The 144,179-nt window shown below is 43.8% G+C and overlaps 1 protein-coding gene across 1 annotated transcript; it reads left to right on the top strand.

Annotated features, from left to right (window-relative positions):
* Window positions 1–390: 390 nt before the first annotated feature.
* npffr1l2 (neuropeptide FF receptor 1 like 2) lies at window positions 391–85,632 on the top strand. Its single transcript, XM_063055329.1, has 4 exons — window positions 391–926; window positions 51,163–51,357; window positions 84,337–84,487; window positions 85,432–85,632. The coding sequence occupies exons 1-4, from the start codon at window positions 535–537 to the stop codon at window positions 85,630–85,632; spliced, it is 939 nt and encodes a 312-aa protein (XP_062911399.1). The 5' UTR covers window positions 391–534.
* Window positions 85,633–144,179: the final 58,547 nt, after the last annotated feature.

Genomic DNA, 144,179 nt, shown 5'->3' on the forward strand with positions numbered 1-144,179 from the left:
TTTCCGGTCGTGGTTAATTGGGAAGGGGAGCGAGGATACCCTACTATGGGTAAGTGTTGTGGAGAGAATTCCTGGAGATACTGAAGTGGAGGCGGCAGGGGGAGATGGGGGAGGTCCCAGCGCCGTTATTGCCCTCCCCCGAGCACTGACGTCCTCCCATGCAAAGACATTGTCTTTTTTAATACATTCTCAGCCTCCTCCCATCTCCCAGTGTGTTTCTGTTCAGATCACAGGAGCCGATACCTGTGACGGAAACCGCCGGGGCTATACTAAGCAATTCACCACCGCCGGGGTTGTCCTAAGCAATTCCCGGCCGCCGAGAGCCGGTGCAAGGCGTGCATCCGCCAACTTTCACTGCAAACCTCCGGGGAAGAGCTGCCCCGTAAAGGGAATACCATGGACTAGTACGCGGCTCCCGAGGAATGCAGATTGAAGTCCACAAATATGTATTGAGCCTCTCAGGCTGAGGGCGCCGGACCGCGGAATCGAGTGTCGAGAGAAAAGGAAGGGGAGCGAGTTTTCATCGCCGCAGCCATGAACCTCAGCGTTGTCAATGGGACCTGGAATGATTCCGGCCCGTGGAACGCCACGGACCTCCTGGACACCAAGTTCCTCCAGCCCAAGTGGCTCATCGCCCTCTGGGCTCTTGCCTACTCCGCCATCGTGCTGGTGGCGGTCTGCGGAAACATAGTGGTCATGTGGATTATCCTGGCGCACAAGAGGATGAGGACGGTCACCAACTACTTGTTGGTCAACTTGGCGTTCGCCGAGACCTCCATGGCCGCATTCAACACGGTCATCAACTTTGTCTACAGTATCCACAACGACTGGTACTTCGGCGCCGGCTACTGCCGCTTCCAGAACTTCTTCCCCATCACTGCCATGTTCGCCAGCATCTACTCCATGACGGCGATCGCTATCGACAGGTGAACTTCCTAACGAGTTTGCGACGCGTGGTGATCCGTTTGGGGTGAGGTGGAGAGGGATCTCGCAGTGCAGTTTCATGTATACCTCTATGGAGAGCTGGGGAGATGTAGAGAGAGAGAGAGAGAGATACAGTCATAGAGTCCTAAAGAAATACAGCACAGAAACAGGCCTTTCGGCCCATCTAGTATATACCGAAACCATTTAAACTGCCTACTCCCATTGACCTGCACAGGAACCATAACCCTTCCATATCGCTACCATCCATGTACCTAATTCAAACCTCTTTAAACGTTGAAATCGAGCTCCCATGCACCACGTGCTGGCAACTCGTCCCACACTCTCACGGCCTTCTGAGTGAAGAAGTTTCCCCTCATGTTCCCCTTAAACTTCTCATCTTTCACCCTCAAGCCATGACCTCTGGTTATAGACCCACCTAACCTCATCGGAAAAAGCTTGCTTGCATTTACCCCATCTATACCCCTCAAAATTTTGCAATTTCCAAGTGTCCTCTCAATCGTCTACCTTTCAAGGAATACAGTCCTAACCTATTCAATCCTTGTTACTCAGGTCCTCCAGACCCGGCAACATCCTTGTAAACTTTCTCGGCACTCTTTCAACCTTATTTAGATAGAGAGAAAGAGAGGGGGAATAGAGAGAGATAGAGATAGAGAGATATATAGAGAGACGGGGGGTGAGGGTTAAGAGAGCAAACAGGATATTCACCTGCGTAGAATTATGAACAGTAAGGAATAGTCATAGTCATATTTTATTGATCCCGGGGGAAATTGGTTTTCGTATGAAAGGTATGAAGTGTTATACTGTTATTCCCTTCAGATAACAACGTTGCAGAAACACATTGGAGAAGGGTGTAGAGGAGTTGTTCGAGGCTACTTCAATACCGGAGGCATTGGCTAAGCCGGGTTATTTTATGTGATTTATTCCAAATTTTTATATAATCAGAAGCTTGGTACATGTTGCACGGAAAGATCTTAATTCTCCAAGCCGACAGAGGGGCGAAGAGAAGGTCGTGCGTTTAATTGGCGGATTGATTAAGGGGAAGGGCAGAATAATCATCACAATTGCAGTCTAGAATTCTCCGCCTGAAGGAGCGGCGGAGGCAGAAACCCGCAGCGTGTTTAAACAGTTCATGAATTAATCCTGGTGCGCCTCAGCTACGAATGCCAAAACTATTCTCAATGTTTTGTTTTACTGGCATGGATACGAGGGGCAGAATGGACTACTCTGCGGCTGTCAGTGTCTGCGATTCCATCCCTCCAATTCTAGCTCAGTCACAACGGTAACGCGAAACCCGATTCTACTTACGAACATCTTTCATTCAGTCTCTCTCTCTCTCTCTCGCTCTCTCAGACACCCTCGCTCAGCCTCTCTCTCTCTCTCATTCACCACGGAGTCATTCTCAAAACAATTTCATCATTGCATTTGCAATTTTCTGTTTTTTCATTCAAACAGTCCATGCGTGTCCGTGGATAAGATTGGGCTCTTTGCACAATTTCTCTGCAAAAGTCTCAAAATCGTATCCTAATCTTTCGCGCGATCTTTGGCGAATGCACCCTCTGCCGCCACTGCTATTTATCTTGGAACCTGGTCCTACTCCTCGCAGTGACAGGTAGAACTGCAGATGCCGACCGCGATACAAGAAGTCGTTCCATTCTTATCCTTCCTGTGAAAGTGGTAGTTCCTCGGGAATGAGAGGAGAGATTCCAGCCTTGAGTCGGAAGCACAGAGCTGGCAGGCATCGTGCTGAGCCGGGCGCTCATTCGCAACACAACCTGCCTCCGACTGTTAGGGATCTCTCCCAATTTTCCAAACGCACCAGAACGCAAAAGCGCGCGGCCCAACACGCCGACTGAGCGGGCAATCTCTCATTTACTCCCATTTGGCTTAATAAAAACTCAAACTCATCAAAAAGTTGGTGAATGGAGAATGTCCTACGACGTAAAACAATAAGTACGCGTGTAGTTTTTCATTGACTCTATTGTGTTTCTTCGTTCCACTGTGAATGCCGGCAAGAAAATGGATCTCGGGGTAGTACATGGTGAAAAATACGCATTGTGGTAATAAATTTAATTTGCATTATCTACAAATGCTGAGATTCTAACGCACGAACAAAATATGTAAGAGTTTGGCCGAACGATAAATATTGGGTTAAGATTTATTGAGATTCCCATAGGCAGGTAGAGAATCTGCGAGTAAAATTGCACTGTGCAATACTGAAACTTTTTTTTTGAGATAAATTGTTGGGAATTTTTATTCATCTTTAAACAAGGAATCTTACATGAAGAAGTTAATATTATTTGGGTAGTCACACGGCGACCTTACTGATTCTAGCTCCATTCTTTTAAAATGAGAGTTAATGCGGCTGCATTGGTCTGGCTCCCGTGCGGAAGGAAGAAATACCAAATGACAGCGGCGAGTCAGTGAAAGCAGAAGCTGAAGAAGAAATCGTCCGAAGGAACAAATTTTGCAGGGAATACTGACTCTTCGCATTGATGGGGAACGCTCTCTGCGTTTTATTTTAAATGCTGCCAACGAGAATTTCTTCCCGAGCCTTGTCCTTTCGATGAAAGATCAGAATGCAATAGATAATCACGTCCCCATCGACATAGTCATAGTCATAGTCATACTTTATTGATCCCGGGGGAAATTACTTTTCGTTACAGTTGCACCATAAATAATAAATAGTGATAGAAATAGTAATAGTAGTATTACTATTAGTAAATAGTAATAGTCATAGAAATAATAAATAGTAATAGAATAGTAGTAGAAAATAGTAATAAATAGTTAAATAATAATATGTAAATTATGCCAGTAAATTATGAAATAAGTTCAGGACCAGCCCATCGGCTCAGGGTGTCTGACCCTCCAAGGGAGGAGTTGTAAAGTTTGATGGCCACAGGCAGGAATGACTTCCTATGACGCTCTGTGCTGCATCTCGGAGGAATGAGTCTCTGGCTGAATGCACTCCTGTGCCCACCCAGTACATTATGTAGTGGATGGGAGACATTGACCAAGATGGCATGCAACTTAGACAGCATCCTCTTTTCAGACACCACCGTCAGAGAGTCCAGTTCCATCCCCACAACATCACTGGCCTTACGAATGAGTTTGTTGATTCTGTTGGTGTCTGCTACCCTCAACCTGCTGCCCCAGAACACAACAGCAAACATGATAGCACTGGCCACCACAGACTCGTAGAACATCCTCAGCATCGTCTGGCAGATGTTAAAGGACCTCAGTCTCCTCAGGAAATAGAGACGGCTCTGACCCTTGTTGTAGACAGCCTCTGTGTTCTTAGACCAGTCGAGTTTACTGTCAATTCGTATTCCCAGGTATTTGTAATCCTCCACCATGTCCACACTGACCCCCTGGATGGAAACAGGGGTCACCGGTACCTTAGCTCTCCTCAAGTCTACCACCAGCTCCTTAGTCTTTTTCACATTAAGCTGCAGATAATTCTGCTCACACCATGTGACAAAGTTTCCTACCGTAACCCTGTACTCAACCTCATCCCCCTTGCTGATCCATCAACAGAGCTGTAGTGGAGCGTGTATCAAGCTTCAAATTCCTTGGTGTCCACATTTCCGAGGATCTCACCTGGTCCCTGAACTCCTCCATCCTGATCAAAAAGGTGCAACAGTGCCTTTATTTCCTGCGAAGCATCAAGAAAGCTCACCTCTGTCCCAGGATACTGACGGTCTTTTACCGCTGTACCATTGAGAGCATACTCACCAACTGCATCTCAGTGTGGTATTGCAATTGTCCCATATCAGACCACAAAGCACTCCAGCATGTGGTGAAAACTGCCCAGCAGATTATCAACACCCAATTGCCCACCATCGAGAACATCTACCATAAACGCTGCCTGGGCAGGGCGAAAAGCATTATCAAGGATGCATCTCACCCTAACCATGGACTTTTTACTCTCCTCCCATCCAGTAGGTGCTACAGGAGCCTCCGCTCCCACACCAGCAGGCTCAGGAAGAGCTTCTTCCCTGAGGCTGTGACCCTGCTGAACCTCACATCACAGCGCTAAGCAGTATTGCATCCGTATTGTACTGTCTCAGTACTTTTATATTTGTGTGCTGTAGCACTTTTTATTCGCAGTTATTTTGAAAATAACACTATTCTTTTGCACTTCTGGTCAGATGCTAATTGCATTTCATTGACTTTGTATCTGTACTCGGCACAATGACAATAAAGTTGAATCTAATCTAATCTAATAAATATGAAATGAATGTAGAACATTGCAGTAAATTCTTCTCATTCGCTCTGTTTCCCGTTGGGATACCCCGCAGCAAATTGTAGGATGTCAGCAGGCTCAGACAAGGACGAGAATGTTTAACAGGTTGGACAAGGATCTGTTGGCCCTTTTGTTTCAAACCTTCGCTCCTCGCGTGGAACAAAGTCTCACCTCGACAGAGTGAATGTGGAGAGGATGTTTCCTGCGGTGGGGGAGAGGGATCACATTGGCTGATTAGAGGGGCGTCCTTTTAAAATAGAGATGAGGAGGAATTTCGTCAGCCAGCGAATGGCGGATCTGTGGAATTCGTTGCCACAGGCGGCTGTGGAGGTCAGGTCATTGGGTGTATTTAAGGCAGACGTTCATAGATTCTTGATTAGTCAGGGCATGAAAGGATACAGGGAGAAGGCAGGAGATTGGGGCTGAGAGGGAAAGTGGATTGATCGTGACGAAATGGTGGAGCAGACTCGATGGGCCAAATGGCCTAATTCTGCTCCTATATTCTATGGTATACTTTTATAATCCTGAGTGGAAGGGGCGGGGATAACAGGAAATCGTTCTGTTGCTGGTCAGTTTTAGGTAGATGTGAGACGTCATCTCCAATCTTTCGGATGTGGTTAATTTTCTATCAGACTCGCAGCAAAAACCTGACATTCACATAGGGCTGAGATCTACACTACAAACAGACGATGTTGGAAACGCTCAGCAGGTCTGCAGAGATACGTTTCCTCGACCTGAAATATTAACTCCTGTTTCTCTCTCCACTGAAGTGTGTTTCCAACATTTTCAGTTTCTGCTTTAGATTTCCGGCGTCAGAAGAGATTCTGGAGGGGAATAATCAGTCGACGTTTCGGGACGAAAGGGAAAAGGGAGAAGAATGACTTCTTCCCTTTCCATCCCGGTGGTGATGAAAGGTCTCGCCCCAAAAGGTTGACTATTTGATCCCTTCAATAGATGCTGCATGGCCTGCTGAGTTCCTCCAGCATTTTGTATATAAATGCCACTCCAATATACACAGTACGGAGTTTTCAAGCACAGCTGTCGAACCTGCGTTACCACAATGCCCTTGAATACGTGTACACAATGGAGTTAAGGAGAAATAATTTAATCTTGAGATCTCGGGAGCGAGGCGGCCAGTTTAGCGCCTAGCAGGGTCACTCACGGTGGGAAGGTCAAGGGGGCGGGTCCAGACAAAGTACGATGCAGCCAGGACCTCGGGGGGTGGGGGCAGCTGGCTGAAGATCATGACACATCACGACAGCAGTCTGCAGCAGGGAAGTCGTCTTGCACTCTATGCCACTGGACCTTGATCCCGATCTGTCTAGGACCGCGTGGTGGCTATCCGTGAACAGGCTTCCCCATGTTAAACAACGTCACGCACAGGCATTCTCCATTGAGGGAATCCACCCTTGTAGTACAGTAGAACCCCATAGGAAAGCATACTCGACTGGAGTGACTGCAGTTTTTCTAGTTCGATTGTCATTTGAGGCCACTGCAACTGATATTTGGAGAGCGCCGAATGAACGCTGCTGAACACACACCGATAAACAGGCGCTTCTCAGGGACTGGGCAATACATCTGGAGTTCTCACGGCCTGTCAGACTCAATGACGTTCCTCACTCCGTTTGCACTTCAAACTGCTGTAAGCACGCTGAGGGAAAAATAATGTACAGTACTTGAAAAACCTTATCTGCACAAAGCCACGGAGCAGATGACGCCTGTGCTTATTTTATCTTCTATTGAATGTAATTTGTTTTATATATTGAAAAGGTAAATTTGAAGGGAACACAAGGAGACATTTCGTTGTCCGAACATTTTTCTAAACGCGTGTTCTAGCTAAGCCTATTTCCTGCAAAAACACCGACACCCTGGCTGGGAATGTATATTTGACAATTGTCCTCAAGAATGACAAAGAAGGAAATAATCGGGGAAGGCAGGTTTTAGAAAGAGAATTTTAATCGCTGGGCACATTCAAGTCAAAGATGATTAAGAATATTTAATATTGCGAAATGGTTTGTATAAGAAAGTGGCACCAAATATCAGCCACTGCGCAGCAGGTACCTAATAGCCTGATAGTTCTTATGATTTTATGTTTGTATGTAGCCATTTAATGCTCGTCTTGCAATATGATATTCTTTTGAAGGTAAGGCAATTCACAACATTATGTCTTTGCATTTTGAGAGAAGGAATCTACCGGACGACCTTCTTGGGGTGTGACTGCTCTTAAACACTTGAAGGAAAAAACGTTGAACTAAAGTAAGGTCAAAATGCATCTCAAAGTGCTTCTTGAAAGTGGAATCAGAACCAAAAAATATTGAGTCCAGAAATGTGCCTTGGCCAAGGAGGAGCAGAGCTGAAGAAGTAGGAAGGATTAGGCTGAGAATTTCAACTCACTTACGGACTTGATGGTGTTGGGGAAGTCAGGGTCCACAGTTGAAGGAGTTCAAATTGCTCCAGATTTTGATGTCTGGGTGCAGGAATGAGAGCTAATACAGGACTAAGAGGAGAAAAGGCCATTGGGTGTCTTGAGCTTGAGACTGTGATGTTTTTTTTAATTGAGGGGTTGGATCAGAAGCCAGTAATGGTCAGGCAAGAGAGCAATGGTGAGTGAACAGCCCTGATAGGCGTTCAGATATGAATGCCAGCGTCTTCTATGTGTTGAAATGTAAGGAGATGGGAAGATGGGGGATAAATTGAACCATGCTATCTATGACAAACAAAAGCAATGCACGTTATTAACTCATATGTTCCAGGACCCAATTATTGGGCAAATTCACAAGCTGAAACAGAATCAGATTTATTATTTCTCACATATGTCATGAAATGCATTATTTTCTGGCAGCGGTACAATGCAATACATAAAATATACTATGTGCTACAATAAGATATATAATAAAATTACAATAAGTGCAAAAAGAGAGCAAAAATAGTGATGCAGTGTTCGTGGGTTGGTTCATTGTCCATTCAGAAATCTGATGGCGGTGGGGAAGAAGCTCTTCCTGAATCACTGAGTGTGTGTCTTCAGGATCCCGTACCTCCTCCCTGGTGGCAGTAATAAAAAGAGCACATGTACTGGGTGGTGGAGATCCTTTCTGGTCGATGTTGCCTTTTTGAGACATCACCATTTGAAGAAGTCCTCAATGCTGAGGAGTCTAGAGTCCATGATGAAGCTGCTTTTACTGATCCCATGCATTGATCCTTCCATACTGGGCAGTGATGCAACCAGTTAGAATGCTCCCAACAGTACATCTGTAGAAATTTGCAAGTGTATTTGATGATGTACCAAATCTCCTCAAATTTCTAATTGGATATATCCTCTGGTGTGAATTCTTTGTAAGTGCCTCAATATGTTGGACCCAGATAGATCTTCAGAGATGGTGACACCCAAGAACTTGAAACAGCTGATCCTTAGTAGCTATGAGATATGGTTGCTTCTGAGCACCATCTTCACAAGTTGGTTTAGATATAAGTCACCCCACGTTAAGGTTCAACATGTTGTACATTCAAAGATGTTCTACTGCACACCATTGTTATAACATGCGAGTTACTATCACTTTCCTCTTAGCTGGGACCAGTCTGGCCATTCTCCTCTGACCTCTCTCGCTAACAAGGCATTTTCACACAAAGAACTACTGCTCACTGGATGTTTTATTTTGTTTTCACACCATTTTTGGTAAACTTGAGAGACAGTTATGCATAGAGATCCCAGGAGATCAGCAGTTTCTGAGACACTCAACCCACCCTGTCTGGCACCACCAGTCAAAGTCACTTAGATTACATTTCTTCCCCATTCTGATGTTCAGCCTGAACAACAACTGAACCTCTTGTCCATGTCTGCATGCTTTTATGCATTGAGTTGCTGCCACGTGATTGGCTGATTAGATATTTGCATTAATGAGCAGATGTACAGGTGGTCCTAATTGAGTGTGTATTTCTCAGACTAATTACTCAACGGATTTTCCTATTGATCGTACGTGATAATAGAACTAACTGGCAACAGCACCCTGGGGAAGAAAACCTGGCTCTACTGTGTGTATTACACTTTAGATTAAGAAACACATGACAAAGTAACACAATGCCACCTTCATCTACTTCTTAGGCTGTGTCTTGGGACTGAGGGTGACCTGAGTTCAGGGGTAACTGATGAGACCCAAGTGGACTCCCCCACAACAGAGACAGATGCTAAGTGGTGGAGCAGGTGACTTTGTCAAACTGGTGTTTGCATGAAGTGGCAAAATACAGCAGAGTAGCGAAAAGCTACACCAATGGATAGGAGGTCATCAGTGATGCCATTCACACGCCATTGGACACCAGAAGGTGACTATAACACTGAGGCAGTTAGACTCAGAATGGGAAACACAACCAAATAACTTTATAAACCTAAGAGATTCCCCCACCTGAGCCCATCCTGCCAGGCTGCATTTGATCCATCTCCCTCTCTTCTCACTACTTCCTTCGGGCGGGAGGTGCAGGAGTCTTGGCTCTTATGCCACCAGGTTTGGGAGCAGTTGTTTCCTGCAGCCACTGGGTTCTTGGATTAGGTTCACTCACCCTGCCGCAGTCTGTGGACTCACTTTTGGAGACTCTGCAGCTCACAGTTAATTATTTGTACAATTTGTCCTGTTTTGCACACTGGGTGTTTGTCAGTCTTTGTTACGTTGTTATGTGTGGTTTTTGTGTATTCTATTGTATTTCTTGATTTTCCTGTGGGTGCCTGTAAAAGAATGAATCTCGTGTTCTACATGAGCTACGATTTTGATAATAAATTTACTTTGAACTTTGACAGTCTGCAGACACTGGAAATCCAGGACAACACACAAAAATGCTGGAGGAACTCAGCAGGTCAGGCAGCATCTACGGGGGGAATAAACAGTTAACATTTCATGCCATTAGACATTAGACATAGGAGCAGAATTAGGCCATTCAGCCCATCGAGTCTGCTCCACCATTTCATCATGACTGATCCATTTCCCTCTTAACTCCATTCTCCTGGCTTCTTCCAGTAACCATTTACACCATAACTAATGAGGAACCTAACAACTTCTGCCTTAACTGCACCCAGTCCTATGGCTAAAGAACTTCCTCCTCACCTCTGTTGTAAATGGATGTCCTTCTATTTTGAGGCTGTGCCCTCTAGTCTTAGACTCCCCCAACAAAGGAAAAATCTTCCATATCCACGCTCTCCAGACCTTTCAGCATTCAAAGACCCTTCATCAGGACTGTAGTCAAATAACTTTGGTCATAACTTCTTGGCAACTATTAGAATGGCATCTCTTCCCTTCTTTCTGCACTGAGCATAGTGTGGGATTATTGAAAGAGATATTTCAAACAAAATAATGGAAGCAATTTGAAATATTTAGGATTCATATCAAAAGCAGGGGTGTTAGAATGGGGAGCACAACATGCACAATGCACTCAGTTCTGTACGTTATCCAGAAGGTTCAAGTTGGTTATGTTGTGCGATATGCAAAGGAAACCATTCCCAAGTCACACAATGATCTTGTACTCATTATAGAACTGTAGGTTATTTGAATTAGTATTTTGAATCTATTACTTGGCCTTCATATTTGCCTACCTGTGCAGTCTGCATGCCCTCTGCTGAAGTCCAGAGTCGTAGGAACAAACGTGATGTCTGGATTGCTGAGCAAGTGTGAGGGTGCCTATGATTTGCAAACGTGTGAAGCTATTAATGCCAGTGTCATTCCTGCCATTCTCTAAGTGCCCCTTACAGAAGTCATTGGGTCTCCCTGGGACAGAGGTCAGAACTGTTCATGACAATGTCATCCATTACCTCCTTTGCCTCTTGCACACTGCTGCTAGAAACCTCATCACCTGTAGCACATTGAGCTGTGATGGTCACCAGGGTGCTTTAGTTAAATGAGCCACCATTTGCTGCAGTGTTTAATGGCACTGAAGATCTAATAAAGACTGGTGGTGACTGATGGAAACAGAGTCCTTTGTAAGATGTCACATGCAGTGACCATGCCAACCATCGAGAAACCAGCTTCACTAATCTCACCCTAATTCTCCCATCATAGACTCCTCTTGGGACACAACAGTCACCTACTAGCGTGCAGAGCAGGGGCTCCCAAACTTTTTTATTCCATGCACCAATACATTTAAGCAAAGATTCTGTGGACTCTAGGTTAGGAAACCTTGATGTGGACATAAAGTTATGCAACACAGAAAAAGGCCCTTCAGCCCAATTTATCCATACTAATCAAGATTTCTACTTAAACAAATCCCTTTTAACCACATTTGGTTCATATTCCCTCTAAACATTTCCTATCCACGTACCTGTGGATAGATACTTGGATAGTACCTATCTTACCCTCCAAGGGAAAGAAAAACCTTCTTTCTACCTTCTTCCTGTAACCTTTAATTCATTCACCAGTCAAGAACATGATTGATTGATGTGGTGGCACAATAGAGAAGTAGTTAGCACAACATTTTACACTACCAGCAACCCAGGTTCATTCCTGCCATTGCCTGTAAGGAGTTTTACGTTCTCCCCACGACTGTGTGGGTTTCCTCCGGGTGCTCCGGTTTCCTCCCAAATTCCAAAGGCATACTGGTTAGTAGGTCAATTGGTCATTGTAAATTGTCCCGTGATTAGACTAGGGTTAAGTCAGGGTTTGCTGGGCGGTGCGGCTCAAAGGACCAGAAGGGCCTACTTAATAAAGAAGTAAAAATAAATAAACCTCTCAATCTCTGCCTTAGTTATATCCAATAGCATAGACTTGTCTTTTAAATGTTGTAATTGTAGCTGCCTACACCACTTCATCTGGCACCTTGTTCCATATACCCACCACACAGTGTGCAAAATGTTGCTCCTCAAATCCATTTTAAATCTTTCCCCCTCTCCCCTAAACCCTATGCTTTAGTCATCTTTACCCTGGGAAAATACCATGATGATACTGCCTTATCCATATCCCTCATTATTTTATAATTATCTATAAGACCATAAGACATAGGAGCAGAAGTAGGCCATTCAGCCCATCGAGCCTGCTCCGTCATTGAATCATGGGCTGATCCAATTCTTCCAGTCATCCCGACTCCCCTGCCTTCTCCCCATACCCTTTGATGCCCTGGCTAATCAAGAACCTATCTATCTCTGCCTTAAATGCACCCAATGACTTGGCCTCTACAGCCATTTATGGCAACAAATCCCACAGATTTACCATCCTCTGACTAAAGTAATTTCTCCACATCTCTGTTCTAAATAGACATCCTTCAATCCTGAAGTTGTGCCCTCTTGTCCTAGACTCCCCTACCATGGGAAATAACTTTGCCATGTTTAATCTGTTCAGGCCTTTTAACATACAGAATGTTTCTATGAGATCCCCCCTCATTCTCCTGAACTCCAGGGAATACAGCCCAAGAGCTGCCAGACGTTCCTCATACGGTAACCCTTTCATTCCTGGAATCATTCTTGTGAATCTTCTCTGAACTCTCTCCAATGTCAGTATATCCTTTCTAAAATAAGGGGCCCAAAACTGCACACAATACTCCAAGTGTCTCACAAGTGCCTTATAGAGCCTCAACATCACATCCCTATTCTATACCTCTGGAAATGAATGCCAACATTGCATTCATCTTCTTCACCATAAATCCCTTTGCACCTCTGCATTTTGAATTCTCTCTCCATTTAAAGCATTTTCTGGAAATGAATGGCTTAATGTACGAGGAGCACTTGATGGCTCTGGGCCTGCACTAAATGGAGTTTAGAAAGATGCATGGGGATCCCATTGAAACCTTCTGAATACTGAAAGGCCTAGGGCCTTGGTCTTTGCCCTGCCATAGATGCTGCCTGACTTGCTGAGTTCCATTAGCATTTTGTGTTTGTTGCTGAAGGTAGAATGGAGGGGGAAAGGAAGTTTCAATTAACAGGATAGTATAGGACAAGAGAGCACAGCGTTAGATTAAAGAGAACTGTGATGAAGAGCAATTGCTTGAGCCAGGGGCTGGTGAATCTGTGGAATTGGTTGCCATGGAGGGCTGTGGAGATCAAATCATTGGCTGTATTTAATGCAGAGATTCATAGGTTCTTGATTGATGAGAGAATTAAGAGCTACAGGGAGAAGATTGGACACTTCCATCTCCAGAGACACTCGTAAATTTCTACAGATGTGCTGTGGAGAGTATTTGAAGTGGCTGCATCGCTGTCTGGTAAGTGAGGAGCCTGCTGCATAAGCTGCAGAGAGTTGTAAACTTAGTCTGCTCCATCATGGGCACTAGTCTCCGTAATATCCAGGACATTTTAAAGTAGCAATGCCTCAAGAAGGCGGTGTCCATCAATAACGACCTCTTTCACCCAGGACGTGGCCTGTTCCCATTGTTACCATCAGGAAGGAGGTACAGGAGCCTGATTCAGGAACAGCTTCTTCCCCTCTGCCATCCAATTTCTGAATGGATAATGAGCCCACAAACACTACCTCACTACTTCTATATTTTTATTTTTGCAATACTAATTTAACTATTTTATATACATCCTTACTGTACTTCACGGGTTTTTTTCTCTATTATTATGTATTGCATTATACTGCTGCTGGAAAGACAACAAACTTCATAACTTATGCCGGTGATATTAAACCTGATTCTGATTCTGAATGGGGTTGGGTACATCTTCATCAGCCATGGTTGAATAGTGGAGTAGACACATATAATTCTGCTCCTATATCTTATGACTTATTGTCTTGAAAGGTTACCTCTCAGCCTCCAACTCAGAGGAAGAAAATTCTCAGTCTATCCAGTCTCTCCTTCCAGCTCAAACCCTCCACCCCTCCGGTAATGTCCTTGTAAATCTTTTCTGCACACTTTCCAACTTAAATATCACCCTTCCTATAGCAATGTGACAGGAATTACACATGGTATTCCACATGAGGTCTCACAAGTGTCTTGGTCAGCATGTACATCATTGGTATGTGGGATGAAAATTAATTCAGTAACAGGGAACACCAGCCATCTCACAGCACACAAGGGTAAGACTGAACGCAGATTTATGAAGCTGTGGAATAGTAGTGGTACTACTCTGCACAACTGCATCATCTATAGGCCTAGAGGGGTTTCTTTTGGAAGTGTTGCTTCCTCGGAATGTTCATTTTTATGTTTATGACGGACTGATTGAAGCTGAATGCAATTATAATTCCATAAGGTACACCCAAAAATATTCGGGAAGCAAAATCTGTGTTGTCCAGTGAGATTAGTTGATCACATCATATCTGACCAAGGAATAGGATCAGTGGTAACATAATCAAGCACACTCTATTAATAGAATAAGTGCTTTAGTTTCCCTGTCATGATAGCCTCTTCTGCTTTATCTGAGATATCCACAGTGATGTTTGATGGTTAAAGTCTAGTGGTAAAGCAAGGTATTGAGATGTTGTCTTGTAACTACAGTACTAATTTGCATTTGCAAAGAACATAGTAAAATATTTCAAGCTGCTTTACAAGAGGATTATTCTACAAAATCTGATGCCAAGCCACAGAAACAAACATTAGGACAGGTGAATAACAACTTGGTTGAAGGTAAATTAGGGAACGTCTTAAAGGAGTAGAAAGAGGTGGAGAAGAAGAGAAAAGTTTAATGTTTGAGGAACAGAATGGACATCTACCAGCAGTGTAGTGATTAAAGCTATCCTCTCTGAGAATCATCCCCTTGTTGTGAAGAGGCTTGAGAATTCCCGAGATCCCGAGGACAATGCCATATAGAGCTTAGCTCCTGGTAGGGTCATCCATGACAGGAAGGTCAAGGGGGAACAAATCACAAGGAAGCCTGCAGACACTGGAAATCCAAAGCAACACACACAAGGTGCTGGAGGAAGTCAGCAAGTCAGGCAGCATCTATGGAAATGAATAACCGATAGTCAACATTTTGGGCCAAGACCTTTCTTCAGGACTGGAAGGGAAGGTGGAAGACACCAGAACAAAAAGGTGGAGGTGTGGGAGGGAACAAGAATAGCTTGAAGGTGATAGGTGAAGTCAGGTGGGTAGAAAAGATAAAGAGCTGGTGATAATGGAAGCCGAAAGGAGGGGAGAGTGGACCAAAGGAGAAGAGGAAGGAGGAGGGGAAGGAGCTCAAGGGGGTTTACAAACAAAGCTTGATCCAACCACGACCTCAATGGTGGAGCTGGTGGAAAATGATGACACACTGCAACAGCAGCGAAGGGTCCCTAATCGTCTTGCACTCCACGCCACTCGACCCTGACCTCAATCCGTCAAGAACCGTGTGGTAGCTGCCTGTGCATCAGCCTCCCCATGCTAAACAGAGTCAAGCACGGGTGCTCTCCATTAAAGGGATTATTCCTCAAGGGAACATCATTCTTGACTGGAGTGATCGCACTACAACTAGTAATTAAAGCCCTTGGGTTCAAGAGCCCAGGCTATCTCAGATGGGGTTGACAGTGATGAGCAAGGTTAGACTTTCACTCCTTTGAGTTAGCATGACCTGACAATTGGAACTATTTCAAATGGTGTTGTTTCTAATCAGAATTATATCCAATGTGGACAACTAGACATTCATTTTTGCCATGGAAACAAGTTCATTCATTCAACATCCTCTATTCAGAATAAAGTCTATTATATCTTGTCATAGCTTCAAGGTCTCCTCGCTTCCTTCAGCATCCATTCATTCTGCAGGTTTTCCTTTTATTGCATTATTCTTTAGAATGTGCATGTTGCCTCCCAAGGCCAGCATTTATTAACTATCCTTAAATGCCCCTGGCAAGTTAGAAGTGAATCATGTAATTGAAATATAGTATTGGTGAAGATCCTTCCACACTGATGTTACCTAGTGAGTTCCATAATTTGAAACCCAATGGAAGTTTGGGACTTGTAATAGATTTCTATGTCAGGATGGTGTGTGGGGGGATCAGTAAGGGAATGCCTATTCTTGCACCTGAATCACAATCAGGTTTAATATCACCGACATACGTCATGAAGTATGTTGTTCTGCACAGGCAGTGCAGTACAATACATAAGATAAACTATAAATTATATCAAGAAATATAAATAAGTAGAGCAAAAAGAGATAGAAAATAGTGAGGTGGTGTTCATGGGTTCATTGTCCATTCAGGAATTCGATGGCAGAGGAGAAGATCCTAAAACATTGAATGTGTGTCTTCAGGCTCTTGTACCTCCTCCTGATGATAGCAGTGAGAAGAGGACATGTCCTGGGTGGTGAAGGTCCTTAATGATGGATGCCACATTTTTAAGTCATCGCCTTTTGAAGATATCCTTGATGGTGGGGAGGTTAGTGTCCGTGATGGAGCCGGCAGGGTTTATAATCCTCTGGTGCTTTTCCTGAACCTGAGCAGTGGCCCTGCCGTACCAGACAGTGATGCAACCAGTTAGAAAGCTCTCCATGTTATATCTGTAGAAATTTGCTATAGTCTTTGCTGACATATCACACCTCTTCAAACTCCTAATGAAGTATAGCCACTGGTGTGTCCTCTTCGTAACTGTGTTAACTCTCTGCAGCTAACCTCAGTCCTGTGCAGTAGCCCCCTCATACCAGACAGTGATGCAGCCAGTTAGAATGCTCTCTACGTATCTGTAGAAATTTTCGAGTGTTTTTGGAGACATACCAAATCTCCTCAAACTCTTAATGAAATACTGTATAGACACTATTCTGCCTTCTTTGTAGCTTCATTGATATGTCAGGATGGTTGTAAGATCTTAGCAGCTCACTCCAAGATATCCATCCACTGACTTTGTATTCACAGTGCTTATGTGGCTTGTGCGGTGGAATGTCTGGTCAATATTGATAGTTAGGGTCAATAATGCCATCAAGTATCAAGTGCAGGTGATTTAGACTCTCTCTTGTCAGAGATAATCATTTGCCTGCCACTTCTGTGACAAGAATGCTGCTTGCCACTTATCAGTCCATGCTTGAATGTTGTCTAGGTCCTGGTCCATGCGTCATGGGCTGATTCACTTGCTGAGTTGACAATTAACATGCTCATTGTGCAGTTACCACAGTCGTCTTCACTTTGGATCTCATGTTGCAAAACATCATTGATGAGAAAACTCAATAAGCTTAGGCCCAAGACACCATCCTGAGGAATTCCTACATGTTGCGGTGTGACTAACCTCTGAGAACAACAAGCTTTTGCGTGACATACAGTACACTGGTGTTTTTCCCTTCTTGATGCCTGCTGACTTCACTTTTACTCGGCTTCTTGACGTCACACTTGGTCAGAAGCTGTCTTAATGTCACTCTCACATCACCTATGTAATTCCGTTCTTTGGACTAAGACCATAATGATGCAAATAATCCCGGTGAAAACCAAACAGGGCAGTGAGTAGGTTATTATATTTCCAGTGCTGTGTGATATTACCACTAACAACACTTTCCTGACAAATGAGAGTAGACTGATTTGGTAGTTTGACAGATTAGGTTTCTTCCTTTTAGAGGACAGAAGATACCGGGCAAATTTCTGTATCATTAGGCAGACATCAGTATTGTGGATAGAACCAAATAGAATAGAATTTTATTGTCTTTGCTCAGGACAATGAGATTCCTGTACTACTCCAGTCTGTGCAGAACAGATAATTGCAATGCATGAAATATGGCTTAATTAAAAAAACACAATTCCCATATTTACATGCAACAAATGATTTCGATATTCCATAACACTCAAAGGCCATTGGCAAGCCTGAGTGTAACATAATTCAGCTGCACAACAACCCTTGGGAAGGAGCTTTTTTTCAGTCTTACTGTCTTGTCTAAGACGTTTCTGTATCTCTTACCAGATGGTAGGAGATTGAGCAGACAGTTTTCGGGATGGGATGGGACTTCAGTGATGTTACAAGCATGCCGTAGGCATCGAGAGTTGTAGATTGTCTCCAGGTCTGGTAGCTGAGTCCCAATGTTGTGCTGAGCCGTCCTAATCACCCATTGGAGTACTTTGTGATCTGTCTTGCTGGAGCTAGAATACCACGCTGCCATTCCATATGTCAGTATGCTCTCTATCGCACATTGATAAAAGTTGGCCTACAATTTTTACGGCAGATTAGCTCTCCTTAAAGCACCTCAGGTAGTATAGTTGCTGTTGTGCCTTCCCTACCATCGAGGTTGTGTTGACAGACCAAGACAGCTCCTTGGTAATGGTCATCCCCAAAAATTTGAAACTGGGGACCCTTTCTACTACCTGTGAATAATGGGGGTTGTTTGGGACCTTTCTCCATTCTGAAGTCAAGTGTCATTTCTTTTGTCTTCTTGATGTTGATGATAGGTTGTGGTTCCTGCACCCCCCCTCCCCGGTAAGGAACTGGAGTAGCTTGGTCAGAGTAGTAACTAGTTCTGGAATGCAGATCCTCAGTGTACAGCTGGAACACGGTCTCATCCCTTCACCTTTGCTGTGGCCGCTGCTCTTAGCCATTTCTTGACAGCTCATGGAGTGACTTGAACAATCTGAAGACTGGCTTCTGTCCTAACTGGGATCTCAGAAGGAGGCTGGGGTAGACCATATATCTCGTACTTCCACCTGAATGTGGTTACAACTGTTACCACTTTGTGGCAGGCTGGATCCAGCCATCACTGAAGACGGGAATTGTGTTGAAGCCTCTTTCTCTTATTAGATGTTTAACTGTCCATCGGCTATGGCATATCCGATGAGCTTTAGTCCGATAACTGATCGTGGATTTCTTAGCTCAGTCTATTTCATGCTGGTTTCGCTGGTGGGCATGTGGACACACGTAGGATATTCGCCACATTGCCATTACTTTTGGGTCTGCCAGGTGCTGCTTCCAGATCAGCAGGGCTGATCTCTTAGCCTTGTCTGAGAAGCAGAGTGAAAGATTGTAGTGGTGTATATAACCTGCCGCTCATGATGGTCCACAGCATCCCAAGGCTGATCAACTTTGATTAATTAACTCACAGATGGGAATATCTCAAGCTTCAGTCTTTGCTGCTGTTGCTAGTAAATGAAGATAAGGTACCCATGTCTGCCCTATCACTCGATACAGCTGTGGCCATGCTGTGAATGTGCCTAGGCAGGAAAAGAGGGTCTTCCATCCAGTTGCTCATTGTCCCACACTTGCTCCATGCCATCTGTAGCCCACACCTTTCTACTTCCATCCCCCTGACTCTGCTGGCTCTCATAACCATATACAGAGCAGAGCTGAGGCCTCCCTCAATCAGGGTCAACCATGGATGTTGTGTCCTAGCTGTCTAGATACACAAGCCGGGGCAGTATGATATGGGGAGCAAGCTGTTGCCCGTGTAGCAGGCTCCCAGTCTCCATGCATCTGATCAACCCAAAGGAACGGCAGAGACCGATACAGTTTGGCACCAGCAGCATCGCAGGAGTTGCCAGTCAGTGTTGATCTCAACATCGTCATGGCTATCCCTTGAGGTCAAGGATGATGGTCTTCATTCTGAAGAAGTGGCCCACATAGTGAAGACGCCTGTGCGTGTATTTGTTTAACGTGTACTTGATGTTGCACTCCAAGAAGCACACGATACTTCACAAATCAGCCAACTGATTCCAATGGCATGGAAACCACGACGATTGGAGCTGATGGATTTGTTGCAGCCTTCATCCGCCCTCACAGCCGATGAGTTCGTCCGCCTGTTCCACCGCTGAGGTCTTGGTTGGATTGTTCTTTGTCAGGGACCTCACCCTCGACCTTACCGCCATGGGTGACCCTACCAGGAGCACAGCTCCAGACGGCATTGCTCTCGGGATCACAGGACCACACAAGCTTCTCCACCGCGACAAGGTGACAATCCACGGAGAAGAGATCTCAACATAGGGCTGCCTTATAGGGACTCCAGCTCCGGCTTTTACCCTCTGGGTTTACTCCTGAAGCCTTCCCCATGAGTAGGTATACCTACAAGGCAGATGGGGTTTGAGATCAGAGTTTTCCTTCTCCTGGGATGAGCTGCCAACCACAGCCGACCAAGCCCTCTCTCTGCCCAAAGTGACTGGTTTCAAGGCATCAGTAACCCGCCTTTGCCCTTCTCCTGTCAGTAGAAATGGCTCCATTAGGCTTAGTAGCTAAGCCACACATGAAGGCCAGGAGCTGGACTTGGTTGTCAGAGGCTATTTGAGGTGCATGTCATTGGGAGCATTTAATACATAGTGGAATCTTGTCCCCACTACCTCCCCTGCCTGTAACAAACTTAAGGAACCAGCCATATATATAGGACACAGCACTGATTCTGGAACTTTCCATAATACACTTCATATCCTCTCTTGCTAAATGCCATTCTGACATTTGTCTGCAGATGTTTTGTTTTCTTAATTGACAACTTATAACAGTCAGACTTCAGATCTCTGTATTAAAAAAGAAAAATAAACCCTTGCCTTAGTTGTTCAGTCAGGAAACCTATTCAGAAGTTCATTCATCAAGGGATGGGCCTCAACAACACTTGAACACACTTTCCCACAATTCTAGTGTCCACTGAAAATCTGTGGAGATGTTCCAAAAATTGTGCTTCTTTTCCACATCTAAGCTCTGTGAAACATGTTCTGAGTGACTAACATTCCTAAATTTTTTTTAGTATCTTCAGAGAAATATCTGCGAGATACAAGCAATATTCTTCATTTATTCTGAGGGACAATGAGTGACTCACCAGTCTTGACAAGAATGTTCATATCGGTGGAACATAACGGGCTAGCTGAGGATTATCATGGAAATCTGTTCTGTAGAGCTGAGTTACTATAGAATTTCAGATACAAAGGATGAAAGAATACGATATCCTGGATCTAGTAAGTAGGAATGAGCAGACAGACCGTGCATTCAGCAAAGAGTTACAGTTACTTGCAAACAAATATGACTATTATAGGACCGGTGGGCCTAATGTTTGGCCCTTATAAGGTCTGGAGAAGCTGTAGACGCACATTATACTCGAGACCTAGAGCTGAGTGCAGACTCTGATGAAATTCTTCCAGAACAACTTTTGAAAGAAATCGCGGTGCTATTTGCTCATGCAGCAATTGTAACAATTACTGGAAGCATTTAAAAGAGATAAATTATACACAGATGAGATCAAATTTGTCAGGTGTACCCCTATTTTGAAGAGGATACAACATGATTTACACTTGACACATCAGGAACTCTCATTTCTGTCACCACGAGGAATTCTGTACAATTGCGTGCAACCATCATGATTGACACTCCGGTAAATAGTTGCAAGGAAAGAATTGCATTCAGGCACCAACCTTCACAACATTAGCCTTTCCCTCCCCACTAAAGTGTTTATGAACAATGACATCTTCTTTAAAGTATTCATTGTTATAATGTAGGAAAAGCAACCGTCAATGTGTGACATACAATATGAGAACAATCAGCCCTTCTGGTTTTAGATGTTGGTTGGGATATAAACATTGTCAAGAGGAAACTCATTCTAGTCTTCTCGGAGTGGTCATGGCATTAAAGAGCACTTCAGCACAGTAACAGGCTCTTCGGCTCATCTGATCCATGCTGAACTAGTATTCTGCCTAAGCAACACAATGCTTGAGTAACTCGGCAGGTCAGGCAGCACCTATGGAAATGTATAAACAATCAACGTTACAACTTTCTTCAGGATTGAGAAGGAAGAAGGAAGTTGGCAAAATAAAAAGGTGGAGGGGGAGGGGAAAGAGGCTGGCTGGAAGTTGATAGGAGAAACCAGGTGGGTGGGAAAGGTCAAGGGCTGAAGAAGGAGAAATTAGATAGGAGAGGAGAGTGGATCACAGAAGAAAGGGAAGGAAGAGAATCCTACTCCATTGACCCCCACCTGGACCATAGCTCCCATACCCCTCCCATCCACATGCCTATTCAAATTTCTTGTCAATGTTGAAATCAAACCCAGATCCACCACTGGCAATTTTTTCCACACTTTCACAACCCTCTGAGTGAATAGATTCCAACTCATGTTCTTTTTAAACATTTCACCTTTCACCCTTAACTCATGACCTTTAGTCCTAGTCTCACCCAACCTCCACTCTGTCACCGCTTCGTCGAGCACCTCCACTCCTTCCGCCACAACAGACAGGATCTCCCGGTAGCCATCCACTTCAACTCTGCTTCCCATTCCCATTTAGATATGTCCATACATGGCCTCCTCTACTGCCATGCTGAGGCTAAACTCAGGTTGGAGGAGCAACATCTCATATACCGTCTGGGTAGTCTCCAGCCCCTTGGTATGAACATAGAATTCCCCAACTTCTGGTAATTCCCTCCCCCTCCCTTCCTCCATCCCTATTTCGCATCACCTCCCTCATAGTTCCACCTCCTTCTACTACTGCACATTGTTCTCCTGCCAATCACCTCCCTGCTTCCCCTCCCCCACCCCTTTGTCTTTCAAATTACTGGTTTTTTTCAACTACCAGCATTCTTCAAACCCTCCCCAAAGTTCTTCCTTCAGTCTTGACGAAGGGTTTCGGCCCGAAACGTCGACTAATCTTTTCAACTGATGCTGACTGACCTGCTGAGTTCCTCCAGCGCATTGTACGTGTTCCTCTGTGGAAAAATCCTGCTGGCATTTACCCTATCTGTACCCTTCATGATCTTGTTTATCCCTATCAAATCTCCTCTCATTGGGGAATAATGTCCTAAGCTATTCAACCTTTCCCTGTATCTCAGCTCCTCAAATCCTGGCAGCATCCTGGTAAATTCTCCTGCCCTCTCTCAATCTTATCAATATAAGGCCTCAGTAACATCTTACACAACTTCCGCATGACATCCCAACTCCTGCACTCAATACTTAGATTTATGAAGCTCTCTTTGCAATTCTGTTTACCCTTGATTCTGCTTTCCAGGAATTACGGCCCTGTAGTACTCTGGAATCTATGAGGGCAGATTACCGCCCTCATTACCGCCCCATACAAATCATGAAATGGTGCGGTGCTAGAGTGAGAGTTTACATTGCATAAAGATCTCTGAGCCTTAAACCTACACATTTCAGACCTAGAACCAAGAGTAGTTCTGACTAAACCATCCTATGATATAATAATGAAAGCAAATATACTATATACTTTATTGTCGCCAAACAATTGATACTAGAGCGTACAATCATCAAAGCGATATTTGATTCTGCTCTTCGTGCCTCATTACCTGGTCCTGAGGATCTTTGCAGCTGGAATACAGTGTCAGGAAGTGTATGGTCATGCACTTTGGTAGAAGAAGTAAAAGGATAGACTATTTTCTAAATGGAGAGAAAATTCAAAAAGCTGAGGTGCAAGGTACTTTGGGAGCCCTTGTGCAGGATTGCCTAAAGATTAATTTGCGGGTTGAGTCAGTGGTGAGGAAGACAATTACGATGTTAGCATTTATTCCAAGAGAACTAGAATATAAAAGCAAGGATGTAATGTTGAGACTTTATAAAGTACTTGTGAGGCCTCACTTGGAATATTGCGAGCAGTTTTGGGGCCCTTATCTTAGAAAGGATGTGCTGAAACTGGAGAGGGTTCAAAGGAGACCCACAAAAATAATTCCAGGTTGCAACAGTTTGTCATATAAAGAATGTTTGATAGCTCTAAGCCTGTACTCAATAGAATTCAGAAGAATGAGAGGTGACTTCATTGAAATCTATCGAATGTTGAAAGGCCTTAATACAGTGAATGTGGAGAGGATATTTCCTATAGTGGGAGATCTAAGACCAGAGGACACAGCCTCAGAATGGAGATGAGGAGGAATTTTTTTCGCCAGAGAGTGGTGAATCCATGGAATTCTTTGCCACAAGCAGCCATGGAGGCCAAGTTTTAGGTATATTTAAGGCAGAGGTTGATAGATTCTTCATTGGTCAGGGCATAAAGAGATATGGGGAGAAAGCAGGAGAGTGAGAGGGAAAATGGATCCGCCATGATGAAATAGCGGAGCAGACTCATAAAACATAGAACATAGAATAGTACAGCACATTACAGGCCCTTCGGCCCATGATGTTGTGCCGACCCTTAAACCCTGCCTCCCATATAACCCTCCCCCATCTTAAATTCCTCCATATACCTGTCTAGTAGTCTCTTAAATTTCACTAGTGTATCTGCCTCCACCACTGACTCAGGCAGTGCATTCCACGCACCAACCACTCTCTGAGTAAAAAACCTTCCTCTAATATCCCCCTTGAACTTCCCACACCTTACCTTAAAGCCATGTCCTCTTGTATTGAGCAGTGGTGCCCTAGGGAAGAGGTGCTGGCTGTCCACCCTATCTATTCCTCTTAATATCTTGTATACCTCTATCATGTCTCTTCTCATCCTTCTTCTCCCCAAAGAGTAAAGTCCTAGCTCCTTTAATCTCTAATCATAATGCATACTCTCTAAACCAGGCAGATTCAACTGGCCTCATTTTGCTCCTGTATCTTATGGTTTTATAATTATTTCCCAGGTTAATTCAGTCATGCATTCTTTTCCCATTACATATCATGATAGCCCATTTGTGATCCATCCTGGCTTCATTGGCATATGATCTGAATATTGTCAAATGATTGCTAATTTGAAAAGGAGAATAGTTGTTATGAAATGGTAATGCTGTATTGAAAATAATATGTACAATTATGTACACTTGGTGATCACTTTATTAGGTATCTCCTGTACCTTCTTTACCTAATAAAGTGGCCACTGTGTGTATGTTCATAGACTTCTGCTGCTGTAGCCCATCCATTTCAAGGTTCAACATGTTGTGCATTCAGAGATACTCTTCTGCACACCACTGCTGCAATATGTGGCTATTTGAGCCACTGTCACCTTCCTCTCAGCTTGAACCAGTCTGGCCATTCTTCTCTGACCGCTCTCATTAACAGAGCATTTTTGCCCACAGAACTGCCACTCACTGGATTTTTGTTTTGTTTTTTTTGCATCTGTAAACACTAGGGACTGTCATGGATGAACATCCCAGGAGATCAGCAGTTTCTGAAATACTAAAACCACCCTATCTGGCACCAACAATCATTCCATAATGTTACTTGGATCACATTTCTTCCCGAGCTGAACAACAGTTGGACAACCACTGAATCTCTTGACCATGTCTGCATGCTTTTATGCATTGAGTTGCTGCCACATGTTTGGTTGTTTAGATACTTGCACTAACAAGCAGGTGTACAGGTGACCTAATTAGGTGACCACTGAGTGAATACTGTACACATATATAATTTTGTTTATCTAGAAATGAATCGCTTCCAGTACACTTTACAGGTCCCTTACATTTTGTGTGAAACTGTTTGTGTCGTGCAAATGCTTCCAGCAATATGCTTGACAATAGCTCAGTGGATCATGGCTTGGTGCAATTTTCATTCAAGCATCATGTGGGAAGTAAAGAAACCCAGGAGAAGTAAACGGCAATGGCCTTTGGAGAACTAGAGTTCAATGTTCCAGTATCAGGGTTGATCATCTAGGCATTTTTGGGTTGACTCCAATGTGTTTGGCCCCTCTTTCTTGAAGTTTTAATTTTAATTTTTTAACTTATTTATAATGAATAGAAGTTATTCTGAGCAAAAAATAAGACGGAGAAGATGACGGCGCGATGGCGGCACGCGCGGCCTCTCCGGTGATGAATATCTGTTATCTGTCAAGTAGGGGACTGTGCACAATTCTGATTTGATGGAGACAGACGTGAGAGTACGGAGGAATATCTGGAAAACTTCTGGAATGCCCGCTTCGCTGCAGCTGCTACTGTGTGGTAACCAGAATCTCCGGGGCAGAAGGCCCCGAATCCTCAGCTTTGCTTGTTTCAGCAGCCGGGGAGAGGTTGAAGGTGCTCGGCTGAGGATGGCGCTTGGGAGGCTGTATCGAAGGGGCTGGTCGGAGGCTTGAAATTTTCGGACGGACGGACTCAGTGTCGGCTGTGGTCGGCTACTTCCAAGGCATCGGCAAGTTGACGGTGCCTGTAGGTTTATGGCAGGGAGTTTCTCCCTTTTGCCGCCGAGTCGATCGACTCGGGGATCTTTGAGACTTTTTTTACTGTGCCCATGGTTTGTTCTTCATCAAATTATGGTATTGCTTTGCACTGCTGTAACTATATGTTATACTCATGTGGTTCTGTTAGTGTTAGTCTTTGGTTTGTCCTGTTTTCTGTGATATCACTCCGGAGAAACATTGTATCATTTCTTAATGCATGTATGCATTTCTAAATGACAATAAAAGAGGATTGAGTGTTCTCATAACCTAAAAAAAAACAAACTATGCAGATATATTGTCATTTCTGGTCACTAATTAGAAGGTAGGCACAAATGTACCTGTTCTGCCCTTTGAGACCACTTCACCATTCAGATAGTTCATAGCAGGGGTAGGCAACCTACGGCCCGCGAAGGTATTTTGACCGGCCTATGAGTAAATCTTGGGGTACTATGCTTATCCAGCCCGCGAGCGACTTTTCTATATTCTGAGTGTTTCACGCGACCACACTGATGGACATGCCTGGCGTCTTGTTACACTGGCCCCAGGTTCTGTTTTGTTCCAAACCAAACACTGCTATATATGAATGACGGGAAGGCAGACTACCCTATTAATATGTATTAGATACTCGCTGTGCACGCACAGGTCTTCAGATGGGATCGTTCACATTTGTAAATAGAAACATCGTCACTGTGTTTTAACAAGAAATCCACGCTAAATATCCAGGTATTTACATGTGCTACGATACTTGTTGAATAACTGGCGTTTCGAAATAAAATCAAAGAAAAAAATTCCAATGGCAATGAATGCGAAACGCAGGAAGGTAGACGCTGAGTGCAAAAAAAGCAGTGAAAATGAAGGAAATACACTTGCCAGCTATGAAGTCTCAAAACGTATTGCAGAAAAGATGAAGCCTTTTACAAATGGAGAGTTTGTCAAAGAATGTTTACTGACAGTGGTGCATATTGTTTGTCCTGAAAAGAAATCTTTATTTGCATCTATCAGCCTGTCAGCAAGAACGATCACATGGCGAGTTGAAGAAATGTCAGCGGATGTTAAAAGTTGTTTAAGGGATGCCTGCGACTAATTGCATTTTTTTTCAGTTGCGCTGGATGAGAGTACAGACTTGAGAGACACTGCTCAACTTGCAGTGTTTGTGTGAGGAGTGACCTCAACTTTTCAAATTTTTGAAGAGTTTATTCAATTAATTCCCATGAAGGACACGGTTACTGGAGCAGACATTTTTGAAGCTTTGCTGAAAATGATGTCAGAAATGAAACTTAATGTGTCAAAGCTAATTGGCATCACAACTGATGGGGCACTAGAAATGGTGGGACAGAAAAAACTAAACTGAGTTCTTTGATTTTTAATTGGCATCCTTGGTTAAGCATAAATGATTTCCTAGCATGTGTTATTAATTAATTTGAGGCAAAACATAACTAGATGTATTTAAATGGATAATTCCCATATTTCAAGTTTTTTTTATGGCATTGGCCCACCGTCCGCTCACTAATATGTGATCCGGCCCACAGAGGCAAAAAAGTTGCCGACCCCTGGTTTATACAATCCATCTTTATTCCATTTACAGTATCCAGTTTACACACATCCCCACACAAACAGCCTGTCTCACAGAAGCACACACACACACAATCCTTTCCTCACATAGAAACACACATCATCCTCCACATACACATCCCACATCCCCACACACACTCCAACCTTACACGCCACATCCACACCATTCCCACGCACCCACACACACCCTCCTTTCTGAACACTATCTGCCCCTCCACCTACCTTTGCATCATCCACAAACTTGGCCACAAAAACATCAATTCCATCGTCCAAATCATTGATATATAACGTGAAAAGAAGCAGTCCCAATACTGACTCCTATGGAACACCACTTGTCACCGGCAGCTAACCAGAGAAGGACCCCTTTATTCCCACTCTTTGCCTCCTGCCAGTCAGCCAAAATTCTGTCCATGCTACTATCTTTCCTATAATACCATGGGCTCTTATGTTATTAAGCATCCTCATGTGCGACACCTTGCCAAATGCCTCCTGAAACTTCAAGTAAACAACATCCACTGACTCTCCTTTGTCTATTGTGCTTATTATTTCCACAAGGAATTCAAACAGGTTTGTCAGGCAAGATTTCCCTGGATTTCTAGCATCTACAGAATCCCTTGCGTTGACGTTTCACCCAGTTTAACATGACAGTCGAATCTTTCTCACCTTGCATTGGGCAACTTGCAAGATCTGGAAGGGTTCATATGTTGATGTCAATGCATTCATTTCTACTTTTTGGGGAAAGGCTATGGTGGTGGCCATGGGAAGGCGGTCCTTTACCAGACTGCTGGAACTCAGCATCAAGTTCAACTTCAAGTTTATTGTCATCTAACTGTACACATATGCGACCACATTAAACCATGTTCCTCCAGACAACAGTGCACCCACGATGCATATATCAGACACAGCACATAAAACAAAATATTACCACAAATGCATAAGTTACTAAAATATAATTCAAAATGCATTTAGGCACAGGACAGGTAAAGAGTAAACAGTACAGCGAACAGTAAACAGCTCACTGTCCCAGTGATGAGACAGCAGTGGTGACAGGTTACACATTAATCTCACAAACTCAGGGAACAAGCTGTTATCTAGCCTGACAGTCCTGGTCCTGTTGCTCCTGTACCACCTTCTTGACAGTAGTGGGTCAAAGAGATTCTGGGGTAGGTGGTGAGGATCATCACCATGCTTCAGGCCTTTCATATACAACTATCCCGGTAGATCTCACAAATGGGGGGAGGCAGACCCCAGTGATCCCCTCGGCAGTTTTCACTATCCTCCAAAGAGACTGGAGATATGGGTTGAAACCCTGGCTTGTTTATGATGAAGACGAATGCCATTTGATCCATCAGATGCTTGCCAGCTCCCAGCAGAATAATCCCATCAGTTTTACCTCACAATCTCCCTATTTCCATTATCCCTGCAGCCTCTAAGCTGCGTGAGTGTGCGACCAGGCAGTAACTGAAATGCTGTCATGCACATAGTCTTTGTTGCTGCAGAGCTGGAATTTTCTTTTACATAATGTTAATATAAATTTTAAATTATGTTAATATAATTTAGAAATTATGCTAATATAATTTTGAAATCTATCATAATATGGTGCCTTGTAATTATGCATTAATGAATATAATTAATAGATTTTCTAAATAATAAATGTACCACAACCTTTAGTTTGAAACATTTTAGAGCTTCAATGTACTTGCATTGTCAATGTTTCAAGTTACAACACTGTTACAAACTGTAACAATAAACACAGAATGGAAGTCGGTAGCTCATTGTTAATAAACTGCTGGCCTGCTGAATGCTGATGCTGTCTGATTTTAAAAGTTTACGATTTTCTTTGTTGTACTGTGTTTAATTATACACTTCAATTAATAAATAAATCAACAGTATGTGATTTTTTCAATTTTCATTTTAAATATACATATTACCAAAATAAAGCATTTGAAGTGTAAAAATTTCCTGCTCGGGGCAATGGTTGGTCTGCACAGTTGTAAAAAAAAAAGAGGGAATGTTGGCTGAAAGGTATTTTCTCAAAAGCTCATTTGATTATTTTACCACTTCCTACATCAAGGAGCAACTTTTATGAATTCCAGATAATCCACTAAAATGCATTTCAAACCTTAAAGTGATTTTTTTTAAAAATCAAAGTGTGCATACCATATACAACCTTGAAATTTATTTTTATTTGCAGCCATCCACAGGAAAAAAAAAACAAAGAAATAGAATAGAATCTGTGAAAAATCAAACACAAAAAGACCAACAAATATGCAATGTGCAAAAGAGAACAAAATAATGCAAATTATAAAAATGTAAACATATAATAAAACATGAGTTGCAGACTCCCCAAAAATGAGTCCACAGGCTGTGGAGTCAGTTCTGGGTGCTTCATTTTCCAGGTTGGAGCACCCAGGAGAAATAGAAATGTTATCAGAAGAAGAATGTGTAAGTTCTACACCCGAGGTCAGGACCAGCCTCAGGCATCTGGAGCTCTGAGGCAGCAACATTATCTGCACCATACGCCACAAGCGTGACTTCCCGATGGCCAAACATTTTAATTCTGATTGCCATTCCCCTTTCGACGTGTCAATCCATGGCCACCTCTTGTGCCAAGATGAGGCTACTCTTAGGGTGGAGGAGCAACACCTTATGTTCTGTCTGGGTAGCCTCCAGCCTGATGGCATGAATATCAATTTCTCCTTCTGGTAAACAAATTCACCCCTCCTCCTATTCCCCAATCTGAACTTTTACTCCTTCTCAGCTGCCTAATACTTCCGCCAGATCCACCCCCCCCTTCTCTTTCTCCTATGGTCCAATCTCTTCTCCTATCAGATTCCTTCCTCTCTAGCCCTTTACCTTTCTCGCCAACCTGGCTTCACCTATCACCTTCTAGCTAACCACCTTCCCCCTTCCTTCTCAGTTCTGAGGCCCAAAACATCAACTGTTTATTCTTTTCCATAGATGCTGCCTGACCAGCTGAGTTCCTCCAACGTCTTGTGTGCGTTGCTGAACATTATCTGCTCTCCCTCACCTTGCATTGGCATCTCCCCCTTCTTCTGCACTTGGGTGATGTCAGACATGGTGAATCAGTGTGGCTGGAGATGTCCTCTACAGAATGCACTGGCATAAAGAGCACACATTTACATCTGCCGCTTTGGCAAGCAAAAGACACTGTGTTCCCAGATGGGAAATATCCTTGGCACTGGAGACAGATAGAGTGAGCATGAAGTTCCTAATTACAGATGGGCATGATCCCATTTTGTGTTTGTAATCATCGGTGTTATGTTGCTACTGGTGATAGGTGTGTGAAATTGATGACTTTAAAAACAATAAATCATAAATAAATAAAGCCAATTCAACCTTGGTTGAGCACTGACCAAATAAAATTCAATTTCTCAATCCAAATCAACTCAGTTCAGTAATGTTATCCTACTGTGTTTACAGGCTGTCTGAGCCATTGAGGTTTAGACCCGGAGATGGAGCACTGCTCATTTAAATAAAAACATTCCACTTGATAATCATGTTGCGCTGAACACGAGCCATTTTGTACAAGAATGATTTTGCATGTTAATACATCCAGGAGAGGAGTTCTGAAGTAGATGATGAAGTCTCATTAATAAATGTCATCAGAATAAAGTCACTCCTTGAATAGTTAATTCAGTTTTAGTTCATCAAGAAAACTACAGGGTTTAATCAGAGACATAGGGTGTAACCATGCCCATGAAGAGTTTCCATTCAAAAACTGCTTAATTCGTGTGCAAAGATACACTCAGTGGCCACTTTATTGGGTACCTCCTGTAGCTAATAAAGTGGCCACTGGGTGTATGTTCATTGTCTTCTGCTGCTGTAGCCCATCCCCTTCAAAGTTCATGCATTCACAGATGCTCTTCTACACACCACTGTTGTAATGCGTGGTTACTGCCTTTCTATCAGCTTGAACTAGTCTGTCCATTCTCCTCTGACTCTCGGTAACAAGGCACTTTTGCCCACAGAATTGCAGCTCACTGGATTTTTTTTTGTCTTTCACTCCACCCTCTGCAATCTCTGGAGACTGTTGTGCATGAAGATCCCCCAGGAGATCAGAAGTTTCTGAGATACTCAAACCACCCTGCCCCTGGCACCAACAATCATTTCATGGTCAAATTCACTTAGCTCACATTTCTTCCATATTCTGATGTTTGGCATGAACAACAACTGAATCTCTTGACCATGTCTGCATGCTTTTATGCATTGAGTTGCTACCACATGCTGATTAGATATTTGCAGTAACGATCAGGTCTACAGGTGTACCTAATAAAGTGGCCACTGGATGTAGTTTGCAAAGTATATTGAAAATCTGAAATTAAAAACCAGGGCACGCAGTATAAGTAGAGTGATGAACAGAATTAGTGATGTTTCAAATTGTTGACTTTTCAACAAGTCGGAAATGGAACAAAGAGTATGTTAAGTTGCAGAAAAAGGCAGGGTGCAGAGAACAAAGAGAGTGATAGGGTGGGGAGAAAGGTAGAACAGAGGAATCTGGGAATGTAGATCCATAATTCCTTGAAAGTGGTGTCACAGGTAGATAGGTTCATAAAGAGAGCTTCTGGCAATTTGCCTTCAGTAATCAAAGTATTGTGTACTGGAGTTGGGATGCTATGTTGAAGTTGCATAAAGTGATGGTCAGGCCTAATTTAGAGTATTCTGTGCAGTACCGGTCACCTATCTACAGGCAACATGTCAATGAGATTGAGAGAGTGCAGAGAAAATTTACAAGGATGTTGCCATGATTTGAGGAACTGAGTTGTAGGGAAAAGTTGAATAGGTTAGGACTTTCTTCTTTGGAGTGTAGGAGAATATGGGACTATTTGATGGAAGTGTACAAAATTATGAGAGGTATAGATAGGGGAGATGCAAGCAAGCTTTTTTCCACTGAGATTGGCTGAGACTAGAACTAGAAGGTCATAGGTTAAGGTTGAAGGGTGAACTACGTAAGTGGAACCAGAAGGAGAATCTCATCACAGAAAATGCTGGAGAAACTCAGCAGGCGAGGCAGCATTCATGGAAAAGAGCAAACAGTCGACGTTTCGGTCTGAGACCCTCATCAGGACTGGATTGCCTTGGATTTTCAGCATCGGTAGATTTTCTCGTGTTTGTGAGGAGAACCTCTTTACTCAGAGGGACATGCGAGTGTGGAACAAGATGCTAGGAGAAGTGGCGGATGCAAGTTTGATTTTAACGTTTAAGAGAAATTTGGATAAGTACACGCGTGGGAGGGTTACAGAGGTTTATTGTCCCGGTGCAGGTCAATGCAACTAGGCAGAATTACAGTTTGGCACAGACTAGATAGGCCAAGGACCTGTTTATGTGCTGTAGTGCTCTAAGACTCTATCTAAGAGAGGTTGAGGACTGCTTGTTTGTCTGGAGGTGGTGTAGGGGGATGTGAATGAGGACAGCATAAGGAAGAGTATCTGCTGGAACCATGAGTGATTGCTGGACATCTGAAATAAAAGCAAATTCTCAACAAATCAAACAGTATCTGTGTAGAGCAGTGGTTCCCAACCGTTTTTTTGCCATGGACCAATACCTTTAAACAAGGGATCCACGGACCCCAGTTTGGGAACCCATGGTGTAGAGAGAAAAACAGAGCACGTGTTACAGGTGAGAGATGTACGTCAGTGCTGATGTACGTAAATGAGCTGAAACAGCTGAATTCAGTACCGAGTTCCCAGGGTTCAAACTTGCTAGACGGATGATGTTCATTGCCTCCAGTGGAACAGCATGGGATATCAAAGAGAGAGACAGAGAGGGAATGGGTCAGAGAATTAAAGTGACTGGCTGCTAGAAGGTCAGATTCACCCTTCAGTAGTGATAATTGGTAAATTGGTTTATTATTGTCACATGTACTAAGGTACAGTGAAAGACATTGCTTTGCATGCCATCCGTACAGGCCATTTCATTGCATGTGCATTGAGGTAGAGCAAGGGAAAGAATGAAAAGCTTTGAGATTTTCCATTTCCCAGTGGTGAACACTTTACTATCTTTCTCACTTTACTAGCTTCCATCTATCAAAGTTCAAGAGTTCAAAGTTCAAAGTAAATTTATTATCAAAGAATGTATACGTCTCCATATATTACCCTAAGATTGATTTTCTTGTGGGTGTTCACAGTAGAACAAAGAAACAATGAAAAATGACACATAAGCAAAAATGGATAAACAACCTATGTGTAAAAGAAGTCAAACTGTGCAAATACAAAAAAAATAATATTAATAATAAATAAAAAAGGAATAAATAATGTCCATGTTGGTTCAGGAGCCTGATGGATCCTGGCTGGATTAAAAATCTTTCCATTGCTGGAAAACTACAAGAAAGGTTTGGTGGGTATGACTTGTTAAAGCGCCATTGTGCATGGATCAGCATTTCAAAGTTCAAAGTAAATGTATAATCAAAGTACATATGTATCAAATTCAAGAACAGTTATTAACATTCAACCATCAGGCTCCTGAACCAGTGTGGATAACTTCATTCAGCTCAACTCTCAACTGATTCCACAACCTATGGACTCATTTTCAAGGACTCTACAACTTATGTTCTCAGTATTATTTTTTCTTTACTTTTTCTTATTTGTAAACTTTGTCTTCTTTTGCATTATTGTTTTATTGTCAGAAACACAAGAAAGTCTGCAGATGCTGTTAATGCAATATGACAGACACAAAATGCTGGAGGAACTCTACAGGTCAGGAAGTATCTATGGAAATGAATAGATAGTCAACATTTCAACATTTCAAGACCCTTCTTCAGGACTGAGAAGGAATTGGGAAGATGCCAGAATAAAAAGGTGGGGGGAGGGGAAGGAGGCTAGCTGCAGACGGAATATAAGGTGTTGCTCCTCCCCCCCCCCCGAGAGTGGACTCACCTTGTTTGTCAGTCTTTTTGTGTAGTTTTCCATTGATTATTTCTTTGTTATATTTATATTTCTTTGCTCCATTGTGAGTGTCTGGAAGAAATTGAATATTGAGGTAGACACTCTGTGACCTCTTGTACCTAATAAAGTAGCCACTGAGTGTACGCTCGTGGTCTTCTGCGGCAGTAGCCTATCCACTTCAAGGTTTGTCATGTTGTGTGCTCCGAGATGCTCTTCTGCACACCACTGTTGTAACGTGTGGTTATTTGAGTTACTGTCACCTTCCTGTCAGCTTGAAGCGGTATAGCATTCTCCTCTGACCTCACTGATTAATAAGGCATTTTTTGCCCACAGAACTTCTGCTCACTGGATTTATTTTTGGTTTTCACACCATTCTATATAAAATCTGAAGAATGTTGTGTATGAATATCCCAGAGATCAGCAGTTTCTGGGATATTTGAACCACCCGTTTCAGCACCAACAATCATTCCCTGGTCTAAGTCACTTAGATCACACTCCTTCCCAATTCTGAAGAACAATTGAACCTCTTGACCATATCCGCTTTGAATTCTGCATTAGATACTTGCATTAACAAGCATGTGTACAGGTGTACCTAATAAAGTCGCCACCCAGTGTATATGGCCCATCATTCCACCTTAATAACCAAATTGAAGGCACATCATAAACTCTCCTGTGTGACAACATGAAGGTCACCCATATATTAGCATCAGTGCTGTGACCGGTGACCCCAGTGCTGCAAGCACCTGTGGTTTTTGATCAGCAGTGTTTGGAAAAATGTAATTAAGTTCTGGGATTCTGCAGATGAAGCACACTTTTCATTTAGTGCTGATGCTGTTTTGGAAGTTGAGCATTTTGAAATATAATAATAAGATCATTATCGCAGGAACCTGACAATCAGCTATGAATATTTCGATCTGCTCAGCCATTGAAGTGCGGGTGGATATTATGAATCTTTCATGGTGGATGTTCCTTTCTTGAGACAATGCCTCCCGTAGATGCCAACTGTGGGGAGGAGTGTGATGTATTGGGTTATTAAAGGATGTATTACTGGAATGATGAAAAACAGGCTTGCCTAAAAATTAATGAACAGATACTTTGGAGGGCTCTGAGGAGTAGAGGGAGAGCTCAGAATTTAAAAACTGAGACACTGTGTATGGGAAATGGCTTGATTGGGAATCAAACTCAGGTCACTGGGTTGAAAGTTCAGCTCTCTACAGTACTGACTGGCTGCATTATAGCCTGGTATGGGAACTCCAATGCCTTTGAATGGAAAATCCTACAAAAGGTAGTGGATCCCATCCAGTACATCATGGGCAAAGCCTTCCCAACCATTGAGCAGATTTACATAAAATGTCGTAGAAAAGCAGCATCCATCATCAAAGATCTTCCCCACCATGCTAATTTCTCATTGCTGCCATCAGGTAGAAGGTACAGGTGCCCCAGGACTCACACCACCAGGTTCAAGAACAGGCTCTTGGCTCATTACGCTCTTGAGCAAAAGAGGATAACTGCACTCATTCTACTTCTGGTGTTCCCACAATCAATGATCTTACTTTAAGGACTCCTCATCTTGTTATTTCATGCTCTCCTTATTTATTGCTATCTATTCATATTTGCATGTGCACAGTTTTTTGTTCATTAATCCTGTTTACAGTTACTGTTCTATAGATTTGCTAAGTATGCCCACAGGAAAAAGAATCCCAGGGTTGTTTATGGTGACGTGTGTGTACTCTGATCATTGTGCTGCTGAGGAGTGTGAGTAAGCCCAATTGCAGAAACCACGATGCAGACAGGAGCTGATGTGCAGATTCAAAAGCAAGTTATGCTTTCTTTTAGCCAGGATGGGCAAAAACAGGCAACTGGTCAACTCAAAACTGCAGTATTCCAAACACAAGTTTAGTAATCCAAGATCTTCATGCAGAAATAAGATCCAGAAATGGCAGGCAGGCAGGCAGCAGGCATAAAAAAAACACAGAAAAAATGAAAAAATATACACCAGAGTCTCTTGCTACTTATAAGATCACACCTTAAGTAAGGTACGGGAAGCAGGGTTTAAATGCGCAGACGTTAATTGGGAACATGTGTAGTCAATCGAGAACTACGTCTGCCTCTGCTGGCCAATTCCGGAACAGAATGACTGACTTTGTGTAGGTCAGTGACAGCAGAGTATTAGATTAGATTATGAGGACACTCAGTCCTCGTTTATTGTCATTTAGAAATGCATGCATTAAGAAATGATACAATGTTCCTCCAGAGTGATATCACAAAAAAAAGGACAAACCAAAGACTAACACTGACAAAACCACATAATTATAATATATAGTTACAGCAGTGCAAAGCAATACCGTAATTTGATAAAGAACAGACCATGGGCACAGTAAAAAAAAGTTTCAAAGTTCCCATCGACTTCCGATAGTCCCAATAGCAGGCGGCAAAAGGGAGAAACTCTCCCTGCTATAAACCTCCAGGCGCCAACAACCGCCAATGCATTGGAAGCACCCGACCACAGCCGACTCTGAGTCCGTCCGAAAACTTCTAGCCTCCAACCAGCCCCTCCAATACAGCCTCCCGAGCACCATCCTCTGCCGAGCGCTTCGACCCCGCCCCGGCAACCGAGCAACAAGCAAAGCCGAGGACTCGGGGCCTTCCCCTCCGGAGATTCTGGAGTACACAGTAGCAGCGGCAGCGAAACAGGCATTTCAGAAGTTTCTCCAGTTGTTCCTCCGTGCTCTCACGTCCATCTCCATCAAATCAGGATTGTGCACGGCATCCTACTTGACAGATTACAGATATCATTCACCGGAGTGGCCGCTGCGTGCTGCGTCGCGCCGCCATCTTCTCCTCGAGTTATTAGTTAACTGGACTTAAGGTGAGTATTGATCCAGGAGACAGTGGTTTGAAGAAGCTTAGGTTTAGTGAGGATGAAGACAGGACAGAAGAGATTGAAATAGTCAAATCTCAAAACAGAAGAGAGGCTGCAGATGCTAGAAATTCAGAGGAACACACACACAAAATGCTGGAGGAACTCAGAAGCTGGAGGTAAATTGGAGGTAAACGTACAGTTGGCATTTCAGGCCAAGATCCTTCATCAGGACTCAAAGCAGCAAGGATACCAGTAGGAATTTTCAGCAACATATCTCTGATAGGGCTCAACCAGATGACATAACGTGCCAGTTAAGGGACAGCGAAGGTCAGTTACACGAGTAAGTCTGCAGATGCTGGAAATCCAAAGGAACACCAACAGAATGCTGGAGGAACTCAGCAAGTCAGGCAGCATCTATGGAAATAAATAAACAGTCGACGTTTCGGGCCGACGCTCTTCTTCTGGACTGGGAAGGAAGGGGGAAGATGCCAGAATAAAAAGTCGGGGTGGGGGTGAAGGGGGAGGAGGATAGCTAGAAGGTGATGGGGAAGCCAGGTGGGTAGGAAAGGTCAAGGGCTGGAGAGGGAGGAATCTGGTAGGGGAGGAGATTGGATCATAGGAGAGAGGGAAGGAGGAGAGAATGCAGGGGGAAGTGATAGGTGGGTGAGAAGGTTTAAAAGGCCAGAGTGGGGAATAGAACAAGGGGGGGGGAGGGACTTTTTTTTCACCTGAAGGAGAAGCCGATATTCATACCATCAGGTTGGAGGCTATCCAAACAGAAGATAAGGTGTTAATCCTCCACCCTGAGGGTGGCCCCATCTTGGCACACGAGGAGGCCATAGACCGACATGTCAGAACGGGAATGGGGTTTGGAATTAAAATGTTGGCTGCCTGGAAGTCATGCAGGTGGAGCAGAGGTGCTCAACAAAGCCGCCCCCCAATTTACAACAGGCCTTACCAATGGAGAGGAGGCCGCATTGGGAGCACCGGATAGAGTAGACGACCCTGGCAGTTTTGCAGGTCAAGTTTTGCCACACCTGAAAGATCAGTTTAAGCTTTTCTCTGTAATGTGTTACTAAGGGTAAAGCTGTGGGACATGCCCACTAAGGCAGACTATACAAGAAAAGAAATCTTGAATGATAGTAATGCTAGAGGGACTGAATGTCTTTCTCCCATTGTTATAATTTGGATGAGGGTTACAGGGTTTTGTTAGCAATGATCACCTTAACAGCTGCTGTTTGGTCTCACGTAGTATCTTCAACAAGCAATAAGCATAAGTGTCGAGATTTCGCAAATAGTCTGCAAAATGTCAAGGGCATTTAATGCATGGCTTGTAGGGTAATCAATATTTACCTCATCAAATTGCAAAGGCTGTGTGGTTTTTAAGCAATGGTCCCACAACCAGTCCAGAGGCTCACTCAGCCCGCAGAGTGAGAGAGACCCTGAGGAAAAGACTCTGTGGTCTGCTACTGTAAGATCTGAAACTTGACACAGAGTTTTCGAACAAAAATCCCATCCATCCGCCACCATAGTCCCCTTTTACAGTCTGAGAGAAGGGGAGAGAGAACGAGCTTCTTGTCCCTTGCCATTGACTCATTTATGCAAGAAAATAAAGTTCAAAGTAAATTTATTCTCAAAGTTCATATATGCCCTGAGATGCATTTTTCTTGTGGGCATTCACAGTAGATACAAAGAAACACAATAGAATCAATGAAAAATGATACACAAACAAAGACAAACAAGCTACAACTGTGCAAATGACTACAAAATTATGCAAACACTAAAAGACAAACAAAATAATAAATAAAGAAAGAAAGAAAGAAAGAAAGAAGGAAAGAAAGAAAGAATGTTGAGTTACAGAATGCTTGAAATTGAGTCCAGAAATTGTGGAATCACTTCAGGGTTGAGGTGAGCGAAGTTATCCACTTAGTGTGATGGTTGAAGGGTAATAACTGCTCCTGAGCCTCTGTGATGTGGAACTTAAGGCTCCTGTACCTCCCTCCTGATGGCAGCAGTGAGAAGAAAGCGTGGCCTGGGTGGTGGGACTCCCTAATGATGGATGCAGCTTTCCTGCAACAATATTCCCTGTAGATACGCTCAGTGTTGGCGAGGACTATACCTGTGATGCACTGGGTTGTATCTACTACTTTTCGTAGGATTTGGATTTGCAGCAGAGAGCATTCTATCAGACAATTGACTTGTCTCATGGGTATGGAAAGACTTTGGGGTGTCACGTGGTGAGACTCTCCACCTCAGATACCCAGCCTGTCACTATAGGATAGGGACTAGACATGTATGATACATATTTTCCTGCCTCCTCACCCCACAGACCATCTGCTATCCTGATTTGTCAGTATGTTGATATTGCTGTATTTTTGCTGGACCTATATCTTAGAACTCTTGAACCTGAAAGGATTGTGAGAACACCTTCTACTAAAGTTCTGAATTCCATAAGCTCCTACCCTTGAATTTCTTTGTGAAGGAAATTCTCATAGAGTTTAATTTCTGTATATTTTTATATGCATGTAATTTATTTCGTGATTATACATATACATTCTCTCTCTCTCTCTCTCCCCTTCAACTTCCCCCACCCTCCCTCCCCCTCTCTCTCTCTCTCTCTCCATATGTTATGTATTTGTGCTTTGCTCTGGGCAGTATGTAGCTGGGGACCGACGTATGTCATATCTTTTGTTGACCGCTTAGTTACGCTTACTTTATGCTTAACTTCATTTGATTACATTTGAAATAGCTTAACTCTATTTAACTTTGATTAAGTCCACTTAAGTACATTTAATATCGCTAGTCTAAGTTTCATTGCTTTAAGTTGCTGCTGATGAAGGATCGAATACAGTTCTTTGACTTTTGGAAGATCATTACTGGCGTGATTGGAGGGAGTGTCGTACAAGGATAACAACACACGCTAATTCGCTAGCAGCAGCAATTGATTTCTTAGAATTGGCTGCTACAGTGTTGAGAGGGATAATAAATCAAATAACAGAGCAGACTTGATAGGCCAAATGGCCTAATTCTGTTCCTATGTTTTATGGATTCTGTTTTTCTGGACTCCTTAGACATATGGGCAGTTCTTAATGCACATATGACAACTGTACTCTGACATTCCATTGTTTATCCTGTGAGACGATCCCTTTCCTTTCTATGATGTGATTCTTAGGCGAGGGACTTTTTTGTCCTGCTAAATCAAGAGCCTATCAATCTCTGCATTAAATATACTCAATGACTTGGCCTCTACAGCTGTCTGTGGCAACGAATTCCACAGATTCACCACGCTCTGGCTAAAGAAATTCCTCCTCATCTCTGTTCTAAATGGACGACCCTCTATTCTGAGGCTGTGTCCTCCAGTCTTAGACTCTCCCGCCATAGGAAGCATATTTCTCTTCTGGCAGTTCTGTCCTGTTGGTTTTTGCTGGAATATGACAGGACCTACAATCATATACACTAGAGACATCTTTCAAGTCCGTGCAAAACCTGAATGTCAGCAATTTTGTAAACTAACAGCAGGGTAGCCAGGCCTGACCACTGCCAAGTCTATTGTGCACTGAAACAAACACATTTATACAATAAGCATGCTTCCAAACATACTCACACACATTATATACCGTATGTGCACAGGCTAATGTAAACTATATATACAAATGCACATTTGAACAGTTACCCTAGTATACATACCTAGGCTTAATCTTAAGTATAGACACATAGATGCACATGCCCTCATACAATAATTAAAATTAGATTAGATTAGATTTAGATTAGATTCAACTTTATTGTCATTGTGCTGAGTACAGATACAAAGCCAATGAAAGGCAGTTAGCATCTGACCAGAAATGCAAAGAATAGTGTTATTTACAAAATAACTGCGAATAAAAAGTAAGTGCTACAGCACACAAATATAAAAGTACTGAGATAGTACAATATGGGTGCAATACTGCTTAGCGCTGTGATGTGAGGTTCAGCAGTGTCACAGCCTCAGGGAAGAAGCTCTTCCTGTGCCTGCTGGTGCGGGAGCGGAGGCTCCTGTAGTGCCTACAAGGTGGGAGGAGAGTAAAAAGTCCATGGTTAGGGTGAGATGCATCCCTGATAATGCTTTTCGCCCTGCCCGGGCAGCGTTTATGGTAGATGTTCTCAATGGTGGGCAACTGGGTGCCGATAATCCGCTGGACAGTTTTCACCACACGCTGGAGTGCTTTGCGGTCCTATATGGGACAATTGCCATACCACACTGAGATGCAGTTGGTGAGTATGCTCTCAATGATACAGCGGTAAAAGTCCGTCAGTATCCTGGGACAGAGGTGAGCTTTCCTGATGCTCCGCAGGAAATAAAGGCACTGTTGCGCCTTTTTGATCAGGATGGAGGAGTTCAGGGACCAGGTGAGATCCTCGGAAATGTAGACACCAAGGAATTTGAAGCTTGATGCATGCTCCACTACAGCTCCGTTGAGGTAGATGGGGACATAATTGTGGCTCCTAGCATGCCTGAAGTCCACAATGATCTCCTTGGTCTTCTGGGTGTTAAGGGTCAGGTTGTTGTTGGCACACCACGCGGCCAGGTGCTGGACCTCATCGCTGTAGACCATCTCGTCATCCTTTCTGATCAGGCCAACCACCGTGGTGTCATCTGCAAACTTGATTATGGAGCTAGAACCATATACTGGAACGCAGTCATAGGTGAAAAGGGAGTACAGAAGAGGGCTCAGCACACAGCCTTGAGGCACGCCGGTGTTCAGGGTGAGAGTGGAGGAGGAGAGGTTGTCTAACTTAACTGATTGGGGTCTGTTAGTCAGAAAGACCAAGGTCCAATTGCAGAGAGATGAGCTGATACCAAGCTGATACCAAAATAATTGAACACAGAGCAGTACAGCAGCACAGCCAAGACTACTGATGGACAATTTTGAACAGTGGTTTGAACGTAGAACCTAGAAACAGTACAGCACAGTACCTTCGACCCACAAAGTTGTGCTGACCTTTTAACCTACTCTCAGATGAATCTCACCCTTCCCTCCTGCATAGCCCTCCAATTTTCCATCATCCATGTGCCTATCTGAGAATTTCATAAATTCCCCTAATGTATCTGCCTCTGCCACTACCCCTGGCAGGGCGTGTGACACACTCAGCACTCTCTGTGTAGAAAAATTACCTCTGACATCGCCCATACTTTAAAATTATGCCCCCCTCATATAATGTTACAGAATAAGTTTTTAAATATATGAAGCTTCATTGGAAAGGGCCTATCGAGTGCCAAAGTGAAACTCCACCTCAGTACAATGTTATCTAAAAAATTGCCATCCCATGGAAATATCTGTTCCTTCTCTCGGAGAAGTTAAAGAAAGCTATAGAATCCATCGCTCCGGCAGTGACAAGGCAGATTAAATTCACTCTGCTCTTTTGGTTTTGAATCAGCTGTAAGACCACAATACATAGGACTAGAATTGGGCCATTTGGCCCATCAAGGCTACTACGCCATTCCATCATGGCTGATTTATTATCCCTCTCAACCCCACTCTCCTGTCTTTTCAACATATCCTTTGACAGCCTTCCTAATCAAGAACATATTGACCTCTGCTTTAAATATACCCAACATCTTGGCCTTCACAGCAGGCTGTGGCATTGAATTCCACAGATTCACCACTCTCTGGCTAAAGAAATTCCTTTTCATCTCTGTTCTAAAGAGATATCGTTCTATTCTGAGGTTGTGTCCTCTGGTCTTAGATGCCCCCACCGTAGGAAAAATACCTCTCCATGTTCACTCTTTCTGGGCCTTCAATGGGTTTCAATAAGATTGCCTCTCGTTCTGCTATATGCCAGCAAATACAGGCCCAGAACCATCAAATGCTCCTCATACATTAACCCATTCAAACCTAGGATCCTCCTTCTGAACCTCCTCTGGGCCCTGCCCAATGCCAGCACATTCTTTCTTAGATAAGGGGCTCAAAACTGCTCATAATTCTCTTTGACGTATGCCCTGTTCAGCACAGACAGGGCTGTCCACCCCTTTGCCCCATGTACCTCTGCAAGTAGGGCCATGAAAGATCATAGTGCAGTGCAGAGGCAGACTCTTCAACTTATCTATTCCTTGCCAAACCATTTAAACCTGCACCAGGACCATAGCACTCTATACCTTTACCATCCATGTGCCTATCCAAACTTCTCTTAAACATTGAGATTGAGCTCACATGCACCACTTGCTCTGACAGCTCATTCCACACTCTCACCACCCTCTGAGTGAAGAAGTTTCCCCTCATATTCACTTTGAACTTTTCACCTTTCACCCTTAATCCATGACCCAACCTCAGTGGGAAAAGCCTGCTTGCATTTACCCTATCTGTGCCCCTCATAATTTTGTATACCTCTATCAAATCTCACCTCAGTCTTCTATGTTCCAAGGAATAAAATCCTAATCGATTCCATCCTTCCTCATAACACAGATCCTCCAGTTCTGCCAAAATCCTTGTAAATTTTCTCCATACTCTTTCAACCTTATTTACATCTTTCCTTTAGCAGTGCATATTCCTTAATCCTGCTGAACCATTGCAGATGTCACTCTATGGCTCCTTGCCAGATATTGCTTAGTCCCACTGGGACAGGACCTCAAACCTCTGCTGCACCATGCTTTTGGGCAGTGACAAAGGCTTGGTTTTATTGAATTGACTCCTGGGTTTCAGTGGCAAAGGGCTATATGTCAGAACAAGATGAATATACTGATGCTCATGTCCTCCTGGTCCACCTTGCCATCAGAGAGAGAGAGAAGCTCATTCTACATCACATTCTGTTGCAATTAATCAGAATCAGGTTTGAAATTTGTTTTCTTTGCGGCAGCAGTACAATGCAATACATAATAATAGAGAGAAAAAATTGTGAATTACAGTAAGCAGATACATAAAATAGTTAAATTAAATAATGCAAAGAAAAGGCATAAAAAGCAGTGAGGTAGTGTCCATGGGTTCAATATTCATTCAGAAATCGGATGACAGAGGGGAAGAAGCTGTTCCTGAATCATTGAGTGTGAGCCTTCAGGCTCCAGTATCTCCACCCTGATGGTAGCAATGAGAAGAGGGCATGCCCTGGGAAACGGGGGCCTTTAATAAAGGATGCCACCTTTTTGAGGCATTAATCCTCGAAAATGTCCTGGATACTATGGGGGCTTGTGCTCACGACGGAGCTGACTAATTTACAACTCTCTGCAGCTTACTTTGATCCTGTGCAATAGCACCCACCTCCGACCCCATGTCAGACGGTGCTGCAGCCAGTACCAGCTCTAACTGATGTGTAATGTGTAAAGGTTTCACTTGTAGACACAGCCCCTGCCCGCAGACTCTGGTGTTTGTTTTATTTATTCATGCACTTACTTATTATCTGTCTTGGGTGGCAGGTGGAGATATGTCTTTACCAAAAGTGGTGTAAGATGCTCCTTTTCTCCGTTAGCCTGCAGGTCACCCTTGAGAAAGGTGTAGCACCTGTATAGCACCCACCGCCCGATCAGGGTCATGTGAAGCCATGGGAGGAGGTGGTGGATGGTCGTATGAGTAGCTGGTGCATATCACAAGCCCTGGTTATGGGGTCCAATGAATGGGAAACAAAACAGTTGTGATATGATCTCGAACATAGAAGATTGAACAATACAGCATGGGAACAGGCCCTTCACCCCACTTTGTTTTGCCAAACATGGCAGGAGGAGAGAAAGCAGTGCGCCACGCGTGCGCAGCTCTCCGGTGAAAAATGATATCGTATCCGTTAAATAGGGGCCATGGTCTTGATTTGATGGAGACAGACATGAAAGCACAGAGGAACATCTGGAAAAATTTCTGAAATGCTCGTTCGTTGCTGTTGTTACTGCACAGTCAGGAATCTTTCGGAGGGAAGGCTTCAAAATCCCCGGCTTTGCCTGCTGTTGGCGACCGAGATGGAAGTCGAATCATTCGGATAGAGTGGCGCTCAGTACACGGTGTCGGAGAGCTGATTAGAGCTCGAAGTTTTCGGATGACTCAGAGTTGGACCGTAGTCGGGTATGGCAGGGAAAGTTTTTCTTCCTTCTCTCCGTCTGCGTGAGATGTGGGACATTTGAGAGACTTTGAACTTTTGCTGTGCTCATGGACTTCATCAAGTTATGGTATTGTTGCACTGTTGTAACTATATGTTATAATTATGTGGTTTTGTTAGTTTGTTTCAGTCTTGGTCTGTCCTGTGGTTTGTGATATCACACCGGAGGAAATATTGTATCATTTCTTAATGCATGCATTACTAAATGACAATAAAAGAGGACTGCGTGTCTTCATAATTATATCATAACTGGACTAGTAATTAACTCTATGTTGACTTCAACATGAACTAGCAACTCTTGATGACACTGCTGGTGCCAAAGTGTATCAACCTCTACTGTTCCTTTGGGTTCATCAGATGCGTGGAGAAGGGGAGCTTCCTACATGGGCAACAGCTTGCTCTCCATATTGCTCTGCCCTGGCTTGTGTATCTGAACATCTAGGTCACAACATCCATGGTCGACCCTGACCAACGGAGGCCTCAGACTCAGGTTCAAGATTGCTTCTTGTCATTCTTCAATGGTTTAATGGTTCCAATTACTATCAGAGAATATGTACTTTATACTTTAGATTATGAAGACACGTAGTCCCCTTTTATTGTCATTTAGTAATGCATGCATTAAGAAATGATACATCACTTCTTCCGGTGTGATACCACAAAAACACAGGACAAACCAAGACTGAAAAAATTGACAAAACCACATAATTATACACATAGTTACAACAGTGCAACAATACCATAACTTGATGAAGAAGTCCGTGACCACAGTAAAGTTCAAAGTTTCTCAAAGGTCCCACATCTCACGCAGACGGGAGAAAGAAGAGAAACTCTCCCTACCATGCTGACCACAATCCAACTCTGAGTCATCCGAAAACTTCAAGCTCTGATCAGCTCTCCAACACCGAGTACTGAGTGCCATCTCTGTTCGAGCGATTCGACCTCTTTCTCGGTCGCCAAAAGCAGGCAAAAGCGGGGCATTTTGAGGCCTACCCTCCGAAAGATTCCTGACCACACAGTAATGGCAGCAGCGGAGGGGCGTTTCAGAAATTTCTCCAGATGTTCCTCTGTGCTTTCACGTCTATCTCCATCAAATCAGAAATTGTCCACAGCCCCTATTTAACAGATACGACATCATTTTTCATCAGAGAGCTGTGCACGCGTGGCACGCTGCCATCTTCTCCTCCCGCCTACTTTATACTTTATTGTCGCCAAACAATTGATACTAGAGTGTACAATCATCACAGCGATATTTGATTCTGCTCTTCATACTCCCTGGAGTACAAATTGATAATAAATATTAAAAATTTAAATTATAAATCATAAATAGAAAATAGAAAATGTAAAGTAAGGTAGTGCAAAGAAACGGAGAGGCAGGTCCGGATATATGGAGGCTATGGCCCAGATCCGGGTCAGGATCCGTTCAGCAGTCTTATCGCAGTTGGAAAGAAGTTGTTCCCAAATCTGGCCGTATGAGTCTTCAAGCTCCTGAGCCTTCTCCCGGAGGGAAGAGGGACGAAAAGTGTGTTGGCTGGGTGGGTCGTGTCCTTGATTATCCTGGCAGCACTGCTCCGACAGCGTGGGGTGTAAAGTGAGTCCAAGGATGGAAGTATACAGTATACAACCTGAAATTCTTACCCTTCACAGACATCCACGAAACAGAAGAAAACCCCCCAAAAAAATGACATAAAAATGTTAAAACCCCAAAGCCCCCACTTCCCCCTCCCATGCACAATCAGCAGCAAAACATCAACTCCGGCCCTCTGCCTTTCCCCACCAGCCTCAGCAAAAGCATCAACTCCAGCCCTCCACCACCAACCATGCAAGCAACAGCGCTGCCCCCAAAGGGACCGTGATCTCGAGTCCATCGTCAAAAGCCACTGTTCGTCCCAACAGTTAGACATCTCAGAGCTGGCTCTCTCACTCAGTAATGAAGGAGAGAGAAGGATCACTCCTGACACAGCCAGAGGGGAGACCAACAGCTCGCAAGTGTAAAAGAGAATGAAATAATTATTACTTCAGATACCATATAACCATATAACAATTACAGCACGGAAAAAGGCCATCTCGCCCTTCTAGTCCGTGCCGAACTCTTACTCTCACCTAGTCCCACCGACTTGCACTCAGCTCATAACCCTCCATTCCGTTCCTGTCCATATAGCTGTCCAATTTAACTTTAAATGACAACATCGAACCTGCCTCAACCACTTCTGCTGGAAGCTCGTTCCACACAGCTACCAGTTTCTGAGTAAAGAAGTTCCCCCTCATGTTACCCCTAAACTTTTGCCGTTCAGCTCTCAACTCATGTCCTCTTGTTTGTTTCTCCCCTACTCTCAATGGAAAAAGCCTATCCATGTCAACTCTATCAATTCCCCTCATAATTTTAAATACCTCTATCAAGTCCCCCCTCAACCTTCTACTTTTCAAAGAATAAAGACCCAACTTGTTCAACCTTTCTCTGTAACTTAGGTGATGAAACCCAGGTAACATTCTAGTAAATCTTCTCTGTACTCTCTCTACTATGCAGTGTAAAAAAAAACAATAAGCATAAGGAACATAATACAAAAAAAACAAAAAAAAGATAAATATTAAAGCAACCCTATAAAACACAATGTACAAGTAACTGTTATCTACATAGACTGCCTTTATGTATGCAAAGTAACACTAGGTGGTGTGTAGTGGTGGTGGGGTAGAAAGCCTACTAATCTAGACCCTTCTCCCTACAGAAGACCATATACCTCCGATATCTGCACATTCATTTGCCTTAGACCTTTTCAACTGTCTGTGTGGCATTTGCTTCCATTACCAACCCAAGAAGCACATTCCAGACATCCACTAGTCTTGGCCCAACAATCTCCTCTGAACTTATCCCCTCTCACCTTAAATGCATGCTCTCTGGTATTAGCCATTTCAACTCAAGGAATAATATATTTTGTGCCTGTTCTATCATTACCCCTCATAATTATAAACACCTGTCAAGTCTCCCTTGGTCTCAGCTGCTCCAGAGAAAAGACAACACAAGCTTGTTGAAACTCTCCTCATACCACATGCCCCCTAATACAGTCAGCATCCTGGTAAACTTCTTCGGTGCCCTTTCCAAAGCCTCCACATCCTTCCTATAATAGTGTCCAGAATTGAATACAATACTCCAGGCACAGATCTAGCCAGTTTTATAAAGCTGCAACATAACCTCTTGGCTCTTGAACTTATTGCTTTGACTAATTTAGGCAAGTATAATATTCTTTGCTTCACCATCAGTATGTGCCACCTCTTTCAGGGAGCTATGGACTTGCACCCCAAGAGCTTTCTCTATCTAAGCTACACAGAAGCAAAGTAGTTAACACAATGCTTTACGGTATCAGCGACCGGGTTCAATTCCCATTGCTGTCTGTAAGGAATTTGTACCTCCTCCCCATGACTGAATGGGTTTCCTCCAGGTGCTCCAATTTCCTCCCACGGTCCAAAGACGTAACAATTGATAGGTTAATTGGTCATTGCAAATTGTCCTGTGATTGGGGGTTGCTGGGTGGCAAGGCTCAAAGGGCCAAAGGGGCCTACTCCGTGCTGTATCTAAACAAGTTTTAAAATTAATTAATTAATTAATTAATACTGTTAAGGGTCCTGCTACAAACTGTCCCCTTAAGTTTGATCTCCCAAAGTACAGTACTTCACACATCTCCAGATTAAACACCATCTCTACAAAGATTTCTGTAAAGAAATGACGGTGGATATTAAGCAAGGGCAGGGAAGCCTGGCTGTGATGCCCTCATGGTTGAATAGCTCACCAGCAGCACTGGGGAAGAATAATCAATAATAGAGTTGGGGGTGATGTATTAGCATGGATAGAGGATTGGTTAACTAATAGAAAGCAGAGAGTTGAGATACATGGGTGTTACTCTGATTGGCAGAGTAATGTGTGCAACAGGGGTCAGTGCTGGGCTCACAACTATTCATGATCTACATTAACGATCTGAAAGGGGACCAAGGGGACTAAATTTGCTGATGACACTAAATTGAGTGGAAAAGCAAATTGTGCAGAAGATATGAAGAGTCTGCAGAGAGATATAGATCGGATAAGTGAGTGGGCAAGGGTCTGGCAGATGGAGTACAACGTTGGCAAATGTGAGGTCATCTACTTTGGAAGGAAAAATGAAAGAGCAGATTATTATTTTACTGATACAAAATTGCAGCACGCTGCTGTGCAGAGCGACTTAGGAGTGCTTGTGCATGAATCACAAAAGGTTGGTTTGCAGGTGCAGCAGGCTATCAAGGAGGCAAATTGGATGTTGGCCTTCATTGCTAGAGGGATTGAATTTAAGAGCAGCGAGGTTATGCTGCAACTGTACAGAGTACTGGTGAGGAAGCACCTGGAGTACTGTGTGCAGTTCTGGTCTAGTTATTTGAGGAAGGATATACTGGCTTTGGAGGTGGTGCAGAGGAGGTTCACCAGGTTGATACCAGGGATGAGGGGGACAGACTATGAGGAGAGATTGAGTTACCTGGGACTGTACTCGCTGGAATTCGGAAGAATGAGAGGAGATCTTATAGAAACATATAAAATTATGAAAGGGATAGATAAGACAGAGGCAGGAAAGCTGTTTCCACTGGTAGGTGAGACTAGAACTAGGAGATACTGTATAGCCTCAAGATTCAGGGGAGCAGATTTAGGACAGAGATGAGGAGGAACTGCTTCTCCCAGAGAGTGGTGAATCTGTGGAATTTTCTGCCCAATGAAGCAGTGGAGGCTACCTCAGTAAATATATTTAAGACAAGGTTAGATAAATTTTTGCATATTAGGGGAATTAAGGGTTATGGGGCAAAGTCAAGTAGGTGGAGATGAGTCCTTGGCCAGATCAGCTATGATCTTATTGAATGGTGGAGCAGGCTCGACAGGCCAAATGGCCTACTCCTGCTTCTATTAAATGTTCTTGTATATATAGCCCAAGTGTCTGTAAGATATGTCCCGCAAATCAAAGGTGCTGTTAGTTCCAGCAGTCCACAGAGAAACACATGCACGTAATCCAGCTTGTCCTTCCACCAGTTGAATACTGGAGGGCATCACTGATGGGAGAAGCCAGCCCCCAACTGAGTTTCTGGCACCTCCTCTCCTGGACTGCAGCAGCAAGCAAGCCCGCGGCTTGTGGCCTCGTCCTCACTACAACCGAGGCCACGCAGCTCCCTTGCCGTCTGTCGCACCACCACACAGGGGAAATGGGCCTGCAGCACTTACATTATCAATGTTCAACAAGTTCTTGTGATCGCAAGAAAAACGTCCAAGGCAATCACCCGTAGTTACAGTGCACACCGCCTTCTCACACCAACTCCGTTACCTTCAATGCCTTCCTGTACCAGGCAGCAACATGATCTGCACCAAGTCCAGCTCCTCCCCCAATGAGCAGCTCACTGATGGGGTGGAACTGCAATATCTGAAGTTCCTGGAGTCCAACATTGTCTTGTGATTGTAAAAAGAAAAATAAAAAAAAACACCTCTGCTGGCCCCTGAGGGGCAGATGAATCCGAGTGCACCGCCATCTTATTGGAAGAAAAGTGAAGTGAATTCCTTTCCCATGCGGATGTTCCTTGACCCTATGAATTCTTCTAGCAGATTACTTGTTGCTCCTTCATCTGTAGTCACTTGTGGTAACTCAATAATAGGTATTATATTATAGACTTAATTTGAGCATAATGGGGATTTTGGAAGAGGAGATGAAAAGAAAATGAGCAACCTCCTCTTTTTCACCCTGGCTCTTATCTATTACACAGGTACATGGCTATCATTCACCCGCTGAAACCAAGACTGTCGGCAACTGCAACCAAAGTCGTCATTGGCGTCATCTGGGTGATGGCCCTAACCCTTGCCTTTCCGCAGTGCTATTACTCCAAAACAGAGCAGTTCCCAGGCAGAGTCGTGTGTTACGTGGAGTGGCCGGAGAATGAAGAGAGCAAAGAGGAAGGCATGTCTCATGAAACCATGTGAGTTAACCTTCTATATCACCCCTCCTCAGCTGTACGTTCTCCTCGCACGCTGACCCAGTACGAAACACTTTGTGTCTCGCCTGTTGCAGTGGTTTTAGCTACGTCACACTAAGCTTCCCATTACTCATCAGGAAGTGCCATTGTTTAGACTGGAGTCACATCCATTGAAAGAAAACAATCATTTTACATCTTTAGATCATCGGTAATACTGCTGGAGTGGCATGGTAGTGTCATGGTTAGAGTACCAGTGATCGGTTCAATTCCTGCCACCGCCTGTAAGTACCCGTTAGTAGACGAATCGGTCATTTTAAATTGTCCTGTGATTAGACTAGGATTCGATCGGGGGTTGCTGGGCAGTATGGTTGAAAGGGCCAGAAGGTCCTGTTTCATGCTGGATCTCAATAATAAATAAATAAAATCTCGTCTTGCTTGGGCGAAGTTAAACATGAAAAATACCAGCAAGTATTTAAGTAGCTGCTAAGCTGAGCTTTATGTGTCACACATTTATCAAAACATGCAGTGAAATGCATCATTTTGTGTCAACGACCAACACAGTCCAGGGGTTGTGCTGGGGACAAACTGCAAGTGTTGCCACATTTCCAGCACGCCCACGACCCACTAACCCAAGCCGTTCGTCTTTCTAATGTGGGAGGAAACTGGAGCAGCCAGTGGAAATGCACACGGTCGCGGGGAGAAGGTCTGAAGTCCTTATGGACAGTTCAGGAGAATCAAGCCCTGGTCGGTGATCCCCAGCACTGTAGAGTGACTGTGATAACCGCTTTGCTACCGTGCTACCCGATGCAGTCAAGGACAAAGAAGCAAAAAGCAAAAATGTTTTCTCTGTTTTCTTAACCTTTTTTTTTACCCACTTTATGCATTCTTGTTTCTTAAAGTAATCTTACATGTTGTAGTAAGATTTTGGACATGTTTGCTCAACTTCTAAGGCCAGGCAGTTGAAAGAGAACCTTCTACCTATCCAGCCTGGATTGGTCCATCTTCCAAATTTAACCTGTCCCTTCAGCTGCCTTAAATTCTCAAACTAAGGGCTGGATGGTCACTAAAAGGCTGCTATAGTTAAAAGAAATGAGTATTGATTAAAAAAAATAGAATTGGAGAGAGTAAGGGGGCTGACAGTAAATCTCCACAACTTGTTTCCATGCATTCCAGGTCCATGGAGACAACGAATGTAATTGGTTGTCATCTTCCAAAATTCCACAGATTATAAATTGGTACCACTAGATTGGAAACTCAATATAATCCCATTCTTCAGGAAGGAAAAGAGAAACTAAGGATTTATGGGGAGTTAAGTCTATGAGTGGCAGGGTCTCTACAAAAGGAGGTAGAAGGATCTCCTTCCCTCCCCTAGCCTGCAAGTCACCCTTGGGCAAAGTGTAGCACCTGCTTGATCTGTTCCCCCCCCCCCACTTCGAATCAGGGTCAGGTGAAGCCGCGGGAGCAGGTGGTGGATGGTCGTACGAGCAGCTGGTGTATATCACAAGTCCTGATTATGCAACCACTGACACCAGACAGATAAACTCTGAAGAGCATTGATAATGGCTGGGGTCACTCATTTTGTAAAGACACTGCCCAGAAGAAGGTAATGGCCAACCCACTTCTGTAGAAAAATTTGCCAAGAACGTTCATGGTTATGGAATGACGATCATCACCCACGTCATACGACACAGCACATAATGATGATGTCATACGACACGTCACATAACAAATGAACGAAGTCCAATGTCAGCAAAAGAGAAAACCTTGGAATCTGTTACTTGGAAAGAAGTGACAGGATAGTTGAAAATACAATTAGGCAGACTAAATCTTGATTTTTGTTTGTCTACTCTTTTAGAAATTTGTGATGAGTAGAATAGATAAGGACAATGTAAGTGACGTGGTGCATTCAGTCTTCCTGAAGCCCATGTTAAGAATTCACTAATCAAAAGAAGAGTACTCAGTATTGGGGTAATGTACTGGTGTAGATCATAAATTAGTTAATGGACTGAAAATATATGCACATTACCCACCCAGCAAACTGCCTTTTCAAAAAAGTTCCCTTCTGGAAAGAGATATAGTGCCACTAAAATAAAAATTTCACAACATCTTGAAAGTTTCTTCCCCAAAAGAGTTCACCTGAGCAAACACGAGGAAATCTGCCGATGCTAGAAATCCAGAGCAACGCACGCAAAATGCTGGAGGAATTCAGCAGGTCAGGCAGCATCTATGAAAAAGAGTAAACAGTTCCTCTTCCAATCAGATTCCTTCTTCTCCAGCCCTTGACCTTTCCCACCCACCTAGCTTCACCTATCACTCTTCCCACCCCTGTCCCCCAATTTTTTTATTCAGGCTTCTTCCCCCTTCATTTCCAGTCCTGAAGGAAGTTCTCTGCCCGAAACATCAACTGTTTACTCTTTTCCTCAGGGGCTGTCCAACCTGCTTTATCCCCTCTGCCATCTGCTTTCTGAATGGACATTGAACCCATGAACACTGCCTCACTCACTACTTTTTTTATTTTTATTTTGCGCTAATTATCTAATTTAACTATTTAATATATATAGTTACTGTAATTAACTTTTTCTTTTTTTCTATTATCATGTATTGCATTGTCGTCATCGTCGTGGCTATCCCTCGAGGTCGAGGATGATGGTCTTTGTTTTGTTGATCTACTTATGGGCTCTCAAGTGGCTTATGAGTCCAATCTTGGATTTGAAAGTTCTTCCGCATTCAGGACAGGTAGTTCCAGATGGCAGATCGGGCTTTGGTTGTTGCTGCCTTTCTTTCCATTTTCTTCTAATTCTGCACATCTTTGAGAGTTGCTGTTCCGATTTGGATGATGGCTTGCAAGAGCTTCCTGTCCTTGGCATTGGTTCCCCAATTGTTGATGTCGATGTTACATTTCTTCTGGCTTTTAAGACGTCTTTGAATCTCTAACACAAAATAATCTGCAGATGCTGGGGTCAAAGCAACACTCACAACATCCGGGATACATCCCATGCCCTCCACCTCTTCAATAACTTCCAGTTCCCCAGTCCCAACCGCTTCACTTTCACTATGGATGTCCAATCCCTGTACACCTCCATTCCCCATGAAGAAGGCCTCAAAGCCCTCCGCTACTTTCTGGATAATAGACCTCACCAGTTCCCCACCACCACTACCCTCCTCCGGTTGGTGGAACTGGTTCTCACACTCAATAACTTCTCTTTTGGCTCTTCCCACTTTTTCAGACCAAGGGTGTAGCTATGGGAACTCGCGTGGGCCCTAGCAATGCCTGCCTCTTCGTTGGTTATGTGGAACAGTCTGTACCCTATTCTGGTACTGCTCCCCAACTTTTCCTTTGGTACATTGACGACTACATTGGTGCTGCTTCCTGCACCCATGCTGAGCTCGTCAATTTCATTGACTTTATTTCTAATTTCCACCCAGCCCTCAAATTCACTTGGTCTATCTCGAACACTTCTCTCCCCTTTCTCGATCTCTTGGTCTCCATCTCTGGAGACAGACTGTCCACTTACATCTTCTACAAGCCCACTGACCCTCATAACTACCTCAACTATACCTCTTCCCACCCTGCCACATGCAAAAATGCCATTCCCTATTCCCAGTTCCTCCGTCTCCTCCGCATCTGCTCCCAGGATGAGGTTTTCCATTCCAGGACATCTCAAATGTCCTCTTTCTTTAAGGATCGTGGTTTCCCTTCTGCTATCATCAATGATGCCCTCACCCGCATCTCCTCCATTTCCCGCACTTCGGTTCTCACCCCATCCTCCCACCACCACAACAGGGACAGAGTTCCCCTTGTCCTCACCTACCACCCCACTAGCCTCCGGATCCAACACATTATCCTCCACAACTTCCGCCACCTTCAACAGGACCCCACCACTAAGCACATCTTTCCCTCTCCACCCTTCTCCACCTTCCGCAGGGATCGGTCCCTCCGTGACTCCCTGGTCCACACGTCCCTCCCCATAGATCTCCCACCTGGCACTTATCCCTGTAAGCGCAAGTGCTACACCTGTCCCTAAACCTCCTCTCTTGCCACCATTCAGGGCCCCAAACAGTACTTCCAAGTGAGACAACACTTCACTTGTGAGTCTGTTGGGGTCATCTATTGCATCCGGTGCTCCCAGTGTGGCCTCCTCTACATCGGTGAAGCCCAACGCAGATTGGGGGACCGCTTTGTCGAGCACCTCTGCTCCGTCCGCCAAAACAGACAGGATCTCCCAGTAGCCACCCATTTCAACTCTGCTTCTCACTCCCATTCAGATATGTCCATACATGGCCTCCTCTACTGCCATGATGGGGCTAAACTCAGGTTGGAGGAGCAACACCTCATATACAGTCTAGGTAGTCTCCAGCCCCTTGGTATGAACATAGAATTCTCCAACTTCCGGTAATTCCCTCCCCCTCCCTTCCCCTATCTCTATGTCACTCTGCCCCCTCCCCCAGCTGCCTATCACCTCCCTCATGGTTCCGCCTCCTTCTACTACCCATTGTGTTTTCCCCTATTCCTTCTTCACCTTTCCTACCTATCACCTCCCTGCTTCCCCTCCCCCACCCCTTTATCTTTCCCCTTACTGGTTTTTCACCTGGAACCTACCAGCCTTCACCTTCCCACCCTCCCCCACCTTCTTTATAGGGCCTCTGCTCCTTCCCTCTTCAGTCCTGACGAAGGGTTCCGGCCCGAAACGTCGACTGATCGTTTCCACGGATGCTGCCCGACCTGCTGAGTTCCTCCAGCGTGTTGTGAGTGTCTTTGAATCTCTTCTGTTGACCGCGTCTTTTACGTTCGCCTTCTTTAAGCTGGGAGTAGAAGATTTGTTTCAGCAGACGTTCGTCTTTCATCCGAAAAACATGATCGCTCCATCTTAGTTGGTTCTTGTACTGCTGCATCAAAGACAACAAATCAGAATCAGGTTTTGTATCACTAGCAGATGTTGTGAAATTTGTTAACTTTACGACATACGCTGGTGATATTAAAACTGATTCTGAAATTTCCTATTGTCACTTCTATCTATCACCTCCCTCTTCTCACATCTCCCCTCCCTTGTCTGCCTATCAACCCTCACCCCCATAGCCCTGTCATCTGGATTCACGATCACTTGTCAGCTCTTTCTCCACCACTCCCCCCACCTTCGTATTCTGGCCATCTCCCCTCTTTCTTTCCGGTCCAAATGAAAGGTCTCGACCCAAAACGTTTCCTGTCCATTTCCCTCCGTAGATGCTGTCCGACCCGCTGAGTTCTTCTGGCATCTTGAGGGTTAGTTTAGAATCAGGGGTCATTCAAGACTGTCATGAAAGGGAATGACTTCACCTCACACCTCAGTTCCATCCATTCCCTGTGGGGGGGGGTCACGTCTAATAATCTGCCCTCCACCATCCTCGGGGCAGAGTAGTTCAGATAGACCACACTCTAGAAGGAAAATAATTCCACACACCTTGGTCTTAAAACAACTAGCGTATTTGTTTTGTTGCTGTACCCTTGTTCGTCCCCCTCAGAATAAAGTTGCTTTCAATTGATGAATGAGAAAGACAGGGAGAAGGCTGGAGAATGGGGTTGAGAAGGATAATAAATCAGCCACAATGGAATGGTGGAGCAGTCCCAATGGGCCAAATCACCTAATTCTGCTCCTACATCATAGGCTCTTATGGTCTCACAAGGAGAGTAATGAACCATTGGATATTCAAGGGTTGTGGACGTTTGGTTGTTGAGTGGACCTAAAGAAGCAATTTGATAGATTTTTATATATTAAGGGATTGGGGAAATTGAGGTAAGCGAAGGAAGTGGTGTTGTACACTGAAGTAAATGTCAGCCACGATTTCTTGTTGAAAAGCAGAGCAGGAACAAAGGGCTGAATGGCTTACTCATGATTCTGTTTCCTTGGTTCTCAGCAGTGCACATGCTGTGCCCGGTTAACCGTTCCCATTATGGCTCCCCATCACCTCCCTCCTTCCCTTTCTCCCACGGTCCACTCTCCTCTCCTATCAGATTCCTTCTTCTTCAGCCCTCCACCTATTCCACCTATCACATCCCAGCTTCTCACTTCATCCACCCACCTACCTCACCTCTCCCTCACCTAGCTTCACCTATCACCTTCCAGCTTGTACTTCTTCTCCTCCACCACCCCCCCCCCGCCAACATCTTCATATTTTGGCTCCTTCGCCCTTCTTTTCCAGCCCTGATGAACTGTCTTGGCCTGAAACATTGATTCTTTATTTCTCTCTATAGATCAGGGGTCCCCAACTTTTTTTATGCCATGGACCCATATCATTAATCGAGAGGTCCGTGGACCCTAAGTTGGGAACCCTGCGATAGATGCTGCCTGACCTGCTGAGCTCCTCCAGCTTTTTGTGTGTCTTCACCCAAGTAGTTTCCTTCTATACTGAGCTCGCTGGCCTCATCGAATACACTATTGCAGTGAGAAGAGAACAATGCAGCCTCAAATTCCTCTTGAAAAGGTGCGTCAAATGCAGTCAGCCTTCTCCACTTCACCAGTTAGCCCAAGCATTATCAGTTCTTCAGAATCAGAATCAGGTTTAGTATCACCGGCATAGGTCATGAAATTTGTTGCCTTTGCAGCAGCAGTATAATGAAATGCATGATGAAATAAAATGCAGAGAAAAACACTGAATTACAGTAAATATATATATATATGTATGTGTGTGTGTGTGTGTGTGTGTGTATGAAATAGTTAAATTAAATAAGTAGTGCAAAAACAAAAAATTAAAAAAGTAGTGTGGTAGTGTTCATGGTTTCAGTGTCCATTCAGAAATCAGATTGCAGAGGGGAAGAAGCTGTTCCTGAATCACTGACTGTGTGCCTTCAGGCTTCTGTACCTCCTTTATGATGGTAGTAATGAGAAGAAGACATGTTCTGAGTGTTGAGTCTTTCATGATGGATGCCATCTTTTTGTGGCACTGCTCCTTGAAGATGTCCTGGTTACTACAGAGGCTAGTGTCCATGATGGAGCTGACTAATTTGACAACTCTCTGGGCTTACTTCAGTCCCGTGCAGTAGCCCCCCCCCCACCCCTATACCTCGTACTTGAACAATAATTCATGGACCATAAAAGAAGTTTGATTCACTCTGATTTTTGGTCACATTTTCAAGGTTCAAGAATCAATTATGATTATGAAGACACGCAGTCCTCTTTAATTGTCATTTAGTAATGCATACACTAAGAAATGATACAATATTTCCTCCGGTGTGATATCACAAAACACAGAACAGACCAAGACTGAAAAAACTGACAAAACCACATAATTATACATATAGTTACAACAGTGTAACAATATCATAACTTGATGAAGAAGTCCATGAGCACAGTAAAGTTCAAAGTCTCTCAAATGTCCCACATCTCACGCAGACGGGAAAAGGAAGGAAAGCTCTCCCTGCCATGCCGACCACAATCCGACTCTGAGTCATCCGAAAACTTCGAGCTCTGATCAGCTGTCCAACACCGAGTACTGAGCGCCATCTCTGTCCAAACGATTCGACCTCCTTCTCGGTCGCCAAAAGTAGGCAAGGCCGGGGATTTTGAGGCCTACCCTCCGAAGATTCCCGACGACGCAGTAACGACAGCAGTGAACGAGCGTTTCAGAAATTTCTCCAGATGTTCCTCTATGATTTCACGTCCATTCTCCATCAAATGAGAATTGTCCACGGCCCCTATTTAACAGATACGACATCATTTTTCACCAGAGGGCTGCGCACAACCCCCACAATTTTATTCACTATATACATTGACATGTCTAAGGAATTTGCGGTAGTGTGTTGGCAATACTTGAAGCAAAAAAGGACAACATTGGACAATTATACAGAATAAAGAATTATATAAAAATAAGTTATAGTATGGATATAGAATAAAATATGCATAAATACCAGTATATATTTGAAATGAATCAGCATTATACCAAGTGATTTAACATATTTACAGAGCAGTGACTCAGGTAGTAGAGAGGGTTGTGGGGGTTCTAAGTAGAAGAGTTGATCTAATGATTTATCAAGTTGATGTTATCATGTAAGTTATCAAGTGGCCTATATTATTCTTGCAGACAGAACTGTTCATGGCTGCCATTTGGAAAGAAGTTTATGCTTTGAGATCTTCCCTCTAAAATATAGCCAGGGGCAATGAGAGGATTGGAAACAGCTTCTACCCCTCTACCATCAGGTTTCTGAATGGACAATGAACTAACCCATGAACACTACCTCACTATTTTCGCTCTCTTCTTTTCCTCCTGGTATTCTGGTCTCTTCCCACAGTCCAAGGATGGACCGGTTGGTAGGTTAATTGGTCATTGTAAATTGTCCTGTGATTAGACTAGGGTTAAAATGGGCGATTGCTGGGTGACGTGATCAAAGGGCTGGAAGAACTTATTCCACACAAAATCGCAATCAATCAATCAATAAATAAATAAATAAATAGTTAGTCCTGACGAAGGGTCTTGGCCTGAAACGTCGACTGCGCCTCTTCCTATAGATGCTGCTTGGCCTGCTGCGTTCACCAGCAACTTTGATGTGTGTTGCTTAAATAAATAAATAAATAAATAAATAATTTCATACTCTAATGCTGCTGCAAAACAAATTTTGTGACATATGTCAGTGAATGGGTGGTGGAGTGGAGATACATCTCTTCCAAAGGAAGTGTAAGGCTCTTCTTTGCTCTGCTAGCCTACAGATCACCCTTGGGCAGGGTGTAGCACCAGCTTAACCCCCGGTCAGGGTCATGTGAAGCCATGGGAGCAGGTGGTAGGTGGTCGTATGAGCAGCTGGCATCCTGGTTATGGGACTACAGACACCGGGCAGGCAATCCCTGAAGAGTATTGATAATGTCTGGGGTCACCCGTCTTGTAAAGACACTGCCCAGTATCTTTATAAGATGGCAAACCACTTCTTTAGAAAAATTTATCAAGAACAATCATAGTCATGGAAAGACCACGATCACCCACGTCATGTGACATGACACATAATGAACCGAGCAAACTACTGTATTATGGGGTCCAAGCCAAGACCCACTATTTATTTGAACTTGCAGCTGCAGATGCCATCTCTTCCCCTGTGTTTCAGGCCAGGAGGTAAGGGAGATGCTTCTCATGAGGCACCACTGGCTACTGGCAGGGGAGATCGTTGCTGTGTCATTGGCCTGTGTGACCATACGACATAGCACATCATGATGATGATGTCAGTGGTATTAAAGCTGATCCTGATTCCACTTCTATAGTGGTGTGCTACTTCCAGTCTTCACCAAGTATTATCTGCTTAAAATATCTGGGCTGATAAGTATGGAAAGTTTGATACATTGCTTTGAAAGTGACCACAATAAAATGCTAGAGGAACTTAGCAGGTCAGACAGGATCTGTGGAAATGACTAAACAGTCAATGGTTCGGGACCCTTCTTTGAGACGGAGAAGGTTCTCGGCCTCAAACATCAACTGTTTATTCATTTCCATTGATGCTGACTTCCTCCAGCACTTTGTGAGTGCTGCCTTGGATTTCCAGCATCTGCGGACTTTCTCACGTTCTCAATAAAATCTTTCCAGGTTTTTGAAGACATCTTGTTCTACAGGATAAAAGTTAGAGACTTTTATCAAGAAAATGTTAGGCTTTCAGAAAAAGTTATACCAATATGGCAAAACAAAAGGACAAAGTCAAGTTGAAATCAGAATGTAATGTCAACATATTCTCTTTCCAAAACAATGTCAGGAACCCTCTTGAAAAGTGTTGGAAGTACAAAGCAGGTCTGACAGTGAGTAGAAGGGAAAATGATTGATTAAGCACTTAGAAGAATTACCTCTTTGCAATTTAAGCAGTGGCCAATAAGGTTACACTTGATGCATGAACACTGACAGATTGGCAGTGTCTTCCATGAATCTTGGTATTTGAAGAGAGGTACAAAAGGTCACAAACTAATGTTCATCTCCCACCATCCCCCCTCGGCCAGCTCTATATCTGTAACTCCATCTACAATGTCACTTCGACAGTTTGTAATTGACAAAGTTTGCCTTAAATTTTATCTCAGTTCCAAAGCAAACCTCTGGCTTCTGCCAATTCTGTCAGTTCTATGGGGAAGCATCTGTTTCCAATCTAGGTTCAGCGTTAAATGGACCCCAGGGAATCTCCACTGAACTGTCAATCGATGTTTATACACTGGCTATGTTCTCTTTTTAATTTGTTGGTTGCAGTCAATCCATTCAGTGTAAAATACTTCAGAGATTTTTGCTGAGCTCCCAGGGTTAAAATTACCACTTGGCCCCTGTCAATCATTTGCACACAATCTCTGTTCTATTTATGAGGTGCAGTGAACTCATTGTGTTCTAAGCATCTGCTTGCTTTACAGCCATCGATACACCACTCCTTCTGAGAGAGAAGTGTTTCTGCAACTTAACTGTATGCTGAAACACATGCAGTGGCCACTTCCTTAGGTACGGGACTGGAACCTGTTGTGATCTTCTGTTGCTGTGGCCCATCCACATCAAGGTTCAACGTGTTGTGCATTCAGAGATGCTCTCCTGAACACCACTGTCGTTATTTGAGTTACTGTTGCCTTCCTGTCAGCTTGAACCAGTCTGGCCATTCTCCTCTGACCTCTCTCATTAACAAGGCATTTTCACTCAGAGAGCTGTCACTCATTGGATATTTTTTTTCGTTTCTCACACCATTCTCTGTAAACTCTAGACATTGTTATGCATGAAAATCCCAGGAGATCAGCAGTTTCTGAGATACTCAAACCACCCCATCTGGCACCAACAATCATTCCATGGTCAAAGTCACTTAGATCACATTTCTTCCCCATTCTGATGTTTGGTCTGAATAACAACTGAACTTCTTGACCATGTCTGCATGCTTTCATGTGTTGAGTTGCTGCCACATGATTGGCTGGTTAGATATTTGCATTAACAAGTAGGGGTATCTAATAAAGTGGCCACTGAGTGTAGCTTAAGTCGCACTGTCACTGGGAGACTGCCCTTCAGCCATGATAGGGAGGGACGTGTGGAACATCTATTGCTGTGATTTATTTTCTGATCATTTTAAATGTTTCTTCCGAGTATTTCATCTCTTATCCCCTATTTAAGAAAGGATGTGTTGACAATGGAGAGGGTGTAAAGGAGGTTCACGAAAATGATTCTGGGATTGGGAGGCTTATCATATGAGGAGCGCTTGATGGCTCTGGGCCTCGACTCACTGGAATTCAGAAGAATGAAGGAGGGATCTCATTGAAACCTGTCGAATGTTGAAAGGTCTCAATAGAGTGGATGTGGAAAGGATGCTTCCTATGGTGGGGGAGTCTAAGACCAGAGGACAAAGCCTCAGAATAGAGGGATATCCATTTAGAACAAAGATGTTGAGGAATTTCTTTAGCCAGAGTGTGGTAAATCTGTGGAATTCGTTGCCACAGGCAGCTGCGGAGACCAAGTCATTGAGGCAAAGGGATATGTGGAGAAGGTAGGAGATTGATGCTGAGAGAGAATGGAGAAGCCATGATGATATGGTGCAGCGGACTTAATCGGCCAAATGGCCCAAATCTGCTCATATATCTTATGGTCCTATGGTCTAATTTTATCAATTGAATTGGTTTTTTCTCTGCCCTGCTTTCATCTCAAAATGGGTAATTCTGTACATCTCAGAGAGAACCTGAGGTACATGATGTGGAAATGGGCCATTGAGTGCACTAAATCATTTTGAACATTAAGCACATTTTTCTCACAATGATCCTCTTTATTCCCTGCCCCTTCTCAACAGTTGACCTGAAAGCATACCACTCACCTGAATACCAGGGAAAATTTTACTGAGGCAGTGAGAAGAATGGACAGGGTCCAGGGAAGGAAGATGGAAACAACCTCCTCTCCATGGACTTTGTCTAAACTTCTCACTGCCTCAGCAAAGCAGTTTGTGTAATCAGAGACCCCACCTATCCTGGCCATTCTCTCTTCTCCCCCTTCCATTGGGTAGAAGATACAAGAGGCTGAAAGCACGTACCACTAACCTCAGGAAGGACAGGTTCTATTTCACCGTGGTATACTATTAAATAGTTCCCTTGTACGATAAGGTAGACTCTCGATCTCTCCTATTTGACCTTTGAACTTTATTATGATCTTGCACCTTATTGTATATCTACACTGCACCTTCTCTGTAGCTGCTACACTTTATCCTACATTCTAATTGTTTTAACTGTTCTAACTCAATGCACTGTGTAACGATCTGATCTACGATATATGAACAGTATGCAAGAAAAGCTTTTCACTGTATCTCAAAACATGCAATAATGCTGGCGATGGTCTCATGCCACTGGTAGGGAGGGGTTTCAGCGATTCAGAACCAACAGGCACGAAAGATTGGCGATATATTTCCAAATGATGGTGAGGTGAAACCCGAAAGCAGAACTGCCAGGAGGATGTGCTCTCACACACCCAGACCCTTAGTCCTTCTAACTCTGGGGTTTCCAAGCATGTTTTTCCAGCAGGGACCAAAACCATTAAGCAAAGGGTCCGTAGACCCCAGGTTGGGAATCCCGGTGTTGAAAGTTACAGGTTAGAAACTGATTCTGAAGAAGTCTGAGTAGGTTAACAGTGGTGTACAAGGATAAACATTGAACTTATATGTCACATCCATTGAACCATACAGTGAAATACGTCAGTTGTTTCGATGACCCACGCAGTCCGGGCTCAGCATGGATCAGCCCCATAAGTATCGCTATGCTTCAGGTGCCAACATAACATGCCTGAAACTTACTTTAGAACGTGTGTGGGATGAAACAGGTGCACACGGTGGAAAACCACACAAAAATGGTTGGGGGGGGGGGTAGAACTTAAAAGTTCCTTACAGACAGTGGTGGGAATTGAACCCACATTACTAGCACTGTAAGGTGTTATATTAACCATTCTGCTTCTGTTATTTATTTATTTAGTTAGTTAGTTAGTTAGTTAGTTAGTTAATTATTGAGATATAGTGCAGAATCGACCCTTCTGGTCCTTCAAACTGTGTTGCCCAGCAAGCGCCTGATTTAATCCTGGTTTAATCACAGGACAATTTACAGTGATCAATTAACCTACTGACTGGTACAGCTTTAGACTGTGGGAGGAAACTGGAGCACCCGGAGGAAACCCACACAGTCACAAGGAAAACGTACAACCTCCTTACAGACAATAGCGGGAACTGAACCCGGGTTGTCTGTCTGGTAAAGCGTTGTGCTAACCAGTACGTTACTGTGCCAACCGACTGTTCCACCCACCCCGTTATGGTATTGGGGTATTAAATGCCTCCCATTGGGGGGTTATATGGGAGGCAGGGTTTAAGAGTCGGCACAACATTGTGGGCCGAAGGGCCTGTACTGTGCTGTACTATTCTATGTTCTATGTTCTAAATATATTCACCTAAATGGAAATGTAAGTGCAATGCGTTACAGTCAAAATGGAAATAATTAAAAGAATTCGTAGTCATTGAGTCATGCAACATAGAAAGAGATCTTTCAGCCCATCTGGTGCATGCTGAACAAGTTGCTCCATCCAAACTAATCTCATTTGTCAGTATTTGGCCCATAACCTCCTGAACCTTTCTATCTGTGTACCGTCCAACTTTCCTTTACAAGCTGTTAAGGCACCTGCCTCAACCACTTCCTCTGGCAGCTCATTCCACATCAACACCTCCCTTTGTGTAAAAGAAGTTGCCCCTCAATGTCCTATTACATCTTTTGTCTCTCAGCTGAAACCTGTGCACTCTCATAGAAACACAGAAAACCTACAGCACAGTACAGGCCCTTCGGCACACAAAGCTGTGCCGAACATGTTCTTACCTTAGACAGAGGGAGAAGATGGCGGCGCGACGCAGCGTGCAGCGGCCACTCCGGTGAATGATATCTGTAATCTGTCAAGTAGGGTGCCGTGCACAATCCTGATTTGATGGAGACAGATGTGAGAGAACGGAGAAACATCTGGAGAAACTTCTGAAGTGCCTTTTTCACTGCCGCTGCTACTGTGTGATCCAGAATCTCCAGAGGGGAAGGCCCCGAGTCCTCGGCTTTGCCTATTGCCTGTTGCCGGGGCTGGGGTCGAAGCGCTCGGCAGAGATGGTGCTCGGTGCTCGGTGTTGGAGGGCTGATCAGAGGCTCAAAGTTTTCGGACGGACTCAGAGTCGGCTGTGGTCGGTGCTTCCAATGCATCGGCAGTTGTCGGCGCCTGGAGGTTTATGGCAGGGAGAGTTTCTCCCTTTTGCCGCCTGCTATCAGGACTATCGGGAGTCAATTGGAATCATTGAGACTTTTTTTTTACCATGCCCGTGGTCTGCTCTTTATCAAATTATGGTATTGCTTTGCACTGCTGTAACTATATGTTATAATTATGTGGTCTTGTCAGTGTTAGTCTTCGGTTTGTCCCTTTTTTTGTGATATCACTCTGGAGGAACATTGTATCATTTCTTAATGCATGCATTTCTAAATGACAATAAACGAGGACTGAGTGTCCTCATAATCTAACCTAATTACCTTGGCCTTCCCATTCCTGATTCATCAACTCTGGGAAAAAGATGGTGAGCATTCACACTATCTGTGCCCCTTGTGATTTTATACACCTCCACAAGATCACATCACAGTCTCCTATGCTCCAAGGAATAGAGTCCTAGCCTGTCTAACTACTCTCTATAACTCAGGCCTCAAATCCTGTCAACATCCTTGTTCTACCTCAACGCACTGTGCAATGATCTGATCTGCATGAACAGTATGTTAGACACATTTTCCCCTTCCACCCAGTAGCATAGCGGTTAGTGCGATACTTTTACAGACTGGGGCATTTCGGAGGTCAGAGTTCAATTCTGGCACCATCTGTACAGAGTCTGTATGTATCCCCCGTGGAACGCGTGGGTTTTCCCTGTGTGCTCAGTCCAGAGACCTACTGGGTAGGTTAATTGGTCAGTGTAAGTTGTCCCGTGACTGGGTCATGACAACATACCTTGGGGCAGTATAGGTACAGGCGACCCGGGTTCATTTCATTTGAGGAGTTTGTACGTTCTCCCCATGACCTCATGGGTTTCCTCCGGGTGCTCCAGTTTCCTCCCACAGTCTAAAGGCGTACCGGTTAATAGGTTAATTGGTCATTGTAAATTGTGCTGTGATTAGGCTAGGATTAAATTGGGGGATTGCAGGGTGGCATGGCTCGAAAGGCCGGAAGGGCCTATTCCACACTATATCTCAATGAATGAATGAATGAATTAATTAATTAATTCATGTGACAATAATAAACCAGTGTAAATACCAATACCATTTTCAGATACAGAACCAAACTGGAGCATCTCTAAGTCACATAGCAAGTATACAATCTCCCTGCAGACAATGCCAGTAGTCATGATCAAATTCAGGTCACCGGAGTTCTGAGGCAGCAACTTCATTAGCTTTGTGATTAAGACCATTCCGTCCATCTAGTGCCTATCAACTCCTAGAGGAGATATCCCATAAGTTCCTCACTTCCTATTTTCATGACATCTTGAATTTACAATTTTATTTTATTGAGATTCAGTACAGAATAAGCCTTTCCACCCCTTCAAGCCACACCCCCCAGCAATGCCTAATCACAGAACAATTTATAATGACCAATTAACCTACCAACCAGTACATCTTTGGACTGTGGGAGGAAATTGGAGCACCCGGAGGAAACCCAAGCTTTCACGGGAATAAACTCTTTACTGGCGGCGATGGGAATTGAACCTAGGTCGTTGGTACTGTAAAGTGTTGTGCTAATTGTCGTGTATTTAATGTTTCAATAATATTTGGGTAATCATGTATATATATGGATAGGTTGATTGAGCATTCATGTTCATTTAAATAATTAATTAGGGGTTATATGCAAAAATATGTTAAATGCATACAACATCCTGTGATACGTGTGTGCCCCTCTTAAATAAAGTCGAGGCCAAACCTGCATTCCTTCACTTATCATTTTCCTGCGAGTTTCTTTCTTCTCCCCTCACTTTTTTATTCTGCCATTTTCCCCTTTGCTTCTCAGTCCTGAAGGAGGACCTCAGCCTGAAACGTTGACTGTTTACTCTTTTCCATAGATGCTGCCTGACATGCTGAATTCCTGCAGTGTTTTGCGTGTGTTGTTTCAAATTAGATTAATGTTTTGAAGCTAAGGCAGCCAGGCGGCGTAGTGGTTAGCTCATCGCTTCACAGTACAGGCGACCCAGGTTCAATTCCCGTAAGGAGAATTGCCTGTAAGGAGTGTGTGTGATGTAGGTTTAATTGCCTGTAAGGAGTGTGTGTGATGTAGGTTTAATTGCCTGTGAGGAGTTTGTACGTTCTCCCCGCGAGAATGCTCCGGTTCCTCCCACAATTTGAAGACATACTGGTCAGTAGGCTAACTGATCAGTATAAGTTGTCCCGTGATTAGGCTAGGATTAAATCGGGGGATTGTTGAGCGGTGTGGGTCTGGGTGGAAGGACCAGAAGGACTTCCTCCGAGCTGTATCGCAATAAATAAACAAATAACGCCAACCACTACATTACTCTCCATCAATGCCCCTTTGACTTTAGCCTACCTGCTAGAGTTCAGTTTACAAAGGCCATGTCATCTCTGAAGCTGGATGTTGATGAAACCAAAAGATCAGGAGAAAACCCAAGTAGTTACAGAGAGAACATGCAGATTCCACACCAAGAACCCTGGATGTCAGGAATGAACTCCGGGCAGCTGAAGCCACAATGCTGCAGGTCTAACCACTCCTACCCTGGCATGTTATCTCACTAACTCTGTACTCTGTATTGTTCATTTTGTCCTTGTCAACTAGTCACACAGGCCATCGACACAGCAATGATCTCCCCTGCCAGCAGCCAGTGGTGCCTCATAAGAAGCATCTCCCTTACCTCCTGGAGTGAAACACAGGGGAAGAGATGGCAGCTGCAGGTGCAAGTTCAAATAATTAGTGGGACTTGATTTGGAGTCCATAATACAGTAGTTCACAGCAGTGTCAAGTTGTATGATGTGGGTGATCATGGTCTTTCCATGACCGTGATTGTTCTTGGCAAATTTTTCTGCAGAAGTGGTTTGCCATTGCCTTCTTCTGAGCAGTGTTTTTACAAAGATGGGTGACCCCAGACACTACCAATGGTCTTCAGAGATTGTCTGCCTGGTGTCCGCATAACCAGGACTTGTGATATGCACCAGCTACTCATACGACCATCCACCACCTGTTCCCATGGCTTCACGTGACCTTGATCGAGGGTTAAGCAGGTGCTACACCTCGCCAAGGGTGATCTGCAGGCTACCGGGGGGGGGGGGTGGGGAGAGGTGGCGGGGAAGGAGTGCTTACACCTCCTTTGGTAGAGATGTATCTGCAGTCCACCACCTGATAGAGTAGCAGGTCCATAAAATAAATTGATCACCCAAAAAATCACAGAAAGGTGGCTCATTTTGTTCACAGAAGTCATCAAATACCTGTTTCTACCTGTCCCTATTCCTGGCAGTTGTCCATAGTTGCCAATGTCTTGACTACATAAATGGCCACCTAGATACTTCCTGTATGTTATATGGTGAGTCTCTGCCTCCTTCACGCCACTGAAGGAGTGTGTTCCTAATTCCAACGAAGTACTGGATGAAAAAGTTCTTCAGATCCCCCCAACCTTTTACTTTTTCCTCAAAACTCTATAAAGCTCTGGTTAGACCACAGTTGGAGTATTGTGTTCAGTTCTGGTCGCCTCATTATAGGAAGGATGTAAAAGCTTTAGAGAAGGGCAGAGGAGATTTACCAAGATGCTGTTTTGGATTAGAGGGAATGTCTTATGAGGATAGGTTGTGTGAGCTAGGACTTTTCTCTTTGAAGTGAAGCAGGATGAGGGGTGACTTAATAGAGGTGTCTATGATGATAAGAGACATTGATAGAGTGGACAGGTAGTGTCTTTTTCCCAGGGCAGTAATGGTTAAAATGAGAAGGCACAATTTTACGGTGATTGGAGGGGATATGTCAGAGATGTTTTTTTTTACACAGAGAATGGTGGGTGCATGGAGCACTGGTAGGGGTGGTGGTAGAGTTAGATACATTAATAACATTTACAAGTTCCTAGATAGACACATGGATGAAAGAAAAATGGAGGGATGGGTTAGATTGATCTTGGAACAGGTTAAAAGGTTGGCACAGCATTATGGGCCAAAGGGCCTGAAGATTGCCTTGCCATTCCATGTTCTACACTCAGTGGCTACTTTATTAGATACACCTGTTCACTTGCTCATTAATGCAAGTTAGCCAATCACATGGCAGCAAATCAGACATGGTCAAGAGGTTCAGTTGTCGTCCAGACACAACATCAGAATGGGGGAGAAATGTGGTCTAAGTGACTTTGACTGTGGAATGATTGTAAGTATCTCAGTAATTGCTGATCTCCTGGGATTTTCATGCACAGCAGTCTCTAGAGTTTACAGGGAATGGTGCAAAAAACAAAAAAAAAATCCAGTGAGCGGCAGAACTGTGGCTGAAAGTGCCTTTATTAATGAGAGGGGTCAAAAGAGAACGGCCAGACAGGTTCAAGCTGACAGGAAAGTGACAGTAACTCAAATAACCATGTGTTACAACAGTGGTGTGCAGAAGAGCATCTCTGAATGGACAACGTCAAACTTTGAAGTGAATGGGCTACATCTACAGAAGACTAAACTGTGTTCTAGTCCTGTGCCTGATAGAGGTGTCACTGAGTGTATGTTCTATGTTCTAAGCCTGTGCCCTCTAATCTACACACCTCTACCATGGGAAAAGGATTACAAATACCTACTCCATCATAATGAGGTACGAATTTATCCATTTTCCCTTCAGCCTCCTCACTATCAACAACACCAATTCTTGTGTCATCTGTGTACTGAGCAATTATGCCTCTGACATTCAAATCCAAATAATTAATGCATATAAAAACAGTAAAGGTACCAGTTTTGATCAAGTGTGACAAAACTAGTCTTGGGCTTCCAATCAAAAAGCTGCCTTCCACCATCTTATTACCAAGGCAGTTTTATATACGATTTACATATTTGTCTTGGGCTCTAATCTTTTGGACTGGATTTCCATACGGGGCCTTGTCAAAGTTCTTGCTGAGATCCACGTGAGCAACATCAACCACAAATGCCTTCCTCAGTATATTTCATTAACTCTTTGGAAAACTCAGCTCAATTGGTCAGACACGATCAAAACCAAGATCACTACTTTCATTAATCATTAGGTTTCCAAAGAATAGATAATATTTTCCCAAAGGATTTTTTTCCTAATCTCCCCAACCACTTATTCTAGTCCCATAGGTCTATAACTAACTCAATTATCCCTGCTGCCCTTCTTGAATAACGGTACCACATAGGAATATGAAGAATCAGAATCAGGCTGAATATCATTGGCCCATGTCATGAAATTTGTAAACTTTACAGCCCCAGTACAGTGAAATACATGATAAATATAGAGAAAAATAAGCTGAATTACAGTGTATATATATATATATGTCTATTAAATAGTTATGTTAAAATAAGTAATGCAAAAAAAAGCAGAAATAAAAAAAGTAGTGAGATCGTGTTCATGGGCTCAATGACCATTCAGAAATCTGAGAGCAGGGGGGAAGAAACTGTTCCTGAATCACTGAGTGTGTGCCTTCTGTACTTCCTTCCTGACTGTAACAATGAGAAGAGAGTATGCCCTGGTTGAAGGGGATCCTTAATGATGGACACTACTTTCCTAAGGCATCATTCCTTGAAAATGTCTTGGATACTACGGAGGCTAGTGCCCACGATGGAGCTGATTAATCTTACAAGTTTCTGCAACTTACTTCGATCCAGTGCAGTAGCCCCAGCCCCAGCCACCACCATCCTCCCCCATACCAGAAGGTGATGCAGCCAGTCAGAATGCTCTCTACAGTCCATTTGTAGAAGTTTTTGAAGTTTTTGAGCGTTTTAGGTGACAAACCAAATCTCCTCAAACTCCTAATGAATTATAGCTGCTGCCTTGCCTTCTTCATAGCAGCATCAATATATTGCGTCCAAGTTAGGTCCTCAGAGATATTGACACCCAGGAACTTGAAACTGCTCACTCTCTCCACTTCTGATCCTTCTTTGAGGATTGGTTTGTGTTCCTTTGTCTTGCGCTTTCTGAAGTCCACAGTGCAAGGTTGTTGTTGCAACACCACCCAACTAACTGGCGTATCTGACTCCTGTACACCCTCTCATCACCATCTGAGATTCTTCCAACAATGGTTGTATCATCAGCAAATTTATAAATGTATAAACATTCTTATTTAGTCTAACCTGAGAGCTTGAGAAGCCAGTGACAACATTATACCTTTTCAGAATCATTCATGTCAGGTTATACTAACCAGCAGTACATTTATGTTTCATCTAGCAAGATGGAAAAATGAAAGAGCAGATTATTATTTAAATGCTAAAAAAAATTGCAGCATGCTGCTGTTCAGGGGGACTTGCGAGTGCTTGTGCACGAATCACAAAAGGTTGGTTTGCAGGTGCAGCAGGCTGTCAAGAAGGCAAATGGAATGTTGGCCTTCTTTGCTAGAGGGATTGAATTTAAGACAGGGAGGTTATGCTGTAACTGTACAGGGTACTGGTGAGGCTGCGCCTGGAGTACTGCGTGCAGTTCTGATCTCCTTACTTGAAGAAGGATATACTGGCTTTGGAGGTGGTGCAGAGGAGGTTCACCAGGTTGATTCCAGAGATGAGGGGCTTAGACTATGAGGAGAGATTGAGTCACCTGGGACTGTACTCAATGGAATTCAGAAGAATGAGAGGAGATCTCATAGAAACACATAAAATTATGAAAGGGATAGATGTTAGAGGCAGGAAAGTTGTTTCCACTGGTAGATGAGACTAAATCTAGGGGACATAGCCTCAAGTTTCAGGAGAGTAGATTTAGGACGGAGATGAGGAGGAACTACTTTTCCCAGAGAGTGGTGAATCTGTGGAATTCTCTGTCCAATGAAACAGCAGAGGCTGCCTCAGTAAATATACTTAAGACAAGGTTGGATAGATTTTTGCATAATAGGGGAATTAAGGGTTATAGGGAATAGGCAGGTAGGTGGAGATGAGTCCATAGCCAGATCAGCCATGATCTTATTGAATGGTAGAGCAGGCTCGAAGGGCCAGATGGCCAACTCCTGCTCCTATTTCTTATGTTCTTATGTTTTAATCTTAGGGGGTGGGAGGGAAGAAGAAAAAGTGTGAATGATGCATTTTACTGTAGAGAGACACAGCAAGGAAACAAGTTTTTCTGCCCATGAACTATCCATTTAAACTAACTATACCTTAATCCACATTCCTACACTTCTCCTCCAGATTCTAGTCCACCCTCTGGGGGGCAATTTATAATTGCCAATTAATCTATCAACCTACATGTCTTTGGAAGGTGGAAGGAAACTGGAGAAACTAAAGGCAACCCACATGGTCAGAAGAGAACATGCAAACTCCACATGGACAACATCAGGATTTAACACGGTCTCCAACACTTTGAGGCTGCAGCTCTGCTAGCTGAGCCACTGTGTTGCTTATGAACAAGTGCATGTGTGGATGTAATTTGGTTGGATTTGTAATAAAGTTTCTGATAGAGAGCAGAGCACATTTGGCAGCGCTGAAGGGGATTGAAATAGGGGAGGCTAGATGAATATGCTGTTGGTGTCACTTTGTGTGACTGAGCATCTGAGCAGATGTTCAGTTATAAATAGTTATGACCCTGCGACTGAATAACTGACTAGACACACTATACTCAAGAAGCTTTCACAGCCTGACAAGAGGTCATCTCAAAGGCAGATTCCTGCTTTGCACAGAAGATTGTAGGGAGGAAATGGAATAAAGTTCTCCCATAGCAGGGGTTCCCAAACTGGCGTCTACAGGCCCGTTACTCAATGGCATTGGTCCATGGCATAAAAAAGGTTGGGAATCCCCTGTCCCACAGGGGCAATGGCAGAATATGCAGGGAAATCTAAATCCTGTAGAGTTCCCAATGATCTGGTTGAAAATGGTAAAATGGTGTAAGACTGTGTAAAATATATTAAACATTAAAGAGGAACTTTGTCACATCTACAGTACATTGAAACATACAATGAAATGCATCATTTGAGTCAAATCAAATCAGTGAGGATTCTACTGGGCTGCCCACAAGTGTTGCCATGCCTCCAACGCCAACATAGCATGCCCTCAACTCACTAACCCGAACTTGTACGTCTCCAGAATGTGGGTGGAAACCAGAGCACCCAGTGGAAACCCACGGGGTCACAGGAAGAACGTACAAACTCCTGGCAGGTAGCGGCCAGAACCAAACTATGATTGGTGATGACTGGCACTGGACAGCGACTGCATTAACCTTTATGCTATCGTGTCACCCACTTTCCTTCCTTTCTCTATAACTCTATATTTCTGCTTTTCCATCCATTCCTGGCTGATTACAAGTTTGACTCCCCTTGCCATAAAATATTCGAGTACTTTGCTTCCACGGTGCTTTGTGGAAAAGAAAGTCCCAAAGACCCATAGGCCTTGGAGAGAAAAAAAAGCAATAGTCTCACCCATCTCTTAAATAGGTCACCCGTGACCTTCAAACAGTAACCACGTTTCTAGATTCTCCCTGAAGTGGAACTATATTCTCCACAAGAACCATGCCAATGGTCCTCTGGAGATCTAAAGGGACATTAGGTCACTTTTGGGCAAGGTGTAGCACTGGATTAGCCCCCCAAGTCAGGATCACATGAAGCCATGGGAGCAGGTGGTGGATGGCTGTATGAGCAGCTGGTGCACATCATAAGTCCTGGTTATGTGACCACTGATGCCAGGCAGACAGTCCCTGAAGAGTATTGATAATGGCTGGGGTCACCCATCTTGTAAATACACTGTCCAGAAGAAAACAAACCACTTCTGAAGAAAAATTTGCCAAGAACAATCGTGGCCATGGAAAGACCACAATTGCCCATGTCATATAACATGGCACATAATGAATGAACGAACAAGAATAGACTGGCCTTTGTCACCAAACTATTCTGAGGTTTGAACAGAGAAATGCCATTTTTATATACAAATTGACGAGTTGGATACAGATATTGATCCAATAGAAAGTTTGTGCACTTCTGAATCCTATCATTTGCATATTTATGTACCACTCATATACATATTTCATGTGTTAGTAACCAATTCAAGGCCAATAATACTTGAGAATTAGTAAAATAACTGTCCAATAGCAAAAGTTGCCCTAGAATCCTTCATTTGCATCTTTGTCTTGTTTTGGTATCAGATACTGATCTTAAGGTGTTATACTTAAATGCACACAGCATAAGGAAAAAAGGACGATCTTGTCGTACAGCTACAGATTGGCAGATATGATATTGTGGCCATCACTGAGACCTGGCTAAAGGATGCATGTCTCTGGGAGCTGAATGTCCAAGGATACATGGTGTATCGGAAGGATAGGAAGGTAGGCAGAGGGGGAGGCAAGGCTTTATTGGTAAGAAATGATATCAAATCATTAGAAAGAGGCGACATAGGATCAGAAGGTGCAGAATCTTTATGGGTTGAGCTAAGAAATCACAGGGGTAAAAGGACCCTGATGGCAGTTATATACAGGCCTCCAAACAGCTGCAGTGATGTGGACTACAAATTACAACAGGAAATAGAAAAGGCCTATCAGAAGGGCAGTGTTATGATAATTGTGGGGGATTTTAACATGCGAGTGGATTGGGAAAATCAGGTCAGCACTGGATCTCAAGAGAGAGAATTTGTAGAATATCTGCGAGATGACTTTTTAGAACAGCTTGTTGTTGAGCCCACTAGGGGATCGGCTGTACTGGATTGGGTATTGTGTAATGAACCGGAGGTGATTATTGAGATTGAGGTAAAGGAACCCTTAGGAGGCAGTGATCATAACATGATTGAGTTCACTGTGAAATTTGAAAAAGAGAAGCCGAAATCCGATGTGTCGGTATTTCAATGGAGTAAAGGAAATTATAGTGGCGTGAGAGAGGAACTGGCCAAAGTTGACTGGAAAGGGACACTGGCGGGAAGGACTGCAGAGCAGCAGTGGCTGGAGTTTATGCGAGAAGTGAGGAAGGTGCAAGACAGGTATATTCCAAAAAAGAAGAAATTCTCGAATGGAAAATGGATGCAACCGTGGCTGACAAGAGAAGTCAAAGCCAAAGTTAAAGCAAAGGAGAGGTCATACAAGGAAGCAAAAATTAGTGGGAAGACAGAGGATTGGGAAGTTTTTAAAAGCTTACAAAAGGAAACTAAGAAGGAAAAGATGAATTATGAAAGGAAGCTAGCTAATAATATCAAAGAGGATACTAAAAGCTTTTTCAAATATATGAAGATTAATAGACAGGTGAGAGTAGATATAGGACACATAGAAAATGATGCTGGAGAAATTATAATGGGAGATAAGGATATGGCGGAGGAACTGAACGAGTATTTTGCATCAGTCTTCACTGAGGAAGACATCAGCTATATACCGGACACTCAAGGGAGGCAGGGAAGAGAAGTGTGCACAGTCACAATTACGACAGAGAAAGTACTCAGGAAGCCGAGTAGTCTAAAGGTGGATAAATCCCCCAGACCAGAAGGAATGCACCCTCGTGTTCTGAAGGAAGTAGCTGTGGAGATTGCGGAGGCATTAGCGATAATCTTTCAAAAGTCCATAGATTCTGGCATGGTTCCGGAGGGCTGGAAGATTGCAAATGTCACTCTGCTATTTAAGAAGGGGGCAAGGAAGCAAAAAAGAAATTATAGACCTGTTAGCTTGACATTGGGAAGTTGTTGAAGTCGATTGTCAAGGATGAGGTTACGGAGTACCTGGAGGCATATGACAAGATAGGCAGAACTCAGCATGGTTTCCTTAAAGGAAAATCCTGCCTGACAAACCTATGACAATTTTTTGAGGAAATTACAAGTAGGCTAGACAAGGGAGATGCAGTGGATGTTGTATATTTGGATTTTCAGAAGGCCTTTGACAAGGTGCCATACATGAGGCTACTTAACAAGATAAGAGCCCTTGGAATTACGGGAAAGTTACATACTTGGATAGGGCATTTGCTGATTGGCAGGAAACAGAGAGTGGGAATAAAGGGATCCTATTCTGTTTGGCTGCCGGTTACCAGTGGTGTTCCACAGGGGTCTGTGTTGGGGCCACTTCGTTTTACGTTGTACATCAACGATTTGGATTATGGAATAGATGGCTTTGTGGCTAAGCTTGCTGATGATATGAAGGTAGGTGGAGGGGCCGGTAGTGCTGAGGAAACAGAGAGTCTGCAGAGAGACTTGGATAGATTGGAAGAATGGGCAAAGAAGTGGCAAATGAAATACAATGTTGGAAAGTGTATGGTTATGCACTTTGGCAGAAGAAATAAATGGGCAGACTATTATTTAAATGGGGATAGAATTCAAACTTCTGAGATGCAACGGGACTTGGGAGTCCTCGAGCAGGATACCCTTAAGGTTAACCTCCAGGCTGAGTCGGTGGTGAAGAAGGTGAATGCAATGTTGGCATTCATTTCTAGAGGAATAGAGTAAAGGAGCAGGGATGTGATGTTGAGGCTCTATAAGGCACTGGTAAGACCTCACTTGGAGTATTGTGGGCAGTTTTGGGCTCCTTATTTAGGAAAGGATGTGCTGACATAGGAGAGGGTACAGAGAAGGTTCACTAGAATGATTCCGGGAATGAAAAGGTTAACATATGAGGAACGTTTGCTGCTCTTGGACTGTATTCGTTGGAGTTTAGAAGAATGAAGGGGGCCTCATAGAAACATTTCGAATGTTGAAAGGCATGGACAGAGTGGATGTGGCCAAGTTGTTTCCCATGATGGGGGAGTCTAGTATGAGAGGGCATGACTTAAGGATTTAAGGGTGCCCATTCAGAATAGAGATGCGAAGAAATTTTTTTAGCCAGAGGGTGGTGAATCTATGGAATTTGTTGCCACGGGTGGCAGTGGAGGCCAACTCATTGGGTGTATTTAAGGCAGAGATTGATAGGTATCTGAGTAGCCAGGGCATCAAAGGTTATGGTGAGAAGGCGGGGGAGTGGGACTAAATGGGAGAATGGATCAGCTCATGATAAAATGGCGGAGCAGACTTGATGGGTCAAATGGCTGACTTCTGCTCCTTTGTCTTATGGTATGCTTGGTGATTTTGTTCCCAGGCTTGAATAGAATAACTATACAAAGGAGAGTTGGGCATTTAAGGGCCATGTTCAGCCTGGGTGACTGCACTAAGTCGAACTATGTCCACACTACGCCGAATAATTTTGAAAATGAAGCTTTTTCTCTTCATTTTGACCCGCCGTCCACATTGAAATGGCGTTTTCATCCCCCGAAAATGGAGCTTTTCTAGAACACTCTCCAGAGTGTGTAAATTTGAAAACGATTGTTGTGCATTGTTATGTGGACGGGGTAAACGGAGATATTTAAAAACGCTGTCATGACAACACCACAGCAACAATGCTTTCTCTGCTTCTGCTTGGTACTGCACAAGCACTGCCGGCTGGCTGTTATAACGTGCAGTCGGTGTGAATGGTGTGAGAGTTAAATTGTAAAGTGAGCTTTTTTGACTAGGTCCCCGAAATTGATTTGATTGAGTCTATCTTTAAAAATATTAATGTTAGAAATACTGCGCAGGTCTGGCGGCAGAAGATTCCACTCTCTTGTTGATCTTGGGTAGAGGATGGCTTCATGCGTGTGTTGTTTACTTTATTGTCTACGTTAATAGCTTGTCTGGAGTTAAACATCTCCACTGCTTTGCTGACTTTGTAGTCATTTGTAACTCGCAGAAACAGCTCAACTTCATTGTCTGTCTAAATGAAGAAGTCTGGTCTGCTTTTCCCAGCGGAGGTTTTCTTTGTATTCCTCGAAGACATTGTTGAAAACTTTCTTTCGCTGTTGTTGCTGGTACTCTAGTTTTTGATCAATAGAAATAGCACAACACCGCCGCGGAAACATAAATATTATACCGTTTCCTCGTCGCTTGTTTTCTGTAGATGTGTCTGCTCATGCCCAGTAGGAGTAGATTCGCCCAAATATCCGTTTTAATGCAGACAGAGATATTTTGAAAAACGCCTAGTGTGGACGCCTGTCGTTTTTACTCGAAACCGACGTTTTCAAAATTATCCGGTCTAGTGTGGACGTAGCCTAAAGGCTGATTTATACTTCTGCATCAAATCGACGCCATAGGTACGGCGTGGCCGCAAACCCTGCGCAGAGCCTACGCAGATCCCTGCGCCGCAGCCTGACGCGCACCTCTCCCAAAATGTAACTACATATAGCAGCAATGCAGACCGCAACAACTGTGATTGGTCCGCTTGGTAGCATCGCATTTCCTTCTACGCTGCAATAGCTTCCCATTGCCTGACTGAAGGACAGGGAAGGAACTCTGGCTGCAATGCTTTCCATAAAGCTTTACAGACCTCCAAAATTATTGAGGACTCATTTCGCTTTTATGAAAAAAGACGCTCGCTTTAAGCAACACACATCAAAGTTGCTGGTGAATGCAGCAGGCCAGGCAGCATCTCTAGGAAGAGGTGCAGTCGACGTTTCAGGCCGAGACCCTACCAAGACCATGAAGCCTTGCACTGGCAGGTGTGTGAGTATGTGCGATGTGTCCAAATTGCAGAGCAATGCAGACACACCAACACACTAGTATAAATGCTCACAACATGCGTAAGCCACTTGCGTAGGTTACGGCGTCCATTTGACGCGGAAGTATAAATCAGTCTGCAAGCTGTCTCTGCCGCCTTATCATCTTGCCTGTTGCCTTAGAGAACTTCCAGATGTTGAAAAGCCTGAACAAAGTGTCTGTGCTTTGTTCCGTTAGCACAGCATTTTAGCCCTTTCCACGCTGTGACCCCGCAACCACAGGCCATTAAAATGCTAAAGCGTGTAAATTTATCCTATTTCTGGAAGGTTAGAATCAAGGTATACTCCGTTCTACAAAGCCTGAGTGCACCACACTGAAGTATCGTGAGCAGGTCTGATTACCATATCTTGTGAAGCATGTTTTGGGTGTAAATTGCATGCCAGAGTAATACATGGGCTTCGAGAGTTAAGTCGAGAAGAGGTTACACATAAATTGGGGCTGTAGTCTCTGAAATAGAAAATCGCAGGACTCCTTGAGCAGAGATGTAACAGTGGCCATCAGATGGGTCAGGAGAAAATGAATGAGGGAGCCAGTGACTGCAAACACAGGGAAAAGAAACAGTGTGACATTTTATACTTACAGTAGATTTAGAGATACAGCATGGTAACAGGCCCAATGTGACCAATTAACCTTTGAATTTGGAATGTGGGCGGGAACTGCAGGGCCAAGCTGAAACTCAAATGGTTCACTAGGAGAAAGTACAAACTCCTTACAGACAGCGTTGGGAATTGAACCTGGTTGTCTCCAACTATAATTGCGTTATGCTCACTGCTGTGCTACTAGCCACAAAGGTATGATTTATTTTTTATGGTGGGGGGCAGTTCTGAAAGGTTAGAAGACGTAAGGATGAGATGTGTTTGCTGGGAGTTCTGAGTTGTGTTAGTTACACTGGACAACAATTTTTATCTAAAGTATTCTATCCTCAGAATTTTCTTCTCGCTTATGACAGACTGCTTGAAGCTGAACACAAATATAATTTCAGACTACTTGTATCACATAGGAATTTGGAGAAACAAGAAATAAACTTTTATTAAATATAATACATTTGATTGAATTATGGTGCTGATGTTTTGCAATAGTTCACCTAAGCTAAAAATGTTTTGTTGATTACTTCATTTGCACTCAGGGTCTAAGGCTTCTGGCTTAAGTGTCGAAGAATAATCAGCCAGCATTGACGGATTCCAGTTGCCCTGATACCAGTTCTGCATGTCCACAAAGTCCTGGTGCAACCTTTCACCAGCTTGTCACTGACAGCACCAAGACTTGCTGGGAAGAAGTCTAAATGAAATGTGGAAAATGAATCTTTGGTGACATGGTTTTGCATGCTTGAAGCAGGTTGTCAACCAGCTGCATTTAGTTTAATGTTCTGTAGTTGAAAATAAGAAAATTTTCAACAACATCTGTGAAAGCCTTCCATGCGATTTTCTCCAGTCCCACTAGAAGTTCTTTGAATTGTCTGTCATTGACGAGCTATCTAACTTGAGGACCAATAAAGATGCTTTCCTTAACACACATAAAAGTTGCTGGTGAATGCAGCAGGCCAGGCAGCATCTCTAGGAAGAGGTGCAGTCGACGTTTCAGGCCGAGACCCTTCGTCAGGACTTTTGTTGTTGTTTGCCTTCCTTAATCTTGGCATCAGTTATTCTGGGAAACATTTCTCTTAAATATCAAAATACTTCACGGAAATTTATAGCCTTTTGAAAAAATGTCCTGACATGGAGCATCTTGCCTGCTTAAGCATGCCTAGGCATTCCTGGACAAGATAGAAAACTTCTCAGCTTACATTGTGGGCAAGATTTTAATTGACTTGAATTATTAATTGAAATAGCAAATATAGATGATTTCAAAAACTGGTGCATTATAGTGAAATTTCATGGTGATTTTCATGATCAACAGCCCAAAGTCCATAAGATACACCCAAAAGTATTTAGGAAGCAAAAGCTTTATTCAGTATTATTGCACCCTGGGGCAAATGAACATCAACATCAGAGAGGATAGAGCCTCCAGTTGGCTAGGCATAGGAGCATTAAATAGTGTCCTTGCTTTTCATGTTGCCACTTAATTTATTCCTCACTCACCCCAGGATGCTGGGCAGCTTCTCCTCCATCCCCTTACCCACTCGTAACAAGCAGCAGAGCCATCTTAAAGCCAACACCTTCACGAAGCACCTTCGCTCCATCCACCATGCTGGCCTGGATCACCCAGCAACCAGCCATTTTAATTCCATTGCCCATCCCCACACCAATATGCCTGCCCACGGCCTCCTCCACTGTCACGCCGAGGCTATGCACAAATTAGAGAAACAGCACTGCATTTCCACCTGGGCAGGCTCTACCCTGATGGCACGAACGTCAAATTATCAAACGTCTGGTAACTGCTCCCTTTATATTCATTACTCTCTCCTCTAACTCAGCTGGTTCCAATCATCCTATCTCATTCCATGCCCCAGCACCTCCCTTTATTCCATACTCTACCATTCTCCCCTTTCAGATTCCTTTTTCAGCCATTTGTCACTCTGACCTTTCAGCCCCCATCATCTGACATCATTTCCGCTCTCCTCCCTCCCGCATCTGTTTATCATCCTCCCTGCTCACCTGAATCCACCTACTGCCTCCCAGCTCTTGCTCCACCCTTTCCCCCCACGTTCTTATACCAGCTAGCTCAACCCTATCTTTCAGTCCAGATGAAAGGTGTCGAGTTGAAACATCAACTGTCCACTTACCTCCATAGATAATGCCGGACCCACGTTATGACGTGTTGCTGGTTTCTGGTCACCCCTTCTGTTTTGTTGCTATTTTGGACAATTTTGATTGGAGCGGCCTGCAGATAACGAACGACATAACTCTGAGATTGAACTGAACTGAGCTGATCTGGACTCTTCTGATTTTGTGTCTCACACTCTTGAATTTTTAACACTTTTTTCCTGTTTGCGCAAGTTGTTTTTTTTTCATGTGGGGGGAGGGAGGTTGATGTTTTTCTTTGAGGAGGTTCCATGGTTTTCTTTGTTTCATGGCTGTCTGTGGGGAAGACAAACCTCAGAGCTGTATACTTTGACAACAAATGCACTTTGAATCTTTGAATCTTTTAACCCACTGAGTTCCTGCAGCTTCTAGAGCTGCTCCGGCTTAAAGCCAATCTGAATCTCAAGATGGCTGTCGGTGAATCCCTGTAAAGTATGCATGTGAATAGGTGCTAGGGGAAGAGCTTGCTGAAGATCTTTCAGAAAAAAGGCAATATTATTTCCATAAAATTATGGAACATTCAGGCTTTGTTGACCGTGTTGTTCATTTGCATATAAAGAGGCTATATTGTCACACTGGTGAACTGTTTAAGAGGATTTTAAAAGTGGAATGGAATGCAATACAAACAAATGAAGCCATCAAAACCCCAGTGTTCATTGTTCCTGAAAGATCAAACCCATACACCTTTTAAATATCACCTGATGTTGTCGACTTGCTGATGGCAAGATGGACTTTAGAGAAAAAGACGGGTCTCTTTGAATGGATGAATACACCAGGGCTGTCTCGGACTTTATAAAAACAATCAAAAATGTGTGTCTCCCACAAAATCGTTTATTCTTCCCAAACCAGAAGCCCTGGTTGAACTATGAGATCCGTCAGATCAATGGCAGTCAGGTCAGGTGATGACGATACAAGCAGTCATTCCAGAGAGCAATTTTCAGGAAGATGAACCCACAAAAAGCAGCTGGCCCAGATGGGGTACCTGGCCCAGTACTAAAGACCTGTGCTAATCAACTGGCTGAAGTGTTCGCTGATATCTTTAACCTCCTGCTTCAGTAATCTGAGGTACCCACCTGCTTCAAGCAGCCTTCAGTTATACCAGTGCTTAAGAAGAGCACGGTAATCTGCCTCAATGAATATCATCCAGGAGCACTTACATCCACAGTGATGAAGTGCTTTGGGAGGTTGGTGATGAAACATAATCAACTCCCGCCTAAGAAACCAATTTGATGTGCACCAATTTGCCTAGCGAAGCAACAGGTCCACAGCAGATGCCATCTCATTGACTCTTCACTCAACTCTGGAACACCTGGACAGCAAAAGTACATACATCAGGATGGTCTTTATCAACTACAGCTCAGCATTCAATACCATCGTCTCCTTAAAACTAATAAATAAGCCCCAAGACATTGGCATCAATACCTCCTTATAAAATTGGATTCTCGATTTCCTCACTTGCAGATCACAGTCAGTTCAGATTGGTAATAACATATCCTTCACAATAACCTTCAGCACTACAAGGCTCAGTGCTTATCCTCCTGCTCTACTTGCTTCATAATTATGATTGTGTGGCTAAGCACAGCTCCAATGCCATATTTAGGGTTGCTGAAGACACCGCCGTCATTGGCTGAATCAAAGATGATGAGGAATCAATATATAGAAGGGAGATTGAAAATCTGCCTAAGTAATGCCACAACAGCATCTCTCACTCAATGTCAGCAAGACTAAGGAACTGATTATTGACTTCAGGAGGGGGAAACCAGAGATCGATGAGCCAGTCCTTATCAGGGAATCAGAGGTGGAGAGGGTCAGCAACTTTAAATTCCTCGGTGTTATCATTTTAGAGGATCTGTCCTGGGTCCAGCGTGTAAGTGCAATTACGAAGAAAGCATACCAGCACATTAGAAGTTTGCAAAGATTCAGTATGACATCTAAAACTTTGACAAACTTCTATAGATGTGTGATGGAGAGTACATTGATTGTTTGCATCATGATCTGGTGTGAAAACTCCAATGCCCTTGAATGGAAAATCCTATAAAGGGTAATGGATATGGCTCAGTCAATCACGGGTAAATCCCTCGCCATCACTGAGCACATCTGCATGGAGTACTGTCACAGGAAAGCAGCATCCATTATCAGAGATTACCCCCCACCCAGGCTGTTCTCACTGCTGCCGTAAGGAAGAATCCCACAATCCTGATTGGCTAACTCACATTGCTAAATTGGACAACAAGGGTCCTTATCTCAGCCACTGACAAAACACACTTCCCAGCATGGCACACTACTTTTAAAGAAAACTGCTAGTATAAACTACCTCAGGGCATAGCAGTAGAAATCTTAACCAGGGCATTACACTTACAATATTTAATTTATGCACTTTGTTTATTTATGCATAATTCATCTATAGATCTTATCCTCACTTCCATAAGTTACTGTGTGTTATGTGTACTACTGTGTGCTTTACACTGTGCTCCAGAGAATCACGGTCTCATTTGACCATATACATGTATATGGTTAAATGGCAATAAACTTGACTTGATCTAGAACTCCCCCATAAACCCTCAGGGATCAGAATTGCTAGATGGTAATCTTCACTGACTGATGCCAAATCTTCCAAACAGGTACCACATCTGTGTGATAGCCCTTGTCTACTTCATGCCCCTGATTGTGATGGGGTTTACGTACACAGTTGTGGGCAGGACGCTGTGGGCCAGTGAGATTCCGGGGGATTCCTCAGACAGATATAGGGAGCAGCTCATTTCCAAGAGGAAGGTGAGTAAGGTCTTCTGTTGACTACTTTCCTCCAGCAAATGGCATCTGCGATTGGGAGGATTGGGAGAAAGGAAACTCCCATTGAATGCAATTGCTGTAGTTTTTCAATTGGGAGTAACAATGCATAAGTAATATCAGAACATAATCTCTTTATTGCCCATTGGATAGTGTGCATTAATCTTTCTAATTAGTTTGTGGAACTCTGAAACAGAAATATTCCACAAGCTTCTATATGTATGTGTCTGTCTATAGGTCTATCTATCTATCTCTCTACTTATCTACCTATTATCTATCTATCTTTTATCACAGGTGGCAGGGTGGAGATACATCTCTACCAAAGGAGGTGTAAGGTACTCCTTGCTTCCACTAGCCTGCAGGTCACCCTTGGGCAAGGTGTAGCACCTGCTTAGCCCCCCCCCCCCCACCTCCGATCAGGGTCACGTGAAGTCATGGGAGCAGGTGGTGGATGGTCATATGAGCAGCTGGTGCATATCACAAGTCCTGGTTATGTGACCACTGACACCAGGCAGACAATCTCTGAAGAGTATTGGTAATTGAATAGGCCACTACCCTTCTAAAGATACTGCCCAGAAAAAGGCAGACCACTTCCGTGGAAAAATTAGCCAAGAACAATCATGGTTATGGAAAGACCATGATCGCCCATGTCATACAACACAGCACATAATGAACGAACAATCTGTTTAACTGCCTCTCCAACTGCTTGTCTAGTTAGCTGTTTGTCTACCTCTCTCTCTCAGTCTTTCTATCTATCTCTGTAACTTTCTAACTGTCTATTGTCTTCCTATTCCTCAAAGCAGTTGCTGTGCTCAACATTACAGAATTCGAGACTGAACTGAGCCAGCCTGAGCTTGTGGTGTGGTTTGGAATCTGGGGCGGAACGTGAGGAATTGGCCATCTGACGGTTATCCCTTCCGCCCTTGCAGGTGGTGAAGATGATGATTGTAGTGGTGACTACCTTCGCTGTGTGCTGGCTTCCCTTTCACATCTACTTCCTGCTTGCCCTCTTCCACCCTGAGATCTACCAGGAGAAATACATCCAGCAAGTATACCTGGCCATCTTCTGGCTCGCCATGAGTTCCACAATGTACAATCCCATAATCTACTGCTGTCTCAATGAACGGTAAGTCCAAGCAGAGGGCAGGCTCCTCCTGCTAATGAAGAACCCTCCAGGGTTAGCAACTGCCAAGTTAGAACTTTCTGACACCCAATTCCTACCAACTTTGCACCTTGGTGTAAGCTTCACCAAGCAGACACAGAGCACAAACATTCACCAAGGGATTAACGTCCATGAAGGCTTGTTCATTGAATTAGTAAGACTGGTGTCAGTAGCTGTCTTCTCCTTCATCCGAGTGAGGGTTTTCCACACACACGGTGCCCCAGAGTGTGGCTACAGTCTAATCAGCTGTGGGATAATTTAAACCCTTTTCATTTTCATTTGGATGTGAAGTGCAGGCACACATACAGCACATATTCACACACATAGATACGCGTGCATGCACAGACACACACACACACACACACACATATATATATGCACACCCATGCATAGACAGGTACAGAAATGGACACACAACAGCACACACGAATACCCCCACATACACATACACCTTACAAACCGAGTCTCACGTTTAATGACCAGCAGAAGGTTTCTACGCAGTGTCCAATGTCAGAAGCACTTTGGGGAACAGGGTTGTGAGGGGTATCTCACCTGTGTTGCTGTACTTTACAGGCACTCTGCGAGTGTGGGTGGGCGGATGAGTTGGGGCAGGGTGTTGAAATGCAGATGGATATGTTACCTCTATTCTTGATCATTAATTTTAAAAGTAACTTTGCTGCTGAGAATCCCATTTGGAGGCAAGGTATTTAATTGCCGATATTTAGTTGGTCACCTCATGGGACGTGGGGGACCACTGCATTGGATACCCATGTGGCCAGCTTTCTGATCCACCTTAGATGCAGAAAAATGTTAGTCTGGAGTTCCATACACACCCGTACAGAACTAACTCCTGACCTGGAAGGGATGACACATTTCCTTTTTCGAAGAACATTGATGAGTCAGACTTTTTAAAAAAAATTAGTGATCATTTTAACTATCAGCTTCTTGTTCCATTTTTTTTAATCAACGAGACTTAAGTTCCACAGGTGGGATTTGAACTCACAAACCTGTCCAGGAAACTGGTTTATTGACCCAAAAACAAGGTCAAAATGGAACCAATGCCTCATAGGGTACCCACGCACAGATCCATCCCTAATCTTTAGTTCTTCTTCTACTTCTTCTTAGCAAATGGATACCCTCCTACTCCGACACTAGTAGGTTCCACTGGAGCTAGGATGTAGCTGGTGAGGAAAGGTGAGCCCTTTACACTTCAACAGCAGACTATAGAGATATAGAGCGTGGAAATGAACTCTTTGGACCAACTCATCCAAACTAGTATTATTTGGCCACCGCAAATGATCTCCGAGAAAAACTCAGCAGGTCAAGTCGCATCAGTGGGGCCACTGATTTCCTCCAGCAGATCGGGTATTGCTCCCGATTCCAGCATCTGCCGACTCTGGTGTCCCCATCCATCAGCAGATGGCCCATATCCCTCAGAACTTCTCACGATCCCGCTAAACCTGTCCAAGTTTCCCCTTGCTGGGACATCATTAAAATCCTGTGTCTGGTTTGCGTTGCAGGTTCCGTGTTGGCTTCCGCCGTGCTTTTCGCTGGTGTCCGTTCATCAAAGACACTGATTATGAGGGTCTGGAAATGAGGTCCACCAAGTATTTTCATACCCAGAGCAGTATGTACAAGGTCAGTCGCGTGGAGACCACCGAGGTCAACCTAAACGATGATGACACTGAGGAGAATGAGAAGGCCGTACATTTGCCTCTGGACCTCTCCACCAATGGGTCTGCACGCAACTCTTCAAAGGCTGGTTTCAACCCTGCTGGCACCTACTGAAGACCAGATCCCTACTAAGTGGTCAGCCAAGGCACACAGCCCCCAGACTGGAGTGCAAAAAGAGACCAAATGATTCCGAGCACCGTCCAATATTCAGATCTGAGGAGCTGGCCAATTTACTGCAATAGATGCAAGACTGGCTCTCCTTTGGGATCAGCAAACTCGGGGATCTAAGACAAGACAGGAACACCAATTTGGGCACCGATAGCATGCACAGTAGACCTTCAGCACATGATCATTGATGGTGTCAGCTTGAAACTAAAGCCCTTCCCCCAACCTTTTAACAACACCCAGATTCATGCTTTTAACACTTGGGACCACGCACCAGGTTACTGAAGCTGTGAGTCTGTAAATCCCCATGACTGTGCACAGGGATTGTAAACTCCTGTTGTGTTCCTTCACTGCTCAGTGCAACCAACACCAAGCTCACCATTCCCCATATCCAAACACTAGTTACCTTTAAGGTTGAAGCTCACCAGATCAGTTGACCAGTTCACATAGTGTACAACAATATACCTAGCAAAGGATTGTTCAAGTTCAGGCTACTGGGTGAACTTTAGTCCAGTTCCTTTGCTCCGTCTGCTGTGACAGCCAGGATCTCCTGGTGGTCAGCCATTTTGTTCGGATACTGTCCATGGCCTCTGCTATTGTCAAGGTGAGGCTAGACACAGATTACAGGAGCCACACCTCCACCAGGTTTGTAATTTCCAGCCTGATGTTATCAACATCAATATCTGATAATTATTTCTCTCTGTCCCTCAACCTCTTTTTGTTTTTATGTACTCCTCTGGCCCCTTCTCTTTCCTCGTCCCCCAACTCTTGACCTGTCAATCATTCACTTCCTCCCACTTGTTCCCCACCTCATCCTGTCCTGTCAATCATCCACAGCTCCCTCCCATTTGTTCCATGTCTCCTCCTACCATTCAGTCACCCATCCGCTCCTCGCACTTGTTCCCCATCTCCTCCTGATCTGTCAATCATCTACTTCCTCTCATTTATTCCCTACCTTCTTGTGATCTATCAATCATCCACATTTTCCTCCCATTGGTTCACCTTCAACTTCTGTCCTGTCAATCATCCACAGCTCCCTCCCATTTGTTCTCTGTCTCCTCCTACCATTCAGTCACCCATCTCCTCCTGATCTGTCAATCATCTACTTCCTCCCATTGGTTCACCTTCAACTCCTGTCCTGTCAATCATTCACAGCTTCCTCCCATTTGTTCCCCACCGCCTCCTTACCTGTCAATCATCCATTCCTTCCTCCCATTTGTTCCTCACCTTCTCCTCCTTCTGACCTTTCCATTACATGTACTCTCTTCCCACTTGTTGCCCACCTCCTTCCCTTTATTCCAAGATCTATTGTACTCGGCTATCAGATTCCACCTTCCCCACCCCTCTATCATCTCCCAGCCTCCCAGTTTCTCAATATCATTCCCCTTTTCTCACTTTACCCACCTTCCTACCCTCTCTTTCATCCAGATTCACTAATCACCCACCAGCTTGTGCCTCTGCTTCTCTCCACACCATTTTATTCTGGCAGCTGCCCCCTTTCATTTCAGCCCAATGAAGGGCCTCCGCCCAAAATGTCAACTGTTCAGTTACCTCCACAGATGCTGCCTGACTTGCTGTGATCCTCCAGTCAGAGTAAAACTTGTTCTCGGTTGGCTTCCACTACTGAACTGATGAGAGCACGAGACACGTCTTTGTTTGAGTATCCAATCATTTTAAACGAGTGTGTTGGAGGGAAGAGGGTATACAGGGGGAATGGTAGATGTAACATAATGACTTCAAGGAATTCAAGACAACGGGAGGAAATTATATAGGGGTGATAACGTCGGTGGAGCAGAATAAAGAATTGATATTTTGGCCCAGAGCGGGAAAGGATGGAAGAAGAACCCGGAATAAGAAGGTGGGAGCGGGGAGAAAGGAGTACAATCTGGAAGGGTTAGATGAAGCCATGTGAGAGGGAAGGTAGGTGCGTGGGGGAGGGAGGGGTGAAATGAGAAGCTGGGAAGTGATAGGTGGAAAAGATAAAGGGCTGAAGAAGAAGGAATCTGATAGGAGAGGAGAGTGGACCATGGGAGAAAGGGAAGGAGGAGCACTGCTGGGAGATGATAGGCTGTTGAAGAGAAGAGAAGGGGTGAGAGGGAAGCCAGAGTAGGGAATGGAAGAAGAGAGAAAGGGGAGTGGGGAAAATTACCAGAAGATAGAGAAATCGGTGTTAATGCGTCAGGTTGGAGGCTACCCAGATAGAATATGAGATGTTGCTCCTCCAACCTGAGACTGGCCTCATTCTGGCGGTAGAGGTGGCCATGGACCAATGTGTCAGAATAGGAATGGCTAATGGAATTTGAATAGTAGCCACCGGGAAATACCATCTTTTATGGTACAGGTTGGCTGGTGGCGTAGTGGCATCAGCGCCGGACTTCAGAGCGAAGGCTCCCGAGTTCGAATCCAGCCAGCTCCCTTGCACACTTTCCATTCGTGCTGGGTTAAACGTCGAGCTAGCAACTCAGCCTCGTAAAAATAAGAAGGCCTGCTAAAAAAAAAACGCTGTCATGAGGGTGTCCCAATGACACCACTCGGAGTTAAGGGCTTCCTTCTTCTTCCCCATGGTGGATGGAGCAAAGGTGCTCAACAAAGTGGTCCCCCAATTTATGCCGGGTCTTACCCAGTGCACTGGATACAGGAGAAGGCCCCAACAGATTCAGCCCCAAGTTTCTTTGTCCCCTGCTTGAAGCCAGATTAGGGATTCAAAAACAAAAGCACTGCCTTTTAGTGGGATCTGACCAAAGAGGGAGGAAGTAGGCAGCAACTGGGTCAGATAGTCATCCAGTGACTGCAGCCACCTTGGTGATTGTCCCTACAACAACTCATCCCACCAGCAGGTGGCAGCTGCTAGCATCTATGTGATGGTCTCTGCAAAACAAAGCCTAGAAGTACTTTGGAGAGAAGTAAAAGAGTGGACAGTGCTCCATTGGAGATCCCAGAGACACAAGTGACTGCAGATGCTGGAATCTGGAGCAACAATCTGCAGACAGAACTCAGCAGAGTAAGTAGCATCTGGAGGAGGAAAGGAATTGCTGACGCGATGGGTCGAAATCCTGCACTGAGTCTTAAACCCTAAGCACTTAAGTGCATCTGTGTCCTGACAATTCCTTCCCTCCCACGAATGCCACTCAATCCAATGAGCTCCCCCTGCAGATTGTATGTTGCAGTATTAGATCTTTAGATGGAATGGGACCATACTTACGAATTTGAAAGTGGGACGTTTAACAGTAAAAATGTGGAAAGGGTGAGGGCTTTGGAAGAGGTTTCCAAAACTTGGGAGCCTGTTGACTCGTAGTAGCATTTGTGATTCTGTCAACGTAATTAACATGACATCACGTTTTATGTACACACCCAGAATGGTACAGGCCAGAGACCATCGGATTCTGAGACAACCTTACAGACAGCCCCATGAATCTTGTAGAGTCAGACTGAATGCTGTACCTCTACCTTAATCCAGTATGAGTCAGCCTGGCCTTAGTCCGCAGTTCAGCTCCTTCTGCCTGTGTTTTCTACCTGTGGAAGACATGATTAAGTTGCAATTATTGACATACTACAGCATAAAGGCTCCTGATGCCTTCAAAGCTGTGGATGGGTGAGTGTGGGAGGTCCTGAGGAGCAGTGTGATGATTGGAGAGTTGGGGACACGGGTTGTGACTCAGATTGGAAGTCCATCCCTGGTCCCTCCAGCAGTGGTAGATTGTTGATTTCTTCCTGAGTTATCCGAGATCCGTTGCTGCATCTCTCCCTCAGCACAGAATTCTCCTCCTCGTTGTGGAACCAATGAAGGGTTCTGTTCTTCAGCATCAGCACATATCACTGGCCTCAGACAATAGTAGAATTTTATTTTTCTCTCAGTCAAGGTAACTCTCGAGGTAGCAATAATTATTTTGCTAATTCTTGACGTTCAGTGTTGCAGGCAAGACCAAGGTTTATTGACCAAATTCTGGGAACGAGAGATAGGGTTGGGAATTTTCTTTAACCCACATGGAGCAGCCTCTCTGAGGTGATGGGAAGCACTTCCTAAATTTCACCCCAACAGTGACATCTGAATGAAAACTCAACGAGCTGTACCTATTGGGCCTGAGCGGGGAAAAGGGGAAAGACCACTTTAGGCTAGTATGGGCATGATGGGCCAAATAGCCTCATTCTGAGCCATAAACTGAAGGATTATGACATATTAATGTCATAGTTAGTGTTTCAGTGGACTAAACTATGCATCATAACAAAAATTGTTCACCTTTGCACAAAGACATGATCAGGAAGATACACAGTGCACGTTGCTCCAAAACAGATTTTGAAACTGGATTTAGAAAAAGTTCAACAAAGAGATGTAAGTTTTTCACCTCACATGAATAAGCATAAGTTCTGCTAATGATATCATAAGTTATTGGTGTTTCTCTGCCCAAAACAAATTGTGTAGAATTGATTTTCAGTACATCTTTTAGTAATACCACATTGAAATCAGTCAGTTGAGATTTCCAGTTAGCCCTCGAAAGAAAGTCACATCCTCAGTCCTCAAATGAATGAATTAGGGAGTGAGATTTCCCTCGGGTGAATTAATGGGGGGGGGATGATAGAAACATAGAAAATAGGTGCAGGAGTAGGCCCTTCGGCCCTTCGAGCCTGCACCGCCATTCAGTATCATCATTGCTGATCATCCAACTCAGAACCCCGCCCCAGCCTTCCCTCCATACCCCCGATCCCTTTAGCCACCAGGGCCATATCTAACTCCATCTTAAATATAGCCAATGAACTGGCCTCAACTGTTTCCTGTGGCAGAGAATTCCACAGATTCACCACTCTCCGTGTGAAGAAGTTTTTCCTAATCTCAGTCCTAAAAGGCTTCCCCTTTATCCTCAAACTGTGACCCCTCGTTCTGGACTTCCCCAACATCGGGAACAATCTTCCTGCATCTAGCCTGTCCAATCCCTTTAGGATTTTATACGTTTCAATAAGATCCCCCCTCAATCTTCTAAATTCCTATGAGTACAAGCCCAGTTCATCCAGTCTTTCATCATATGGAAGTCCTGCCATCCCAGGAATCAATCTGGTGAACCTTCTTTGTACTTCCTCTCTGGCAAGAATGTCTTTCCTCAGATTAGGGGACCAAAACTGCACACAATACTCCAGGTGTGGTCTCACCAAGGCCTTGTACAACTGCAGTAGTACCTCCCTGTTCCTGTACTCGAGTCCTCTCGCTATAAATGCCAGCATACCGTTCGCCTTTTTCACCGCCTGCTGTACCTACATACCCACTTTCAATGACTGGTGTATAATGACACCCAGGTCTCGTTGCACCTCCCCTTTTCCTAATCGGCCACCATTCAGATAATAATCTGTCTTCCTGTTTTTGCCACCAAAGTGGATAACCTCAAATTTATCCACATTAAATTGCATCTGCCATGAATTTGCCCACTCACCTAACCTATCCAAGTCACCCTGCATCCTCTTAGCATCCTCCTCACAGCTAACACTGCGGCCCAGCTTCGTGTCATCCGCAAACTTGGAGATGCTGCATTTAATTCCCTCATCTAAGTCATTAATATATATTGTAAACAACTGGGGTCCCAGCACTGAGCCTTGCGGTACCCCACTAGTCACCGCCTGCCATTCTGAAAAAGTCCCGTTTATTCCCACTCTTTACTGGGTATTGGGGGTAAGGTATTGGTGTGGGTGGAGAATTGGTTAGCAGACAGGAAGCAAAGAGTGGGAATAAACGGGACCTTTTCAGAATGGCAGGCGGTGACTAGTGGGGTACCGCAAGGCTCAGTGCTGGGACCCCAGTTGTTTACAATATATATTAATGACTTGGATGAGGGAATTAAATGCAGCATCTCCAAGTTTGCGGATGACACAAAGCTGGGTGGCAGTGTTAGCAGTGAGGAGGATGCTAAGAGGATGCAGGGTGACTTGGATAGGTTGGGTGAGTGGGCAAACTCATGGCAGATGCAATTTAATGTGGATAAATGTGAAGTTATCCACTTTGGTGGCAAAAATAGGAAAACAGATTATTATCTGAATGGTGGCCGATTAGGAAAAGGGGAGGTGCAACGAGACCTGGGTGTCATTATACACCAGTCATTGAAAGTGGGCATGCAGGTACAGCAGGCGGTGAAAAAGGCGAACGGTATGCTGGCATTTATAGCGAGAGGATTCAAGTACAGGAGCAGGGAGGTACTACTGCAGTTGTACAAGGCCTTGGTGAGACCACACCTGGAGTATTGTGTGCAGTTTTGGTCCCCTAATCTGAGGAAAGACATCTTTGCCATAGAGGGAGTACAAAGAAGGTTCACCAGATTGATTCCTGGGATGGCAGGTCTTTCATATGAAGAAAGACTGGATGAACTGGGCTTGTACTCGTTGGAATTTAGAAGATTGAAGGGGGATCTGATTGAAACGTATAAGATCCTAAAGGGATTGGACAGGCTAGATGCGGGAAGATTGTTCCCGATGTTGGGGAGGTCTAGAACGAGGGGTCACAGTTTGAGGATAGAGGGGAAGCCTTTTAGGACCGAGGTTAGGAAAAACTTCTTCACACAGAGAGTGGTGAATCTGTGGAATTCTCTGCCACAGCAAACTGTTGAGGCCAGTTCATTAGCTATGTTTAAAAGGAAGTTAGATATGGCCCTTGTGGCTACAGGGGTCAGGGGGTATGGAGGGAAGGCTGGGTTCTGAGTTGGATGATCAGCCATGATCATAATAAATGGCGGTGCAGGCTCGAAGGGCCGAATGGTCTACTCCTGCACCTATTTTCTATGTTTCTATGTTTCTATGTTTACTTCCTGTCTGCCAACCAATTCTCTATCCACATCAATACCTTACTCCCAATACTGTGTGCTTTAAGTTTGCACACTAATCTCCTGTGTGGGACCTTGTCAAAAGCCTTTTGAAAATCCAAATATACCACATCCACTGGTTCTCCCCTATCCACTCAACGAGTGACATCCTCAAACAATTCTATGAGATTTGTCAGACATGATTTTCCTTTCACAAATCCATGCTGGCTTTGTCCGATGATTTCACTGCTTTCCAAATGTGCTGTTATCACATCTTTGACAATTGACTCTAGCATTTTCCCCACCACTGATGTTAGGCTAACCGGTCTATAATTCCCCAGTTTCTCTCTGATGATAGTGGTTAGCGCAATACTATTGCCCCCCCGGGCATCGGAGTTCAGAGTTTACTTTTGGACTTTGTACATTCTCCCTGTGACTATGTGAGTTTCTTCCGGGTGCTCTGGTTTCCTCCCACAGTTGACAGATGTTTACCAGTTACCAGGTTAATTGGTCATTGGAAAACAGTCCTGTAATTAGGCTAGGGTTAAATAGGTAGGTTGCTGGGTGGTGTGGCTCGTTGTTTCATGCTGTATCTCTAAACAAAATAAGCATGGTAGTGTAGTAGTTAGCACAATGCTTTACAGTACAGACGACTCGGGTTCAATTCCCAGGCCTGCCTGTAAGGAGTTTATAGGTTCTCCCCATGACCGCATGGGTTTGCTCCGGGTGCTCTGGTTTCCTCCCACAGCCGAAAAACATACCGGTTTACAACTGGTCATTGTAAATTGTCCCGTGATTAGGCTTGGATTAAATCGGGGGATTGCTGGAAGGGACATAAGGACCTATTCCGTGCCTAAGCTCAAAAAATAAATAAATAAAACTTCAAAACATTCGTTTAGTTGAATAACCTCCTCAGGTGAAGTATGATTCAATGATTTAAAATCAGCTGAGGTTCCTGGCAATGAGGAATACATCTTAGCTTGTAAGGGATATCTTAGTTAATACTTCTAATGGACAATTGAAATCAAATTGATACATTTGATAGCTGATTTTATTGCAAACTTACCCATCTGGGGACTCTCAAGGATTGCAGTGGGACTGATAATAATTGCTCCGGTTTGCTTCAGTTCCACTAATTGCTGTACTTATTGAGCAAAAGTGTTGCCTATCTTTTAATTATATTGACGTTGTTGACTGACCATCACTGTCAAGCACAACTGTGGTGTTGCACTGCCCCCTTGTGGTTATATTGAAAGGCCAAACGAGGCATATGTTTTACAGTAATAGGTTTGAACGTAGAACATAGAACATACAACATTAGAACACAGTTCACGCACTTCAGCCCACGATGTTGTGCCGACCTTTTAACTTCCTCTAGCACAGGTGTTCCCGACCTTTTTTATGCCACGGACTAATACCATTAAGCAAGGAATCCGTGGACCCCAGGTTGGGAATCCCTGGTCTAAAATCAAAATAACCCTTCCCTCATACATAGCTCCCAATTTTTCTATTATCTACGTGCACTAGGTTCATCAATTAATATAAAATAATCTTTTTTTACTGGATTGCTCTTCTCATATAATGTACAAGAGAAATTATATTAGTGGGAGAGCGAAGTTTATTAGGTTCCATTATGTTAACAGGTTTCACCCAGCTGACAAGAGGATCTGTTTAATGCAAAACTGATGAAATATAATTCATTCCAGCTACTCTCCGCAATTAATTTGTGTAGAACGACAGTGCTGTCCGTGTCCTGAACCTCGTCCTTTTATTATGGGTGTTTAACTTGTCAATCGAGGGCGGAATTTTCCTTTGAAAGTCGTTGTTTCAAACTTCTCCTTCCCCGTTCTATTTTTATACAAGAACGTTTGTTGCCAAACTGCCTGCATTTGGAAAGGAACCCCTTTGCCAAGCCAGGGCAAATCAGGAGAGAGGACAAGGTGACCCTGTGATCCAACTGGCATCTGCGAGCTTGTTATAGCTGCTCAAGTTCGAATTCCAAATCTTTTGATGCGAGTTTACTTTTTGTATACGGGACTGAATGTAGCATTGTTATATAGAATCCTCTTTTTTTATTGGTTTGCACTGGTCACATGGGGCACTGGAGTTTCATGGTTGCCAGGAAACGCTTCGATTCTAACTCACATTCCAAACGCAGGAAGGCTCCGTCTCCACAGGACTGGTAAAACTAAAGCACCCCATATGACTAATCCAAATCTCCCTCTGTTATAAATTGTACACAAGCTATTTAAATACAGCTATTTTAAAAATTCAAGTTCAGAAGCAAATTTCAAAGTCAAATGCTCCCGGAATAAGTTTGGCACTCGGTGTAAGATTGTTAGCCAGCGCTCTATCTTTGCCCAGTCTTTTGTCTAATACAGTAACCGGTTTTATTCCAATTAGTTTGAGTCGGAGAACTTCGGGTTCTGCTCATCCACCCTGAGACTGTGGGTATTTGTTTTTCCTGTTTCCTGGGTAATTCCTCTGCTGTTTAGATTCCACTGTGCCCCTTGAAAAGGTGTTTGTTTCTTCGGCGTAATGTTGTCACCTCGTACAGGAGCAAAACTCGAAGTTCAAATGTCAGGGAGAGTGAATAAAGATGAATGAAATCGGAGTTCAGTTTTTGTCTTAAAATGCGTATTTAAATTTTTGTTACAGTCGCTTGGGCGGAAAGGCAATTAAGTTTAGCTTTGTTTGTGTCACAGTAACATTGCTCCCGAAATAAAGGATCAAAACATGTTTTACTCTTTGAAGAATTTCAGCTGTGTTCAGGAACAACTGATGATGAGATTGGAAAATAAACACCCGGTGTTGCTTGCTATGAGTGCAAATGTTGAGTTCCCATCAGCTCTCGGTCCATTCATGCTGTTTCCTCGCAACCACGAAGCCATTTATACGCCGCAATGACAAAACCAAAGGAAGAAAATGCAGGAAGTTTAAATAAGTGCTGAAGTGTTCAATGGAATATGCTTTGATATCTAACTCTGTGCACATTACATTTTATTTCCGACTCCGTGTGAAACCCGTGCTGTGCTTTGTACAATGATGTCAGTGGTAAATGGCTTTCCTCCTGTCTTGGTTTGGAGTATATGAATCAGATGAAATAAAGATTTCTGTCTTTCAAAATCTTTCTGAAGCTCTCATCCATGACAGTTTGTACCGCTGATGAAAAGGAAAGAATGAGAATCAGGTTCAATATCACTAACATATGTCGTGAAATCTGTTAACTTTACGGCAGCAGTACAGTGATAAATAAATATAGAGGAAAAAACTGAATAAGTAAGTATATCAAAGTCTATTAAATAGCTAAGTTAAAAATAAGTAGTGCAAAAAAACGGGAGGTGGTGTTCATGGGTTCAATGTGCATTCAGAATCGGATGGCAGAGGGGAAGAAGCTATTGAGTGTGCGCCTTCAGGCTTCTGTACCTCCTTCATGATGGTAACAGTGAGAAGAGGACATGTCCTGGGTGGTGGGGGTCCTTGATGATGAGCTGCCTTCCTAAGACATCGCTCCTTGGAGATGTCTTGGGCACTACAGAGGCGAGTACCCATGATGGAGCTGACTAATTTTACAAGTTTCTTTCACTTTGATTCCCCCATCCCTTCACACCAGACCTTGATGCAGCCAGTTGTAAGGAAAGATTGAATAGGATAGGACCTTATTCCTTGGAATGTAGAAGATCGAGGGGACATTTGATAGAGGTATACAGAATTATGAGGGGTATAGATAGAGTAAATGCAAGCAGGCTTCTTCCACTGAGGTTGGGTGGGACTACAACCAGAGTTCATGGGTTAAGGGTGAAAGGTGAAAAGTTTAAGGGGAACATGAGGGGAAACTTTTTCACTCGGAGGGTTGTAAGTGCGTGGAGCAAGCTGTCAGAGCAAGTGGTGCATGTAAGCTTGATCTCAATGTTTAAGAGAAGTCTGGATAGGTATTTGGATGGTAGGGGTATGGTCCCAGTGCAGGTCAATGGGAGTAGGCAATTTAAATTGGCATGGACTAGATGGGCCGAAGGGTCTGTTTCTGAGTTGTGCTATTCTATGACTCTAAAACCAAGGGTCAAAAAGCATTTCATACCAAGAGCACAAGAGATTCTGCAGTTGCTGAACTCCAGAGTAATACAAAAAATGTAGGTCAGGCAGTATTTATGGAGAGGACTAAACAGCTGACATTTTGAGCTGAGACCCTTCATCAGGACTGGACAGGAAGGGGGAAGAAGAAGGTGGGGGAGAGGAGGAGGAGGAGTATAAGCTGGCAGGTGACAGGTGAAGTCAGGTGAGGTTGAAAGTAGATGGTTGGGGGAGGGGGAATGAAAGAAGCAGCTGGGAAGTGATGGGTGGACAGGGTAAAGGGACGAAGAAAAAGGAATCTGATAGGAGTGGAGAGTGGACCATGGGAGGAAGGGAAGGAAGAAGGGCAGCAGGGGGTGGTGATGAAGAGCTGAGGAGAAGAGAAGAGGTAAGAGTGGGCCAGAGTGGGAACAGAAGATGAGAGAAGGCAGAGGGGGAAAGTTTACTGCACGTTAGAGAAATCGATGTTCATGCCATCAGGTTGGGAGGCTACCCAGACAGAATATAAGGTGTTGCTCCTCTAACCTGAGAGTGGCCTCATGGTGGCAGCAGAGGAGGCCATGGACTGACATGCCAGAATGGGAATCGGACCAGAATTAAAATGGTTGACCACCAGGAAATCCTGCTTGTCACCGAGTGAAGGCACTCAACCAATCACTTCATATCAAGGACCAAGGATCAACTTTACTCACCACGTACACTTACATGTACAAAGGATTCTGGTTAATTGGGACAATTCTTAAAGAACAAAAACTAAATCATTACAATAGGCAGGATTCTCTTCATTCACTTCGGACACGACGCCTTTTAATTGGGACAGGAGACAGTGTCTGAACAGTTTCTAATTAGTGACAGTCACGTGCCTTTGTGCGTGGATGTTAGAGCAATCAGTTATTAAATAGCATCTGTTGTGCATGTTTGTCTTCAAAAAGTGCTGATTTTTGTCACTGGTAGATGGCCAGAAATCAGCAGTAGGTCAATTTGGATCTGCTTTGCTCACCGCAGTTTCAGGCATTCAGGCTTGGAGATGCCAGAAATGGCCAGGAGTGAAAGTGAAATGATTTCGCTGACCAGTGACTTATTGGGTGGAGATGAAGATAAATTTCTTAAGCCACAGGGTGGAGAATCTGTGGAATTCTTTGCAACAGCCAGCTGTGGAGGCCAAGTCTTTATGTTCATTTAAGGCAGAGGTTGATAGATTCTTGACTGGTCAGGGTATGAAGGGATATGGGGAGATGGCAGGGGATGGGGACTGAGAGGAAAATTGGATCAGCCATGATGAAATGGTGGAGCGGACTTGATGGGCCAAATGGCTTTAATCCTGCTCCTATATCAATGGTCTTATGAAGCCAGTGGGAGTATGCACTCAACAAACTCCCACAGCTGCACTGCTGATAACCTGATCGCCTACTTCATGAAGGATAAGTTTGGCTGAGACAGTGAAGATAATTTCCACTGTGTTTTGACATACTGCATTCGAGACTTTATATCCAAGAAAAGTGTTTAATATCTCATCCTGAAGATGGCATTTGCCACAGTGTAGCAGGCTCTCCTGCCAGAATGAACTGTCAGCCAATATTTAATATTTAACAATGTCAGAGCAGGATATGAACCCAGAGCTTCAGAGACCATCCTTAATAGCAGCGTGAGGTCAGGGCAATAATCCGGAATCAGAATCAGATTTATTATCACTGACAAACTTTGTTTTACGCAGCGGTACAGTGCAATACATACATTTACTTTATTTATTAATGGACACGATCCACGCCACCCGGCAATCCCTAGGTTGAATCCGAGTTTCTAGAGCTCACAGGACATGGTGAATAGAGAGTTCACAGAAAAAGAGCATCTCTGAACACACAGCACTTCGAACCTTGAAGTGGATGGGCTACAGCAGCAGAAGACCATGAACGTACACTCAGAAGCCACTTTATTATGTACAGGAGGTACTTCGTAAAGTGGCCACTCTGTGCAGTTGCAGACTTGAAGCTGAATTAAAGACGGAGTCCACAAGTTGGACCATTAAAAGCAAAACTGCAGATGCTAGAAATCTGAAATAAAATCAGAAGATGCTGGAAAAATATCAGACAGCCAAGTGGCATCTGTGGATGGTGAAAGCATTAATGTTTCAGGTCACAAACTCTTCATCACAACTCAGCTTTCTGCATTAGTATCACCAATATACTTCATCAATTTTTTCTTCTGTGTAGCAGTTCAGTGTAATACATAAATATACTAAATTATAGTGGGTCTAAATTATATTAAGTGTAGGAAGTGTTTGGTACAGAGGTGTACTGGTTAAATTATTAGAATAAGAACCCAGAGCCATCAGTTCAAAATCAAGATTTTGCGATTTAAATTCAGTTAATTACATAATGTTGAATTTAAAATAAAAATAGCATCATCTTCATGGCTAGAAAAATACTGAATGCTGTAGAAGGAAGCATTTGATTTATATCTAACTCCAAACATCTTCTGTCCTATTCATTCACAATAAATACCCCAGCAAGCCATTTACCCTCAACTACACATACTTGGGAATTCAGTGGTTTGCCTGCATGGGTACACAAGGTAGTTATGGAGTTTCAACATTTTCATGTTCATGGTTTGTTAATATTTCTGTTTTGTGCTACAAAATGGATAATATACTCATCCATTTTATATTCTATCTGCCATGTTCTCACCAACTCATTTGGCACCTAGATCCTCTTGAAAACTCCTCACCACCAATAATCCTGCTAAGGTTTGTTTTTTGTATATTTGAGATAGGTTGTGACTGGCCGGGGCCCAATTACCAATCCCTGAGGTATGCACCTGACACAAAGCGCCAACTTGTGAAAGATTTGTTTACGTCCAATCTTGCCCCCATAGATGCTGCTTGATTGTTGGTGCAGTTAAAACTACTTAAACGATTATTCTTGACCAGACCTACATTTCATTCAATCATATATTAATTAAACTTTACCACTTTGCATTTCTGGACCAAGATATGAAGGTTATCTTGCCTTTCAAATCCTAAAATACCCTGCGTTTTTCCATAGTTATGGCGTTCATTTCCCTCTGCTGGTGAAATGTACTAACTGCAAATAATGTGCAATGAATGATGAGGATCATTGCCTGAGGGTGGATACTGTAACTATCTAGCGGCACAGTGGTTGAACGACAACTGCTCTCTGCTACCATGAAAATCTCCAGCTAAGTAAAATGCAAAAAACAGTTCTAGGGAAAATCTAATAATTCTTTAATGGAGTCCACCTATAATCAGGTATTTCCCAGGGATAAGAATGTCACCGCAGAACTGAACATTGCATATCTACGATTAAGTGTACGTATGTATTTTAGTTCAAGACAGATAATCCATATTAACATCAATATAGCCATGAAATCAAACAGGAAAAATTGAAGAATGTATCTTAAACTGCATTGCATTTGTATTATAGGCATCCGTTAGTCTCGTGAGACCATGGATTAGCACCTTGGAAAGTGTCCAGGGCGCAGGCCTGGGCAAGGTTGTATGGAACACCGGCAGTTACCCATGCTGCAAGTCTCCCCTATCCACGCCACCGATGTTGTCCAAGGGAAGGGCATTAGGACCCATACAGCTTGGTACTGGTGTCATCGCAGAGCAATGTGTGGTTAAGTGCCTTGCTCAGGGACACAACACGCCGCCTCAGCCAAGGCTCGAACTAGCGACCTTCAGATAACTAGACAAACACCTTAAACACTTGGCCACGTGCCAACACAACATTCGTATTAGATGCAATGTGATTCAACGGGTTTCTTCACATATTCCTGATGCTGGATGGTCATTTCCAAAAAGTTTGGAAATACAGTTATACAATTTATTTACTGGTATTCAAAAGTGAAGCTGTTAAAAAAAATAAAGAACCTATATACATGTTATTAACAAACATAGAAGTCACTTTTTTTCATTTTCATGATGGTTTTGGAAAATGTACAGTTATGTTATAATATAAATCGAAAAATAAGCTAAAATAAAACCTTCAAAGTTGTTAATTAAACAAAATAAAATTATGCAAATTACAGAGAAAATCCCAAGTATTGTTTTTACTATTTTAAGAAGGTTGTATAATTTCTGCATTCTTTGATAATAAGTGTACTTTGAACTTTGAAGATATGTTAAACAAATGGGTGCCTATACTATAAGGAAACACACTCTGTGTGTTCTGGGTGCATTTCGACATCAATATGGCAACATGTGACATTGTTGAAGACTGGATACCCTTAGTTAATATGTGCCTGAAAGGTTTCTTTTCTCCTTGTTTCACTGTTGGACAATGGTAGACAAGTTGGATCTAATCTCTAATAGTCAGAAAGTTCTGAGTGAACTTTGTAAAGCTTCACGTTAATGAAAAACAAACTCCTTACGTTGCTTCTCAGAAAAAGGTGTACCACAAAATCACCAACGTTAATATGTTTTAACTCTTGCAAAGGAAAAAAAATATGATGAGATGGCAGGAGAATGGGATTGAGAGGGATAATAAATCAGCCATGATGGAATAGAAACATAGAAACATAGAAAATAGGTGCAGGAGTAGGCCATTCGGCCCTTCGAGCCTGCACCACCATTTATTATGATCATGGCTGATCATCCAACTCAGAACCCCGCCCCACCCTTCCCTCCATACCCGCTGATCCCCGTAGCCACAAGGGCCATATCTAACTCCCTCTTAAATATAGCCAATGAACTGGCCTCAACTGTTTCCTGTGGCAGAGAATTCCACAGATTCACCACTATCTGTGTGAAGAAGTTTTTCCTAATCTCGGTCCTAAAAGGCTTCCCCTTTATCCTCAAACTGTGACCCCTTGTTCTGGACTTCCCCAACATCGGGAACAATCTTCCTGCATCTAGCCTGTCCAATCCCTTTAGGATATTATATGTTTCAATCAGATCCCCCCTCAATCTTCTAAATTCCAACGAGTACAAGCCCAGTTCATCCAGTCTTTCTTCATATGAAAGTCCTGCCATCCCAGGAATCAATCTGGTGAACCTTCTTTGTACTCCCTCTATGGCAAGGATGTCTTTCCTCAGATTAGGGGACCAAAACTGCACACAATACTCCAGGTGTGGTCTCATCAAGGCCTTGTACAACTGCAGTAGTACCTCCCTGCTCCTGTACTCGAATCCTCTCACTATAAATGCCAGCATACCATTCGCCTTTTTCACCGCCTGCTGTACCTGCATGCCCACTTTCAATGACTGGTGTATAATGACACCCAGGTCTCGTTGCACCTCCCCTTTTCCTAATCGGCCACCGTTCAGATAATAATCTGTTTTCCTATTTTTGCCACCAAAGTGGATAACTTCACATTTATCCACATTAAATTGCATCTGCCATGAATTTGCCCACTCACCCATCCTATCCAAGTCACTCTGCATCCTCTTAGCATCCTCCTCACAGCTAACACTGCCACCCAGCTTCGTGTCATCCGCAAACTTGGAGATGCTGCATTTAATTCCCTCATCCAAGTCATTAATATATATTGTAAACAACTGGGGTCCCAGCACTGAGCCTTGCGGTACCCCACTAGTCACCGCCTGCCATTCTGAAAAGGTCCCGTTTATTCCCACTCTTTGCTTCCTGTCTGCTAACCAGTTCTCCACCCACACCAATACCTTACCCCCAATACCGTGTGCTTTAAGTTTGCACACTAATCTCCTGTGTGGGACCTTGTCAAAAGCCTTTTGAAAATCCAAATATACCACATCCACTGGTTCTCCCCTATCCACTCTACTAGTTACATCCTCAAAAAATTCTATGAGATTCGTCAGACATGATTTTCCTTTCACAAATCCATGCTGACTTTGTCCGATGATTTCACTGCTTTCCAAATGTGCTGTTATCACATCTTTGATAACTGACTCCAGCAGTTTCCCCACCACCGACGTTAAGCTAACCAGTCTATAATTCCCCGGTTTCTCTCTCCCTCCTTTTTTAAAAAGTGGGGTTACATTAGCCACCCTCCAATCCTCAGGAACTAGTCCAGAATCTAACGAGTTTTGAAAAATTATCACTAATGCATCCACTATTTCTTGGGCTACTTCCTTAAGCACTCTAGGATGCAGACCATCTGGCCCTGGGGATTTATCTGCCTTCAATCCCTTCAATTTACCTAATACCACTTCCCTACTAACATGTATTTCGCTCAGTTCCTCCATCTCACTGGACCCTCTGTCCCCTACTATTTCTGGAAGATTATTTATGTCCTCCTTAGTGAAGACAGAACCAAAGTAATTATTCAATTGGTCTGCCATGTCCTTGCTCCCCATAATCAATTCACCTGTTTCTGTCTATAGGGGACCTACATTTGTCTTTACCAGTCTTTTCCTTTTTACATATCTATAAAAGCTTTTACAGTCAGTTTTTATGTTCCCTGCCAGTTTTCTCTCATAATCTTTTTTCCCCTTCCTAATTAAGCCTGGTTAGAGTAGACCCGATGGACTGAATGGCCTAATTCTTCTCTTATGTCTTATGATTATATTAAACATAGCTCTTAAATTAATTCTAGAAATGGCATTTCTTCAACATCTTGATCAGATAGAATGTTTTGGACATTGAAGAAATCATTGGAGCTATAAGGCAGTTGGCAATTACTCATCTGAGTGTCTGTGTCACCATCCTCAAGCTCAGAGCAGGTTTAACCTGAGAGTTAAAATACATAATGGTCATTGAAAGCAAATGCCAATGTTAGTGAGTCAGGGGGTTTTTACAATCTCTGTGGGAGATTGTGGTGAAATGTTATATTCAATGGCTTTTGTACTTTTTGCATTTTACTAGGGGATAATCTGGTCGAGAAAACATTGACCAGATTATCCCCCAGCAAACTATACCATGTATGAGTATCGATCAAAACGCTCACATCTAAGTCATTACTCCTACACTTAATAACTAAGATCACTCCCAAATACCAGGCTGTGCAGTGGAAGCGGGGAAAGCTACAGCAGCAAATGGTCTGCAGTTGTCTTGCGCTCCATGCCTCTGGACCGTGGCCCCGATCTGTCACAGACTGGTGACTGCCTGCATATCACCTCTCCATTTAAATAAAGTCACGTTCAGGCATTCCCTATTAAGGGCGGAACCACTTAGAAGAACATCATGCTCGACTCAAGTGATCGTACTACTACTACTAGGTCACTTAATGACTCTGCGGAAAAATGTAAAAGAACCCTAAAATCTGCCTACCCTGACTTTTGCCGGACTTTCTCTGTGGATTTTCTGATTTATGACCAGAGTCACCAGAAATTTTGCTGTAATATTCGATCACATGGAGGGATTCAGTGGAATCAGAAAGTCTTAAAGATTAGTTTTATTTGTCACATGTACATCAAAATATACAGCGAAATGTGTCATTTCCATCAATAACCAACTCAGTCCGCGGATGTGCTGAGGACAGACCGCAAGTGTTGCAATGCTTCTGGCACCAACATAGCTTATACAAAATTTACCAACCCTAACCCATATATCTTTGGAATGTTCAAGTTCAAGTTTAATTGTCTTTGAATCATACATGAACACCCATGAATATAGCCAAACGAAACAGGGATACTCCAGGGCCATAGTGCAAAAAACAGTACAAACAAAAATGCACAGTACAAGGTACATATAGGATAAGATAGCCAATGTTCCCTGTAAGCTGCACGGATGTGTGGCCATGCAGTAACTGAAATGCTCCCACACATATAGTCTTTGTAGCCCTGTAGATGGAATTTTCTTTGATATAATGTTAATATAATATTGGAATTATGTTAATATGATTTTGAAATTATGCTGACATAATTGTGACTCTTTAGTTAATTATGTTAATTAATATAATCCATAAATTTCCTAAATATAAACATACCACAACCTTTACTTTGAAACCTTTTAGAGCTTCAACGTACTTACATTGTCAATGTTTCAAATTACAACACCGTTACAAATTGTAACAATAAACACAGAATGGAAGTCGGTAACTCATTGTTAATAAACCATCGACCCGTTGAATGCCAGCACCATCTGGTCAAAACATTTTATTTTTGCCATTGTGTCTGTCAGTTGTTTTGACTACCTGACATAATTTACTTGTTTTGTGAGTTGTGGTTTCTGTTTGCTTGATGTGAAAAATTCTGATTCTGAATTTTTTGGTAAGTAATCTTTAAAAAAACAAAAAAAATTGTACGTATACCACAAAAAGAAAACATTTAAAGTGCCATGCAGTTTTCAGGCCATGTAAAAAATTCCAATGGTTGGTCCTTGCAGCTGTAAAAATAAAGAAAATTAGAGGGAACAGTGATATGTGGTGACTCGAAAATATATAGTCCAAGTCCCTGAGTCAATGAATTTTGCAGCAGTCTGCAGTCGAACACAATGCAGCTTGTCTTCTGCTGAGCAAACAGTAGGGGGCAGCATTGACATCAACATGGACACCACACCACACCACCTCCAGCACTCTGGCAGAGAAACCGACTCCGACACCTCCCCCTGGGTGACTGCAAACAGGTGGCACTGCGGTTTGAGACCTAATCCTTGCTACAACTGAGGCCACTCAGCACCGCTGCCATTATTCAATAAACCAATGAATTGGACTTGCACTACTCCACACTACCAATGTTCAATAGGGTGTGGTGATCAGTAGAAAAGTAATTTGCTATTAGGCTACACATCTCCTTCGTGCACTGCTGTCTCTCTGTCACAGGCAACATCACAATCAATACCAAGTCCACCTCCTTCAGTTTCTCAGCAATGATGTGGGTAGATCTGCAGTACATTAAGTTCTTAATGTCCAGCAGGGTCAGCACCTAGAGACCCACATGGTCACAGAGACAACACACAAACTACAGACAGCAGCGGGAATTGAACCCTTGTCACTGGGCCTGTAAACCAATACACTAACCACTACGCTACCGTACTGTTCCAAAATACTGAGTTTAGATAGAACAAAATGAATCCAGTGTTGTAGCAATTGACTGAAGCATCCGAGATTGTATTCTCAGAAAAAAACCCAGCTTAAACAAGGTCAATCGTCGCAATTGTTAGTTTTCAAGGTTACTTAGTGAGGCTGTAAAGTGATAAAGGAGTCAATCGAAGGCTGGATAGGAAATGCAACCAGGTCACATCCCGCTCTTTACACACACCAAATGAAAGGTTACTGAAACCATCTCAGATTGACAAACACAGAAGAGAGACAGTCAGATCTACAAATAGAAAGCAGCATAGACTGATGTTTGTATTCAGCGGGAGCATTGACAAGAAGAGAGAGTACTTTCCCAGAAAATAATCAAAATTATAGTGACAACATACTGTGTTGAAAACTTGATTGCCTTACAATCAACAGGAATTCTGCAGATGCTGGAAATTCAAGTAACACACATAAAAGTTGCGGGTGAACGCAGCAGGAGAGGCAGCATCTCTAGGAAGAGGTGCAGTCGACGTTTCAGGCCGAGACCCTGACGAAGGATCTTGGCCTGAAATGTCGACTGCACTCTTTCTAGAGATGCTGCCTGGCCTGCTGCGTTCACCAGCAACTTTTATGTGTGTTGCTTGCCTTACAATCGTTTATTTAAAGGTTAAACAAGGGATCGGGTACAAAGCACACGAAACGAAAGGAAAGAACCTAAGGAAAAGACAAAGACAAGATTGCAAGTTTTACAGAAACTGATACTTCTATATCAAACAAGGACCAATTGGAAGACACGCAAGCATAACATGTTTAACACTTAGCCAATGAAAGATGATGTAATGTAACTGTTATATTGCTTTGCCACCAGTAGGCGGAGGCTAACATCACATATTGTAAAAAACACAAGTTAAAACACAAACTATATGTTAGTAATACTATAAATTCAGTTTTGCTAAAAACTTATTAATCCAGTTAATACCTTATTAAAAGCACAAAGAGCAACCAATTCCAAAAAATCCTTGTTTTTCATACCGAATGGAAACTTCTCTGCATTGAATACTCTCAACAACTTGATCATTTGCCTCGTAGATACCAACAGGAGATTCTCTGTCCAAGACGACATGACCTGCTGAAGGAAAGGTGAGAAAATGACAATGTTTATATTTAAAAGTAAATAGTCAAATATAGTTTTGAATGGATCCCGTTTTCATTGGCGAATAGACATAAAATTGGATCGTTAGGGATTAAATTCGAGGTGGAAGTACTGAGAAGGCAATACACAAATCATTAGGTTGCTACTGCTTCTGGGATACTTAGTGATCAAAGAGTTGAATTTATTATCAAAAAGATTGTTCCGGCACGGCATAAACATGATGTAGAGCATTGTGTACAGTCTCAGGTAATTAACAACAGGGCAGATGTAATAGCAAACTTAGTTGGAACGTGCAGGATAGCTGAAGAGACATTGAAATGTTCCCACAAACAATGGACTCATTTTCAAGCACTCTTCATCTCACATTCTCGATATTTATTGCTTATTATTATTTATTTGTTTTGTATTTGCACAGTTTGTTATCTTCTGCACTCTGGTTGAATGATCAAATTGGATAGTCTTTCATTGATTGTGTCATAGTTACTATTCTACTGAGTATGCCCACAAGAATATAAACCCCAGGTTTGTATATGGTGACATATATGTACAGTACTTTGATAATAAATTTACTTTGAACAGAATATAAATTAAACAAGAGCCAGTCAAAGTCTCATCACGACTGTCATTCACAACATTCCAATAATGCGCTCTAACTTGCGTCTTATTCATTTTCAGTATAATCTTCTTAATCCCAAATTCTATGGCTCAACCATTGTAGAAATTATACCACATTTTCTTAAACACCGTTTCTGTCAGTTATCCTACCTTTAACGATTCACAGTACCCATTGTGTGCATATTGCCTGACCTTGTTTGCTCTGGCTAAATTCATACCCTTAACTGTTTTGCGTTTGGAAATGCCTTTACCACCAGTCGCAGTTGGATAGTGAATAAGACCAGCTGTTTATTTATCTATTAAGAGCTGCAGTGCAGAACAAATTCTTGTGGCCCAACCAGACACACCACCTAGTAACCCACTATTTAACATTAGCCGAATCACAGGACAATTTACAATGACCAACTAACCTACTAAACGGTACACCTTTAGACTGTGGGGGAAAACGGAGCACCCAAAGGAATCCCACATGATCATGGAGAGAATGTACAAACTCCTTACAGACTGCACTGGAAGTGAACTCTGAACTCCAATGCCCCGGGCTGTAATAGTGTTCACTAACCACTACACTACCATGGTGTCCTAATATTTAATTTTAAATATCACATTTTACTGTTTGCAATGCAAAATAAGCAAGTCATACCACCAACAGATGAGTTACAATTATTTATAACCAGAACATGATATTCTATTAAAAGGAGTAAGGAGTTTATTTGGTTGGCAATATTGCCTGAGCTCACCGCTCCTTGATGACTTTCTCACAGATGAAAACGATTCCGGGTGTTATGCAGAAGACGGCAGGAGTCGAGACTGTTTTCTCCTTCTGTCCTTAAAGTTACAGAATAACTCAATACAGACCCCAGAAAAAAAAACTGACTTAAGAATAATTCAATGTATTTATTAAATTAGTATCCAGTACTTGTATTCGATGTGTTAATCTGAATGTCCCGCAATAACTCTGAATGCACCAGAAAACACTAGCAACTGATTGAGGTTTAGATCAATGGTCTCCCTAATTTTTTTAAAGCTGTGCAGACATTGCTCTGAGCAGGAATTTTTTTCACTGCCCAGCATCTGCGCGGCACTTTAAATGCTTTTGTAATATGCATACTATGAATATTTTGAATGAAATTTGAAAAATCACATACTTTTGATTTTATGCCATGTCAAATTCCAGCTGCACTGCAACAAAGGTTATGTGCGTGGGAGCATTTCAGTTACTGGGCAGCTGCGCACCCATGCAGTTCAGAGAGAACAGTGGTTTAGATACAGTAAAACGGCATTAAATAAGGTGAGTATTTTACATACAGGAGGATGTCGGGATAGATTAGATAAGAATTAATAAGGTTTAACAGAATTATTTGTAAGAGTGGTTCAGCCAGGTGAAATCTGTTCTACTTTCTGACATTTACAAAACTAAACATATAACCAATCGAAGATCAAGTTACACGTAACAAACACACAATGTCCCGATGAAGAGCCTCAGTCAGAAACGGAGATTGCTTATTCCTCTCCTTAGATGTTGCCTGACCTGCGGAGTTCCTCTGGCATTTTGTGGGTATTACTAATAACAACACATTTTATAATGATTATCCGTATCCTGGGAGATCAGTAGTTTCTGGCCCGACCTGATAAGTTATTGGAAAGTTTATTTTTCTATGTATTTATTATTGAGAAACAGCACTTAATAGGCCTTTCCTGCCCTACAAGCTGGGCCGCCCAGCAATCCCCTGATTTAATCCTTGCCTAATGTATAAAGAAGAATATTGAATTTACTTATGATATCGCAAAGGATGTTGTTTAACGTTTGTTTTCGGAAGGGAGTGCAAGAATCATCCGAGCAGACTCTTGTTTTTGTTTCAACAGATGAGTGTGGAAAATTAACAGTACAAGTTAAGACTTAAGAAGACATTCGATTTGTAAAATATTTTCAGAGGATTATGCATGTCATTTTTCTATCTGCGCAACAGTTTCCAAAAGCGCATAGAAATTTTTCAACCTGCAAATTTAGGATTTTAATATCCAGACCATATTCTGAGAAAACTATGGAAGGTTAGATATGGCCTTTCTTTAAGAGCATCTTCATTTTCTATTGAGAGTAATCCATACTTAGAATAGAACAAAAACCGCCAACGCTGAGAACCTGGACTGAGTTATCAACTAATAAAAGGCAGTGAAAATCAAGCGAAGGTGGATTCAGAAACAACACAATGTATCTCATAAACACGAGAAAGTCTGCAGATGCTGGAAATCCAAAGCAAGACACACAAAATGCTGTGGACACTTGGCAAGCCGGACAGCACCTATGGAAATGAATAAACAGCCAACATTTTGGGCCAAGGCCCTTCTTTAGGACTGGAAAGGAAGGGGGAAGACGCCAGAATAAAAAAGGAGGGGAGAGGGTAAGGAGGCTATCTGGAAGGTGTGGGTGGGAAAGGCAAAGGGCCGGATAGGAAAGAATTTGATAGGAGAGGAAAGTGGACCATAGGAAAAAGGGAAGGAGGAGGGACACCGGGGGAGGTGATAGTCAGGTGAGAAGAGGTACGAGGCCAAAGTAGGGAATGGAAGAACAGGGTGGGGGGGGGAGCGAGGTGTTTTTTTGTTTACCGGAAGGAGAAATCAATATTCATGCCATCAGGTTGGAGGTTACCAAGACAGAATATAAACTGTAGTTCCTCCACTCTGAGGATGGCCTCATCGTGGCACAAGAGGAGGCCATGGACTGACATGTTGGAACGGGAATGGGAATGGGAATTAAAATCTTTGACCACGGAGAATTTCCGCTTTTGGCAGATGTAGCGGAGATGCTCCACAAAGCAGTCTCCCAATCTATCAGTAACCAGTACATAGATTTAACGGAATATTATTGAGTAGACGGAAGGAAATTCAGAATTCTGACAAGATTGTACAACTGAATACTAAACGGTCGTTTGTACAGTATGATATAAGTCGCTTCAAAATCCCCACTCCCCTGCCTTCTCCCCATACCCTTTGATGCCCCGACTATTCAAGAAACTATCTCTGCCTTAAATGCACCCAATGACTTGACCTCCACAGCTGCTCGTGGCAACAAATTCCACAGATTTACCACCCTCTGACTAAAGTAATTTCTCCGCATCTCTGTTCTAAATGGATGTCTTTCAATCCTGAAGTCATGCCCTCTTGTCCTAGACTCCCCTACCATGAGAAATAGCTTTGCCATACCTAATCTGTTCGGGCCTTTAAACATTCTGAATGTTTCTATGAGATCCCCCCTCATTCTCCTGAACTCCAGGGAACACCGCCCAAGAGCTGCCAGACATTCCTCATACGGTAAGCCTTTCATTTATTGGAATCATTTTCGTGTATCTTCTCTGAACCCTCTCCAATGTCAGTATATGCTTTCCAAAATAAAGAGCCCAAAACTGCACACAATTTTTATTCAGTTTCAATCAGCAGCACGTGCAGCTTCGCTTGATGTTTCACAGCCACTGATTTCAAACGTTCTGGGCTCCAGTATATTCTACTCTCAGAGTCTTCGAATTATTAAAGATTGTCGCAGTAAGCACAATTAAATGAGACACCCTCAATGTTTAGATGCAGTTTATAAGCACAGTAAATTCATGCACAAATCTGAACAGGGCACGTTAGCTTTAGCAATCAAATCGAAGTAATATGAGCACTCGAGCAAAACGTCGCCAAGTTCAATGAAGAATCAATTCAAGGTAATGTCCCTTTGAATGCAAAACCAATCTTGTCAAAGTATCTATTAAATGACTCTTCAGAGAGTAAAAACCCAAAACCAATATTCAATGGCTTTTGGAGAAAGCCATAAATTGAAGTTACATCGCATGCCATATCAATAATTTCTACATGGCACCATTGAAGGTCACGGAAAGAATATTTACATTTCTTGCTACTCCATTGAATTTGACCAAAGAAGATCTCCAACCACGCCCTACTCCTTCTGTGTCATCAAGATGATATGACCACAATCATATGGCCACAAACGCTGGACATGGATTGGGCACACGATGAGAAAAGAGGCTAACACCACCATCAAGACAACACTTCACTGGACACCTAAAGGGCGGAGGAAACGCGGACGACCAAAGACAACTTGGCGCCATACCTTAGAGATAGAAATGAGGACCATGAACCACACCTGGGGCACAATAGAGAAGATGGCCAAGGGCAAGCAGAGTTGGAGGACCTTCATTGTTGTCCTAATCATCAGCCGTGTAACAGGCAGGAATTAACTACCCCACTGAATTTGGGTAATAAATACGGTACGTGAACACGCAAACTGGGTGGCGGAGTGGAGATACGTCCTTCCCTCCTATGCCCTCCTTCCCTCTGCTAGCAGGTTACCCTTGGGCAAGCTGTAGCATCTGCTTAGCAACCTCCTGGGGGCCCCCCCCCCCCCCCCCCACGATCAGAGTCACGTGAAGCCATGGGAGCAGGTGGTGGTTGGTCGTATGGGCAGCCGGAACATATCGCAAGTCCTAGTTATGCAACCACTGACGCCAGACAGACAATCTCTGAAGAGTATTGATAATGGTTGGGTTCACCCGTCTTGTAAAGACACTGCCCAGAAGAAGACAATGGCAAAACACTTCTGTAGAAAATTGTGCCAAGAACAATCATGGTCATAGATGGGGATGAGAGTGAGGACGGCGGGGTAGTGGGGAGATCTTCCTCACACGACTTCTTAGATTAAGGACAGATGGAAGACCATGATCGCCCACGTCATAGGACACGGCACATAATGATGATGATGATGAAACACGCAACAAGGTGATTTTTTAAAATAATAATCAGAATATTTTTCGGTCACAATACCTACAATTCTAGATCAGCAGAAGAACCTTTATCAGTAAGTAACTTCGCAGCTAGTCTGGGCAGAAGTATCTGAATATTTCTTATGGTAAATAGTTTGTTCCAAACCATTTAAACCTCTGGTAGTGTTTGAACTGATGCGCTAAAACAGTTTTATTTCACTAAGTGGTCATTGTCTTCTAAATAACCAGTAGCCATTGCTTGCGAGCAGAAACCTGGTCCAAATGCGCCAAACAGAAAGAACTTGTCCATAAATGGAGACGACAAGTTTATCATTTCGTAAGAGGTGCTTAGGTGATGCAGGACTTGTGAGGTCAGCATTTACTGTCAGCCCCTGATAGGTTCTGAAGAAAGTAATTTTGTGGGGCCATTTTCAATGTCATTTAAGGGTCAATTACGTTGCTTTTGTTGCAAAAAAAAAGATAGTTAATGTGGTCTCGAAATGGCTTTTAACTTATCTAGTTCACTCTTCTTCGGAGGAGGAAAACTACCATCCTCAACCTTTCACTTCCCATGGAAGGAAAGCTGAGTTTGACAGAGTCCAGAGAAAATTGACAAAAATGTTGCCAGGACTAGAGGATCTGAGTTATAGGGAAAGGTTGAATAGGTTAGGACTTTATCCTCTAGACTGCAAGGGAATGAGGAGAGATTTGATAGAGGTATACAAAATTATGAGGGGGTATAGACAGGATAAATTCAAGCAGGCTTTTTTTCCATGGGATTGGGTGAAACTAGAACTAGAGGTCGTGTGTTAAGCGAGAAAGGTGAAATGTTCAGGGGGAACATGAGGAGGATCTTCGTCACTCAGACAATGATGCTAGCGTGGAGCGAGCTGCCAGTGGTGGTGGACGTGGGTTCGATTTCACCATTTAAGAGAAATTTGGATAAGCAAATGGGTAGAGAAGCATGGGGGACTATGTCTGGTTGCAGGTCCATGGACTAGACAGATTAACACAAACTAAGTGAGCCGAAGCGCCTGGTTCTGTGCTGTCGTACTCTATGCTGATGCCTCTAAGGAGAACAATGAAGGTTTGGACTGGGACCCTCGGTCAGGACACTCTTTCCTAGAAGATCTGTTTCCTACAAAGGATGCGGGCAGTAAAAAAAAGTTATGAATGTGTTTGTGAGATTGTAGAAATTGTACAATATCCTGATTGGAGTTTTGGGGAATTGTTCCAAGTATGAGGTGTGTCCGACCTGGCCAACTTTCCTCCCATATATTAGGTCATGGAATTGTTGCGGCTAAAGGAGGATGTTTCAAACATTCAACATAGACTTGCCTCCTGTTTGTGGATATTTGGAATAGAATTCCCTGCACCCCAACTTTTTAATTCCTTCCAGTCTTAAGAAGGGTCTAGCCGTGAAATTGTTTCTTCCTCTCCATAGACTGTGTCTGACCTGCTGAGTTCCTCTGGCATTTTGTGTGTCTTGCTTTAACATTTTCCAATGCTGGATATTATTTAAGTATGTGTAGGAGTCATGTATCTGTTCTCCATCTGCTTTGTGTTTTGTGATGTGGGTTCACTACGTTTATTACGTAACTAATCCCATGATAAAAGCAAAGGGGAATAAGTTATGCATTCTTGCTTATTTCATTGCTGTTTGTAGCTTGGGACTGGCAGAGGTTATATCTTTGATGACCGCTGAGATAACACTCAATAATGCTTAACAGTTTGCTTACTACTTGCTAATAAAGGATTCGACTTTTGGAACAATCTCTGGAGCTGTGGGTGCGTCATGCAAGTATAACAGTCTGTATGGTCGCAGGCAAGCTGCAATTGTTTTTGGTTTTGGATTAGTTTTGCCGCTATCAAGCTAAATCTCCGTGAACATGAACATTAACAACACTGAGATACTAAAATGAAAAAATTAACTACAAAGCACAGTAAAAATAGTCACTAAAATAGAAAGATATTGTGAAATAAACAGCGATATCACATTAGCCACTCTGCAAATTATATGGAATGCGTGAAAGTGGAGTAAGAATTCACTTCCCATAATTCAATACATAATTGAATTCTTTCCCAAGTATTAGAACTTTTGGGTGGCAAGGTCTATGCCCAAGCGTATTGCTGCAGTGGGGCTCGGGTCCTGGTGTAGGGCATAATCGATGTTTAGACAAGTTAAGCGCCGGCTCAGATAGACTGGAAAGGAAGGGTGTCGCGAGGGCGGGGCCAATTTCTCTACTCCGGCTCCTCTGGGCATTCGGGTCTAGGGACTCAATTTGGTTCGGAATGTTGTTCTATTATTTGCACAATTTGTGTTTTTTCTCCTTCCCTGTGCATTGGGTGTTGGTCTTATTTTTTTAATGGGTTCTTTCAGATATAGACCATAAGAGATAGGAGCATAGTTAAGGCATTCAGCCCAATGAGTCTACTCCGCCATTCCATCTGGCTTATCCCAGATCCCACTCAACCCCATTTACCTGCCTTCTCGCCATATTCTTTGATGTCCTAACTGATCAGGAAACGATCAACTTCTGCTTTAAATATACTCACAGACTCCATTACAATCCGTAGCAGAGCATTCCACAGATTCACTACTCTCCGGCTAAAAGAAAACTTCCTTACAATTGTTCTAAAAGGTTGCTCTCAAATTTGACGCTCTGCCCTCTGGTTTTGGATACATACCGCCACCATAGGAAACATCCTCTCCACATACACCTTATCTAGTCCTTTCAACATTTGGTAGGTTTCAATAAGATCCCCACGCAATTCCAATGAGTGCCGGCCCAAAGCCACCAAATGCTCCTCATATGTTAATCCCTTCATTCCTGGAATTATCCTCATGAACCTCCTCTGGACTCTCTCCAAAGACAACACAGCCTTTCTGGGATATGGGGCCCAAAACTGTTGCCAATACTCCAAGTATGGCCTGACTAGTATCTTATAAAGGCTCAGCATTATCTCTTTGATTTTGTATTCTATTCCCCTTGAAATAAATGGCAACATTGCATTTGCCTTCTTTTCCACAGACTCATCTGTAAATTAACCTTCAGGGAGTCTTATGCAAGGACTCCCAAGTCCTCTGCTCCTGTGATGTTTGAACCTTTTCTCCATTTAGATAATAATCCACACTATTGTTCCTTTTACCAAAATGCATTACCATACTTTTCCCAACACTGTATTTCCACCTGTCATTCTTTGCCTATTCTTCCAATTTGTCTAAATCCTGCTGCAATCGCATTGCTTCCTCAGAACGAGCTACCCCTCGACCTATCTTTGTAGCATCGTTGCCACAAAACTATCAATTCCATTATCCAAATATCTGACAAGCAATGTGAAAAGTAGTGGTCCCAATACTGACCCCTGCAGAACACCACTAGTTACTGGCAGTCAACCAGAAAAGTACCTTTTTATTCCCACTTGCTGTCTCCTGCCTGTCAGCTATTCCTCTATCTATGCTAATATCGTTCCTGTAACACCGTAGGATTTTATCATGTTAAGCAGCCTTATGTGTGGCACCTTATCAAATGCCTTCTGAAAATCCAAGTAAATGACATCCACTACCTCTCCTTTATCTACTCTGCGTGTAACTTCCTCTAAGAACTCCAACAGATTTGTCAGGCAAGATTTCCCTTGACAGAAACTATGCTGACTTTGAATATTTTTTTCACTAGTCTCCAAATACCGTGAAAACTCATCCTTAATAATTGACTCCAACACTTTCCCAACCATTGAGTTTAGGCCTATAATTTCTTTACTTTTGCCTTCCTCCCTTCCTAAAGAGTGGAGTGACATTTGCAATCTTTCATTCTTCTGGGACCATGCCAGAATCAAGATCATGACCAATGCATCCGTTATCTCTTCAGCAACCTCTCTCAGGACTCTGGTCCAGGTGACTGATCCATTGTAAGACGTTTGAGTTTGCCTAGCACGTTTTTCTTAGTAATTGCAATTGTACTCACTTCTGCTCCCTGACATGCACGGACCTCTGGCACACTGCCAGTGTTTTCCACAGTGAAGGCAGATGCAAAATACTCATTAAGTTAATCTACTATTTCTTTGTCCCCCATTACTACCTCACCAGCATCATTTTCCTGTAGTTTAATATCAACTTTCAACCCCCTTTTACTCAGTCAGAAAAAAAATTGGAATCCTGCTTTACATTATTGGCTAGCTTGCTTCATATTCCATCTTTTCCCTTCTTATAGCTTTTTTTAAGTTGCTTTTTGTTGGATTTTAAAAGCTTCCCACTCATCGAACTTCTCGCTCACTTTTGCTACCTTATATGCCCTTTCTTTGGCTTTTCTGCAGTCCTTAATTTCCCTTGTGATCCACAGTTGTCTACCACTGCCATTTGACAATTTCTAAGGGACATATCTATCCTTCGTGTTGTGAACTATCCCCAAGCACTTAAGCCATCATCCCCACCAGTATCCTCCTCCAATCCATCTGGGCAAGCTCCTCCCTCATGCCTCTGTTTCTTGCTTTGTGGCTGCCTGCAAGCAGACAAATCTCAAGGTTGTATAATTTATACATTCTTTGATAATAAATGTACTGTATGCAGAACGTGGAAAGAAATTTAGGAATAGTGTTAAAATCTCATTATATTATTTATGTCTTTGCTAACCAAGCACATGTTAAAAATGTTATTGTTCCTCCCTATAATATTTGAATATAAAATATGAATTTGAATTATTAGTAATTTCTTTGCAATGAACGTGAGTCACGCAGGAATTCTGCTGATGAATGTGGAGAATGACAAATGCAAGAGATTCTGCAGATGCTGGAAATCCAGGGCGTCTCTCTCTCTCACACACACACACACACACACACACACAATGTTGGAGGAACTCAGCAAGTCAGGCAGCATCGATGGAAATGAATAAATGATCCATGTTCTGGGCCGAGAAGCTTAATCGGGACTGGAAAGAAAGGGAGAATAAAGAAGCTGAAGGTGTACAAACAAGTGAGACTAGGTGGTTGGGGGAGGGGAGATGAAGTGAGAAGCTGGGCGGTGGTAGGGGAAAAGGTAAAAGGCTGAAGAAGAAATCTGATAGGACAGGAGAGTGGACCATGGAAGAAAGTGGTGGGACACCAGGGGAATGTCGACGATAGTCATAGTCATAGTCATACTTTATTGATCCCGAGGGAAATTGGTTTTCGTTACAGTTGCACCATAAATAATAAAGTCATAGAACCATAAATAGTAATATGTAAATTATGCCAGTAAGTTATGAAATAAGTCCAGGACCAGCCTATTGGCTCAGGGTGTCTGACCCTCCAAGGGAGGAGTTGTAAAGTTTGATGGCCACAGGCAGGAATGACTTCCTATGACGCTCTGTGCTGCATCTCGGTGGAATGAGTCTCTGGCTGAAAGTACTCCTGTGCCCACCAGTACATTATGAGGTGGATGGGAGACATTGACCAAGATGGCATGCAACTTAGACAGCATCCTCTTTTCAGACACCACCGTGAGAGAGTCCAGTTCCATCCCCACAACATCACTGGCCTTACGAATAAGTTTGTTGATTCTGTTGGTGTCTGCTACCCTCAGCCTGCTGCCCCAGCACACAACAGCAAACATGATAGCACTGGCCACCACAGACTCGTAGAACATCCTCAGCATCGTCCGGCAGATGTTAAAGGACCTCAGTCTCCTCAGGAAATAGAGACGGCTCTGACCCTTCTTGTAGACAGCCTCAGTGTTCTTTGACCAGTCCAGTTTATTGTCAATTCGTATCCCCAGGTATTTGCAATCCTCCATCATGGCCACACTGACCCCCTGGATGGAACAGGGGTCACCGGTACCTTAGCTCTCCTCAGGTCTACCAGCAGCTCCTTAGTCTTTTTCACATTAAGCTGCAGATAATTCTGCTCACACCATGTGACAAAGTTTCCTACCGTAGCCCTGTACTCAGCCTCATCTCCCTTGCTGATGCATCCAACTATGGCAGAGTCATCCGAAAACTTCTGAAGATGACAAGACTCTGTGCAGTAGTTGAAGTCGATTACGCTCGATTTCACACAGACAGTGATTAATAAACAAACCATTTTAGAATTACAAGTCACATGAGCCACCGGAGTTAATCCCATAGATTAAAGCAGGCATAGCGACAACTGCGTCCGAACAGTCGCGCTCAAAGGAAATAAAGTCTATGACTGCTCGACGTTTAAACAACCACGGAGAGCGGCACAAGTTGACCTTAACATTTAAGAAAATTACAAAAAAAGAGAAAATCTCCAGATTCTAGAGGCCCTAAGAGCCAAAGCATAAAGCCCTGACTCCAGCCAGCACAGCTCTCCAAATCACTGAGGCACACAAGCCTCCAAACCCTACAACAAGGTTGTGTCCTCCTGGAGGATTTACAGAATGGGTCATTGAACCATCCCTGTATATAAGTAGGTGGAAACTGAAACCTCGTTTGACATAAAAGATCATTATTGATAATAAAAACAATTTAGTGTTTTGAAAATTTCAGCTTTATTATCTTTTAAAATAATATGAAATTAATTTAAATTGACGTAATAATCAACATTAACTTGGATGATTGTGATATTGTCATATCCTCTCAAACTGAACGCGCTCTTTAAACTTATATAGTTCACTGTATCCAGAGAGTAGACGGTCGTCTTACTGATGAATATCAGTGACAGAAACTTTTCTGTGGATTGAGCCGCTCTGGCTGATACTCCCCTCTCACTGCCTTCAGGATTTCAGATCCCGGTTCATAAGTTTCAGACCACTGTGTTTGTCTTACTCAGAACCCAGATGCCTGTTTTCCAGTAACGACTACGCTCGAGTTCACACAGACGGTAATTAGCAAACAAAGCTCTTTATTACAAATCACATGAGTCACTGCAGTTAAGAAATCGTCTCTAAGCAACTTTAAATTTAGGTGTACGTCTGGCGAAATTTCAACTGGCAAATTAACATGTGTTGTTCAAATGTAAACTATTCCAGACCTTTTACCATCGCAGATAGAAGCTTGGTTCTCAATATTAGACTATATTTAACAAGCATATTGAACAGGACGCAATTTACCAACCTATGCGTCTGTGGGATCCGGGCCGAAGGGTGAGCTGCGGACACCCGAAGAAACAACGCTCACAACGACCAGGTACACGAGCCGGCGAAGATCACTCAGCTAATCCGGTTGACCGGCACCCAGCGGAAACCAGCGGCCATCGCGACAGTCACCAGTTAAGACATCGAATCGAATCAATAAAAAACGCTAGCACTCGACAAAAACAACACTCAGTTGAGCAATGGTGAGTGGTGACTGGTGACGAAACATTTGTGACCCAACCTCCAGGCTCTACAACCCTACAAATGAGAAATAAAAGATATCGATGACATTTAAAAGAAAAGGTATTTATAAACACAAGAGATTATTCAAAATGCTGAAAATCCAGAATTACGCACACTAAATGCCGGAGGAACTCCAGCAGGTCTGGCAGCATCTATGGAGAGGAATAAAGAGACAATTTTTCGGTACTTAATCTGTGTATTAAATAAGATGGAACATTTCTAAATTCATTTCGTAAACACAAAATACTCTGCAGATGCTGGGGTCAAAGCAACACTCTCAACAGGCTGGAAGAACTCAACAGGTCGGGCAGCATCCGGGGAAAACTTTCCGCAGGGATTGGTCCCTCCGCGACTCTGTGATCCACTCGTCCCTCCCAACGGATCTCACATCCGGCACTTACCCCTGTAAGCGTAAGTGCTACACCTGTCCCTACACCTCCTCTCTTGCCACCATTCAGGGCCGCAAACAGTCCTTCCAGGTGAGGCAACACTTCACTTGTGAGTCTGTTGGGGTCACCTATTGCATCCGGTGCGGCCTCCTCTACATCAGTGAAACCCGACGCAGACTGGGGGACCACTTCGTTGAGCACCTCCATCCTGTCCGCCACAACAGACAGGATCTCCCGGTAGCCACCCACTTCAACTCTGCTTCCCATTCCCATTCGGAAATGTCCAGACATGGCCTCCTCTACCGCCATGATGAGGCTAAACTCAGGTTGGAGGAGCAACACCTCATATACCGTCGAGGTAGTCTCCAGCCCCTTGGTACGAACACAGAATTCTCCAACTTCCGGTAATTCCCTCCCCCTCCCTTCCCCTATCCCTATCCCTATTTCACTCTGCCCCCTTCCCCAGCTGCCTATCACCTCCCTCATGGTTCTGCCTCCTTCTACTACCCATTGTGTTTTCCCCCATTCCTTCTTCACCTTTCCTGCCTATCATCTCCCCGCTTCCCCTCCCCCACCCTTTTATCTTTCCTCTTACTAGTTTTTCACCTGGAACCTAACAGCCTTCTCCTTCCCACCCTCCCCCCACCTTCTTTATAGGGCCTCTGCCCCTTCCTTCTTCAGTCCTGATGAAGGGTTCCAGCCCGAAACGTTGACTGATCATTTCCACGGATGCTGCCCGGCCTGCTGAGTTCCTCCAGCGTGTTGTGAGTGTTGCTCTAAATTCATTTGCCGCAGAATAACCTACTTTACAATTTGAATCGTGTAAGGCTAATTTCCAAGTCACCATTAATTTGCACAATTTCTAAAGTTACACTTTAAATCCCAAGCTGGCAGATGCAAGATCCAGAAACAGAAATCGATATCGCGCGGTCTCCATATATCAATGATCTCTTCATTGTAAGTTAAAATTCAGGAAATATTTGTTTTCTGTACTTGTCAATTGTCAATAATAAAGCCATAAACTATATGAAAATGGATAACCATCTTCAATCGATAGTCGGAATACAGTCCATGATTTGTAACTCATAATTCCAAAGGTTCAATAGGGTTAGAAGCCTCGGAGTCAGTTACTATGACGAGATCAGAAAATTATCTCAGCACTCTTCACATTTCCTCCAAGATCTTCAGAGTCCCCCGATCACCTGAGAGTTAATTATTTGATAACTGTCAATCAGAGGAACTAACATCATCTTCCAATCCACCAGTAACTTTACACGGAGGTAAAACATGGATTGCAATCTACACAAATACTCCAAAGCGTCTCCCTAGATGACAGCGGCAGTAGCTCTATACTTGTTATGATGTGCGCTGACAATGTCGGGACCCAAGTGCGGAGGAACGGCGAATGGAGTTTAGTAATAAGAATTCCTACAGACCAAAAGTGGCTCGGCTGAGCGACACCACAAAATTTGACATTCTCAAAACTAGGACCCCGCGATTAATGCTAATTGGGCATCTGTTCAATTGATACAACGAGCACGGATTCCCCGAGTCTATCAAAATAAATTGCACAATTTTAAACAGAAAGCGCCTGGGCACCGAATTACAAAGAGCATGTCACTGGAGAATAAAAAACACAAGGAAGTCTAAACTTCTAATGACAGTCGTTAAACAACAATTAACCAATTCAGGTACTCTGAAAACTTCGGAGCCCAACACTCCCTGGCTCCCCACACAAGTCCAAAGAGCTCATTACAATGTTATTGTATATTTAATTATATGTTGTATATGCACTTGTTGTCAACGTGAACATCCACAGAATATTTTTGTTTATTATCTGTTAATTTTATTGTTGATGGCCTAATTCTAAACCTATGCCATATTTGTCATGGTCCGGTCCGTGAAGTCTGCATTCCAGTTCATGGTCCGATCCATGTACTCAGGACTCTGGGTCTTCCAGCTGTCCCTTGTTTGAGTTCATCATTGGCACCTGATTCTCATCTTTGGGCTTGCAATATAAGTAGCCTTGGGATTGAGTGTGGGCTGCTGGTTTGTCTTGTCAGTCCCCCTTGGAGCAACCTGCTGAGGGAAGGCTAGTGAAACCATTTGTGATCTCTAGGCCTGGTTGGAGGACCACTGCTACATGGAGCCTTGTTACCACTCATTGGAGTGGTCTTTGTGGTATGGATTCTGCTGCTAGGTAGGGATCTGGCTGTTTCTGTAGCCAGCTGAGGTTGCTGTCTGAACTGAGACTTGGAGCTTCCCTGGAACAGAGATGGAACTGTCTGTTGTTCTATGGTGTTTGTCTCTTGTCCTTGCCTCTGTGGGGTAAGCCAGGCCATTTTGCTGTTGCCCTGCAGGGGGATCTGTCTTGTCTTGTCTTGTCCTTGCCTCTGTTGGGTAAGTCTGGCTGTTCTGCTGTTACCTGACGGAGGGTCCTGTCCCACCTTGGTGTGGAGATGAAGTTGAGTCCTGGCTTGTTGTAGGATAAGTCCCGGCTCTATGTCTATGTTCTGTCCTGTCACATGTTTGTGTTGTGTAAAAGATGAGTCCTGGCTTGTCGAAGGATAAGTCCTGGCTCTATGTTGATGTTCAGTTCCCAGTCTGTCTCTCGGCTCCAGTCTCCAAGTTATCAGCCTCCACATTTCAAGACAAAGACCCCAGGCCTCAAGGATCCCAAGCCAAGCTCAAGCTCCAAGAACCCAAGCCTCAAGCATCTCAAGTCGAGCTCAAGACTCAAGACCCAAGACCCCAGCCTCAAGCCATGTCATGTCCTTGCCTGGTTCCGGGGTCCGAGCCCGAGACCGCGATATGGGATAACCGACCAGAGGTTTGTTCCTCCTTCCCCTCCTTTGTCGCTGAAATGAGGAAGGTCTTCGAATAACGCATTCGCGGTAAGGACGCCGCTAAACGCTTGCTGACACTTTATCAGGGTTCGTGAAACGTAGCAAGGTATTTCATCGAGTTCCGAACCTTAGCCGCAGACTCAGGGTAGAATGACGAGGCCCTACGGGGGGTGTCGCTACGGCAATAACGCCTCCCGACTCTGCCTCCGCGCCCGTGTTCTGCACTTGAGTTTGTCCACCGCTCGTGTAACAGAACAAACTGGCCATAATGAACCCAGCGGAGACGGATCCCGTGCAATAGACCCTCGCCAGCCAGGGCTACCTACTGGGCGCCCACGACCAACTACTTAGGGAGAAGATAAAGTATGAACTGGCAGCGAGGGACAAGATAAAGGATTAACTCGCAGCAAGGGACGACACGGACTGTCTGGACTCTGATCTCGCTAGCCACTAGGTTAGATAATCGACTTCAAGAGCGGCTGAGAGAAAGAACCAGACGCCCCGCTCCACCTTATCAATCTCAGCGGCCAAAAGGGAGGGCTCACCAGTGAAAAAGGGGGCCCTGGTGAGCCGGGCGATACTCCCCTCAGCCCCCCAGACTCGAATGCAGATCCTGGCTACCGTGAATTACCGACGACGGGGTGCCGAGAGCAATCAGCTGGCCATAGACATGGCCTCCCTGGCAATACCTCGCAAGCCGCTAACTACCCCCCTGGAGGCCCGGGCCCTGGACGGAAAACTATTGGCTCGGGTGACCCACTGTACACGGTCCCTAACCTTGATCATATCCGGCAACCATCGGGAGGAGGTACGATTCAGTCTCATTCATTCACCTCAACCCCGGTAATTCTAGGGCTGGGGTCGGCAACCTTTTTGCCTCTGTGGGCCGGATCGCGTATTAATGAGCGAATGGTGGGCCAGATAAATGCCATAAAAACTTGAAATATGGGAATTATCTATTTAAATACATCTAGTTATGTTTTGCCTCAAATTAATGAATAACCCATACTAGGAAATCATTTGTGCTTAACCAAGGATGCCAATTAGTAATCAAAGAACTCAGTTTAGTTTTTTCTGTCCCACCATTTCTAGTGCCCCATCAGTTGTGATGCCAATTAGCTTTGACACATTAAGTTTCATTTCTGACATCATTTTCAGCAAAGCTTCAAAAACGTCTGCTCCAGTAACCGTGTCCTTCATGGGAATTAGTTGAATAAACTCTTCAAAAATTTGAAAAGTTGAGGTCACTCCTCACACAAACACTGCAAGTTGAGCAGTGTCTCTCAAGTCTGTACTCTCATCCAGCCCAACTGAAAGAAAATGCAATTCGTTGCAGGCATCCCTTAAACAACTTTTCACATCCGCTGACATTTCTTCAACTCGCCATGTGATCGTTCTTGCTGACAGGCTGATAGATGCAAATAAAGATTTCCTTTCAGGACAAACAATATCCACCACTGCCAGTAAACATTCTTTGACAAACTCTCCATTTGTAAAAGGCTTCATCTTTTCTGCAATACGTTTTGAGACTTCATAGCTGGCAAGTGTATTTCCTTCATTTTCACTGCTTTTTCTGCACTCAGCGTCACCTTCCTGCGTTTCATATTCATTGCCATTGGAATTTTTTTTCCCTTGGATTTTATCTTGAAACGCGATTTATTCAACAAGTATCGTAGCACATGTAAATATCTGGATATTTAGCGTGGATTTCTTGTTAAAACACAGTGACGATGTTCCTGATGGCATGAACATTGACTTCTCTAACTTCCGCTAGGCCCCACCTCCCCCTCGTACCCCATCTGTTACTCTTTTTAATGCACACATTCTTTCTCTCACTCTCCTTTTTCTCCCTCTGTCCCTCTGAATATACCTCTTGCCCATCCTCTGGGTCACCCCCCCCCCCCGTCTTTCTTCCCGGACCTCCTGTCCCATGATCCTCTCGTATCCCCTTTTGCCTATCACCTGTCCGGCTCTCGGCTCTATCCCTCCCCCTCCTGTCTTCTCCTATCATTTTGCATCTCCCCCTCCCCCTCCAGCTTTCAAATCCCTTACTCACTCTTCCTTCAGTTAGTCCTGACGAAGGGTCTCGGCCTGAAACGTCGACTGCGCCTCTTCCTATAGATGCTGCCTGGCCTGCTGCGTTCACCAGCAACTTTGATGTATGTTGCTTGAATTTCCAGCATCTGCAGAATTCCTGTTGTTTGTTGTTGACGATGTTTCTATTTACAAATGTGAACGATCCCATCTGAAGACCTGTGTGTGCACGGAGTATCTAATACATATTAATAAGGTAGTCTGCCTTCCCGTCATTCGTATATACCAGTGTTTGGTTTGGAACAAAACAGAACCTGGGGCCAGTGTAACAAGACGCCAGGCATGTCCATCAGTGTGGTCGCGTGAAACACTCAGAATATAGAAAAGTCGCTCGCGGGCTGGATAAGCATAGTATCTCAATACTGTATTTGCTTGCGGGTCGGTCAAAATACCTTCGCGGGCCGGATCTAGCCTGTCCCTGTTCTAGGATATCTATGGCTGACCCAACACAATCCCCACATCGACTGGTCTACCGAGAGGATAGCCAAAGGGAGCCAGTCTTGCCACGCCAACTGTCTGCCGTCAGCCCCATCTCCCAGGGAAGCTACCGTAGCCGACTACCCCCTTCTGTTGGGACTCCGCAGCTGACTCGACGTTTACCGACCTGAAGAGGCGTTTCATCAACGCTCCCATCCTGGTTCATCCGGACCCAGCCCGTCAATTCATTGTCGAGGTGGACGCCTCTGACTCATGGATAGGAGCAGTTCTGTCCCAACGATCAAATTCGGACGACAAGCTTCACCCCTGCACCTTCTATTCTCGCCGAGCGGAATTACGACGTGGGGAATCGGGAACTCCTGGCCGTCAAACTAGCATTGGAAGAATGGAGGCAATGGCTGGAGGGGGCAGAACAACCGTTTGTGGTGGGGACTGATCATAAAAACCTGGGGTATATTCAGACTGTCAAACGTTTGAACTCCTGTCAGGCCCGTTGGGCATTATTTTTTGGACGGTTCAAGTTTTCCCTCACATACCGTCCAGGGTCCAAGAATGGGAAGCCGGACGCGCTCTTCCCCCCCCCCCCCAATACGACTCCAAGGAGGACACTTCCAGCCCAGGGACTATCCTCCCACCATCCTGCGTGGTTGCCGCCCTCACTTGGGCGATCGAGTCCAATGAAAAGAAGCCCAACGGGATGACCTCAACCCCGGTAATGGACCCGGCGATCGTCTGTACGTGCCCGTTTCCATCAGGTCTCAGGTTCTCCAATGGGAGCACACATCTCGGTTCGCATGCCACCCCGGAGTGATCGGACCCTAGCGCTCCTGGAAAAAACACCTTTGGTGGCCGTCCATGGAGGTGGATACCCGTTCCTATGTCGCGGCATGTTCCATCTGTGCCCGGGGAAAAGCCCCTCATCGGCCACCTGTGGGTTTACTTCGTTCTCTACCTGCCCCTGGTTGCACATCGCCCTAGACTTCGTCACCGGTCTACCCCCTTCACATGGAAACACCACCGTACTCACCCCAGTAGATCGGTTCTCCAAGGCGGTGCACTTCGTAGCCCTCCCTAAATTCCCTTCCTCTCAAGAAACCGCAGATCTTCTCGTCCGCCACGTCTTCCGCTTCCATAGAATCCCCGTGGACATCGTCTCCGATCATGGTCCCCAGTTCGTCTCGCAGGTATGGAAGGCCATGTGTCAGGCCTTAGGTGCATCGGTCAGCCTGTCATCCGGCTTCCACCCCCAGACGAACAGGCAGACGGAACGTGTCAACCAGGACCTGGAGCCGACGCTACGTTGTGTAACGGCAAACAACCCGTCGACCTGGAGCGACCACCTCCCGTGGGTTGAGTACGCCCACAACTCTCTAGTGACCTCTGTCATTGGAAGGTCTCCATTCGAGTGCTCCCTGGGGTATCAACCCCCGCTGTTCCCCGCGCAAGAAGAGGAGATTGTGGTACCGTCGGTTCAGGACCATATCGATCGGTGCCTTAAGGTTTGGGAGGAGATACGCACGGCCCTACTCAGATCAGCAAATCGCAATAAGAAGACGGCCGACCTACACCGGACTCCGGCGCCTGAGTACCGACCAGGGCAGATGGTGTGACTTTCATCAAAGGACATCCCGCTCAAGAACGAGCATAGGAAACTCGCCCTCGCTTCCTGGGACCATTCAAGGTCGAAAGTGTTATCAATCCCGCAGCGGTCCGTCTAAAACGGCCGAGATCTATGCGCATCCACCCGACTTTTCATGTTTTCCAGTTAAAGCCAGTTTCCGCCAGCCTCTTGTGTCCCCTGGCTGAGACTCCCCCACCTGCCCGTATCATCGGCAACCATCCGGCATATACCGTCCGACGACTACTGGACGTGCGCCGTCGGGGCCGGTGTTTCCAACACCTGATAGACTGGGAAGGGTACGGTCCAGAAGAGCGTTCCTGGGTCCCCCGCTCTTTCATCCTAGACCCTTCCCCCATCCAGGACTTTCATTGGGACCATCCAGATAGGCCTGGACGATCGCCTGGGGGAGGCTCCCGTTGTGGGAGGGATCCTGTCCTGGTCCCTTCTGGCATTCCCCCACCTTGCTAGTTACCTCAGGAATTGGGCCTCAATCTCCTTGTTTAATTTCCAATCATTTCCAGGTTCCACTTACTACACACACCTGCTTTCCATCAGAAAATGCAGATAAAGTCCCCGTGATCACAACCAAGAGCTGCCAGTTCGTTGGTCGACTCCGGTGTAAGTAACCTCGTTTCATGGTTCGTAGGACTGTCAGTTCTAAGTCTAGTATCGCTCCTGGATTCTCTCCAAACCGGAGACACCGGGTAAAGACTCTTCTGGATACCGATTCCACGCTCGCTACGGCAATAATGCTGAAATCACGATGGGCACTGGATTCGCAACGGGCACAGGAAATTTTAAGTCGTAGGGTAAGTTATTCGGGGACAATAATCAAAATGAAAGCTCGCCTAATTTGTAATTATTATTTTAAACGCAGTTTCGAAGTAATTCTCTCCCAGGAAGGAGAGGTGATTCCAAAAGAGAGCGCGGGCAACATTAACAAACGACATATTAATTGTTTAGTGCAACACAGAAAATGCTGGAGGAACTCAGCAGGCCAGGTAGCATCCACGGAAAAAGAGTACCCTTGACGTTTCCGATCGAGACTCTTCAGAATTGTTTAGTGCATTCGGCAACTCGATATTATCTTAAAGTATCCTTTATGCCTGAGCACGGCAATGTATTTCAGAATGAATTGAAAGCGTTGTTATTTTCCATTAATTTCTAGACCTGATATGTAATCATTGTATTGTTCTACAAGTTTACAACGTTCAATCTAAGGCATGGATTGCAATATCTTTTAATGAATGTATCGTTAGATCTTTCGGATTCGCCGTCATGTGCCTGAGTGGATTGTCCAAATTCTGGAATCAGATTTTGATTTATATCACAATATTCATGGGGAAGTTTGCAGCACTTTACGGCAAACATCCACAGAAGTACTTAAGCGATTTGATTAGAATTTTAGATATGAACAGTCTTACAGTGGAGGCTTAGCAGAATGAGACCAGGATGGCAGTACTCAATCTCTCTCTAGTCGTAACTCGTTGCTTTTTAGTTTTATTTAGAGCGGGGGATCCTAACCTTGTTTATGCCCTAAACCAATACCATTAAGCAAGGGGTCCGCAGTCCCCAGGTTAGGGACCCCTGATTTAGAGATACAGCGTGGTGCAGTCTCTATTTAACCCTACCCTAATCACGACCATTTACAATAGCCAATTAACCTACCAATCGGTATGTCTTAGTAATCATAAACACGAGAAAATCTCGTGCAGATGCTGTCAGTCTTGATGAAGGTTCTCGACCCGAAACGTCGACTGTTTACTCTTTTCTATAGACGCTGCCCGACCTGCTGAGTTCCCCAGCATTTTGTGTGTGTGTGTGTGTGTGGCTACGTTTTTGTAATGATTTTTGAGCCCTTTTTTTAAAGCTTGTAATCCAGAGCACTGAATCAACCTATTACAGTACCTTTCTTTCCGTTGACTTAATAGATTCTGAAGGTGGTACAGTAGTGTAACACTTTACGGCGGTAACGATCAAGGGTTCAAATCCCGCTGCTGTCCGTAAGGACTTTCGTACGTTCTTCCGTAACCGCGTGGGTTTCCTCCAGGTGCTCCCACAATCCGAACAAGTACAGGTTAAAGTTCGTGCGCTGTAGGAATGCTCTATTGGAGTCGGGAATACAATGACACTAGGGGACTGCCTGCAGCACGTCCTGGGACTGTGTTGGTCCTTGAGGCAAAACTCTTTTTACTGTGTTTCGATGCTTCCATGTATGTGTGGCAAATAAAGCTAATTTTATCATAAAGTTTTAATACAGTGATACAACAGGTGTCGATTCTCCCCTCTGTTCTTTGCTAGATCGTTTCGTTCCATTCCCAAGGGAAATCAGTCCGAAACGTCGAGTGTACTTTTTTTACATAGATGATACTGCCTAGCCTGTTGAGTTCCTCCAGCATTTTGTGTGTTGTTTGTAAAAACATTTAATATTTTAACAGCTGTGTTGTGAATTAGAACAGAGAACAGTACAGCACAGTAACAGGCCCTTCTGTCTGTGATGTCTGTACTGACCATGGTGCCAATTCAAATTCATCCTATCTGCATATGGATTATATCCCCATCACCTCCCCTTTCCCCGTGTGTTATGTTCATTGTCCTGTCGAAATGCTTGTTCACTGTTACCATCGCATACTTCCGCTGGCCATGCGGTCTAAGTACCTACCACTTGTTCTGTAGAATACTTGCCTCGTAAATATTCTTAATCTTTTCCTCCTTGAACTTAAATCTAAGCCCTTAATATTTGATATTTACAGCCTGGGGAAAAAAGATTTTGACTGTCTACCCTTTCTCTATCTCTCCTAATTCCAGACAATTGTATCAGGTCGCCCCTCAGGCTCCGGCTTTCCAGAGAAAACAATCCGGGTTATAGTGTAAAACAGCACAGCAACAGGCTCTGCTGCCGAACTCATTTATGCCAACCAAGTTCACTACATTTGGCCCAAGTCCTCTAAACTTTTCCTATCCTTGTACCTGTCTGAATGCCTTTTAAACGCTGTAATTTCACGGGCCTAGTCCACATAGCGACCACCCTGAATGGAAAAATTTGCCGCTCAGAATCCTTCTAAATGTCCCCCCCCCCCCCACTTTCAGCTTGTAGAGGTTGAGTACCCCTTATCCGAAATGCTTGGCGCCGGAAAAGTTTCGGATTTCTGAATCTATAATGAGAAAGCTTGGGATAGTCATAATTTCCGACCGTGAATTCATATACTACCTGTCAAGTCGGATTTCTTTTCGTTCCTTGAACATGTGCAGCTTCCCCACTTGAAAGAGATTGAATGCGTCTACGCGAGGGATTTTTAACTAGATTCCACTCAATGACCAAACAACTTTTCCATTTTCCTCCTTTTATTTTACGCAAGTGCGGCAGTTTGATAGTTCCATCAACCATTAGCCATTAGTCACTAGTCTTTAGTCATAAGACACTAGTCGCTTGACACTAGTTATTAGACAAGTTATTAGTCATAAGACAAGTCATTAGGTGAAAAACTGGTTACCTCTGCGGACTTTGTAGACGGGTTCCGACCGGCCCCTCTCCGCTCCCTAGTAAACCGTTATGTTTTCAAACCGGGCGACCCTTCCCGAAGGTTCCCGAGCTCTTCTCAAACCTCGCGCCATTTCCCAAAAGCGCCGGCGCGCGAGGATCCCCGTGACGCGAAGCTCGCGCTGACCCAAACCGCAGTGACGTCAGTGCGCTTCTCTATGAAACAGTCTCTAAAGTTATTTAAAGTGCAGCATCTTACCGCAAATTCCAACGCCGCTCTCGGACTGCCGCTGTGATGCTGCCGGGTCCTCCCGATGTTCCGGGCAGAAGCGGGTTCCATCCGGTCTGTCAGTGGATTCTTGCTATTCCTTTAAATTTTATTTCCTTTTGACTATTTGGTTGGACGGAACCTAAAGGAGCCGTGGTAAAGCTCTATCTGATGGTGACAAATGGAGAATATTTCAACACTTGCTGTCATTCCTGCCATAAAAGAGGACAGAAATGTTTTTGATTATTGGGCAATGTGGAGAGCGCTCCAAGTCAACATCCTGGACATACTAACTTCCAGCTGCTTTATAAGGACAGAGCAAAATGTTGATGGGGGATTTCAAAGCCGAATTCCATTCGCCACGCTTGAGGTGATAAATGACAGGTAACATTTATATTAAGTGCGATCTCTATAAAATCATCGCCAAAAGGAGTGAGACTAATGTCCTTGACGGTCGTCGGTCGTCAGCATTCTGCAAGTAACGATTGACAAGAGCTGCGAGTCCATCAGCCATCTAACTGCGGTGACTGTGCAGGTTAGAATTTGGACATTCTACGCTGAATGACCCACTTCACTACATCCGAAAGCTTCTACGCGTTCACGTGGCCAAAATCAGGGACGTTGTGCTATTTTTCCATTATCCGGGATGTTTACTATTCCGACAGCACTCAGGAAATTAGGCATTGTCTCAGAGCAAAGATTTTTTCCCACACAACTCGGACGCCCCTCCCCAACACACACACCCTCCCCGCCCCCCGTGCTTAATGGAAATGTCTTCAACATAAGCACTGAAGCGCGTCAAAAGGAACTCATCACTAATTTCTCAAGAAAATTACAGAATAAAACATTTGATTGTAAACACCATTATTTATTTATTGAGATACAACTCTTTGAAGACTCTTCCGGCCCTTCAATCCGAGTCGCCCAGCAATCCCCCAATTTAATCTTAGTCTAATCACAGGAAAATTTACAATGACCAATTAACCTACCAACAGGTGGTCATTGGGAGAACATACAAATTCCTTACAGGCAGCGGCAGGAATTGAACCTAAGTCGCCTGTACTGTAAAACGGTGTGCTAACCGCTACAGTACAGTGCCACCCATTTGTATGTCTCAAGGATTTATTTTGTAATTCTATCACTCTCCATCATTCCCCCTGGCAGCCAATGCCTGACACTCGCTGCCCTCTGTGTAAAGAAGTTGCCTTTCGGGTTTCTTGTAAATCTCTCTCTTCTCACCTCGTATTTGTGCCCTCTTGCTTTGGACTCCCTGCAATTGGGGAAAAGACAGTGACTGTCCTTCTTATCCATACCCCTCATGATTTATGAATTTCTCCGAGATCTCCTCTCATACTCCTATGCTCCAAAGAATAAAGATTCAGCGTGTCCAACCACTTGCTATAAGTCCGGGAAGCAGCCTCGTCAATCTCTTCTGCACCCTCTTCAACTTAATGATTGATGCCTTTCCTGAAACAGAGTGATAAAAACCATGCACAATACTCCAAGTGCAGTCTCACCGACGACTGATATAACTGATGTAACGTCCCTACTCCAAAACTCGATGTCCTGTCTGATGAAAATCAGCATTGAGAACACCATCTTCATTTCCCTGTATACTTGTGTGGCCTCTGGTCTCTGGTAGCGAACTGTGCACCTGTACCCCACACCCCGTCCCTCTGTTCCAAACAGTTATTCGTGCCGTGTCATTTATTATATAGGTCCTACCCAGATTTGAATTCCATAAATTGGATAAGTACGTGATAAGGAGATTTTTTGTAGCAGAGTGCAGGGAATGGGGCAAATTGAATTATACTCGTACTGAGCTGCCATCGGCGTTCCAGCTGCAGTGATGAACTGGCTTCGTGGCTGTGGACTCTCTTTCATGGACTCCAGTTCTGAATGTTATTTACTTATTTTATATTGTTTGCACTATTTTTTTTCCTGAACATTGGGTGTTTAATGATTTTTTAATGGGTTCTATTCTTTGATTTGTGGTTGCTTGTAAAGAGACGAATCTCAAGGTTATATATAGTACACATTCTTTGATAATAAATGTACTTTAAACATTGCAATATCCAAATGAAAACTCCTGCAGGAGGCTTCCTTTCTCTACTTGGTGGCACTGTTCTGCTATATGCAGTTGGAATTTCATGCATTGGTGAGGTGATCGGCTGTTCCACAGTAGGCACAAAACTTGTTTTTTGACTGATGCTCATGCTCGAGGGGTTAAAGAAGCTCTCCTTAGTGGCCTGGGTTCTGGAGGCATTGATGATGGGGATCTGCAGCCTGAAGTCGTTCTGCGAACAGAACTGGGGATCCGGCAGAAGGTCTGGAGGGTCGTTCCATAAGACAATTGTTAATACATCTCACAGGTAGACAGCTCATCTTCCCAGTAGCCCGAGAGGTTATGATGGTAATGGACCAGCAGTGCTCCACATTCCAGTCTCACTCTGCTGAGAGGGTCATTAATTCCACGGTGTGGTGCAGCACCAAGTGTGAACCGTGTAGGAGGCAAAGTATCCAATTCGCTGCTTCCCATTCACTTCCAAGATGGTCAAAAGCCTGGTACCTCTGAGCAGTGAAATCTTCACATTTGTTGCAAATGGGGGGTTTATTGTCCCAGCTAGCTATGACACAGTTCAAAACTCACACAAGAGAGAGATGAGGAAGGCGATCTTGGCGTGGTCCACAGAATACCATGATGGTTGGAGCTCAGAGTGCAAGAGACACTGGGACAGGAAGCTGCGATCCATTGAAACGTTCAGTCATGGGAATCTGGGGCTCCGCTGGAGGAGGTCGACTGGTGCAAAGTTGCTGTGCTGAGACGGAGAGTTGAAACAGAGTGCAAGCAGGTGGTTAAAAGTTTCCTGCTGCTTCTGAAACATGCACTCGTGTCGGCAGGCGACTCTCTTTCGGTGAGCATACTCTGCTGGATCAATCAAAGCTTCACTTATCCTTTCAGGATATGTAGTGAAAGCTTGACCCAAAAACAAAGCAGCAGAGATGATGTAGCAGTAAATTATAACTTTAGTAGTAGACTACAAAGTAACAACACACAAAGGGCCACAAAACAAGAGGGAGCAGAAGCTAAACACAACAGGCAACAAGGTAAACTTTAGCAGGGAGAATGAAACTAGAAGCAAACAGTTGAAGCCATCTGGTTTGATGAGAGGACAAGGACTGTAGTTGAGAACTGAGGAGAGGCAGATGAAGCCTATTAGAAGCCTATTACTGGGAAGTGTCTGCATGTGCAGGCCTGACAGGATCCACGATGAATTGGCCGTTTGGACTTAGAACTAGCTTGCCCTTGAAAGACAGATGGCAGTGGTCAGAATTCTGTGATCAGTGATGTTCTACAGGGATCTGTACAAGGACCTCTGTTGCTTGTGATGTATATAAATGACCTAGATGAAAATATAGATGGGTGGATAGCGTAGAAGACTGGCAAAGAATACAGTGGGGCATAGCCAAATGAAAAGTGTTGCACCTTGCGAGAATATTGTATATCTGATGGTATACAGACTGGCAACAGGGAAGTTCAGGATGTGCTCAAGATTTGCTGAGGTGACTCAGTAAAGAAGTCCACACTAAACAAGATATTGAAGGAGATATGGTGATAAAGGAGTTTGCAAGCATGGATCTCTCATTTCTTTTACTCAACAACACTACAAGTATTACAAAAAAAAGTGTGAAATAGGTGGCAGGCTTAGAATAGGAAGGTCTGTGATTGAATGATAAAGGCTGAAAGCAGAATGTGAGGGGTAACAGGATTATACCATAAGACATAGGAGCAGAATTAGGCCATTCAGCCCATTGAGTCTTCTCTGCTGGTAAGTATCAGTAAAGTAACATAGAAAATCTACAGCAAAGTACAGGCCCTTCAGCCCACAAAGCTATGCCGAACATGTCCTTACCTTATAACTACCTAGGCTTTACCCATAGCTGTCTATTTTTCTGAGCTCCATGTAGCCATCCAGGAGTCTCTTAAAAGACCCTATTGTTTCTGCCTCCACCACCACCATCACCGGCAGCCCATTCCACGCATTCACCATTTTCTGTGTTTTTAAAAAAAAAACAACTTACCCCTGGCATCTCCTCTGTACCTGTTCCCAAGCACCTTAAAATTATGCCCTCTCGTGCCAGCCATTTCAGCCCTGGGGAAAAATCTCTGACTATCCACATGATCAATGCCCCTCATTATCTTGTGCCTCTCATTATCTTGTACCTCTCTATCAAGTCACCTCTCATCCTCCGTCACTCCAAGAAGAAAAGGCCGAGTCCACTCAACTTATTCTCATAAGGCATGCTCCCCAATCCAGGTAACATCCTTGTAAATCTCCTCTGCACCCTCTCTATGGTTTCCATGTGCTTCCTGTAGTGAGGCGACCAGAAATAAGCACAGTACTCCAAGTGGGGTCTGACCAGGGTCCCATATAGCCACAACATTACCTCTCGGCTCTTAAGCTCAATCCGATTGATGAAGACCAATTCACTGTATGCCGCCTTAACCAGACAGTCAACCTGCATAGCAGCTTTGAGTGTCCTGTGGACTCGGACCCCAAGATCCCTCTGATCCTCCACACTGCCAAGAGTCCTACCGTTAATGCTATACTCTGCCACCATATTTGACCTACCAAAATGAACCACCTCACACTTATCTGGGTTGAACTCCATCTGCCACTTCTCAGCCCAGTTTTGCATCCTATCAATGTCCTGTTGTAACCTCTGACCAGCCCTCCACACTATCGCCACCCTTTGTATCATCAGAAAACTTACTAACCCATCCCTCCACTTCCTTATTCAGATCATTTATAAAAATCACAAAGAGAAGGGGTCCCAGAACAGATCTCTGAGGCACACCACTGGTCATCAGCCTCCATGCAGAATATGACCCGTCTACAACCACCCTTTGCCCTCTGTGGGCAAGCCAGTTCTGGATCTGCAAAGCAATGTACCCTTGGATCCCATGCCTCCTTACTTTTTCAATAAGCCTTGTATGGGGTACCTTATCAAATGGCTTGCTGAAATCCATATATACTACATCATCAATGTGTTTAGCTGCATCCTCAAAATATTCAATCAGGCTCATAAGGCACAACCTGCTTTTGAGAAAGCCATGCTGACTATTCTGGATCATATTATGCCTCTCAGGATCTTCTCCATCAACTTACCAACCACTGAAGTAAGACTCACTGGCCTATAATTTCCTGGGCTATCCCTACTCCCTTTCTTGAATAAGGAAACAACATCCACAAACCTCCAATCCCCCGGAACCTCTCCTGTCCTCATTGATGATGCAAAGATCATCGCCAGAGGCTCAGCAATCTCCTCCCTCACTTCCCACAGTAGCCTGGGGTACATCCCGTCTGGTCCCAGTGATTTATCCAACCGTTTCGCTGAACACCTACGCTCTGTCCACCAGAGAAAGCAAGATCTCCCAGTAGCCACACATTTTAATTCCACATCCCATTCCCATTCTGATATGTCTATCCATGGCCTCCTCTACTGTCAAGATGAAACCACACTCAGGTTGGAGGAACAACACCTTATATTCGGTCTGGGTAGCCTCCAACCTGATGGCATGAATACTGACTTCTCTAACTTCTGTTAATGCCCCTCCTCCCCTTCACACCCTATCCCTTATTTATTTAATATATATATTTCCCTCTTTTCTCTTCTCTATCCCTTTGTTCTCCCTCTGTCCCTCTCACTATAATTCCTTGCCTGCTCTCCACCCTCCGGGCTCCCCTCCCCGCTTCTCTTTCTACTCAGGCTTCCCGTCCCATGATCCCCTCCCTTCTCCAGCTCTTAGATTCACCCCTCCCCTCCTGTCTTCTCCTATCATTTCAGATCTCCCCCTCCCCCTTTCAAATCACTTACTATCTCCAAGAGGAGAAATTTACATTTTCACCTCACCCCTTTTCCTTGAGGTGACAATAAACATAACGTTGTATCGTACACCTTCAATGAACCATTTTTATTCCTTTACGAGAAGATTATAAGGCTAGCAGGAAGGAGCTTAAGAATGAAATTAGGAGAGCCAGAAGGGACCATGAGAAGGCCGTGGTGGACAGTATTAAGGAAAACACCAAGGCATTCTACAAGTATGTGAAGAGCAAGAGGATAAGACGTGAGAGAATAGGACTAATCAAGTGTGACAGTGGAAAAGTGTGTATGGAACCAGAGAAAATAGCGGAGGTACTTAAGGAATACTTTGCTTCGGTATTCACTACAGAAGAGGATCTTGGTGATTGTAGCGATGACTTGCAGTGGGCTGAAAAGCTTGAGCATGTAGATATTAAGGAAGAGGATGTGCTGGAGAATTTGGAAAGCATCAAGTTGGATAAATCAAGCAACACACACAAAAAATGCTGGTGGAATGCAGCAGGCCAGGCAGCATCTATAGGAAGAAGTACAGTCGTCATTTCGGGCCGGGTCCTGGCAACAACTGAACCCAGATGCGAAGGAATTGCAGACTCCCAGGTAGAGATGAAACAAGAGGTTATGCACAGGAATTCCAACAGAGCATCAGTGTCATGACCAAGCAACACCACAAAACAAATTATTCTCAACACAAGGACCCTGCAATGAGTGCTAATCAGGAGTCCCTATTAAATAGTTATAGAATGCAGAAAACCTGTGTAATTTACAAATAACTTGACAAGATTAAATGGAAAGTATGCAGGCTCAATGGCTCAAGTTTAGACAACAATTAGTAAATACAGATGCTTGAGAAACCCAGAAGCCCAGCCCTCTACAGCTCACTGCAGAGGCCTGCAGGACTCATGACAAAAAAGTTATTTCTGAATAACTGACGGTGTGTCTTCAGGCTGCTGTGCCTCCTTCCTGAAGTAGTAATGAGACGAAGACAAGGGTGTAATGCTGAGGCTTTATAAAACACTGGAGACAGCTCACTTGGAGTATTGTGAGTGTTTTTTTTTCAGATTATGAAGATACGCAGTCCTCTTTTATTGTCATTTAGTAATGCATGCATTAAGAAATGATACAGTACTTCCTCTGGTGTGAAAGCACAAAACACAGGACAGACCAAGACTGAAAAAACTAACAAAACCACATAATTATAACATATAGTTACAACAGTGCAACAATACCATAACTTGAAGAACAGTCCATGAGCACAGTAAAAAGTTCAAAGTCTCTCAAATGTCCCACATCTCACGCAGACGGGAGAAGGAAGAAAACTCTCCCTGCCATACCCGACTACAGTCCGACTCTGAGTCGTCCGAAAACTCGAGCCTCTGATCAGCCCTCCAACACCGAGTACCGAGAGCCATCTCTGTCCGAACGATTCGAGCTCAAGCTCGGTCACCAGCAGCAGGCAAAGTCCGGAATTTTGAGGCTTTCCCTCCGGAAGATTCTCGATCGTGCAGTAACAACAGCAGCAAACTGGCGTTTCAGAAATTTCTCCAGATGTTCCTCTGTGCTTTCAAGTCTGTCTCCATCAAATCAGAATTGTCCACAGCCCCTGTTTAACGGATATGATATCATTTTCACCGGAGGGCTGCGCGCGCATGGCGCGCTGCTCTCCCGTCCTCCCGCCTTATTTAGGAAAGAATGTGCTGACACTAGAGAGGGTTCAGAGGACGTTCATGAGAATGATTCTTGGAATGAAAGGGTTATTGTATGAGGAGTGATTGATGGTTCTGGGCCCTTACTCACTGGAATTTGGAAGAGTGAAGGGGGATCTTATTGAAACCTATCAAATGTTGCAAAGCCTAGAGAGAGTGAATGCGGAGAGGATGTTTCCTATGGAGGGGGAGTCTAGGCTAGGACCAGAGGGCACAGCCTCAGAGTAGAGGGATGTCCATTTAGAACAGAGATGAGGGCGAATTTCTTTAGCCAGAGGGTAGTGAATCTATGAAACTTGTTGCCATAGGAGGCTGTGGAGACCAATTCATTGGGAGTATTTAAGGCGAAAGTTGATAAGTTCTTGATTAGTCGGGGCATGGAAGGTTATGGGGAGAAGGCAGGAGAATGAGGTTAGGAGGGAAATACATCAGCCATGATGAAATGGTGGAGCAGACTCGATGGGCTGAATGGCCTAATTCTGCTCTTATGTCTTGTGGTCTTATGATTTTATGTCCCGTTTCGTAAAAGTCCTTAGAGATAGATGGTGCCTTGTGGAGGCACGACCTCTTGCTGATGTCCTCAGTGTGGGGAAAGTTGTGATTGTGATGGAGTTGACTGAGTTCACGGCCTTCTGCAGCTTCTTGCAATCCTGTGAATGGAATCTTCATACCAGGCTGCAATCATTCAGAATGTCCTTCTTCACAAATCTGTCATAACAAATCTCTTCAAGCTCCCAATGAAGTAGAGCATCTCCTGTGTCCTCTCGGTAATTGTGTCAACGTGCTGGATGCATAATAGGTCCTCCAAGATGTTGACACCTAGAAATTTGACACTGCTCATAGTGGTTGGTGATGATATTTTCTGTCTGATTAGACCAGTGCTCTGCCATTGAAACTTGCAATAGTCATGTAACAAACAGATCAATTGGTAGAATTCTGATCAAATTGTCAACGTTCATCGAACAGCTGACCAACATTCTTCAGGGTGTTTTCTTCAAATTTATTGCAACGAATAAGCTTAGAGCCTGTATGCTCATTCTACAATATCAGATTCTGGTTTGTCTTTGGAAAGGTTAGCCTGCTGCTTCAGATAACTGGCAGCTCTGTGAAGATGATTGCTGAGGAGGAGGGTCTACAAATCAATGTGAAAATTACCAGGCCTCTTAGGGAGGTGGTCTTTCGGGAATTTCATTGGAAATTTCTGTTTCAGAAGAAAATGTGGAGCAAGTTAAAAATAGTCTGTAAATCAGATACTTTTGTTGGTTGACTAACTCCTGTTTTTTTTTTAATTGAACATAACAAACAATGTGTGCTCCAGGTGAGAGTCCCAGCAGACTATTCCTTTGCCTATAAGAAAGATCTTGTGTAACTACACTGACAACCTTCACACTGTACCTGATGGGCAACTCTCCTTGACACATAACATGGGCTATCCTGTTATCTTTGTATTTGAAAGCATCTACTACCCCGTCCTTGCAGGAGTTGGCATTACAGGTAAGGGAAAGGAACCAGTCAATGTGAACTTATTTGTCAATGTTGTCTAAATGTTTCTCCCCTAACACTGCGCCGTGTGGGTATTCATTTCTGTATGAATGATATGTGGTATATATGTCGTATGTATACTTGGACAACGGCTGAGAGACATGGTGGACCTCCATCACTTGTTAAAAGATGCACCTTTCCTTACTTTCTGAATTCATTCCTTTCCTGACTCTCTGTTTCAGCTGTGTCCAATCAATTTCTCATACAACTGCAGACCCCAATCACCTGTGTTCTACTTCTACCATCCAAAGGCTCAAGAACTACTTTTGGCTGACAAAGAGAGGAATAGAAAAGGATCACGAGTATATTTTTAAATTAGTATAGACTAGGAGTTCCCAACCATTTTTATGCCATGGACCATTGCTTTTAAGCAAAGGGTCCATGGACCCCCACCAGTTTGGGAATTCCTGCTGTAGAGTTTCCACTGGTCACAGTTCAGAATATAGAACAATATATATTCGTGTCTGTGCTGAGCATAATGCCTGTGGAAACTAATCCCATCTGCCTGCACACACTCCATTCCTTGAGTGCTCCTTGCACCTGCCTAAATTGTCCCTTAAACCTCCGATTTGGTCAGCTTTATCAATGCAAGGTTGTACATCTATGTTGCAGTACCCCTTCGTACAATCCACAAGTGTGACCCTGGACTTCCATTTGCAATCTCAAACCTGATGCTAATTTTGTTACTTTCTGTTGCAGTTAACCTGGTGGCAATCGTGATCCTGTGCCGGGGAAATTGCGGACTCTCCAAATGTATTACTCGCTATTTGGTTGCCATGGCAATGGCCGATCTAATGGTGGTGATCATTGAGGTCATACTGAAGCGAATTAACAACATTTTTTTGCCGATAAACGTTTTGTTCATCACTCCAGTCTGCGCCATGAAACTTGTCACAAAGATTGCAGCCCTCGATTGCTCTGTTTGGTTCACAGTTGCTTTTACCTTTGATCGCTTTGTGGCCATTTCTTGTCAAAATCTCAAACCAAGGTACTGTACCGAGAGGACAGCAAGTATAGTTGTAGCCACTGTGTGTACACTAGCGTGTTTGAGGAGCATCCCGTTTTACTTTATGTACAAACCAAAATTTATAATTAACACCATTCCATATTTCTGCATCGAAACTAGAGCCTATTATACCTCACCCTTGTGGGCGGCTTACGAGTGGTTTGACAGCATCTTAACACCTTTGATACCAATCTTTCTAATCCTTTTGTTCAATGCCCTTACTGTCAAACATATCATAAAGTCTAATAAAATCCGTAGGGTGCTCGTGAGTAACAGCGATAATCGCAATGATCCTGAGAGTGAGAACCGTAAGAAGTCTATGGTTTTGCTTTTTACTCTATCTGGTAACTTCATCCTCCTCTGGACAACGTATGTTGTTCACTCCTTAAACTGGCGAGTGAGAAACTATAACTACCAGGACAAGTATTACAGCAACCCTATATACATCAACCAGCAAACAGGGTACATGTTGCAACTACTCAGTTCCTGCACCAACACTTGCATCTATGGACTGACGCAGAGCAAGTTCAGACAGGAGCTGAAAAATGGGGTGAAGTACCTGGTCACAGTGAATGGGAAACTCTGTCAATAGGAAACTCCTGACACAATGCTGGAGGAATACCATGTATGGGACTCTTCTATGACTGGGGAGGCTCTGTGAGATAATGGCGTGTAGCAGAGGAGAGGCATTAAATAAATAGACAGATAGGACCAAAAATGATTTGGATTGCCTCTGTTCCTATCCCTAGCATAAGTAATAAAAGAAAGGCAAAATGACATCATTGCAAAACCAAAAACAGAAAATAAATAACTTGGATGACTACGTATTAAATGGGAAGTACATGCATTGATTACAGTGGACAGCAAAGATTTTGCTTCCTGAATACATTTGGGTTTATCTTACGGATTTTGAGCTGCTGATCATGAAGATCACCATGAAATCTCCCCATCATGCATCATTTTCTTGAAACCACCTATATTTTTATTTCAATTCATAATACAAGTAAGAATAATTGATGCCAAGATTAAGGACAATGTTCTCGTTTGTCCACAAATCAGACAAGTCATCAGTGACAGGCTGGAGAAAATCACTTGGATGGCATTCAAGGATGTTGTTGAAAAATTTTTTAAGCAACTTCAGAGCACCAAACTACAAGTGTACATGCAGCTGGTTGACAACATGCTTCAAGCATCCAAAACCATGAAGTGCAACATGTCACTGAAGATTCATTTCCTGCATTCCCATTTAGACTTCAACCCTGCAAATCTTGGCGCTGTTAGTGACAAACATCGTGAAAGGCTTCACCAGGACATTACGATCATGGAGAAACAGTATCAGGTCAACTGGAATCCATCAATGCTGGCTGCTTATGTGGACACTTAGGCAAGAAGCCTCAGAAACTGAGTACAAATAAAAAGCAAAACATTTTTAGTTTAGTTGAACTATTACAAAGCTTCAGCACAATTATGCAATTAAACACATCATATTCAATACAAGTTAATTTCTTGTTTCTCAAAACTCCTATGAGATACAAGTAGGCTGAAATTATATTTGTGTTCAACTTCATGCAACCTATCCTGAACAAAAAAATATTTCTGAGGAAGCAACGCTTTCGAAAACATTTGTTGTCCAGTGTAAACTGAATATTTCTAACAATGAATAATGGCACAATGGGCAAAAGTTCAAAATTAAAATCAACCCAGTTTTACTGGGGTGAAATCCGATTGAGGAAAAATGGAGAGGAAATAGTCAATTGAATGTGAAGCAGTGAGAGGGTTTAAGATGGCGAGAGGGCAAGTTTAATCTTAAATCT

This window comes from Mobula hypostoma, chromosome 8 (assembly GCF_963921235.1).
Source record: "Mobula hypostoma chromosome 8, sMobHyp1.1, whole genome shotgun sequence".
Lineage (NCBI taxonomy): Eukaryota > Metazoa > Chordata > Chondrichthyes > Myliobatiformes > Myliobatidae > Mobula > Mobula hypostoma.

Bases quoted from the DNA above. Each gene is read 5' to 3' on its own strand.
- npffr1l2 (XM_063055329.1), top strand. From the start codon at position 535: ATGAACCTCAGCGTTGTCAATGGGACCTGGAATGATTCCGGCCCGTGG. The intron at 51,358-84,336 runs GTCTCATGAAAC...TCTTCCAAACAG, and splicing joins GAGAGCAAAGAGGAAGGCAT to GTACCACATCTGTGTGATAG. The intron at 84,488-85,431 runs GTGAGTAAGGTC...CCGCCCTTGCAG, and splicing joins AGCTCATTTCCAAGAGGAAG to GTGGTGAAGATGATGATTGT.